The 144,179-nt window shown below is 42.2% G+C and overlaps 1 long non-coding RNA gene across 1 annotated transcript; it reads left to right on the top strand.

Moving 5' to 3' along the window:
• The first annotated feature begins 61,574 nt into the window (after positions 1-61,574).
• On the top strand, positions 61,575-62,013 carry LOC143998305 (uncharacterized). The gene is made up of 2 exons (XR_013277836.1): positions 61,575-61,719; positions 61,815-62,013. It is a non-coding gene; the product is annotated as an uncharacterized LOC143998305 (long non-coding RNA).
• Positions 62,014-144,179: the final 82,166 nt, after the last annotated feature.

Here is a 144,179-nt window from a genome sequence, read left to right on the forward strand (position 1 = left end):
CAGCAGAATTTATTTTGGGGTGTTATTTCACATATGCCCATGGCATGCGTGAGCAATATATCATTTAGTGACAACTTTGTGAAAAAAAAAAAAAAAAAAAAAAGTTTGTAATTTTCCCGCAACTTGTGGCAAAATATAAAATATTCCATGGACTCAACATGCCTCTCAGCAAATAGCTTGGGGTGTCTACTTTCTAAAATGGGGTCATTTGTGGGGGTTTTGTGCCATCTTGGCATTTTATGGCCTTCAAAACTGTAATAGGTAGTGAGAAGTGAACTCAAAAATTTACGCCCTTAGAAAGCCTGAAGGCGGTGCTTGGTTTTCGGGGCCCCGTACGCGGCTAGGCTCCCAAAAAGTCCCACATATGTGGTATCCCCGTACTCAGGAGAAGCAGCAGAATTTATTTTGGGGTGTCATTTCACATATGCCCATGGCATGCATGAGCAATATATCATTTAGTGACAACTTTGTGAAAAAAAAAAAAAAAAAAAAGTTTGTAATTTTCCCGCAACTTGTGGCAAAATATAAAATATTCCATGGACTCAACATGCCTCTCAGCAAATAGCTTGGGGTGTCTACTTTCTAAAATGGGGTCATTTGTGGGGGTTTTGTGCCATCTTGGCATTTTATGGCCTTCAAAACTGTAATAGGTAGTGAGAAGTGAACTCAAAAATTTACGCCCTTAGAAAGCCTGAAGGCGGTGCTTGGTTTTCGGGGCCCCGTACGCGGCTAGGCTCCCAAAAAGTCCCACATATGTGGTATCCCCGTACTCAGGAGAAGCGGCAGAATTTATTTTGGGGTGTCATTTCACATATGCCCATAGCATGTGTGAGCAATATATCATTTAGTGACAACTTTGTGTAAAAAAAAAAAAATATTTTTTTTTTTGTCATTATTCAATCGCTTGAGGCAAAAAAGTAAAATATTCAATGGGCTCAACATGCGTCTTATCAATTTCCTTAGGGGGTCTACTTTCCAAAATGGGGTCATTTGGGGGGGTTTTGTACTGCCCTGCCAATTTAGCACCTCAAGAAATGAGATAGGCAGTCGTAAACTAAAAGCTGCGTAAATTCCAGAAAACGTACCTTAGTTTGTAGATGTGACAACTTTTGCGCAAACCAATAAATATACAATTATTGACTTTTTTTTTTACCAAAGACATGTGGCTGAATACATTTTGGCCTAAATGTATGACTAAAATTGAGTTTATTGGATTTTTCTAATAACAAAAAGTAGAAAATATCATTTTTTTTCAAAATTTGCGGTCTTTTTACGTTTATATCGCAAAAAATAAAAATCGCAGAGGCAATCAAATACCATCAAAAGAAAGCTCTATTTGTGGGAAGAAAAGGACGCAAATTTTGTTTGGGTACAACATTGCATGACCGCGCAATTACCAGTTAAAGCAGCGCAGTGCCAAAGTGTAAAAAGACCTCTGGTCATTTACCAGCAAAATGGTCCGGTCTGAAAGTGGTTAAAGAGGAGTTCCAGTCTGTAAAAAAAATATAAAAAATTAAAGCGGAGGTCCACCCTAAAATGGACCTCCGCTCATCAGAATCCCCCCCCCCCTCCGGCGCCACAATTGGCACCTTTCAGGGGGGAGGGGGGTGCAGTTACCTGGATAATCCAGGTAACTGCATCCACTTCCAGGATAGCTGTCTGCGGAAAGGGGCGTAGATTACGCCCCTTTCCGCAACTGCCCGCCCCTCTGCGCAAGTGCCCCGCTGCCTGCTGGGAAACACACAGTTCCCAGAGGCAGCGGGGACCGTCCGGATTGCGCCGCACGGCTCGCGCATGCGCAGTAGGGAACCGGGAAATGAAGCCGAAAGGCTCCATTTCCTGATTCCCATACCCAAGATGGCGGCGGCAGGACCTGACAGACGACCTAGCGATCGGCTTCGGGTGCCGACATCGCGGGCGTGCTGGACAGGTAAGTGTCACTATTTTAAAAGTCAGCAGCTGCAGTATTTGTAGCTGCTGGCTTTTAAAAAAAAAAAAAAACGCGGAGTCCCGGTGGACTCCCGCTTTAAGTCATTATTGACTTATTAAATATAAGGACATTTACCTGTCCAGGGATCCCGCTATGTTGGCGCTAGACATGTGCGATTTGTTTCGTATGAATCGAAAATTCGGACTTATTTCCAAAAATTGAATTTCCGTAAATTTGTACATTCACACGAATCCAAAATACAAATTTTTATGCATACGAATTCCGTAAGAAATCTTGTTTACGAATTTTGCATCCAAATTCATAACGAAAATTTGTAATTGTTACGAAAAGTTAACGAACCTAAAAGTTAAAACCCCAGGAAGTCAGCACAGCACAGAAATGGTGGGAACCAATCATATTGATAAATTCATCATAACGAAAATTCATAATTGTTACGAAAAGTTAACAAACCTGAAAGTTAAAACCCCAGGAAGTCAGCACAGTGATGGTGGTAACCCTATGGGGGATTTGCTTACAAATTTTATCCGAAATACGAAATTTCGTTAACGAATTTCGGAATTTCGGATCCAAATTAACAGAACTGTGACTGGTGTTTTGTTCACCAATCAGAGGAAGTCAGCACAGCCCAAGGATGGTGGGAACCCCTCATAATGGATACAGCAGGTGTACAGACCTGGGAACTCAGCACAGGGATGGTGGGAACCCTATTGGAATTTCTATGCTTACGAATTTCATGCGAAATACGAAATTTCCTTAACGAATTTCGGATCCAAATTAACAGAATTGTGACTGGTGTTTTGTTCACAAATCAGAGGGAGTAAGCACAGGGACACTGTACACTTTAGACCTGGGAACTCAGCACAGGGATGGTGGGAACCCCTCATAATGGACACAGCAGGTCTACAGACCTGAGAACTCAGCACATGGATGGTGGGAACCCCTCATAATGATAAATTCATCATAACGAACATTCATAATTGTTGCGAAAAGTTAACAAACATAAAAGTTAAAAACCCAGGAAGTCAGCACAGAACAGGGATGGTGGGAACCCCTCATAATGATAAATTCATCATAACGAACTTTTGTTATTTTTACGAAACGTTAACAAAACTAAAGGTTAAAAACCCAGGAAGTCAGCACAGCACAGGGATGGTGGGGGCACTTCATAATGATAAATTCATCATAACGAACTTTCGCTATCTTAACGAAAAGTTTACGAATCTAACAAAAATTCGTACAAATCAGAATTGAATTTCATACACGAATTACTAAATACAATTTTTTTTGGACGAAACGGAATAAAACTAAACACATTTTTTGACAGCGCCCATGTCTAGTTGGTACCCCTAGATGATTCGTCAAGTGGCTTTGGGTGCAGGCACCAGCATCTGTAGTAAAGGAAACAGGAAGTGAAGCCTTGCACCTTCACAGCCTTTTTCTTACTGCCCATACGCGAGTCACGCTGCACTTTCCAAATGGTCCCGCCATCTTCTGGGACCTCTGTGTGAGTTAAGGAGGAAGGGCCGGAAATGACATAGATCACAACGATCTTACCCCCCCTAAAAGTACCAAATGTGGAGGTCTGAAGAAGGTCTGTAGAATATTCCAAAAACATCCTCTTTGCAAAGCTATAAAGAAGGTAACCCTTTCCTCTCTGCAATCGCCAATACATTTCTTAAAATACAGTGTATACCAGGGGTGTCCAAACTACGGCCCTCCAGCTGTTGCAGAACTACACATCCCATGAGGCATTGTAAAACTCTGACATTCAAAGACATGACTAGGCATGATGGGGATTGTAGTTCCTGAACAACTGGAGGGCCGTAGTTTGGACACCCCTGGTGTATACAATAAGCTACCATCCTCCACCCCTTTGTATTCACAAACTCAACAAATACAACTATGCTTTCAATAGATGTAATATATTCATGAGAATCGATAATGAGGTGAAACTAAAATTAGAAATCAGTGAAACAGCCACATAATTCAATTGAAATGTCAAAACCTAGGGATAACTATGAGAGGCAAGGGAATATGGAACATGAAGTATTGATTTCCATTAATAATGAAAGCAAATTACATTAGCCTTTGTTACTCAAAGTTCACACCTAATCAGGTATCTGTGTGCTGTTCAAGAAGTTTAAGAGATACTGATTTTAAATGTTAGTGGATTTACATTATTATATAAAGTTAGGAAATGTCTCCAACAAACTCACGCCTCTATGCTAGTAGAGAATTTGTGTATATATGTAAAAATGATTTCTATCTCATTCGGAGTGTAGGCAGGGGCTTCCAAGAGATTTACTGTATTGTGCTTTTTTTTACTGTTGTGGTTCTGATTACTTTGGTTGCATTTCTTTTTAAACTGTATATTGCAATGTGCGTTAATTGCACTGTTTAATTATGTTGCCCTGTAAAGTTGGTAAGTCCTGAGCAGGAAGGGTTAACTCTGCTGGTTAGGTTTTCCTGGGCTTTTTTGGAAGCATCGCCCTCTGCTAAGGCAAAGAGTTAATAGGGTTTGCTGATTTTGGAAATTTTGACTTTCAGCTCTGATTGCGGAAATTCCTCCCAAATATGTGCATGTCTTTATAGGTCAGAAAGGATTGGCTTGGGTTGGCAATCCGTTTATTGCCATCTACCTATCAATAGTGGACAGGTGACAAGTAGATTGTGTCCAGGGGCGGCCCGTCCATTAAGGGCGCACGGGCGCTGCCTCCCTATCCATGTGTCCGACCCCTTTCAGGACGCTGGGTGCATGGATTCCAATGAGGGGTGGGTGTTTTTTTTGAAGCACTGATTACAGCCAAGGGTTCTAATAGGCTTCAAAATAGGTTGGGCTCAGGACACAGAGAATGCGCTCACAGCCCACCCAGGTGTGTTACAACAGCGAATGAATATTTGCTGTTGTAACACTGATCCTCCTCCTGGCCAATCAGGAAGCAGGTTTTCACCTGTCCCCCAATTGGCTGAAAAGACAGGTGATTCTATTCAATGCCTAGGAGGATAGGAGGAGCTGCACGCTGGAAGCCACCGATGCAGTAGAGGACATGGAACCGCTGCTGTATGGAGCTGCTGAGCTGCTGCACGCTACCCGTCACCCGCCACCCTCCTAGATGGGGTAAGTGCGGGACTGACCAGCAAGCAGTGGTGGGGGGTTGTTTGCCAGCCTCCAAAAAAAACAACAGCCTCCACTGATTGTGTTTCTTCTTTGCTAACCTCCGAGATACTCCTTTCACAAATGCCAACAGCACAGGGTAGGAACAACTTAGTATGCTGCACCACTGACAAGCAAAAGGAAGGGGAACCGGGAAAGGAGGAGCAGCAAGGGTGGCATTTACTGAAACAGATCCCCTGTAGTTACCCCCTGCAGTAGCTTTTCCTCATCTCCCTCCCACTGGCTTTCAGTTGCTGCAGAGGGAAAAATACAGGGGATCAGTTCCAATAAATGCTGCCCCCCACTTCTGTCCGGGTTTCCCTTTCTTCTGCTACGCCCCCCACAGCACTGTTGGCTTTCCCTCCTCTCCCTCCCACCAGTTGCTATTTTTTTTTACTTATGTTCACTAGAATGTGCAGAATGAAAAAAATTGTTCTGTTTCAAATCGTTATTTACATACATTTGTTAAGTTAACTTTGTTTAATCCGTTTAATTTGATTTCAGAATTTGTTTTGTTTATTCGTATTCAAATCAATCAAAATTTTCCAAATTCAAATCAATTTGAATAGTTTTCTAATAAATTTTGAATAGTTTTCAAATTTGAATCCTAAAGGTTTTCAAATTAGAATAGTTTTCGATTTGTTTTCCAATTTCTGTAGAGATTAAAATAGAATAGAAAATAAAGGAATAGAATATAATAAAAATAATAGAATAAAATAGAATATAAATATCTTCTAAAATTCCAATAGAAAAGAATAGAATAGAAAATAATAGAATAAAAAAAAACAAGAATAGAATAGACTATAATAGAATAGAAAAGAATATAAAAAATTGAATAGAAAGAATATAACCATTTCCCAAAATGCAAATAGAATCAATTCAAATTTGAATAGAATAGAAAATAATAGATTATAATAGAACAGAAAATAACAGAATAGTATAGAAAAAAACAACATAATAGAATAGAAAGAATATAACCATCTTCCTATTCTAATCTATTCTATTTTATTAAAATTCTAATTTTATTATATAATTTTATATTTGAATTCTGGGAATTATTTATATTTATTGTATTGTATTGTATTGTGTTTTTAATGCTATTCTTTTTCTATTTGTTCCTATTCTATTATTTTTATTTTCTATTCTATTCTTTTCTATTTCAAATTCCAATTTTGGAAGATGGCTATATTCTTTCTATTCTTTTCAAATTTGAATTGATTCTATTTGAATTTTGAGAAATGGTTATACTCTTTCTATTATATTCTATTGTCTTTTTTAATTCTATTCTTTTCTATTATATTATAGTCAATTATTTGTCTTTTTATTCTCTTGTATTCTATTCTTTTCTTATGTATTCCAATTCAAATTTATCCTTTTTTAAATAAGAATTTCAGAACATGGTTATATTCTATTTTATTCTATTCTTTTTCATTCTATTCTATTTGTGTCTATTCTATTTTGTTCTTTTATTTTCTATTCTAATTTGTTCTGTTTTACTCTATGATATTATATTCCTTTATTTTTTATTATATTTTATTCTCTTTGTAAAGTGGAAACAAATCGAAAACGATTTGAGTTTGATTAGAAAACAATTCGAAACCATTTGAATTCTATTTTGTCCAAAAAAAATTCCCGTTAATTTGGATTTGTTTAACTTGCTGACCAGCCACCAGCCAGTTATACTGTGGCAGGTCGTGCAAATCGTCGTAAATGTACATCACTTCATGCCGGAGCTGATGCACGTGGCCGGGGGCCACAATGTCCGCCGAGCACCCACGATCGCTCCACACACACACAGAGTCAGAACGGAGATCTGTCAATGTACACAAACAGATCTCCGTTCTGTCAGGGGAGTACAGAGTGATCGTCTGTTCCTAGTGATTAGGTACAGTGATCTCTCTGTACTCTGTGTCAGTCCTCTAACCCCTAAAGTTAACCCTTTCCCTGCCAGTGTCATTTATACAGTAATAAGTGCATTTTTATAGCACTGATTGCTGTATAAATGTCACTGGTCTCAAAAAAGTGTCAAAAGTGGCCAATCTGTACGATCTGTCCACCACAATGTCGCAGTCCCACTAAAAAATCACTGAGCTTTACTAGTTAAAAACATAATAATAATAAAAATGCCATAAATCTATTTTGTAGACACTATAACTTTTGCACAAACCAATCAATATATGCGTATTGCAATTTTTTTGCCCAAAAATATGTAGAAGAATATATATTGGCCTTAACTGATGAAGAAATTCGTATTTTTAAAAAAAAAATTTGGATATTTATTATAGCAAAAAGTAAAAAATATAATTTTTTTGTTATTTGTGGGAAAAAAAGGATATACATTTTGTTTGGGTACAATGTCAAACGACCGCGCAATTACCAGTTAAAGTGACGCAGTGCCATATCACAAAAAATGGCCTGGTCATTAAAGGGGTAAATCCTTCCGGTTCTTAAGTGGTTAAATTCAGTACTACTCGGATACATCCGAATTTCCAAAAAGAAAAATTAGTCCGAATTTCAATTTGGAACGAAACGAACTGCACATATCTAATGTTCACCAACTGTAAACTTGTGTTAGCTATTGATGTTAATAGTAAATATTCTTGTTGATGCAAAATTATTAAGCATTCACCAAACCGTTATAAATGTTTATTGAACTGTGACTTGTGAAAACTAGACAAATACAAACTAAGACTGTACATCTTAATTAAACACCATTGTTAGTATCTAGTTAGTCTCATGTACCTCTTTGCAAATTCTGACAAAACTGGTTATAACATTTCATCCTATACAACTAGAATGAGTTAATATCTTGTGAAAAGTCGGTTTTTAGAGATACATTTTCAGACAATTTTTTCATGTCAGGTTTGCTTTAAATAATATCTTTCATTTAGCTATATTCTTTTAGGCTCACATGAAAAAACTGTGGTAACATAAAAAGGGCTGGAAGCTATCCTTCAAAAAAAAATCGCAGCCCTAGGCTGAGGTCTGTATAGCCTTTCCGTAATCTGGGCCTGATTATATTAGGTTATTCTGCCACTTTTAATTAAATTATTTTGACAGATTCCTTTATCTCATGTCAGATTTGTTTATTCATCTTTGTTCAGAGCTAGCAAGTGTGCCACTATTACTTTATATCTTGCTTATTTTATTATTATACTCAGAAAGCTGATTTGTAATCAGTGCATTTAAATTAGAAACTTAGTAACCATGAAAGGAATTGAGGGTCTGTTAGTGAGTCATTTTCAAAGCTTCCCTCCCACTTGATTACTACAAGATGCAAACATCAGTCAGCCACTAGAATGTCATTAAGGAGTACCATGTTAAATTTACACATGCATTTGTGATGATTCACTTTAAAACAGTTGTTTAAACTCACATTGGTTCATTATTGTGATGGCAGAATGCCATATCATATTTATTACTTGTCAACATTATTTAAAAAGTTTTAAATGCAGATCACATTTAATGTCTTTAAGGATCAGAAATAATCTACTTTGGTATTTGTTTTCTTTCTTAAACACAAGACAATTCACTATACAATAATACATGTAAATACCAATAATGACTTTCTGGTTGGACTACATATGGTCATCTCAGGATCCAATTTTTTTTGAGGCAATATATGTTGGCACATCAACTTCCATGACTGAACATGATCTGGTTATGGCCTGTGTTGTTGTGCTTTTGTTTGTGTCAGATGAGTTTTTTGCATTCCCAAAACACATCTATGGGAATGCAAAGCATGCTTGAAACAGGACAAATGCAGATCAAAAAGAGGCTAACTGCATCTGTCAATGAATTTGAAATATTCTCAGAAGCATCTCAACATTATGTCATGGACACAAGTTAAAAAAAGCCCATACAATAGAGCCAATAATGATTTCAGACCATGCTCCTATAACCATGACCATACATCCAGTTTCAATAGACCACCTAGAACAAACATGGTGGTTAAATGAGACGCTCTTAGATGATAGCCATATAGTAGAGGCTTTAACACTTAAAATAAAAACATATTTTGAATTGAACATGTCTGGAGAAACTTCTGAACAAGCTGTATGGGAAGCTCATAAATCGGTGATTAGGGGGGATCTGATAGCATGTGGGCCAAGGACGGGGCTGGACTGGGAAAGAAATTCGGCCCTGGACTTCATCCAGACCGGCCCACTCACATTTTGAGTGTCTCATCAGCACCCCCTTACATCAGAGTGTCCCATTACGAGCCCCCTTACAACAGAGTGTCTCATCAGCAGCCCCTTACATCAGAGTGCCACATTACCAGCCCCCTTACATCAGATTGTCCCATCAGCACCCCCTTACATCAGAGTGTCCCATCAGCACCCCCTTACATCAGAGTGTCCCATTACCAGCCCCCTTACATCAGAGTGTCCCGTCAGCACCCCCTTACATCAGAGTGTCCCATTAGCAGCCCCTTAGATCAGAGTGTCCCATCAGCATCCCCCTTACATCAGTGTCCCATCAGCAGCCCCCTTACATCAGAGTGTTGCATCAGCAGCCCCTTACATCAGAGTGTCCCATCAGCATTCCCTTACATCAGAGTGTCCCATCAGCAGTCCCCTTACATCATAGAGTCCCATTAGCAGCCCCCTTACATCAGAGTGTCCCATCAGCAGCCCCCTTACATCAGAGTGTCCCATCACCAGCTCCCTTACATCAGAGTGTCTCATCACCAGCCCCCTTACATCAGAGTGGCCCACTGAGCCATCGGCCCACCGGGAAACTCCCGGTAGTCCCGATGGCCAGTACATGCCTGGCCAAGGATTAAAAAATAAAAACAAAAAGAAATAACAGATTTGCTGTAAGAGATTAATGACTTAGAGATAAAATATAAAAGATCTTTAGGCCCAGCAGATGCCAAGAGATTGCAAATTTTGCAAGGTAAACTGACACAATATATGGATTGTAAAATTCAAAATAAGTCTAGATTTTACGCACACTGGTTCTATGAACAGGGTAATAAATGTGGACACCTTCTAGCTAGACAGCTTAAAATACTAGTACAAAATAGAAAGATAGTGGAAACCCAGGCTATAGCAGCAGAGTTTCATAGATTTTTTGAAAGTCTATACAATATCCAACCAGGCCCACTGAACACTACTGAAGAACAGCGACTGGCGGAGATTCGAGAATATATTTTGACCTCGGAAATGCCTTTGCTGCTGACCGAAGTAACTGAAGAAATAAATAGGCCAATTACGGTTGAACAGGTGAATGGCGTAATAGCGAATCTGGCAATGGGGAAGAGCCCAGGGCCAGATGGCTTCACAAAATCATACTATAAGAAATTTGCACCAATTTTGGGGGCTCCATTGTGTAATTATTTTAATGCAATTAATACATCAAATCCTTTACCTCCAGAAGCCTTACTGGCCTATATTACAGTGCTTTCTAAGGTAGGAAAAGATCCACAACACTGTGCCAACTATAGACCAATTTCCTTGTTAAATTCAGATACTAAGGTTCTAGCAAAAATCCTGGCACAGAGGTTACAGGAGCATATTGTAAAGCTAGTTTACCCTGATCAAACAGGTTTCATGAAGGGCCGCGAGGCCAGAGATAACACCATAAGGGCTTTACATATCCTCCATTGGATGCAAAATGGACCAGATAAAACACTTAGAGTGACAGTATCAATGGATGCCGAAAAGGCTTTTGACAGGGTGAGCTGGGCTTTTATGACCGAAGTTTTTTTTTTTTTATTGTTTATTTCTTTATTTGACATATTTCAATATAGCAGATCAAGTTATAACAGACCAAGTTACAGCATCAGTATATATTTTTCAATTTTGTTTCCTTATACCGCTAGTACGTACTATCCTCATTTTCCTATTTATTTAGATTGATCCGTGCAAAACATCTTTTTATATTTTTCTCTTTTTCTTACCGAAGGTTTAAGATTAATGAAGGTGGAGGATCGTATGATGGGCTGGATATTGGCACTGTATGCAGCTCCGAGAGCAAGAGTGAAAGTAAATGGTACCTTGTCAAAGTACTTTCAAATATTTAATGGTATGAGACAAGGATGTCCCTTGTCACCATTATTATTTGATATGATACTAGAGCATTTTTTATGCAAAGCAAGAAGAAATATAGATATACAGGGGACGTGTATTGGGGCACAGGAACATAAGGTCTCGGCATATGCGGATGACCTACTGTCCTACCTGTCCTCACCACAGTCCTCATTACCAGTGTTGATGGCAGAAGTCACTAAATTTGGAGCCTTATATAATTTTAAGTTTCATTTGGAGAAGTCTGTAATCTTGCCATGCCATGTGTCCACTGAAATGACCAGGACTCTGCAGAACTCTTATCTCTTTGTATGGAATAAAAAGTCTCTTGTCTATTTGGGAACGCATATTATACCGGACCTCAAACTTTTATATGATTTGAATTATGGTACCTAAATGGAGGGGGTAATAGAGGAATTGAATAGGTGGAAAGGGCAATTATTAACTTGGTTTGGAAGGGTAAATGCAATAAAAATGAATATACTACCTAAAATAATTTATATTTTATATACAGTACCAATTTCACTTCCACAGAGTTTTTTCAAAAATATACGAAGGGCTTTTGTCTCTTTTGTACGGAATAATAAACGCCCTAGACTATTTTATCATATTTTATGCAAAGGGAAGTTAGAAGGTGGTATGGGACTACCTGATGTCAGGCTTTACTATAGGGCAATGGCCTTAGTACGTATTTTAAACTGGTGTCATGACCAACCTAATAAAATATGGGTAACGCTAGAACAAACAATGGCAGGAAGGAGACTGACAGGACTACCCTGGATTCCGAAGTCTAATAGGGGACTCTCAAAATGGATGTCACCACTAACTCAGAACACTTTAAAGATTTGGGATAAACTTAATCAATTAAGAGAGTATGCTCCCGATGGGCCTTAGTGGGGCGGGCCTGGGGGACAACAGACAGACTTTGTTATACCATTACAGACGCATATGGGACTTAGCTTCTGTCAAGCTAGGGATACCACTCTATAATGATTACACTCCATTATGGCATAATAAAACTCTGTCAGAATTTTTACAACTTCCCGATGCAGACCTCTGGTCTACTCATGGTATTCTCTATATGCATCAATTGTTTGTTGACGGAACCCTTAAAACCTTTGCCACGCTCAGAGAAGAATGTTCACTCCCCAGATACATGCTCTTCCAATTTTTACAGGTGAGACACGCGGCCCGGGCTCAGTTTTCAGAATCCATCCCGCAGTCAGCCACCAATGCACTAATGGCCATAATCAAGAGTACTGACCCCCGCAAATTAACTTCGTCCTTCTATGACATGCTCACTACCCCTGCTTCCACCAAACTGGCACATAATCTCAGGCCCCGGTGGGAGAGAGAGATAGGCCCTTTGGAGGATGGGGAATGGGAGGAGGCTTTGGAATCCTGCAAGGCTGTCTCACCCAAACTTGCCGACAGACTGACCCAAATTTATATTATCCACCGGGCGTATCTCACCCCCCTTCGGGTTGCCAGATACAGAAGCACTCAATCTACCCTTTGTCAGATGTGTGGGAGTGAGGTGGGTACGTTCTCTCACTTAATCTGGTCATGTCCTAAAATACAAGGCCTGTGGGCGCAAGTTATAACATTCCTGCACGATCACATGGGCTCTCCGGTCACATTAGACCCGAAACAATGCCTACTCGGGGTACTTCCAGATACTATAGACAAATACGCTAAGACGTTCCTGCATGAGACCTTGTTTTCGGTGCGGAAGGTCAATGCCCGGAGGTGGATGCGGCCTCACCCCCTGGGCTGGCGGAGTGGAAGGCGGAGGTCAATAATAATTTACCATATAAAAAGGTTGTGTATATTAACAGAGGATGCCCGGCCAAATACGACAAAATATGGGATCGTTGGTTACAAGACTCCGATACTTGTGCGTAAGGCACTTTGAATCTATGTTGCCAGTTAGATGGTTTGCCCCTAACTGTGTGTTTTGGTTTGGGTCTGGCTGACCCACATGGTCAGGACCAGCTACCGCTCTCTCCCTGGTTTTTGATCCCTCTTACAAATGTTTGTTATTCATGCCACCGGTTTTGAACCGGCTGTACTCTACTTACTGTACACCCTTCTGATATCAGTGACACCTTGGCTGTATGTAATATAGGGATGAGCTTCGTGTTCGAGTCGAACGTACGTTCGACTCGAACATTGGCTGTTCGTCCGTTCGGCGAAGTCCGAACATTTTCGTGTGGCGCTCACGGCCCACAATGCACTGCGATGGCGCAGTGCATTGCTGGCTCATGATTGGCCAAGCATGCACTGTGACCCCGCATGCTTGGCCAATCGCAGCGCCAGCAGCGAGGAGAGCCATGATTGGCCACAGGCAGGATGCCTGTGGCCAATCATAGCTCAGGCTGTGTAGTGCACGCCCCACACTATATAAGGCCGCCATAGCGGCGGCCTCGTGTAGTGTGTTGGCGTCTGAAGCAGTGGGTGTTCTGTGTACCTTCAACACAGTACACACCGATCGTTTTCGGCCGATTTTCTATCTTGCTGTTGTGTAGTGGTTATTGTCTGCGTGCCCTGACCGCAGTATACACCACTATATTCACCTCACCTATATAGCTAGTGATCTATCTTTTATAATAGAGCTTGCAGTCAGTAGTGTTAGGAGTGCGTGCTGTCTGCGTGCTCTGTACCCAGTACATACCGCTATATCCACCTACATAGCTGTTCTCTATTTGAGCCCACTTGCCATCTGCAGGAGTTATTGGAAGTTGTGTGTGCCTCCAGCACAGCACAGTATACATCTGTATATACCCCTTTATCTCTGGTGTTCTCTGGTTATTGTCTGCGTGCCCTGACCGCAGTATACACCGCTATATTCACCTCACCTATATAGCTAGTAGTAGTGATCTATCTTTTATAATAGAGCTTGCAGTCAGTAGTGTTGGGAGATAGTGCGTGCTGTCTGCGTGCTCTGTACCCAGTAGTGTTAGGAGATAGTGCGTGCTGTCTGCGTGCTCTGTACCCAGTACATACCGCTATATCCACCTACATAGCTCTTCTCTATTTGAGACCACTTGCCATCTGCAGGAATTATTGGAAGTTGTGTGTGCCTCCAGCACAGCACAGTATACATCTGTATATACCCCTTTATCTCTGGTGTTCTATAATAAAGGCATCTGCAGGAGTTAGTGGGTGTTGTGTGCCTCCAGCACAATATACACTACCCAACTGCTGTTTTACCCAACTCCCTTCAGGCCATTACCATGTCTGGAAGGCCAGCAAGGAGAGGCAGACAAGCGCGAGCCGATAAAAGAGGGCAAGCAGGCTCTGTGTCTAGAGACAACAGTGCTGGTCGTGGACGCGGTGCATTGTCATCAGCACGTGGCCATGGGACATGCTTGTCCTTCTTTTCGGCAGCTGGACATGTTGAACCGCAACATGCCAACGACTTGGTAGAGTGGATGACTAAGCCCTCTTCATCCTCCTCATCCTCTCTCACCCAGTCTCAGGGTAGTAGCAAAGCAGCTGCCAACGCATCGTCTTCCCTCCTCTCAATGTCATCATCAGTGACTCCTTCCCTAGACCCACCACGTCCTCCTGAGGAGTCTCCTGAACTCTTTGAGCACAGTGTTGGGTACATGCTCCAGGAGGATGTCCAGTGTTTTGTGGGCTCTGATGATGACACTCAGCTAGAGGAAGGCAGTAGCGTGAGCGCAGAGAGAGGGGATGCTCAAGAAGGACAGCAATCTGGCAGTCATGTTCCACAAGCTGCAGCATACTGCCAGGTTTGCTACAGCGATGAAGAGGGAGGGGATGATGAGGGCACTGACTCCACGTGGGTGCCTGGAAGGAGGGAGGAGGAGGAGGAGGAGGCACATGTCCAACGAGGCAGGATGCCCTCCGAGGGCCAGCTTAGGGGCAGCACACCGACTGAATCACACCGCAGAGCTCCGCCTGTGCAGAGCGCTGCCTCTGCGCGTTATTCTAAAAGTTCTTTGGTGTGGGCCTTTTTTGAGACGAGTGCATCAGATCGCACCGCTGCTATTTGCAACATATGTCTCAAGCGTATCTCACGTGGCCAAAACATCAGCCGCTTGGGCACCACATGCTTGACCAGACATATGTTGACCTGCCATGCAGCTCGTTGGCAAGCGTACCTCAAAGACCCACACCAAAGAACAAAGCGGACCTCTCCTTACTCCTCATCAGCTGGCATCTCCAACCCCACTAGACCTTCAGTCCTCTCTGAAACCTGCTCTGAGAGGAATGAAGGTGTAGAATTAGGTGTGTCACAGCCAAGTTCTTCCGAGAACTCTGCTAGCGGTACACCCACGTCCGATTATAGCAGGCAAATGTCCCTGCCCCAGCTGCTGGACCGGCGGAAGAAGTTCACTCCCAGCCCTCCACATGCCCAGCGGTTGAATGCTAGCTTGGCTAAATTGCTAGCACTTCAACTGCTGCCTTTTCAGTTGGTAGACTCGGCCCCCTTCCGTGAGTTTGTACAATGTGCGGTTCCTCACTGGCAGGTCCCCAAACGCCACTTTTTCTCACGGAAGGCGATTCCGGCTCTCTACCGGCATGTGGAAGGCAATGTCCTTGCCTCGCTGGACAGGGCGGTCAGCGGTAAGGTGCATATTACCGCTGACTCATGGTCCAGCAGGCATGGACAGGGACGTTACCTGTCTTTCACGGCCCATTGGGTCACTCTTCTGGCAGCTGGGAAGGATGCAGGACAAGGTGCAGTATTGTTGGAGGTTGTTCCGCCACCACGCCTCCAAAATGCTACTATTGGTTGTGACACACCTCTCTCCTCCACCCCCTCCTCTTCTTCTTCCTCCATGGCCTCTTCCAGTGCTCTGTCCTCAGAACCAGCGGTGCTCCGTAGGCATTCCAGGGGCTACGCAAGTACGCAGGCAAAATGATGCCATGCCGTGCTTGCGCTGGTTTGTTTGGGGGACAGGAGCCACACTGGGGCGGATGTTTTGTCAGCTCTGCAGGGGCAGGCCGAGAGGTGGTTGACGCCACGCCAGCTTAAGCCAAGAATGGTGGTTTGCGACAATGGCACCAACCTCCTCTCCGCCCTCCGACAGGGACAACTGACCCATGTGCCCTGTGTAGCTCACGTCCTTAACCTGGTGGTGCAGCGGTTCTTGGGCAGGTACCCCGGCTTACAGGATGTCCTGAAGCAGGCCAGGAAAGTCTGTGTGCATTTCCGCCGATCATTTAATGCCTGTGCTCGGCTGGCTGAGCTCCAAAAGGAGTTGAACCTGCCCAAGAACCGCCTTATATGTGACATGCCCACCAGATGGAACTCAACATTGGCCATGCTGCAGCGGCTGCACACGCAGCAGAGGGCCATCAATGAGTACCTGTGCGACTACGGCACCAGGACAGGGTCAGGGGAGCTTGGTTTTTTCTCACCACGCCAGTGGGGCATGATCAGGGATGCATGCACTGTCCTGTCACCGTTTGAGGAGGCCACAAGGATGGTGAGCAGTGACAGTGCATGCATCAGTGACACTGTACCTCTTGTCCACCTCTTGGAGCATACGCTGCGTGGAATAATGGACAGGGCACTTGAGGCAGAACAGAGGCAGGAAGAGGAGGACTTCCTTGCCTCTCAAGGCCACCTTTATCCAGACAGTGTTCCTGCTGTGCCACCCATCACACAGGAAGAGGATGAGGAGGAGGAAGAGGAGGAGGAGGATGATTGTGTCAGCATGGAGGTGGAGGCTGGCACTCAGCATCAGCATCAGCAGCAGCAGTCTTGTAGGGATGATTTACAGTCCCAAGAAACACGTGGATTTGTACGTGGCTGGGAGGAGGTAGCTGCGGATCATGTTGTCCTTAGTGACCCAGAGGACTCTGGACCGAATGCCTCAGCTAACCTACACTGCATGGCCTCCCTGATCCTGCAAAGCCTGCGGAAGGATCCTCGTATTCTTCGGATCAAGGAGAGGGACCATTACTGGCTGGCCACTCTCCTTGATCCACGGTACAAGGGTAAGGTTGCCGACCTTATCTTGCCATCGCAGAGGGAGCAGAGGATGAGACATCTCCGGGAGGCCTTGCAGAAAGGTCTGTGCAACGCGTTCCCAGAGACTGGGAGGTTACAAACTCCTGGTCCTGGACAACGTGTTGCTGAGGCATCGGTCAGAAGGAGCGGTGGAGAAGGTGGCCGTCTGACTGATGCTTTCAGACAATTTTTTAGTCCGCAGCCCCAAGGTATGATCGGTTCCAGCACCCATCGCCAGCGTCTGATTTACATGGTGCAGGAATACCTAGGGGCAAGGTCAGACTTGGACACCTTTCCCACCGAAAATCCTCTGGCTTACTGGGTCTTGAGGATGGATCACTGGCCAGAGCTTGCACAGTATGCAATTGAGCTACTGGCCTGTCCTGCATCCAGCGTTCTTTCGGAACGCACCTTCAGTGCTGCTGGTGGCTTTGTTACCGATCACAGGGTGCGCCTGTCCACCGAATCAGTTGATCGACTGACCTTCATCAAGATGAATCAGTCTTGGATCACCCACAGCTACCAAGCACCTGAAGCTGATGTAACCGAATAATTTTTTTTGAAATACCACATCCCTTCAAGACTGCCTATGCTGATGCTGAGTGACTGTCCTGTTATGTTGATTGTCTATCCTCTTCCTCCTCCGCTGATATGTTGGAAGAACATTTCTGGTTCTGGTTGATGCCATCAGCCCAATTTTTCTGCCCCTGTTTAACAGGGGCGTTTAAGTACAATTTTTGATGCAATGCTTTGCAGCAGGGCTAATTCCTGCAATAAAACTAGAGTATATGGCAGAGGTTGCAGTGTGGTGGCACCAGCACCAGTGCCTAAGGCCCAATTTTTCTGCCCCTGTTTAACAGGGGCGTTTAAGTACAATTTTTGATGCAATGCTTTGCAGCAGGGCTAATTCCTGCAATAAAACTAGAGTATATGGCAGAGGTTGCAGTGTGGTGGCACCAGCACCAGTGCCTAAGGCCCAATTTTTCTGCCCCTGTTTAACAGGGACATGTAATTACAATTCTTGATATAATATTTCACAGGAGGGCCCCTTCCTGTGCCCACCCAGAGTAACGGTGAGGACTTATAGTGTTGTGGCACCAGCACCACAACCACCAAAGGTCAATTTTTCTACCACTGTTCAACAATGGCATGTAATTACAATTCTTGATATAATCGTTCACAGCAGGGCGCTCCAGCGCCCACCAAGAGTCACTTTGAGGGCTTACAATGTTGTGGCAAAACCAACACCTTGTTCCGCCATTTCTGCAGAGCATATAGGGCAGGCCCCTACTTTCAAACATCCAACTTACAAACATCTCCTACTTGCAAACGGAAGGAGACAACAGCAAGTGAGATGAAAAAAGATGGACGACAAAACAAATTATACAGGGGTGATAACCCTTCCCTATGTTTTCCAAAAAGCTTAAAAATAGTTTTTTTGACTGGAGCTACACTTTAAAAATGTACCAGTTGAAAATTACAAACAGATTCAACTTAACACAACAAACCTACACAGTCCCTGTCTTGTTTGCACCGCCTGTATACTGCTGTTCTGAGTATATAGGGCCTGGGGGCCACACGCATTTCCTTTTTTTAATATGGGTACAGGGTTCCCCTTAATATGCGTACAAGACCCAAATAGGCTGGTAATGGGCAGGGAGGGCTACCCATGCCATTTTTCTGAATGATTTTCAACCATATTGCAGGAACCAGATATAACATTAAAACCGCAAGCAGTTTTAAATGGTGTTATTTCCGTTTAATGTCATTTTGTGCAGGGACTGTTCTAAACACGGGAAGCACGCGGCACTTCACAGGCATACTACAGACACCCCCCAGGCACCATATTTAAAGGAATATTTCACTTTTTTTTTCACTTTAATCGTCATTAAAATCAGTGCTCCCGCCAAAACTGCCATTTTTAAAAACATTTTAGGCATTGACCCATGTCCCCTGGGGCAGGAGCCAGGTCCCCAAACCCTTTTTAGGACAGTATCTTGCATATTAGCTGTTAAAATTAGCACTTTTCATTTCGAACGTTCGAGTCCCATAGACTTCAATGGGGTTCTAACGTTCATTCGAATTTGGGGTCCGTTCGAAAGTTCTGGTGCGAACCGAACCGGGGGGTGTTCGGCTCATCCCTAATGTAATAATATGTATGCACTTTTTCTTGTTTTATTTTTTCTTTGACATAATAAACTTGGTTATGGAAAAAAGAGAGTATGCTCCCTAGACGTCTCCCCTTGCCCCGTTGGAGGGGTTCCCGTGGTTCCCACCGTGGGAGGGGGAGGGATCAATGGGGGGGTGGGGGAAAGATGGAGATCCGTCATGTGGCAAATTTGCTCCACATGGAGCACTAATGCCCCTAGTGAAACTGGTGCAGAAGCTAGCACCAGTACCAGTGGTAGAGTGGAGGTACCACCAATTGGTATGTTTCTTTAATAAGATTAAAACTATGATTAGACCCTTGAATACGCTCACTATATTTGAATCCAAATGTGTGAAGATGATAAGGGACGGTCACTTACTGTCTCAAATGTACACATTAGTTCTCTGGACTAAGAAAAATACAATACTTTATTATATTAGAGAATGGGAAGGCGAATTAAACCAGGGCTTTACCTCGACGCAAATTAAAAATCTTATTGAATTCACATACCATACATCTATAAGTTCACAATTTCAAGAAATGTCTTATAAATTCTTGACTAGGTGGTACCGAACCCCAGTGAGACTGGCATAGATCTACCCAATGGCAGATGCCAATTGTTGGAGAGGGTGCAGGCAGAGGGACACCTTCTTCCATATATGGTGGCTATGTCCCCTGATCAGAGGTTTCTGGCAAGAAATTGCCCCTTGGGTAGAAAGGTTGTCCCCGGAACAATAGAACTAACGCCCTTAAATTTCTTATTTCATGGGACAATGACATTGGTTAGATCATACAAGGATAGTATAAGACCCCATTTATTAAATGCGGCAAAATTACTAATACCTAGATTATGGAGACAGACTAAACGACCAACTTTGATAGAGTGGAAGAAAGAAGATAGAATAATGGAGGCCGAAAGATGGATATATATGGTTAAAAATAGAAAGGAGCAGTTTAAGGAAATATGGACAAAATGGGAGCTCTATTCAGCAGAGATTGAATAACGTATAATTCACAGAGCGGTAGAGAATGGGGGTAAATGCCTGTGGAGGAGGAGATACGATAGGAGGAGGGGATTTTTCCTTTTTAATTTTTTTTTCCTCTTTTCTCTCTCTTCTCTTTCTCTCTATTCTTCCCATTGACCCCCCCCCCCCCCCCCCGGAACAGGTAATACGGGGTAATAAATGAAGCACTAGAGATTGGGTGATGGCTTTTTTTTCTTCTTTTTTTTCTATTTTATTTTTACTTTTTTTTAGAAAGTGATGGGGAGGGAGATGAGGGATACGGGGGGGGGGGGGGGAGGGAGGCCCTCTTTTCTTTTCTTTTCTTTTTTTTTTTTGGGCGGGGGAGGATATGGTATACTTGAAAAAGCTTTTATATTTGAAAGTGTTGGATATGTTATATACTCTGGAATATTAATGGTATTGTTATAAAATCAATAAAAATTTTGATAATAAAAAAAAAAAAGCCCTTACAGATCAAGCCCAGCTTAGGCTATGGAAGAAGATACCTGCTCAAAGGGATGACCCAGGTTCCCCCGATAGCTAGATGGGGAACTGGGTCGTCCCAGCAGGTAGAGCATACATTAGAGACTAGGATCAGAAATGTATGTAACAATAGGAGAAATTACCAAGTAAATCAGAATAATTCATGTATAGCTCTCTGAACAAGTTGTATTTTGCACAATGTAAAGTCGAGACCTTTGTTCTTTGTATTGTAAACCTTTAATAAAAATAATTGAAACATAAAAAAACAAGCCCTTAACCACCTTTCACTGCCAGGACCTGTGCTCCATTTTGTACACTCAGGTGGCCAGACCATTTTTGCCATTTTTCCTTTGCTTTTTTATTTTTTCACGAATGGCTTTCAGAGTTTGTAAAAGACCAAAAGCACATGATCATTAGAATAAAAAGAAGGTGCTTTATATAACCTCATTGAGGCATCATCCTTCTTTTCTGTATTTGTTAAAACTTAATAAAAACGATTGGAATAGAATAAAAAGAAGGTGCTACAGATTTTTAGATTGTGTGGTATTTGCGCAAATGTTTATCAACCAATATATTTGCAAAAAATACACTAAAACCATTATTAGCAGATAAAAACACAGTACATTTTACAAAATTCCTACTAAATATAAAAGCTTAACCTGTATTGAGTTAATAATAAAATAAATATGTGTAACTTTTAAATTGCACCTTTTTGCGAAATGGTGAAAATTGAGCAGGCGCAAAGGTGTAAATCCAAATTTCTCTAAAAATCTGAAAGTTTTAATTTTTCCTTTACAGCTTTCAGAATTTGTTATTATCAAACCAATATATTCGCAAACAATATACTAAAACCATTATTAGCAGATAAAAACACAGCTAATCCTACACAATTTCTGATAAATCCCTACTAAATATAAAAGCTTAACCTATATGGAGTTAATAAATAACAAAACATTTTCATTTTTACATTGCGCCTTTTTGCAAAATGGTGAAAATTGAACGTACGCAAAAATGTAAATATCCAAATTTTTCAAAAAATCTGAAGGTTTTAATTTTTCCCTAAAAGCTTTAAGAATTAGTGATAGACCCCTAAAACCGCATATTTTCTGAAAGCATAAGACCTTAAAAATAAAAAGAAGGTGTTAATGATTTTTTTAGACCCCGCAATATTTGCGCCAATGTTTATCAAACCAATATATTCGCGAAAAATACACTAAAACCATTATTAGCTAATAAAAACACAGGTAATTTTACAAAATTCCTGCTAAATCTCTACTACCCTGTTTCCCCTAAAATAAGACCTAGTGTGATTGTCGGTGATAGCTGCAATAAAAGCCCTACCCCCCAAATAAGCCCTAGTTAAAGTCCTTGTAGGTCTTCTTTTCAGGGTAGGGCTTATTTTTGAGGAAACAGAGTAGGGCTTATTTGAGTGGTAGGGCTTATATTGCAGCCAACACCGACAATCACGCTAGGTCTTATTTTAGGGGAAACAGGGTAATAATAAAAGATTAACCTGTAGGAAGTTAATAAATAACAAAAAAATTATAATTTACATTGCGCTTTTTTTCAAAATGGTGAAAATCGAAAGTACGAAAAAAAATGTAAATATCCAAATTTCCCTACAAATCTGAAGGTTTTAATTTTTCCCTTACAGCTTTCAAAATTTGTGAAAGACCCCCAAAAACCACATATTTTCTAAGAGCATATGATCTAGAGAATAAAAAGAAGGTGCTAGAGATTTTTTTAGACCCCGCGGCATTTCAAAGTGTAGACAATTCTAGCTTTGTGATTAGTGACAGTGGTAGGGGAGGCTAGTGAGTTAATTAACCTCCCTGGCGGTATCCCCGAGCGTGACTCGGGTTTGTTTTTTTCTTGTATTATCGGTAACCCCGAGTCACGCTCGGGGTAACATTGCAGAGCGGCGAGCGGAGATCTTACCTTCTCCCGGCGCTCCAGTGATGTTCTCCGCTGTCCTCCGTGTCCTCCCCTGTGATCGCCGACGCGCTCGCCGGCGAGGTCACGCCATCCTGACTTCCTGGTTCCGTTCTCTGCGAGCAGCAGCGGCACACGGGAGCGGAACTGGGCGGGAATTTCAAAAAGTGAACACAACACAAACACATAAATAGAGGTGATACATTGTAATCTGAGAGGATTACACTGTATCATCTCTATCTGACTGATAAACTTTACAGTGCCCCTTGCCTCCAATAGAATAAAATATAACATGGCATTAAAAAAGCGCCAATTCGCTACAAAATCGCCATTGGACCAGCTGAGTGACAGCGATAGCGACACGGAGTTGCTCGTGGAAATTAGCGATAGCGAGTCGTGGGGAGATTTGTCATCTGACACTGACACGGATCTGACAAGTGACAGCGGTGATGATCCTGCACCTGACCTTAGCGATGTGCGCAATTGGTGCCCTATCGACTGCGATACAGACCAGGTAGCGCCGCCAAGATTCCCCTTCACTGGATCACCTGGGATGAAGGTAGATGTCGAATGTGACAATCCTCTGGCATACCTGCAATTATTTCTCACTGAGGATGTAATTGAAAAAATTGTCACAGAGACAAACCACTACCAGGTACAGCAATCCGCTACGCTGCATGCCAGGTTTTCCCGAAGCAGAAAGTGGGAACCAGTGACCAAAGAGGACATCTGGCAGTTCCTGGGACTCATTATTCTTCAGGGGGTGGTGGAGAAACCGCTCCAGAAATGGTACTGGACCACCAATAAATTACTGGCCACTCCGTTTTTTGGCACCGTGATGTCCGAATACCGTTTTTCCCTCATCATGAAATATTTCCATTTCACGAACAATGAAGAGTTTGATGAGGCCACGCATCCTGCCTCAAAAAAATCTGGGAGGTATCGCAAATTATTGTGAGCAATTTCCAGCAGACCTACATGCCAGAAAGGGACTTCTGCGTGGATGAAAGCTTGATGGCCTACAAGGGACGCCTGAGCTGGATACAATTTATTGCATCCAAAAGAGCGAGATTTGGCATAAAGTCCTACATGCTCTGCGAGTCATCCACCGGGTACATCTGGAATTCAGTCATTTACACCGGTAAAGGCACGAAGTTCAACCCCAGGTACAGCGGCTATGGGATGGCCACATCATCAGTCCTCACACTGCTGGAGCCATTGCTGAACCAGGGATATTGTGTCACCATGGACAACTTCTATACGTCTCCGGAACTTTTTGATGTTTTGCTAAAAAACAAGACCGATGCGTATGGTACTATTAGGCCCAATCGACGTGACATGCCATCTCTGTTTTCCAGGAAAAATCTAAAAACCGGAGAAATGGTTGCCTGGCAGAAGGGTAAGATGATGGCAATGCGATGGCGAGACAAGAAGGACGCGTGTCTCATGAGTACCGTGCACAATACCTCCACTGCCATGGTCCACACCAAACATGGGAAAGATGTGCTGAAGCCGCAAGTCGTCATAGACTATAATTGCACTATGGGAGGTGTGGACAGAGCCGATCAGGCAATGACATTTTATCCGGCTATGCGCAAGCAGCAAAAAAAATATTATAAAAAGATTTTCCGGCATCTTCTGGAGCAATGCCTTTGGAACTCATATGTCCTATACAGAGCACAGAGTCGCAAGCCTCTTATTCATGCCGATTTTACCTGGAAGGTGGCTGAGCAGATTTTCCTCCAACACCAGACACCATCAGGATCTGCGATCAGACCTGGACGACATGCTGTTGACGTTGTCAACCCAGAACGCCTAACAGGTCGTCACTTTGTGGACTACATACAACCAACCGCAAAAAAGGCAGCACCTACCAGGATGTGCGTGGTTTGCTGCTCAAAGAGAGATAGCAGTGGAAAAAAAGTCCGAAAAGAAAGCCGGTTCTATTGTCCGGATTGTGATGTTGGACTGTGTGCTGAACCTTGCTTCAAAATGTATCACACTCAGGATGTTTATTGAATTTTCTTTTCTTGACAAATTTCATTATTTCGCATTACATTATTGAATAAAATTACCGTATTTTCCGGCGTATAAGACGACCTTTTACACCTAAATTACACAGCCAAAAAGTGGGGGTCGTCTTATACGCCAGGTATGAAGTGGCCGCAATGGATTTCAGCCCGCCGAGTGCTCGGTAATACTGTATACATACAGTATGCACCGCTCAGCCAATCCCGGCAGCCGATGCACTCTGTTGATGAATACAGCCTTGCTAAGCCTGCTCGGATTGGAGTAGCAACCTCTGCCAATCCGAGCAGGATACAGTACAATGAGTCAGAGCGGCGCGGGCTGATGATGTCACAGCCTCTGCCAATCCGAACAGGCTTTGTATAATCAACAGATTAGTAAAATACATTGCCTACCATGATTGGTTTAGCGGTGCACATTGTATGCACACTGAATTCTGCAGTGTTCCTGGCCCTACTGTACTAACACAGCATCATATACTGTGTACCTGGCGATCTGCATATTAACAAAGCATCCTGTACTGCACATCCAGCTCCAGATCTCCCCAAAAATACAGGTATGATTTATGGGGCTTTGGAGGAGAGGATTCATTGTTGCTGCCTGCCAATTGTGGGATCTCTGGGACTTGTAGTTCACAAGTTTTTTCTGATGTTAAGTCTGATGTGTTTTTTTGTTTTTGTTTTTTTACGTTTCTGATGTTTTTTTTTAAATGGTGTTGCCTCCGAAGGGTGGTAGTCTTATATGGTGAGTATAGCCCAAAACCTAAGTTTTCACTGGCAAAATAGGGGGTCGTCTTATACGCCCAGTCGTCTTATACGCCGGCAAATACGGTATATTATTTATAAGATTATAATTCATGATTTTGTGTTTCAAACTTTATCACATCTGGGATGTCTACTAGAGCCTTGTTTGGTCAGGTTTTAGTAAGTAATTACTAAGAATTGCAGGCCTATGATACATAACACCAAATTTTCATGCAAAAGAATTGTACCACTTTTGGAATAGAATTCCTGACAGAATCATACCGCCAGGGAGGTTAAACAACTGTCAAACAACAAGTGGTACTTTTAAACCATATGCAACCTGATAGACTTAATAAAGTACTCTGTGCAAAGTAATAACATATACAACAATGTACAAATCATAAATGAATACAGTGATTCAAAGTCCATAGGTTCTTCTGTGATATTTTCAAAGCTCAACACCATCACCATTTACAGACACTTGGCAGTTGCACCCAATGTGTGTGATTACATTTTTCTACTCACCAGAAAACCAAGACCTCTTCAACTAAAAAAGAAGGTCACAATGGACTTTTGTTTGTGGCTCTTCAAACTTGGTTCTGTGGTAGCTGGAGATGAACCAGGGTATCTTTCAAACTACTCCTCTCCACTGAGGTAACCAATTAAAAATAAGATGGAACAAACTACTCGATTAGCTAAAACTGAACATGGTCTGGATGTCTAGCGTCTTTTAAAATGTTACTTCTCCTCCAAATTTTATACATCTTCCGCACCCTCCCGATACCCCTCAAAACTACTCATTTTAAAGCACTGGACTCCCTACTAATAAGATATGTTTGGAATTCTAAAAAAAACCGAGATGTTCTAAAGCCATATTTGCCAAACATAGGGCGGCAGGTGGTATGGGGTTCCCAGTTCTGCTGGACTACTACCATGCATCCCTGATCACTCAACTTAGAACATGGTTTATATGTGGAGCGGACATTCCGTGGCGTAAACTAGAACAGACCCTAAGCCCCACCAGAGACCTCTCTCATCTTCTTTCTACTTGACAGTTGGAGCCGTCTTCCATTGCAAAACTTACCCATGACTCTCCGGGCCTCATTACAGGCTTGGAGGGATCTCTGTGGTACTTTAACGCGATTAGATAAGCAAATAGAAGTACCACTACCTTTGGTTATAATTGAGGGTGCTATACCAAACATTAGACTTATTAATTGGACGTCCAGGGGGATTACCCGGTTAACTGATATATTTCATAACGACTTCCTAAAAACATTCCTACATCTGCAAGAACAATATGACCTTCCAAATAGGGAACGCTACACATATGATCAGATCTCCAATTTCTTAAGACCGTTATCGGTCCCTTATTTTTATATCCAAGAGATAGCGTGGAAATTTTTTACAGTGTCTGATGCTCCCCCAAAAGAGATTTGCATGTTTTACATGCTTTTCCAACACAAAACTACGTTTACCAAATCTTCACCATTTCAGAAATGGGAGGCAGAATTGGAGACCACATTCACATTTCAGCAATGGAAAATGGCCCTCAACACATTATATAAATCCTCAAAGTGTGTGAATCACTGGGAATTGACTCAGAAAATCACATTAAGATGGTACTTGACACCATACCGTCTCCATAAGTTCTTTCCAGGCCATTACTCCTTGTGCTGGAGAGGGAGTGGAGAGGTGGGTAGCATTATGCACATCATGTGGACCTGTAAACATATAACTAGTTTTTGGCATGCTGTGTTTCGACTAATTTCCTCTATTACTGGGATGATCACATATCCGAAGAATAGCCTGGCTCTTTTAAATCTGGGAATTGAGGTGTTTCCACTAGATCTACGCACGGTGGTTACACACATACTAATTGCGGCTAGGTTGCTTATTACTAGGAAGTGGAAGAGCGATTTCCCCCCAAACATTTCAGATATATATCCTATGATACAAACACATTACAGACGTGAGACCTTATGGGCTGTAAAGATGGGTTTCAAGGGGAAGGTCAACAGTAGGTGGAAGAGCTGGATAGGAAAATTCCCGCAATAGTCGTTGGAATATACTAGTAAATACTGGAGTTCGCCCACTAGAGTTGGTCCACTGCTCCCGAGTGATGAGTCAAGAATTAATATATGCTGTACAATAGAGAATACGTAACAATAGGTCCATACTGGAGGTTTAATATTGAAATATACTACTAAGTCTATACTTACACCTTGTCAGAGGCCTTACTGCCAGGCCATTTAAATCCTGTTTTTGTTTGTTCTTGGTTTTTTCCTTTTTTTTTCTTTTATTCTTCTTTTCCATATATTTGCATTTCTGACTTGGAGACATATATATGCCCTTTCGTGTGAAGGAAAGACTGTAATAGTTGAGTATTATGCTAATCACCTGGAGGTCAGATTATATGTTTTTGAATTAATGCTATTGATTATTAGTTCAACTGTACATATGTAATATGCGCATGATGTCTCAAGGTTCAATGCTGATTGTCGGTACTATCACAGTATTTTGCAATTTTGTACACTTATAATAATCTTTGTGTCAACTATGTATGGAAATGTATTTTTGTGTTCTGTTTTGAAAATATTTCCAATAAAAATCTAATTGAAAATAAATAAATAAATAAATAAGATGGAAAAATTGCCATAGTATAAAACCATTTATTTAAAAATATCATGCATAACAAATGCCAATTGGCTGCTTACAGTTAAAAGTGCTTTCTCCTGGCACTAAGGACACTTGCATGTAGTACTTTGGCAGGGGTTGTAGGCTGCCATGGATTCATGGGCTAGCATGCATTCTATAGCTGCAGAAGATAAACCAGGAGTTCGGGACCCAGAAGTGACGTGACTGGAATGTGCCTCGATGTATGTTTTGTCTTACGAAGTCATTATTTTTAATGGCTGAAAAATACGGTATATTAAAGGGTCAGTTAGATGGCAGTAATTGATTGGTGTTGTGTTGTTCATTGTGCAAAGTCCCGTTTCTGTTAAATTTTTTATTATTTTAACAAAACTATGTTTTTAAACAAAGCAATACATTATAAGTACAGTATTTCTGCACATTTGCAAATGTTTTTCAGGCACTTGTATCGTCCCATGGGATACAACAATACAAATTTGTTTTTAGAATAAGAAAGTAAGAGGAAATATTCAGGTTGGGAACACAGACAGCAATAAAAACCTAAGAGGGTCTGACTCCTACCCTTCTCTATCCAAAATAAAAAATACATGAAAAATACTTTTCAGTATATCAACTTCATCTTCATATGAGAACATATAGGGGTTGATTTACTAAAACTAGAGAGTGCAAAATCTGGTGCAGCTGTGCATTGTAGCCAGTCAGCTTCCAGAGGTATTTTGTTAAAGCTTAACCTCCTTGGCAGTACCATTAGCGGTAACCCTGGGCCACATGGATTGCTTCGCTGGATCCTGGAAGAGGTTACTTACCTTGTCCCCGGGATCCTGCAGTGTACGGTGGCCGAATCCTCCACTTGATCATCTGTGTGTTTTCCGGCTTCCCTTCCCTGTGAGCGTCACGACGCAGGGGGGTGGAACCAGCGGCAGATTCAAAAAGTATAAACCACAACACACACCATACACTGTAATCTTATTGGATTACATTACTGTATCTAATAAATGGACCTCAGTTTGCACCCCAGTGCTTTGTCCAGTGCCCTTGCCTGCAGTTTTACTGAACTTTCTGCCTGGAAACTGCAAAGACCATGGCATCAAAAAAAGTATACCTCTACCTCAAAAGTTGTTTATGACATGATGGAAAACAGTGATAGCAATACAGAATCACTTGCAGAATCGAGTAATAGCGATTCGTGGGGAAGTTTGTCATCAGACACAGAAAGTGATTTCTGCGACGATCCTGCGACTGACATCAGTGATTTGCGGACTTGGTGCTCTTGGTTCTCAACTGCAGTATGAATCACGTAGCACCCCCAAGATTCCCATTTACTGAGGCACCTGGTAGCAAAGTGGATGTGGAAGATGACAACCCCTTAGCATACCTCCAACTATTTTTGAACGATGAGGTTATTGAAAAAATAGTTACGGAGACAAACCAGGAGCAACAATCTGCTACACCTTGGAGGTTTTCAAGGAGCAGAAAGTGGGAACCAGTGATCAAAGAGGACATCTGGAAATTTTTGGGCCTAATAATTCTTCAGGGAGTGGTGGGAAAACCCCTGCAGTAGTGGTATTGGACAATCAATAAATTACTAGCCACTCCATTTTTTTGGCACGGTCACGTCAGAGTACAAATTTTCCCTGATAATTACATATTTGCACTTTGAAAATAATGAAGCATTTGACGAAACTACTCATCCAGCCACCAGACTCAAGAAAATTTGGGAGGTAGATCAGATGATTATGAAAAATTTCCAACAGACCTATTTGCCAGATTAAGACATCAGCATAGACGAAAGTCTAATGGCCTACAAGGGAAGGCTCAGCTGGATACAATATATAGCATCAAAGAGGGCATGATTTGGCATAAAATCTTTCATGCTATGTGAATCGAGCACTGGTTATATTTGGAAATCTGTCCTATACACCAGTAAAGGAACCAAATTCAACCAAAAATACAGTCATTATGGAATGGCAACCTCTTCAGTTCTTTCACTGATTGAGCCATTGCTGAATCAGGGCTATTGTGTAACCACATACAATTTTTACACATCTCCTGAACTCCTTCTACAAAACAAAACGGATGCCTATGGAACCATTAGGGTTAACTGGCGTGACATGCTACCAACCTTTGGCAATAAGAAGCTCAAGGTGAGAGAAATAGTTGCCGGGCAGAAAAGCAAAATGATGGCACTGCGATGAAGTGACAAAAAAGATGTGTGCCTAATGAGTACAATCCATAACACCTCCGCTGTCATGGTACACACAAAAGGTGGGAAAGACATCATGAAACCACAAGTGGTTATAGACTACAACAACACCATGGGAGGTGTTGACATAGCTGACCAGGCAATGACATTTTATCCAGCCATGAGAAAACAACAAAAAAAAATATTATAAGAAGATCTTCAGGGATCTTCTTGAACAATGCTTATGGAATGGCTTCATTCTACGAAAACAAATATTATAAGAAGATCTTCAGGCATTTTCTTGAACAATGCTTATGGAATGCCTTCGTTCTACAAAAAAAAAAAAAAAAGAGTGACAAGCCTGTGGTTCATGCTGACTTTGTTTAGAAAGTTGCAAAACGTATCTTTCTGGACCACCAAACACCAACAGTTGCAAACAGAGCTGAATGTCAGTGTTGTCAACCCGGAATGCCTTACTGGTCATCACTTTATGGACCACATCCCACCAACTGAAAAAAAGACAGCACCCACAAAGATGTGCGTAGTTTGTTGCTCAAAGCGTCATGACACTGGAAGGAAAATCCGAAAAGAAACCAGGTTCTATTGTCCTGATTGTGACAGTGGACTTTGTGCAGTCCCATGTTTCAAAATTTACCATACCCGGGATGCTTACTGAAGTAATATGACTAGTAATATTGCACCCTTGTTTGGCCCAACAAAAATTTCAATGTTTTTGATTTGGTTATATTATTGACTAAAATTTATTGAATACAATGTATTATTATTATATATTATTTATTATTATTTATAGTCATTTATTATATTATAATTTATGATTTTGTGTTTCAAACTTTATTATACCTGGGATGTCTACTAAACTCTGGTTTGGAGAAATTTAAGTGAGTTATTCCTAACAATTACAGGCCTACAATATAAAACACCAAATTTCCATGCAAAATAATTGTACCACTTTCAGCACCTAAAATCTGACATAATCATACCGCCAGGGAGGTTAATCGAACAAAAACAAGTTAGAAGTTGATTGGCAACCATGTACAGCTGCACCAAATTTTGCACTCTCCAGTTTTAGAAAATCAACCCCTTAGAGACTGATATACTAAGGATTTGAGAATGTGTGAGGTATAAGTTTAATTGTGTATAATCATATGTAGAGGAAGAAATTTAAAAGGGATTTTCTTTTCACATGATTAGATAATTGAAAAGTATATCTTTATACATTTTTATTGTGTGAAGACTTTCAAATCACATTATAAAGCACATTCAGCCCATACACACGGGCTGAATGTCAGGCAGCATTGACTGGTTCAATAGAAACCGGCTGACATTCGCCCCTTATGTACTGCAGCCGGTCTGGCAGAAGCTGGTTGCCCCCTGTACTAACATTGGATTGTTAGTACAGCGGCTCCGACCTGAGCTTCAAGCCCGCTGGGTTGAACGAAAAAAACTGTCAGTGCAATTTAGGCTTTAGTCAGCCTCATAAATGGTAAATTCATCAAGCAACAATGGTGACACACTGAGTACAACATACCCAAATCAGCCAATCAAATCAGATATTGATGACTTTTGAATTATTGCTCAATTCAAAAGCAAATATTCACAAATATTAAAGAGAATCACAGGAAAGGAAAAAAAACTTTTCAGCATATATTTCAGCAATAAAAAAATATTTCAGCAATAAATATTCAATGTGAATTTCTATATAATAAAAAATGTAGACTGCTGTACACATTGTCCTTGGGCGTATCAGACAACACAGGTAAATCCAACACTTGCCAACCCGTCAGTTCTGTCAGTGTTAAGCGGAAGTCCTACACACCAACCAAGATCTAATTAAAAACTTAGATCAAAAGTATCTTTATAGCTTGTATAAAAAAATGTATTTTTTATACTGAGCAGCATTTATGTTTTTAGAAAATCTGTCATGAAAGTAATACAGAAGGTAAATTTACATACCTCCTTCAGAAAATGGTAATTGCCCGACTGAAAATATGTCGATACTTTCTGAATCACTGACCCAGAAAAACTATGCAGCAAGTCAAAATTCATGATCTGCTTATTAGCTTGGGGACGGTGACTTAGATAGTACTAAAGCCAGAGGGTGTGTATGACAGCAAGTTTATGACTGCAACTGTAGTTTTCACAATTCTCTCATCACATATTTAATTTAATGACCAGTTAATAGTTCATTTATTGGGATAACCCTTCTTATACTACTGAAAAAAATGTGCGGCATAGACATTTTTCCCAGTATGTACCCTAATGGATCTTAATTATTCATTTAATATAGGCACTCTTACCATGGACTCAGACTTATTTTACATTTATATTTTTCCCTAACGTACATATTGTAGCATTTTCAGTTTTGCTTTTGAAAATCAATTTTGAATAGAATATAGTTTTTAAATCATATCTAAACCACAAAATAAAAATGTGATGCATTATAGCTTACCTCAAATGAGGTGGCTGCAACTGTTCTCTTTGTTCAGGCTTTTTTAAATTTATTTTCACCTAATAATCCTGTGAATACCATACTTCATATCCCTGAGTGGCTGTTCTCACTCACTCTACATTATCTATTAAGAAAGCATTTGCTTTCCCCCAGGCTGGCCTTCAAACATGTGTTCCTATCTTCATCCCTCTAAAAGGGGAATGGAGAAGTAATAATTTACAGAGGTAGAAAACTCTATTTGTAGTTTTTCTTGGTTGGTGCATCTTTACAACTTAAAGCTCCAACCCCCCACTCTCCCCAACCCCATAGGAATAGCTATCTGTAATTTTGGAGGTCATCATGGGTGACCTTCCTAGTGCATCATGACAGCATACGTATCACATACCTGGTGCTGGAGGCCAATGGAGAGAGAGGGGTTCCCTGGAGGCTAAGTTCCAGACCCCCCTGAGGGTGAAAACAGGAGAGGTCAGGACCAAAGTAGCACAAGTCTCCTGCTGGACTGTGTGCAGGAGGTTCCAGAGTACATCATCAGACAGGTGGCACCCGTGAGGGGTTGCAGGGCTCTGATAATTCCAAGACTGGAGCATAGTCAGAAGGAAGCCTAGGTTAGGAGCCAGGTGGGTATCAGAGCACACTTGGTCAGATGAATAGCCAAGGTCAAACATAGGAAGCAAGCAGGAGACAGGTCAATGACAAGCCGGGTCGGTATCTCAGCTACTCACTTCCGAGCAGGCTCAATTCCAAGCCACAGCATTGAGTGCCCACTGCTGTCTCATGCAATGAGGAGGGAGAGTCCCATAAAAGATGAGTCTCTTGTGCATGTGACTGGATAACAATGGAGTTCAGATAAGTGTTGGGGGGCTGGGGAGCTAGAATCCATGAAGGTAAAAAAATCATCAGCCTTTACAACCAATTTAACCTATTGTGAGCTCTGTGGCTGAAGTGTTGGTCTGCAGAACAGCAATACAAAAAATACTTGCTGTCCATGCCTTTTGACAATGAACATCATTTTGGAGGTTCACTGAATAATTTCATTAGGACAGTATTGGTGGTAAAAGTACTCATTTATCACAGCTAAAGAAGCTTAAAGCGGAGGGCCGGTTATAAAAAAAAAAAAAAAAAAAAAAGTCAGCAGCTGCAAACACTGCAGCTGCTGACTTAATAAACACACTCACCTGTCCAGGGCGCCCGCGATGTCGGCCGCCCGAGGCCGACCCGTCCCTCGGCTCTCGGGTCCCGGCGCCTCCATCCCTTGTAAGGGAAACAGGCAGCGGAGCCTTATGGCTTCACTGTCCGTTTCCTACTGCGCATGCGCGAGTCCCGCAGCTACTGCGCATGCGCGAGTCCCGCAGCGCTTTCTGAATGGGACGCGCTGTGTTCTGGAACACACAGTTCCCAGAACACAGCGCGACTCATTACCCAGAAGACGCCGCGACGAAGAGAGAAGACAGAAGATCTCCGCGGAGGAGGAAGAGGAAGATTAGGATAAAGTGCCTAGCAACAGGCATTTCTGGTAAGTAAAAAAATAAATTTTTTTTCATTTTTTTTTTTTTAGATTTTTTGTAATTTTTAACATTTTTTTGTTTTTCAGGGTGGCCCTCCCCTTTAAGTTTCATACTGTAATTCTTCTTCTTCTAAAAGGAGTTTAATTTTTCTCAGGCTCACTCAAAAGGCAAGCCTAAGGGAGGGGCCCAGTACTACCACAAACCTTTGTCTTCTAAATCTTCCAAGCCTGCAAACAAGTCACCTTCAGCTTGAAGGGACCCCCACTTATTGAACTTGCTTGTGTGCATACATCACATACCATGGTCCAGTATGTGGGCTTAGGACAATGTGCATGTTCTCGCTATTTTACAAGTGCACAATTCAAAAAGTCTTTGGCATCCATAACGTAATAAAAGCACAGCGCAATAAGATGACATTGCTGAGTGGTTGCTACCACACAGTTCACTACCAGGACTGCATCATAATTTCCTCTGTGTGACCCCGCTTGCTTTATCCTGATCTCCTATTGCTGGCCTTTGGTTGTGTCCTAAATTCAGCTGAAATGACAGCTCTGTCACACCAGTAAAGTAGCAGCCCATATCTCCAAAGAGAGATCAACACCACTATTCTCCTGCAGAACCACCTAGTACCTATAAAGAACCATTCTACTGGTCCGAACGCAGTCTCTAGTTCAAAACAACTTTGTCCTCTGGATGCTGTTTCTGTACTGCTGCTGCTCATTTGATATCAACCCTGGCCTGGCTTCTGACCTTGCTCTTGCCTTCTGAATTGGTACCACTGCTAACCTGTTGTTGCTTAGGCTGGTATGTCTTGACTACAGGTTAAATTCCTGCATCTGCAATCTCCTGTGCATCATCTGTGTGCCAGCATTCTGCGCAGGTTCTGATCTGAGTATTCACAGCAACCAGCAGTATTCAGACTATCGTTGGGCTACCCACTGTGAACATCAAGGAATCATACTTTCCAGTGCATCAACACTACCTTAATTTTGTGGAGGGCACTCAACACCCTCAATTCTAAATCAAAAACACATGAATAGTTTGTTAACCTATTTCATACGATACATAAACTGAAACAAAATATATAGTAAATAAACTTCTATAACAAAATGGATGTTAAATTAGCGCATAGTGATTAGAAAGTGCAAAATAATGTGTCTTCATGCAGGCTTCCAGTCCTGCATACAACCAGGGGAAGCAGCAATCCACCACCTTATGATATACAAAACTATTCCAACCTGTTGTTTATTTCAGAAGGTCAAAACCACAATAGAGTATAATTACAGTATACGGTAGTCTTTTGAAAATCAAATCAGCATCTGTGACATTCTATCAGCATCATGGAATGTCCACAGTGCACAGTTCACAAACAAGCAAACAGACAATTCAATAGTTTGATCATTTCAAAAGCCATAGATTTAAAACTGCAAAACTCACTTACATTCAGAATGTGCACAAAGCACCGTGTGTATCACATAAGGTATAAAACACAAAACAGAACCTGATGTAATAATGATGTATTCTGTGTGGCCACCCCCTATGTGTTTCATCACAAAGGCTTCCCAAGGGGCATCCACAGGATGTGTCTGATCTCATTATCTACACAAATATAACTCTTTCTTATACTATATTAGCCCTGTTTGAGAGCATATGAAAAATGTAATAAAACAGGAATCTCAAATAACTAAATAATAACTTACATAGTTGGTAAGGTTGAATACATTTCAATCCAGCTAAACCTATATTTTTAGTGGGGGAGGGGGGTTGGGTATATGTCTGACTGCATATCACTATGGACTCCCATTTCCCTGCATTTTGTGCTTGCTAAGAAATTCATCCAATTTTTATTTATTTTTTTAAGTTAGCTATGCTGATATCACTAACTGTGGAAAGGAGTACCACATTTTTACTGCTCTGACTGTATAGACCCCTTACACACTTTAAGAATAAATTCCTTCTCATTCAACCTTGTGTTGTGGCTACATGTCCTCTTTCCAACTCTATAGACTAAACAGTATTTTCTGAATACTAAAAGTGAAAAACCTGTCCTCAGGTGCCCATACAGCTAAAATGTATCAAAACAAAAATAAAATACAGCCAAACATCAGCACACAAAATATTAAAAATCATATAAACACAGTTTGTTGCTCTGTCCGCTTAAATATTAAATCTTGTAAAAAAAAAAATTATATATATATATATATATATATATATATATATATATATATATATATATATATATATATATAATCAAAGTGAACACCACATAAAATAAATATTTACAAATATGCAAAATAACAAACAAATAATTCACTCAGATCACTTCAGTGCTCCACTACTTTCACATACAACTGCTTTCCAGAAGCTCAGACCCTGAAACATGAGAGGTCTACAAAACCCACATAGATAGATCACTGATGGATAATAGGATGGATCGCTCCCCTCTTGAGGTCTCACAGTATTTTTGTCCAAAATCAGTATCCAGCATGGAGGAAATGCAAGAAACAAAGAAAAGTGACGTCAGAAAAAAATACCACATTTTTGTTTTGTTTTTTTAACATTTATGTTTTGAATTTTTCTATGCTTTTTTTTATTTATTTTTTTATTGTTTTTGTTAACTTTTCCTCTAAGTATAGATCTGCAGTATGTTTAATTAAAAATAAACACTCATGGTTGGTAATATAGAAAAATGTGGGACTGCTGCACTCAATTGCACTTGAATATTAGGTTAAAAGTCATAAGCACATGTGTTTATCCAGGAAGCTGACACGCAAAGGCAACAGAATGCTGATCAAATTAATGACGCCTGTGGATGACCCGACAGCCCAGTTTCCAACATCTATTAAGTCTATATACACCTTCCAGAATCTCTCCAATCCCAGAAGACACCTCATACAGAGAAATGTGTTGAGTGGAGTCAGGTCTGTTACATCATCATGCTGAAGCTGCTCAGATGACACTGCGGCAGAGGAGTCAATATTAGCTGTTGTGTTACATGCTTTTATCCCTTCATTTCATGTACGATAAGTGCATTACCTGTCTAATAAATAAGTATTATCAGATGGGTTGCGCTATGAGATTCTCTTCCTTATGTTTATTTTCATCAGTGCCAGAGTCTATCTTAAAGGTGTATAGAGGATTATTAGACGTTGGAAACTGGGCTGTCGGGTCCTCCACAGGCACCATTAATTTGACCAGCATTCTGTTGCCTTTGAGTGTCGGCTTCCAGGATAAACACATGCACTTATGATCTCTATAACTTGAGATCATTTGGGTCCGGTAAGAGGCTACATTACAGGCACTGTTGGAGCACCTTTGTTATTGATTGTTTACAGCAAAGCACAAGAGCACTTTTCTCAGCACTTGTATATATGCACTTTACTTTTTGTTACTACGAACTTTTGACTTTCTTCACAACTAATGAATTTCATACATTATTATGATCTATGTTTTTTTGCACAGTAGGATTCACATTAATGAGTAGTACATCTTTATCCACTTAAGGACCGCCGCATAGCAATGTACGTCGGTGCAATGGCACCGTCAGGCACAAGCACGCACATGTACGTGCTCGCCTTCCAGCGGGTGGGGGGGTCCGATCAGACCCCCTCCTGCTGGATGCGGAGGTCCGTTTCGCTGCAGGAGTGATCCGGGATGAGGGGATGGCCGTTGGTTTCTGTCCATCCCCTCTCGATCGCTCCTGGCGAATGAGAAGCTTCCTCCGCCTGTGTATTGTAAACACAGGAAGGAGGAAGTGATGTCACTCCCCTCGTGGCGGTCTTTTTGACCGGACAGCGAGGAGAGAAGACATCCAAGTAAGTGCACCAACACTACACTGACACATAGGCACACATAGGCACACTTTTCACCCCAGTCACCCCCCGATCACCCCCCAGATCAGCCCCCGCCCCCCCCCAGTCACAGTGTCACTGATTGCAGTGATCATTTATTCACTGATCACTGCATTTAGTGTCAGTTGTGACTGTAAAAAGTGTCAGGGAAGCTAGTGTTAGGCCCCTTTAATTCCAGGGTAGCCCCCTACCCCCCCTAATAAAGGTTTAACCCCTTGATTGCCCCCAGTTAACCCTTTCACCCCCTTTTACCAGTGTCACTAAGCAATCGTTTTTCTGATCGCTGCATTAGTGTCACTGGTGCCGCATGGAAGCTAGTTTTTTTAAGGTTCACCGCCAGGTTTTTATAGCATTAGGTACCCCGATATATAACCTAATAAAGGTTTTAACCCCTTGTTTGCCCCTAGAGTTAACCCTTTCACCAACGATCACTGTATAAGTGGCACTGGTGACGCTGGTTAGCCAGTTAGTTATTTAGTTATTTAGGTTCCCCGTCAGGTTTTTATATAGCGTCAGGTACCCCCATATAAATACCCAATAAAGGTTTTAACCCCGATTGCCCTTAGTTAACCATTTCACCAGTGATCACCGTATAAGTGTTACGGGTGATGCTGGTTAGGTAGTTCGCTTTTTATAGCATCAGGGCACCCGCCATTTATTACCTAATAAAGGCTTAACCCCCTGATCACCCGGCGGGTGATATCAATTAGGTTTTAGGGTCAGATAGGGTCTGCGTTGCCCCAGGCAGTGCTAGGTTAGTGCCAGTACCGCTAACACCCACACGCAAAGCATACACCTCCCTTAGTGGTATAGAATCTGAACAGATCAATATCTGATCTGATCAGATCTATACTAGCGTGCCCAGCAGTTTAGGGTTCTAAAAAAATGCATTGTTAGCGGGATCAATCCAGATACCTGCTAGCACCTGCGTTTTACCCATCCGCTCAGCCCAGCGCAGTATCGATCGATCACTGTCACTTACAAAACACAACACACATAACTGCAGCGTTCGCAGAGTCAGGCTTGATCCCTGCGATCGCTTACAGTTTTTTTTGGTAGCATTTTATACAGTCGCTGACAGCCTAGGTGCTTTTTTACCTGTGAGTCTCACTAGTGTACCCCTAAATTTAGAGCCCAAAATGGCAAAGCGAAGGTACACTAGTGAAGAGGCCTACACATTTCTGAGCATGACAGATAGTGAAGAGGAAGACATTGATCTGTCAGATTCAGGCTCAGAATACGAACCTGTAGAGGACAGCGGCTCCATGACAGATAGTTCTGACGGCGAAGATTAGGTCCCTGCTAACGTCAGGCATACCCGACCCCGATCTTCTGATGTTGTTGAGGTGCAGGAACCGCAGGTCCCTCATATGGAGTAGAGAGCCAGTACTAGCGCCGCTCATCCTTCTGGTGAACTGGCAAGTACCAGCGGCCTAGTACACCCTGGACGTACATCCAGCACTGCAGTATCACGTGGTGACGTGGCGAGTCCCATAAGTGCAGTTCAAGCTGGCGAGGTGGCAAGCACAAGTAGTGTCCCGCTGCCACCAAAAAGAAGACAAAGGCAGGCCTGTCGTTCCCATAGTGCCCTTCCTGCAGAATTCGCCAATCCTGATTGGGTGCCCACCACTTCTGCAACACCAGTACTTCCCCCGTTCACTGCCCAACCCGGTATTCAGGTGGATACAGATGATTTTACGCCACTTGATTTTTATTCTCTGTATTTCACGGAAGATCTCTATAGATCTATTGTGGACCAAACTAATTTATATGCTGGTCAACACATCGCCGCTAATCTCCAGTTGCCTTCCCTTGCCAGAGATTGGAAACCAGTTACGGTTTCCGAATTTAAGACCTTTCTGGGCCTTTCCCTCAACATGGGCACACATAAATTCATGACGTTGCGGGCTTATTGGTCCACGCATCCGACTGACCACATGCCCATGTTCTCTAACTCCATGTCCAGGAAACGATACGAGCAGATCTTGCGGTTCATGCACTTCAATCACAATGAACTTTGTCGTCATCGTGGAGACCCTGAATACGATCGGCTCTACAAAGTTCGGCCCCTCATAAACCACTTCAACCAACGTTTTGCAGACTTGTTTACTCCCCATAAAGTTGTCTGCGCTGATGAGTCCCTGATTAAGTTTACTGGTCGCTTCTCATTCAAACAATACATTCCCAACAAGCATACCAGATACGGGTCAAGCTCTATAAGTGCTGTGACAGGGCCACAGGCTATACATGGAGCTTTATGGTTTATGAGGGTAAAGATAGCCACGTAGAGCCGGAGAACTGCCCTGACTACATAGGAAGCGCTGGCAAGATAGTGTGGAACTTGGTGTCACCCTTATTCGGAAAGGGGTACCACTTGTACGTGGACAATTATTACACGAGCGTGCCACTGTTTAGTCACTTGTTTGATCATCAGATTGGAGCATGTGGCACCGTGCGACCTAATCGCCGGTGCTTTCCCCAGCGGCTTGTAGATTCCCGTCTTATGCTGGGGGAGAGAGCCTGCTTGCGGTGTAATAATTTGCTCGCTATGAAGTGGAGGGATAATAAGAATGTTTTCATTCTTACCTCCCTTCATGCAGACACGACGGTCCAAACTCATACAGCGACTGGTATTGTGGAGAAACCCCTCTGTGTCCACGAATATAACAAAAATATGGGAGGGGTGGACCTCAATGACCAGTTATTGGCGCCGTATCTAGTTGCCCGTAAGGCCAGGCGCTGGTACAAAAAAGTGTCTGTTTACTTATTTCAATTGGCTATGCTGAATGCTTTTGTGCTATACAAAGCTTCAGGCGGGACTTTAACCTTTCTTTTCTTCCAGAGAGAGGTTGTCACAGAGCTTCTGTATCCAGACGGTTCTGCACCTCACCATTCCCAACCAAATGCAGTAAGCCGGCTGCATGAGAGGCATTATGCTTATGCCCTCCCGGGTACCCCTACCCAACGAGCCCCCCAAAGAAGATGTTGTGTCTGTACCAAGCGCGGATATAGGCGTGACACCCATTGTTATTGTCCACGCTGTCCTGGCAATCCTGGTCTTTGCCTTGGTGAGTGTTTTGAACGCTACCATGAACTAGTGAAGTATTAGCGTAGGGTACAGCATTTCACAGGCTAGGCATACTAACACAGGGTCTCCCAAGATGCCATCGCATTTTGAGAGACCCGAAATGTTACAGTTGTTACAGTTTACAGTTCAAAAAAAAGTGTAAAAAAAAAAAAAATTAAATAAAAAAAAAAAAAAAAAAAAATATATATATATATATATATATATATATATATATATATATATATATATATATAAAATATAAAAACCAAAAATAGTTGTCGTTTTATTGTTCTCTCTCTCTCTCTTCTCTTTAATTTTTTATACTTTACTGTTTACTGTGTTTTATTGTTAACCATTTTTTTTGTTTTCAGGTACACCATTCAGATGCGGATTTATTTATTTTGACAGCAAAAGCGTTTGCTCCTACGATACATAAAGCCGTGACTCCAGTGCTGTAGGAGGTGATTTCACCACTACAGTTAAAAAAAAAGAGCATATATGCCCAAAGCATGGGGGCAGCAGGGGCGGAGGAGCGATTTTGCTCCTAATGCCGCGTACATATGGGCTTGCCTGTGAAAAAGTTCGACCGTGTGTACGTGGTATAACTTTTTTGTGGGAGGATGCCCCCATGCTTCGGCATATATAAATGGTGCATGTATGTCCATCATTAGAAGTGGGTGGATGAAGGGAGGTATTCTAATGGTGGGCATACCCACCGATCAATCTCTTTTTTTTCGTTCAGCCAACATGACTCTCAGCAAATAGTTTGGGGTGTCTACTTTCCAAAATGGGGTCATTTGGGGGGGTTTTGTGCTATTTTGGTATTTTATGGCCTTCGAACTGTAATAGGTAGTGAGGAGTGAAATCAAAAATTTGCGCCCTTAGAAATCCAGAAGGTGGCGATTGGTTTTCGGGGCCCCGTACGCAGTTAGGCTCCCAAATAGTCCCACACATGTGGTATCCCCATACTCGGGAGAAGTAGCAGAATATGTTTTGGGGTGCAATTCCACATATAACCATGGCATGTGTGAGCAATATATCATTTAGTAACAACTTTTTGTAAAAAAAAATTTTTTTTGTCATTATTCAATCCCTTAGGACAAAAAAAAAAAATATTCAATGGGCTCAACATACCCCTCAACAATTTCCTTGGGGTGTCTACTTTCCAAAATGGTGTCATTTGGGGGGGGGGGGGGTTGTGCTGCCCTGCCATTTTAGCACCTCAAGAAATGAGATAGGCAGTCATAAATTAAAAGCTGTGTAAATTCCAGAAAATGTACTCTAGTTTGTAGACGCTATAACTTTTGCGCAAACCAATAAATATACGCTTATTGACATTTTTTTTACTAAAGACATGTGGCTGAATACATTTTGGCCTAAATGTATGACTAAAATTTTGTTTATTCGATTTTTCTTATAACAAAAAGAAGAAAATATATATTTTTTCAAAAATGTTGGTCTTTTTCCATTTATATCGCAAAAAATAAAAATCGCAGAGGCAATCAAATACCATCAAAAGAAAGCTCTATTTGTGGGAAGAAAAGGACGCAAATTTCGTTTGGGTACAACATTGCATGCCCACGCAATTACTAGTTAAAGCAGTGCAGTGTGAAATTGTAAAAAGACCTCTGGTCCTTAGGCTGAAAATTGGTTTGGGGCTGAAGTGGTTAAAGGAGTGAATCATGTTGTAGATGTGATTTTTCATTCAGTCATGTATTGCACAGTGTGATTTTTTCATAATTAAGTTGACAGCACACTTTTTTCTATTTTATAGATTTATGTTTGTCCCAAGCATGTTTGAAACCACTTACTGTTGACTGACTCACTACCTCTACTTTAAGTCTATTCGAAGCATGAAACTACTTTTTCAGTAAAATAATACTATCTAAGATTAGTTTTCCTCCAGTTAGTTTGAGGTAATGTCCCTGTTATCCTGATTTTGGTTTCATATTGAAAATACTGCCCTCTTGAAACTTATTCCCCTCCTTGATGCATTTGAAGGTTTCAGTCATGACTCCCCTTTCTCTTCATTCCTCCAGACTGTACATATTAAGTTCCTGAAGTCTCTCTTAATATGTTTTTTCTTTCAGACCTTTCACCAATTTTGTTACCTGTCTCTGGACTCCTTCTATCTTATCAGTATCTTTTTACCTAGAAACAAAGATCCCCTCTGTGGTATGGAGCCGAGTGAAGGGAAGATTGCCCCCACCCGGCTCCATACCATTGTAGGGCGGAATCGACGGCAAAACGTCACTTATTTTTTTACTTTTTTTTATTGCATTCTAGTGTAAATAAAAGATCTGAGGTCTTTTTGGCCTCATATCTCATATTTAAGAGGTCCTGTCATGCTTTTTATTTCTATTACAAAGGATGTTTACATTTCTTGTAATAGAAATAAAAGTGACACAATTTAAAAAAAAACAGTGTCAAAAAGAAAAGATAAAATAAATAAGAAAAAAAATGTAAACGCGCTCGCATGCAGAAGCGAACGCATACTTGAGTAGCGCCCGAATATGAAAACAGTGTTCAAACCACCAATGTGAGGTATCTCCGCGATCGTTAGAGCGAGAGCAATAATTCTAGCCCTAGACCTCCTCTGTAACTCAATACATGCAACCTGCAGAATTTTTGTAAAGGTCGCATATGGAGATTTTTAAGGGTAAAAGTTTGTTGCCATTCCACGAGTGGACACATTTTTGAAGAGTGACATGTTGGGTATCAATTTACTCTGCATAACATCATCTTTCGCAATATAAAAAAATTGGGCTAACTTTACTGTTATCTTATTTTTTAATTCAAAAAAGTGTATTTTTTCCAAAAAGTATTGCAACGACCTCCATTTTATTCTCGGGGGTGTTATAAATATATATATATATATATATATATATATATATATATATATATATATATATATATAATGTTTGGGGGCTCTAAGTAATTTTCTATAAAAAAAAAAAAAAACGAATTTTAACTTGTAAAAAAGTTTGAAAAATAGACCCAGTCCTTAAAGTGGAGGGCCACCCTGAAAAAAAAAAAAGACAATAAAAATTAGAAAAAAATCTGAAAAAAAAAATGAAAACATTTTTTTTTTAACTTACCAGAAATGCCTGTTGCTAGGCACATCATCCTAATCTGCCTCTTTCTCCTCCGCGGAAATCTTCTTTCTTCTCTCCTCGTCGCGTTATCTTCTGGGTAATGGGTCGCGCTGTGTTCTGGGAACTGTGTGTCCCAGAACAAAGCGCGTCCCATTCACAAAGCTCTGCGCGACTCGCGCATGCGCAGTAGGAAACGGGCAGTGGAGCCTTGCTATGTAAGGGCCTGTTTCCCTTACATAGAATGGCGGGGCCGGGACCCGAGAGCCGAGGGACGGGTCGGCCTCGGGCGGCCGACATCGCGGGCGCCCTGGACAGGTAAGTCGGCTTATTAAAAGTCAGCAGCTACAGTGTTTGCAGCTGCTGACTTTTAATTTTTTTCTTTTTAACCGGCCCTCCTCTTTAAGTGGTTAAGTGATCAATGATCCTTAGTTTCAGGATTGATTCTATTAACTTGGCTACAACTGATGTTAACCACTTAACAACCGGCCCATAGCCGAATGACGGCTACAGGGCGGTTGTTTAACTCTGGGAGGCCGTCATATGACGTCCTCCCAGAATTCCGCTCTCGCGCGCACTCAAGAGCATCCGTGACCGCCGGGTCCTGTGCATCACGGATCACGGTAAACGGCCGCTCATCACGGCCGTTTACCATGTGATTGCTCCGTCAAATGACGGAGTGATCACTTGTAAACAAACCGGCATCATGTTATGACGCTGGTTCCTCCCTCCCCCTCTCTGTACCGATCGGTACAGTGGAAGGGGAAGAGATCGGTGTCAGCAGTGCTGTGGGCTGCATCTGCAGTGCCCACATCGCTGCTCACCAAAATTTAATCCCTCAATTCCCTGCCAATACTCTGCAATACCCGCTAATACTCTGCAGTACCCACCAATACTCTGCAATGCCAGCTAATACTCTGCAGTACCCACCAATACTCTGCAATGCCAGCTAATACTCTGCAATACCCGCTAATACTTTGCAATACCCGCTAATACTCTGCAATACCCACCAAAACTCTGAAATACCCGCTAATACTCTGCAATACCCACCAATACTCTGCAATACCCGCTAATACTCTGCAATACCCACCAATACTCTGCAATACCCGCCAATACTCTGCAATACCCGCTAATACTCTGCAATACCCGCTAATACTCTGCAATACCCACCAATACTCTGCAATACCCACCAATACTCTGCAATACCCACCAATACTCTGCAATACCCGCCAATACTCTGCAATACCCGCCAATACCCTGCAATACCCTCTAATACTCTGCAATACCCGCTAATACTCTGCAATACCCGCCAATACTCTGCAATACCCGCCAATACTCTGCAATACCCGCTAATACTCTGCAATACCCGCTAATACTCTGCAATACCCGCTAATACTCTGCAGTACCCTCCAATACTCTGCAGTACCCGCCAATACTCTGCAGTACAATTCCAGCCAACACTCTGCCAAACCCTGACAATACTCTGCAATACCCTGCCATAAATTACCATACCCGGAGATACCCAGCCCCATACTCGGAGATACCCGGCCATACCCAGCCATACTCGGTGATACCCTGCAATACCCAGCCATAGACACCCCCCCCCCCCCGCCGCCCTCCAGTGCTTCTACCGACTCGCCAATACAATCAAAGCCAGAATCTTTTTTTTTTTTTTTTTTTTCAGGCTTCCCAGCTTAGAGGTGAGATGTGGGGTCTTATTGACCCCATATCTCACTGTAAAGAGGACCTGTCATGCCATATTCCTATTACAAGGGATGTTTACATTCCTTGTAATAGGAATAAAAGTGATCAAAACATTTATTTTTGGGGGAAAAAATGTCAAACTAAAATAAATAAAGTAAAATGAACAATAAGAACATTTTTTTTTTTTTAAAGCGCCCCTGTCCCCATGTGCTCGCATGCAGAAGCGAACGCATACGTAAGTCCCGCCCACATATGAAAACGATGTTCAAACCACACATGTGAGGTATCGCTGCGAACGTTAGAGCGTGAGCAATAATTCTAGCCCTAGACCTCCTCTGTAACTCAAAACATGTAACCAGTAAAACAAATTTAAAGCATCGCCTATGGGGATTTTTAAGTAGCGACGTTTGGCGCGATTCCACGAGCGTGTGCGATTTTGAAGAGTGACATGTTAGGTATCTATTTACTCTGCGTAACTTCATCTTTCACATTATGCAAAAATTGGGCTAACTTTACTGTGTTTTTTTTAAGCACAAAATAGTTTTTTTTCAAAAAAAAAGCATTCGAAAATTTGCTGCGCAAATACCATGCGAGATAAAAAGTTGCAACAACCACCATTGTATTCTCCAGGGTGTTTGCTAAAAAAACATATATAATGTTTTGGGATTCTATGCAATTTTCTAGCAAATAAATGATGATTTTTACATGTAGGAGAGAAATGTCAGAATTTCCTGGGTGCTCCAGAATGCCTGATGGTGCTCCCTGCATGTTGGGCCTCTGTATGTGGCCACACTGTGTAAAAGTCTCACACATGTGGTATCACCATACTCGGGAGTAATAGCAGAATGTGTTTTGGGGTGTAATTTGTGGTATGCATATGCTGTGTGTGAGAAATAAACTGATAATATGACAATTTTGTGGGAAAAAAAAGTTAAAAAAATCTTGATTTTGCAAAGAATTGTGGGAAAAAATGACAACTTCAAAAAACTTCAAAAAAATGCCTCTTACTAAATACCTTGGAATGTCTTCTTTCCAAAAAGGGGTAATTTGGGGGGTATTTTGTACTTTTATGGCATGTTAGGGTCTCAAGAATTGAAATAGGCCGTCAGTACTTCAGGGGTGATCAATTTTCAGATATTGGCACCATAGCTTGTGGACTCTATAACTTTCACAAAGACCAAATAATATCCACCAATTTGTACTTATTTTTACCAAAGATATGTAGTAGTATACATTTTGGCCAAAATTTATGAAGAAAAATTACTAATCTGCTAAATTTTATAACAGAAACGAAGAAAAATTAATTTTTTTACAGAATTTTTGGTCTTTTTTCTTTTATAGCACAAAAAATAAAAAACTGAGCGGTGATTAAATACAACCAAAATAAAGCTCTATTTGTGTGAAAAAAAGGACAACAATTTCATATAGGTCCAGTGTTGCATGACTGAGTAATTGTCATTCAAAATGTGAGAGCAGCGAAAGCTGAAAATTGGTCTGGTTATTAAGGGTGTTTAAGTGCCCAGTGGTCAAGTGGTTAGACTCACTGGCCTGTAATTGCCAGTTTATACCTTGCTGCCCTTCTTGTGGATAGGTACAATATTAGCTGTCTGCCAGGAAAGTCTGCTGTTAGCAGAGATAAATTAAAAAGATCCGTTAATGGTCCAACAATGACACCTCAAGGTTCTCTTAGAACTCTTGAATGAATACCATCAGGGCCCATTGCTCTTCCTGTGCTTTGGCAGCACTGATAATGTGTTTGGCCTCCTTTTGTCTATTTGTATACACTTCTCTGTCAGCTATACCTCCTGTTTCCCTGTATCTCCTACTGTATATGCTTATTTTTTTCTCCTTCACTATCCTACTTACCTCTTTAGTGAACCATATTGTTTTTTTGGCGAATTTATTTTTACTATTCCTGACATATAATCTAGTTTCCTCCAAGATGGTAGACCTCAAAGGTGCCCAATGATTACTCACTCGTGTCATTTTACTCCAACCTTTCTTTTATTTTTTATAAATTCTCCCATTTCATTCATAATTAAAACCTCTTCCTTCGTTGCTATTTGAGTTATATCATCAATCAACACGAAATCTTCAGTCTGTCCTGGTGGTCTGTATACTACCCAATTCTATGGGAAGATCCCACTCAGGTTGAAGGCAGGCCCAGAGGGTTTTGAGCAATTCATTTGTTTTTTTAATTATTGTTAGCATTATGCTATTTCTGACATATATGACACATCTACCTCCCCTCTTCTCTACTCCGTTGTTCCTGTTTAGTTTGTACTCTGGTATAGTTATTTCCAAGTCATTTGAATTATTGAGCCATGTCTCTAGTTGCAACACAGTCCAAGTTGTCCATAGACATACGAGCTATCTGTTCACAAAGCTTGTTGCCTAAATTATGAACATTACTGCACATGATGTGACAAACACTGCTATCTACCTCTTTATTTTTAGCAACAGAAACTTTAACTGAAGTAATTACACCATCAGCCCAGTCCTTAGCAATAAAAAACCCTCAGATTACTCCATTGTACTACATAGTTAGTCAGGTTGAAAAAAGGGACAAGTCCATCTAGTTCAACCATTAAAAAAATATTAATAATAATAATTAAATAAATAATTATTAAAGTATTCATTTATCACACTATTTATTAAAAGAAAGATAGGTGCCCATAAAATACAAATAGAAATCCAGCACATCACAATCACACCACTCATGATGATGTCACTGCTAAGCTCCGTCTGACACGTTTCTTCACAATGGATGTCATCCTGAGCCTGATTGTTTTAAAACACGTGAGTGTAACTTTTATCGTTATAATAAAGCTGTGGGATGTTATGGAGAACACTAGGTTTTTTTAAATCTTTTTTGAGTTCATCATTATACTGTGAGATTTCTGTACTGAGTGAGCTAAATTTGTCTATGAAGTCAGCCCTGTTCTAGCTTTAAAGGGTAAGTTCACTTTTGTACACTTTTTTTTCTCAATTCTAGCTCCCCTATGCACCAATATAGCATCCATGTACTTTTTTTGCAAAAATATCAAAGCTTTCCATTAAATCTGCAGTCACTTACTTTTCTTGTCCTAATCCACATTTCCATTAGTAATTTCTGATCTCATTAGCACACACCCTGCATCATCCACCCTCCCACTCCCAGGTGCAAGTTTTTTAAATGAAATGCAATTGGTGATCACCCTTCTCACTAAATACACAATATAAAATCAGATTGTATAGTGTATGGCCATGTTTATGCACATAAAATTACTAGTTGCCCTTTCTGTGCCATTAATTGTCAACAATACACCAAACACAGACGCAAACACACATTTTGCCATGTGAAAAAACAAGGGGCAAATGCTGCAAAATGCACAGTAAAAAACACACAACCCACAAAACGCCAAAATGTTCCATTATTCACATGTAGTGCAGAAAATTGAAATCAACAGGCTGCGCTATGCGTGTCACAGGAAAACAAGACACAAAATGTGCACTGCCACTGTGATAGATGTGAATGGGATCTCAAAAGTGAAATTGATGCTATAACACAAGAACAACGAGGCTCCATACACATCTGTGCGTTTCCTTGTATTTCAGAAATTTGCTGCACCAAAAATCGCAGTAAAAACTCACCAAGCTCCACTCTAAAAAAATGTTCTGAAGCTTCTTTGGGGCAATTGCTGTGTTTAGGATGGCCCATTCAGGTGGATGGGCTGCCCTATGTGTGATGAGTGAAAATGCTCCATAACGCCTTCCCCCCTCGCTAAGAAAAAGTTCCCGCTATGCAGAGTTGTGAATGGGGCTTGACATCTGAGTGTTTCTGTCCACTCCCTACTGTGTATTTGTATAAAGATGGCCATACACTATGCAATCTGATTGTGTATTTAGTGACAAGGGTGATCACTGATTGATTGCATTTAATTTAGAAAAGTGCAGCTGGAAATGGGAGGGTGAATGATGCAGGGTGTGTGCTAATGAGGTCAGCTGGTCAACTCCTTCCTGTGTCATGACCCACAGTCTGATCAGGAAGAAGACATTACTAATGACAATGGAAACATCTGGAAATGTGGATTAGGACAAAAAAAAAGTAACTGACTGTAGATTTAATAGAAAGCTTTGATATTTTTGCAAAAAAAGTAAATGAATGCTATATTGGTGCATAGGGGAGCTGGAATTTAGAAAACAAAAGCGTACAAAGGTGATCTTACCCTTTAAAAAGGACATGCTCTGAATGACCTTTTGATACAAAGGTCTACCTAAGAAGGTGAAGGTGTGCCTGACTGGAGGTCACAATTGTTTTGGCACCAGTGTATATTTATGACTTCACCTATTTCACAAGAATATTAGAAGATGTGATTTATGGACACTGTAATTTGTAATATATTGCCTTGTTTTTGTTCTATTTTCACATTTGGAGATTTGCTATTGTGTTTTTTTTTTTTTTATGCTAATGTGATATACAATTTGTTGATCTCTTTGATTCATGGTACACATCGTTATGTATTATTGCAACTTATGATGTACAGTAGGCATATAAAGCCCACTGTACAGAGTGAAAGAGTGAAAGCTTATAAGCTGTGAATGGCCACAGCTTATAAATCTTCTTTTTACATTAAAATACTGCCACTATATACCTTTTGAATGTTCTGTATACCACAGTTACATGATAAACTGCACCGTTTCTCCAGTGCTGAGAGTTCAGGTAGGAGATTTCCACTACAGCCTGTATACACGCCCACATGTGTGATGTCAATATCATGTGACCTGGCTAGCCCTGAGATCAAGTAAATGTTCTCTCCAGCATAAAAGACACAAATGATCATGTGCAGGTTGGCTACCCTGCCTGTGTTAGCTGGCCTTCCCCAGATAGACAAAGAAGGGAGATTAAGGTCTGGTGTGACCCCTCTGACACCTCCATCCCTAATAATGCACAAAAAACAAGAAAAATAGCCCTGGGACTTTAAATGAGGTGAGAGAGGTTTAGCCAATGTCCACAACAAACACTGAGACAAAATCAATGTATTTGTTTCAAAATGTTGTGTAACAGAGCGGCAACAACAATGATTGTGAGTTACCCGGCATAATAGCCAATGTGCACAACACAAGTGAAAGTAAACATACAAAGATTTATTACAAATGTTATACATCCATGAGCAACAATAAAACGTAAAAGTTGCTGGGTCAGTAAATACACATACACAATAAAAAATGTACATACATGTGGACAGTAAATATGTAAACATAATGCAGACATCAATAATATCCAGCATGTACTGGCATAAAACAAGCATCAATAGAGCCCTATGCATTTCGCGAGACCCTGCTCGCTTCTTCAGGGGCGGATGCATGAATGTTGTATCTGCAATGTAAATAATATCAGTAAATGTATGTTGTTAATAAATGGGGGCAGGCGGAATAATTGGCAAGAGAGGTCAAAAACAGACCTCATACTTACTGAAGGTCTGAGATAAATTGCCAAACGCTGGATATCAAAATGGAAGCCATGTAGTGCATCCAGCTCGGGAGCTGAGGGGGAGGAACAAACAAAAGCCACAACAGGGGAACATCCGGAGGATCAGCACTGTCTGGATAGGGGTATTTCTCACTGCGGTCTCCACTTAGCCCCTAAACTCGTATCTTGAAAACGTCTGAAAGGATGCACATATATCAGATAGGCAGTGCAGGAGGGGAGGATCTGTGCATACAGAAAACAACAGCCTTTTTACACAATGCAGAGGATTAACCCGTTAAGTTCCACAGTGAGTATAGCAAGCATGCTATGCTGCATAAACAGACTGATTTTACTGTTGTGGGTTTAGTAACACTTTAAGGATTTAGAGAAGATCTATAAAGAAGAGCGGACCAAAATCCCTCCTGAGATGTGTGCAAACCTCATAACCAACTAAAAGAAACATCTTACCTCTGTGCTTGGTGGGTTTCTCCACCAAGTACTAAGTCATGTTTTGTTTGGGGATCAAATACTTATTTTACTCAGTGAACTGCACTCAATTTATAACATTTGTATCATGTGTTTTTTCTGAATCTTTGATTAATATTTTGTCTCTATGATTTAAAATACACATATGATAAAAATTATAGACTCTTAATTTCTTCGTAAGTGAGCAAACTTACAAAATCTGCAGGGGATCAAATAAATATTTTCTCCACTGTAGAAGTCCCCAAGTATGGATTATCTGGAATTGCACTGATAAGTTCTGAATGTAGTTGGGTAGGTAGCAGGGTTGCCAACCACCAGTAAATTTACTGACAGTTTGTAAAATATCTGTGATTTTTTTACAACTGCCAGTAAATATCAGGGGCTGATAATTTCATGCTGTATTGATATTTTAAGTGTAAATCAACCAAATTACTTTGTTATAGGTATTGTCAGTGATTCCATATCATGTTTATACTGTTCAAATATTCTCTGTGATAGTTTTCAATGGGAGTTCTGTAATTTCTCTGGTTGTCAGTAAAAAATGTGCTCTGCCAGTACATTTTCCATGTTTTGTCAGTAAATAATGCTGCAGGAGGTTGGCAGTGTTTTAATTGGACCTTTTAATTGTTGAGTAAATACCTGGGTCTGATTATAATTCAGGTCTTTATAATAAGTAACATTTACCAGTTGCCTGTGACCCTCTTGTATGTATTTGTTTGTATCCATCACTACAACTGCTTTCCCTTTATCTGTTGGTTTGATGGTAATGGCCTGATTATTTCATAAATTGTGTAAAGCTTTTCGCTACAGTGGTGGAAAATTGTATAAAATATTATTTTACTGGGTGTGCAGTTTGGGGTTACATCATTGTGGAGGTGTGGAGTTGCTGATATTTTTCTTTCTGTCACATTCCATTGTCATAGGATTTCTTTCATTACTGTGAGACTATTTTTTGAGTCTAATGCTGGCCATACACGAAAAATCGTCTGAAAATTTGGTCATTTGGCTAGTTCTTTCCTTTTTCGGCCAGTTAATGGGCACAAAATCGGTAATCGTAGGAACCCTTTTGAGCTGAAAAAAGGACAAGTTTGTAAATTTTCTGCCAAACAAACGATAAATGGAAATGTAAATGTATTTCCCTTCCGAACTGTTTGCACTAGGTATATGTAAAAAAATAAACAAAGAATGGATTAATGTATGTCCATTGAGCAATTTATCGCTCATTACATGATGGCACTATCATTTGCTCTCATGGCCGAATGTTCTCTTTTCGAAAATGGGTTCTGATGATTTTTCGTATAGTGTATGGCCAACATTAGTCTCCTGAAGATTTCCTTCATATTGGAGAATAACTGTAGACTATGCAATTTGGAGGTGAAATGTAAGGCCTTTGGAGAGGACTATTATTTCTGATTCAGGTTTGTTATCTGACAAATTGATGATTTCAAGTTCCACACTTTGATTCAGGTCAACATGTTTACATCATATACCTTGCGATTCCAGATTGGATTCCAGGTCGCTAATAGAATGAAGTGTTGTGTTGTTTTTATGTTGTTTGGGTTTTATCCAAAGAGTCTGCTCCTCGTATAGTTTCTGTATGTTTTTGAAGTTGCTTTGTATTGTTTTCAATTTTTTTTGGCTAGCATTGGTAGAGGTCCAGTGCTGTTGTGGTTTCAAAAATTCACTGCTCGTGTTTCCTGATTTTTATTTTTTCCACCATACAGTGTATGAGGTTCAGTAAAATGAAAGAACGGCTGCATAGCAAGATAATGAATACGAGTTCTTTATTCTGGATCCATAAAACAAGATGACATGCCACAGGAAATACGGCAATCAAGGCAGACGCGTTTCACAGAGAATCATGTGCTTAATCATTACAATTTCTGATTCTGTGTGAAACGCGTCTGCATAGATTGCCATTTTTCCTGTGGCATGTCATCTTTTATGGATCAAGAATAAAAACTAAAGGACTCGTATTCATCATTTTGAGCAGTGTTTTCTGTTCCTTCCTATGAGGTTCAGTAAATGTGCAGAGCTAAATGAAAATAACACAATAATTGTAGCAAATATGCAAACAGTGATCACAATAATCATAAGGTGCAAATACATATAATTGAAAAAAGAGTCTTTACAATATAAAATGGTTCATTCAGTGTGTAAGTTGGCTGCAATTGGAAGGAAACTAAAATGGGAAGTACTCCGGCCGCCATCTTGGAAGCGGGCTGTGAAACCAGAAATGGCAATACCATAATTTTATAAGTGTTCACTTATATACAAAAGTATAAATTTAGTCCGTGATAGTATAAAACACAACATAACAACTGGAAATGGCAGTACCATCATTATAATGGAGACACCAACAATGGAAGCTCATGTAAACTTGAATTAAAACTGAGGATATATACATGTAAAGCCCTGAAATCAGAAATGAATCTCATAATGGGAATCACAAATTGAACTGGCTATTTTAAAGGGGTATGGACAGAATCACAAAAAAATATAGAACAACTATATAACCTAGCCATTTTAAAATTGTATATATACGATAAAAAAAATCATACTATTAAAAAAATATATACATATACTGTAGGTGGGAGAAAGTTGGATAAAGCTGTACGGAACATATATTTTATAATGGTGTTGGCAAAACTAGCAGAAAAACTTGTGTAAATAAAAAATATGCAGATAAGAATACACCCATATTCAACTATTATCAATGAAACTATTATGTCCAGATCTACATTTAACCCTAAAGGAACAAGAGTATCAATTTCAAAAATCCATAAGGTTTCCAATTTGGACACCACTCTTTTCTTATTACTCCCCCTCCAATGTGGGTTGATGACATCAATAGCCACAAATTTTAGTAGCTTAGCATCTCTGTGATGATGTTTTCTAAAATGAGCTGAGAGGTTATGTTCCTTGAAACCCCTCGATATTGTATATGTACTCATGTAGGTGTGGTCCCTTAACTGCCTTGTACTTCTTCTGATGTATTGTTTTTGGCAAGGGCACTCTAAGAGATAAACTACTGATTAGTATTGCATGTTATACAAGAGCCGATAGTGTAGTCCCTTCTAGTGGACCTGGAGATGGAATTTACCAATTCTGGTGGCTGTGTTAGTGTCACGCACCTGGTTATTGAGCCCGATATGCAGAGGGAGGCCTCCCTTACAGTGCTGACTCGCGGCCCCTGGTAGAGCTGACAGGAGGCACAGGAGTGCAGGACAGGACAAGTGCCTGGCAGGATCAACAGTTGGTATGCAGGTCTGGTGCTCCGGATGTAGCTGGGACAGCAGAAACAGCAGGTGGAATGCAATTTCCTGTCATTGTCTCCCTCCAAGGGGCAGCCTCCGGATGCCCAACTGGGCCAACTGTTCAGGGTGAGCTCTTTTGAAGGACAGGATTAATCTCTTGGCATGGATGTTATTTTCTGGTTCCCAAGAATTTTCTTCTGGGCCGTAACCCTTCCATTTTTTCCAAGAATTGGATCTGATTATTCCTTTTCCGACAGTCCATAATTGCTTCCACCTCATATTCCTCTTCCCCATTAACAACCGCAGGTTCAGGGGGATCAGAACTTCATCCAGGAAAAGGATTAGCGACAGCAGGCTTAAGTAGGGAGACATGGAAAACGGGGTGTACCCAAAAGGGCTCTGGCAGTTCCAGCTCGTAGGCCACCTCATTGATCCTTCTCTTCACTAAAAAGGGGCCTGTGAACCTAGGACTCAACTTCTTAGAGGGGCAAGCAACCCTTAGGTTTACCGTAGATAGCCACACCCGATCTCTGGGTTTCAGGACTAATTCTCCCCGTCCTTTCCTGTCAAAAATGTATTTTTTGCATTCCTGCGCCTTGGCCATGGTTTCCTGTAATAACTTGTTATTAGAGTTGAAGAAATGTATGGTTTCAAAAGCGGCTGGCACCGGGCATTCTGGAAGAGAGTTGGGTAAGAATGATGGGTGGTATGCGTAGTTGGCGTAGAAGGGAATTTGCTTAATGGAAGAGTGAGTAGAGTTATTATAAGCAAACTCAGCCAGTGGCAATAGAGACATCCAGTCGTCCTGGGAAAATGAAGAAAAGCAGAGCCTGTTTGGTCCTCTCCATCTGCCCGTTAGCCTGTGGGTGGTAGGCAGAGGAGAAGGAAAATTTGATACCAAGGGTTTTGCGTAATGCTTTCCAGAACCTGGAGGTGAACTGTACACCCCTATCCGAGGTAATGTTGACAGGAATTCCATAAAGCCGGACAATCTTCCTGATGAAAACTCGTGCCGTTTCAGGGGCAGATGGTGTTCCTTTCAACAGGATAAAGTTTGCCATTTTGGATAGCCTGTCGACGACTACAAATATAGCAGAATGCCCTTCTGTGGAGGGAAGCTCCACAATGAAATTCATGGAAATAGATTTCCGGGCCTTTCTGGCACGGATAAGGGTTTGAGCAGACCCCTAGCCTTGGTTCGGTTGCACTTGCTTCGGGCGCAGATAGAGCAAAATTCCACATCCTTACAGTCCTGAGATAAAGGAAAAGGTCTGGTGTCCCCAGTGACACACTTCCATCCCTGTAATATATAACAAACAACAAAGGATTCGCCCTGGGACTTTAAATGAAGTGGGTACTGTTTCCGCCAGTAAACATAACAGTAGTAAATATAATATATGGTTTATTCAAGTACAATTGTTTACATGGATAAATAACATCAACGGTTGCCAATATAAAATATATAAACAAGGAGTATTGGTACATAAATGTAGAAGTAGTACATGGTACACGGGCATCATACTACCCGACTAGTTTCGTGAGATCCAGCTCGCTCTTCAGGGGTGGATGTGTATAACAATGTACCTAGGATGAACAAAAATATATATGTTTGGCAATATAGCACAGTATTAGTTATAACAGCGCAGGGTAGGAGGGGTTGTAGGCCCCCCCATACTTACCACTGAGCTTGGCCATGGCTCCAGGTGTGCGGCCTCGAGACGGCAGCAGCGTATGCCTCCCCTGGGGGCTGAGGGGGCAGGATCAAATGGGACCCCATCCAGGGCCAAACGGAGAGCAGGCATGGCAAAGGTGTAGTGATGTATCCCTAGGGTCCTCATTGGTCGATAAAAAGTATAGGCTGTGAACATAAGTATGTTTGTCAGGCATCTGAAGTAGTAGAGTAAAATCAATAGATATTGGTATAAAGATATGTATGCATGTATGCATGAATGAAAGGCCTGAGCCAAAAGTTGTAGGGCCATGAAGATGGTTAGAGACCTAGGACAACAGAGGGGTACTACCAGGTGACAGAGAGAGGGGGGAAAGAGGTGAACTACAATTGTGTGGGTAGTGATGTATCCCTAGGAACCTCATTAGTCCATAAAGCGTATAAGCTATAAACAAATATGTTTATCAGGCATCTAAAGTAGTAAAGTAAAATCAATGAGTATAGGCATAAAGATATGTATAGCCAAGTAAAGCCTGAATCAAGGATGGTAGGGACATGGAGATGGTGGAAACCATAGGGTAGCAAGGGGGTACTGGCAGGTGACAAGGTAAGAAAAGAAAAAAAAGAAAGATGGCCTCGTATGGAAAAATCATCAGTATCCAAAAAAAATAAAAAATATATAAATAAGAATAAGTGCTCGTAAGATAAACAATGTGTGAGATATGCAAGTGTGCCTAAATAAGGCAAGTATCAAAAAGGTGAATATGGTAAGTACCTGAGTCAGGTGAATATCCTAAGTATAAAAGTAATGAGACACAGCAAGCAATCTCCACAGCTGTGTGTGTCCTCAGTGAAGAGTGAAATGAGATCCAAGCCATGCCTGACCTCCAATTTAACCCCGGATGGCCCCAGCAGACTCCGCCCCCAACACCATGTGTGGATGGCTGACATGTGAGTGCAGGAGGCACCCACTGTCATAGGAAGGCACGCAAATGCAAGCGTACCCCCATGCCATCTGATGATATAGTGCGTCCAGCTATGCCGACGTCTGCAAAATTGCAGACGCCATGCTTCTGAAGCCTAAACATGGTGCCGATGTGTAGGTGTCCCCATCCGCCAGAAAGCAGATGGGGACAGCAGGAGACATGAAAAAGCCTCCCTTTATACACATCGCAGCTCCCAATGCGAGACAGAAATCGCTAGCGCCAACCGAGGAATCGCATACAGAGCCAGGGTATATAACAGTACTGGAATAAAAATTGTGTTGGAGAATGAGTAACCTAGCATAGTATCAAAGTATAACAGTTATTTGTACATGTAAATACTGGCGGGGGTGACAACAGACCAGGTTTGGGCTAATGGGTGTCTTCCACCCGGGTTCAATATAGAGATAAAGGAAAAGGTCTGGTGTCCCCAGTGACACACTTCCATCCCTGTAATATATAACAAACAACAAAGGATTCGCCCTGGGACTTTAAATGAAGTGGGTACTGTTTCCACCAGTAAACATAACAGTAGTAAATATAATATATGGTTTATTCAAGTACAATTGTTTACATGGATAAATAACATCAACGGTTGCCAATATAAAATATATAAACAAGGAGTATTGGTACATAAATGTAGAAGTAGTACATGGTACATGGGCATCATACTACCCGACTAGTTTCGTGAGATCCAGCTCGCTCTTCAGGGGTGGATGTGTGTAACAATGTACCTAGGATGAACAAAAATATATATGTTTGGCAATATAGCACAGTATTAGTTATAACAGCTCAGGGTAGGAGGGGTTGTAGGCCCCCCCATACTTACCACTGAGCTTGGCCATGGCTCCAGGTGTGCGGCCTCAAGATGGCAGCAGCGTATGCCTCCCCTGGGAGCTGAGGGGGCAGGATCAAATGGGACCCCATCCAGGGCCAAACGGAGAGCAGGCATGGCAAAGGTGTAGTGATGTATCCCTAGGGTCCTCATTGGTCGATAAAAAGTATAGGCTGTGAACATAAGTATGTTTGTCAGGCATCTGAAGTAGTAGAGTAAAATCAATAGATATTGGTATAAAGATATGTATGCATGTATGCATGAATGAAAGGCCTGAGCCAAACGTTGTAGGGCCATGAAGATGGTTAGAGACCTAGGACAACAGAGGGGTACTACCAGGTGACAGAGAGAGGGGGGAAAGAGGTGAACTACAATTGTGTGGGTAGTGATGTATCCCTAGGAACCTCATTAGTACATAAAGCGTATAAGCTATAAACAAATATGTTTATCAGGCATCTAAAGTAGTAAAGTAAAATCAATGAGTATAGGCATAAAGATATGTATAGCCAAGTAAAGCCTGAATCAAGGATGGTAGGGACATGGAGATGGTGGAAACCATAGGGTAGCAAGGGGGTACTGGCAGGTGACAAGGTAAGAAAAGAAAAAAAAGAAAGATGGACTCGTGTGGAAAAATCATCAGTATCCACCTGCCAGTACCCCCTTGCTACCCTATGGTTTCCACCATCTCCATGTCCCTACCATCCTTGATTCAGGCTTTACTTGGCTATACATATCTTTATGCCTATACTCATTGATTTTACTTTACTACTTTAGATGCCTGATAAACATATTTGTTTATAGCTTATACGCTTTATGGACTAATGAGGTTCCTAGGGATACATCACTACCCACACAATTGTAGTTCACCTCTTTCCCCCCTCTCTCTGTCACCTGGTAGTACCCCTCTGTTGTCCTAGGTCTCTAACCATCTTCATGGCCCTACAACTTTTGGCTCAGGCCTTTCATTCATGCATACATGCATACATATCTTTATACCAATATCTATTGATTTTACTCTACTACTTCAGATGCCTGACAAACATACTTATGTTCACAGCCTATACTTTTTATCGACCAATGAGGACCCTAGGGATACATCACTACACCTTTGCCATGCCTGCTCTCCGTTTGGCCCTGGATGGGGTCCCATTTGATCCTGCCCCCTCAGCTCCCAGGGGAGGCATACGCTGCTGCCGTCTCGAGGCCGCACACCTGGAGCCATGGCCAAGATCAGTGGCAAGTATGGGGGGGCCTACAACCCCTCCTACCCTGCGCTGTTATAACTAATACTGTGCTATATTGCCAAACATATATATTTTTGTTCATCCTAGGTACATTGTTACACACATCCACCCCTGAAGAGCGAGCTGGATCTCACGAAACTAGTCGGGTAGTATGATGCCCGTGTACCATGTACTACTTCTACATTTATGTACCAATACTCTTTGTTTATATATTTTATATTGGCAACCATTGATGTTATTTATCCATGTAAACAATTGTACTTGAATAAACCATATATTATATTTACTACTGTTATGTTTACTGGCGGAAACAGTACCCACTTCATTTAAAGTCCCAGGGCGAATCCTTTGTTGTTTGTTATATATTACAGGGATGGAAGTGTGTCACTGGGGACACCAGACCTTTTCCTTTATCTCTATATTGAACCCGGGTGGAAGACACCCATTAGCCCAAACCTGGTCTGTTGTCACCCCCGCCAGTATTTACATGTACAAATAACTGTTATACTTTGATACTATACTAGGTTACTCATTCTCCAACACAATTTTTATTCCAGTACTGTTATATACCCTGGCTCTGTATGCGATTCCTCGGTTGGCGCTAGCGATTTCTGTCTCGCATTGGGAGCTGCGATGTGTATAAAGGGAGGCTTTTTCATGTCTCCTGCTGTCCCCATCTGCTTTCTGGCGGATGGGGACACCTACACATCGGCACCATGTTTAGGCTTCAGAAGCATGGCGTCTGCGATTTTGCAGACGTCGGCATAGCTGGACGCACTATATCATCAGATGGCATGGGGGTACGCTTGCATTTGCGTGCCTTCCTATGACAGTGGGTGCCTCCTGCACTCACATGTCAGCCATCCACACATGGTGTTGGGGGCGGAGTCTGTTGGGGCCATCCGGGGTTAAATTGGAGGTCAGGCATGGCTTGGATCTCATTTCACTCTTCACTGAGGACACACACAGCTGTGGAGATTGCTTGCTGTGTCTCATTACTTTTATACTTAGGATATTCACCTGACTCAGGTACTTACCATATTCACCTTTTTGATACTTGCCTTATTTAGGCACACTTGCATATCTCACACATTGTTTATCTTACGAGCACTTATTCTTATTTATTTATTTTTTATTTTTTTTATTTTTTTTTGGATACTGATGATTTTTCCACACGAGTCCATCTTTCTTTTTTTCTTTTCTTACCTTGTCACCTGCCAGTACCCCCTTGCTACCCTATGGTTTCCACCATCTCCATGTCCCTACCATCCTTGATTCAGGCTTTACTTGGCTATACATATCTTTATGCCTATACTCATTGATTTTACTTTACTACTTTAGATGCCTGATAAACATATTTGTTTATAGCTTATACGCTTTATGGACTAATGAGGTTCCTAGGGATACATCACTACCCACACAATTGTAGTTCACCTCTTTCCCCCCTCTCTCTGTCACCTGGTAGTACCCCTCTGTTGTCCTAGGTCTCTAACCATCTTCATGGCCCTACAACTTTTGGCTCAGGCCTTTCATTCATGCATACAGGCATACATATCTTTATACCAATATCTATTGATTTTACTCTACTACTTCAGATGCCTGACAAACATACTTATGTTCACAGCCTATACTTTTTATCGAAAAAAAGGACCCTAGGGATACATCACTACACCTTTGCCATGCCTGCTCTCCGTTTGGCCCTGGATGGGGTCCCATTTGATCCTGCCCCCTCAGCTCCCAGGGGAGGCATACGCTGCTGCCGTCTCGAGGCCGCACACCTGGAGCCATGGCCAAGCTCAGTGGTAAGTATGGGGGGGCCTACAACCCCTCCTACCCTGCGCTGTTATAACTAATACTGTGCTATATTGCCAAACATACATATTTTTGTTCATCCTAGGTACATTGTTACACACATCCACCCCTGAAGAGCGAGCTGGATCTCACGAAACTAGTCGGGTAGTATGATGCCCGTGTACCATGTACTACTTCTACATTTATGTACCAATACTCCTTGTTTATATATTTTATATTGGCAACCGTTGATGTTATTTATCCATGTAAACAATTGTACTTGAATAAACCATATATTATATTTACTACTGTTATGTTTACTGGCGGAAACAGTACCCACTTCATTTAAAGTCCCAGGGCGAATCCTTTGTTGTTTGTTATATCCTTACAGTCCTTAGCTACCTGGGGCCACCAGAAGGTGCGCTGCACCAAATCAGATGTCTTGGAAATGCCAAAGTGCCCCGCTAGGGCATGGTCATGGTCATGGCAAGGTTTGACTATGGTGACCCAGGGGCTCTTGGGTATGCAGATTTTATCATTAAACCACAGCTTGCCATCTTTTGCAAACAACTTTGTCTCCAGAGAGGAAGGAACATTGACAGAAGCCTGTTTGACCCAGATAAGTAAATCTTCCTGCACCAGAAGAAAATTTTCCACAGCTAGAATGGTGTCTGGGGAGGCAGCTGTTCCAGAGTCACTGAACATGCGGGACAATGCATCTGGTTTTGTGTTCTTTGAGCTGGGTCGGTATGTAACGTGAAAGGAGAATCTAGAGAAAAACAACGCCCATCTGGCTTGACAAGGTTTTAAACGTTTTGCCGTTCTCAAATATTCTAGATTCTTGTGATCTATGTACACTAGAATCGGATGAGCTGCCCCTTCCAGCAGATAGCGCCATTCTTCTAGCGCCGCTTTAATTTCTAAAAGTTCCGGGTCCCCAATGTCGTAGTTCCTTTCTGGAGCAGATCATTTATGGGAAAAGAAGGCAATCGGAAACAAGAAGGACTTGGGACCCTGACGTTGTGAGAGCACGGCTCCGACAACGATCTTAGAAGCGTCCACCTCCAGGACAAATGGCAGAGCAGGATCATGGTGTTTCAACACTGAGGCAGAGGTGAACAGATTTTTGAGGGAATCGAAGGCTGCTTGGGCTTCAGGGGTCCAGTGAAAATGGGTTCCTTGTTTGGTGAGCTGAGTGATTAGGGAGATAATGGCAGAAAACCCCTTAATGAATTTACAAAAAGTTTGCAAATCCAACAAACCGCTGGATCCCCTTCTTGTCTGTAGGGGGCGGCCATTCCAAAATGGCTGAGATATTTTGAGGATCCATCTTGATGCCCTCAATGGAAATAATCAGTCCTAGGAATTGTATACTTTGTTTTTTGAATTCACATTTTTCAGCCTTGGCATATAAGCCATGTTGACCAAGGCGACTCAGAATGCACTTAACGTGCTCATGGTGACTGTCAATGAAGGAGGAGAAAATCAGAATGTCGTCCAGATAAAGAACGAACAGATCTAAGTAGTCCCGGAAAATATAACAATTAACAAAATGCTGAAAGGTGGCAGGGGCATTGCACAACCCAAACGGCATCATCAAATACTCAAAGTGTCTGAATCGAGTGCGAAAGGCCGTTTTCCACTCGTCACCTTTTCTAAATGCGGACCAGGTTATAGGCTCCTTGGAGGTCAAGTTTAGTGAAAATGGTTGCAGCCCACAATCTCTGGAAGAGTTTGGGCACCAGGGGGAGAGGATAGTGATTTTTGATGGTAATCTTGTTGAGTTTGCGGTAATCTATGCAGGGTCAAAGGGTATGGTCCTTCTTCTCTATGAGGAAGATGCCGGCTCCTGCCGGAGAGGTGGGTAGGTGGATAAATCCCTTTCTCAGGTTATTGTTGATGTATTGCTTAAGAGTAATTAGCTCTTGTTCGGTGAGAGGAAAGATTCTCCCAAAGGGGATCTCAGCCCCAGGGAGGAGCTCAATAGGGCAGTCATACACTCGGTGTGATGGTAATGTCTCTGCGCCCTTTTTACTAAATATATCCAAGAAGTTATGAAACTCCTCATGGACTGACTGGCAGATTTCAGAGTCCAGGCATAGTAAGGCAGAGGAGTTGTTGGGGACTTCCAGAAGACAGTACTGATGGCTATAGGGAGATGAAAAAGTAACTTCTCTGGTAGTCCAATTAATGTGGGGGTTGTGTGCCCGTAGCCAAGGCATACCCAAGATGATGGGGAACAGAGGTGAGGTGATAATATCATGGTGTAACAGTTCTTGGTGGCAACTGGCAACAGTAACCGACAGAGGGGTTGTTTCCTGTGTGACAGGTCCTGATTTGATGGCTGACACATCAGCAAGGTGCACAAGAAGTCCTTGAGTCTTGGGTAGCAGAGGAATAGAATGTCTGGCTGCAAAGGTGGAGTCCATGAAGCAACTGCATGCCTCAGAATCAATAATAGCGGTTACTTGAAGGTTCCTTCTCGACAACTGCAACTAAACAGGAACAGAGAGGAGAGCAGAGGCATTGATCGCAGGAGAGACTTAGTTAGCAGAACTTAAGAGGCACTTAACGGACTTAGCTGGGCAGGCTCTTGCATAATGTCCTTGTTCCCCACAATACATGCATAGATTGTTCATGCATCTACGTTGACGTTCTTTTCCAGTGAGAGAAGGGTGGAGAACGCCCAGCTGCATGGGTTCAGAAGTGTCTGGGGTTGGGGCAGACTGTCCTGAAGGAGCAGGGTAAGATGGGCTAGGAACCGTTGGGAGCATCCAGGTAGGACCGGATTGTCCCATGGTTCTTTCAGACCTGCGTTCTCTCAGACGTCAATCAATTTGTATGGCCAAGACAATAAGGGCATCCAGGGTCTGCGGTACCCCTACCCTAGCCAGTTCGTCCTTGGGAGGATCTGACAGTCCCATACAAAACTCCAGTTGGTGTCAGTGGCCCAACGCCTGAATTCGGCAATAGTCCTCAAGGGGTCTGCAACCCTGCTGTAAAGAGTGGAGGGCTGCCTTCGCAGTCGCAGACAATTGTTGATCCTCATATAGCTGTGCCATGGCATCCAGGAATGTAGTCAGATTAGTCAGGATCACAGCCTTCTGTTCTAGGAGATGATGTGCCCAAGATTGAGGTTCATCCTGCAGCAGGGAAATCACAAAGCAGTCTCCAAAGAAAAGGTGCGAGGCTGAAGAGCAAAGAAGAGCTCAGAGGTGTTGCGGAAGGCCCGGAACTTGCGATGATCTCCAGAGAATCTCTCAGGTGTGGGTAGACGAGGCTCCGGGGGTAACATCACCAATGTAGGTGAGGAAGAGGAGCTGACTGAGGCTTGAGAAGTCCCTTGAGGAACGGCAGGAGGTGCAAGTGGCTGCACACGCTCTTCCAGGCTATTATAGCTTTCCTGAAGAGTCTTTACGGCCTGAGTCAGGCCAGTCAGATGTAAGCACAGTTCATCCATATTTGAGGCTCCCCGCTCAGGGGCTCAGACATGGCTGCCTGATACTGTCAAGCACCTGGTTATTGAACCGGATATGCAGAGGGAGTCCTCCCTTACAGTCCTAACTCGTGGCCCCTGGTAGAGCTGACAGGAGGCACAGGAGTGCAGGACGGCACGAGTGCCTGGCAGGATCAACAGCTGGTAGGCAGATCTGGTGCTACGGACGTAGCTGGGACAGCAGGAACAGAAGGTGGAATGCAGCAGACTGGAAGCTGAAACTGGGAGGCAGGCACTCACAGGATTCGGGTGGATGGTCCCAAGGATTGAGACACAGGAAGGTCAGGCAGTCTGGGTCATACACTGGAAAGCAGTACAGGAACAGGTGCAGAAGGCAGAAGGAAGGTCACTAGGCAAGCCAGGTTGGTAACAGACTGGTGCAGATAGGCCAAAGGATCAGGCAGGAGAGAGGTTGTGGACAAGCCGGGGTCAGATGCATGCAGATGGTAAGGATAGTCACAAGGCAAGCGGATAGTCTCAGGAATGGATCAGGAACACAGGAAACGATCAGGGAATGCTGTAGATCAGGCAGCAAGATTCCTCTGTCATGACAAGGTTTAAATAGCGCTTCTGACGCCAATGGCCGTGCACCCACACGTGCGCCAAGATTGCACAGGCATGCGTATGGATGGGCACGGAACTGTTGCTCTCAGCAAGTCTTTCCTGACAGGTTCTTGTGAATCTTGGGTAAACAATAAGAAACTGGAATCCTAGGGTCCATTGGACATGAAAATTGTTGTCCTTTCTTAGTAATAATACCCTATTCATACCCTTGAGAAATTAACCGTTTAAGGGCTTTTTTATATATTATAGTAGGGTTGTTGGGTAATATTTTATATGGATTTGTGTCATTGAGGATAGTGTACGATTTCTTGATATAATCCTGTTTGTCCCATACTACAACCCCCCTGCCCTTGTCAGCTGGTCTAATCGCCAAATCTTTTCTTTTAAGTAAACTCCTAATACTTTTGTCAACGTTATTAGCACTCTTTAGGGTTTTAACCCGCATAGATTTTAAATCACTAATAACCATTTCTTTAAAAAAAATTATATATGAATTTGTAGATGTGGGTGGGTTAAAAAAGAGAAGCATTTATTTTTCAAATATTTTATTATGATTTTTTCAAAATAAAGAATGTATAAATAATGAAATTCATTGAATAGTTCAGAAAGGGTACAATATCGAATATTTTATACAAATATATTGTAAACATTAAAAATATATAAATATATGTTTTCAAAATCTGAAAGTAAAATAATAGAATGAAACATGGAAATATAATAGATATATTTTATATAAGATATAAGTTTTCAAACTCTGTTTTGAAGAAAAATACCCCTAAATGTACATGAAGTCTAATAAGCTTTGTAAACAAATGAGCATGAGTTTATCATCCTAATATTGTAGGTGAATATTACAATAGGTCCAACAGAGACCTTATGGGGCCAAAATAAAAAAAAGGAAAGGAAAAAGAGAAATAATATAAGAAAGGAAAAAGGCTAAAGATATAAGGAATCTTGTGCCAATTTTTATTTTTTTTAAGTAATTTCAAGTACTAACAGTTCTAGAACCATCAATTTGATATTTAGTCCATGGATCCCAGGATTTCTCAAATAATTGAACCTTATCATTTAATATGGCTGAAAGATGTTCATTAATTATGATCCAGGACAATTTGGTTTTTGGGATGTCAAAGGGTAGGGTTATTGTTTTCCAAGATCTGGCTATAGTGATATTTTCTACTATAAATATGTAATTCTTCTGAAGTGTTTAGGGATCTTTTCCATTTGGCTGCAAAGCAGTGCTTGTTTCTGGGATTTGTTTAACCACTTGCTTACTGGGCACTTAAACCCCCCTCAGTCCCAGACCAATTTTCAGCTTTCAGCGCTGATGCACTTTGAATGACAATTGCGCGGGCATACAACACTGTACCCAAATGAAATTTTTATCATTTTTTTCCCACAAATAGAGCTTTCTTTTGGTGGTATTTAGTTACAGCTCGGAGTTTTATTTTTTGCTAAACAAACAAAAAAAGATGCAAAAAAATAAAAAATAAATAAATCATGTTTTAATAGTTTGTTATAAAATTTTGCAAACGGGTCATTTTTCTCCTTCATTGAAGTGCGCTGATTAGGCGGCACTGATGGCTGCATTGGTGGGCACTGATGGGCTGCATTGGTGGGCACTGATGGGCTGCATTGGTGGGCACTGATGGGCTGCACTGGTGGGCACTGATAGGCATAGTTAAGGCGGCACTAATAGGCACAGATAAGGCGGCACCGATGGGCACAGATAAGGCGGCACTGATGGGCAAAGATGGGCACAGATAAGATGGCATGGATGGGTGGCACGGATAAGTGGCACGGATGGGTGGCACGGATGGGCACTGATAGGTACCACTGATAGATGGGACTGATGGGCACTGATAGGTGGCACTGATAGGTGGCTCTGATAGGTGGCACTGCTGGGCACTGATGGGCGGCACTGCTGGGCACTGATGGGCGGCACTGCTGGGCACTGATGGGCGGCACTGCTGGGCACTGATGGGCGGCACTGCTGGGCACTGATGGGCGGCACTGGGTCGCAGCACCTTTGAGGCAGATTGTGGGCACTGTGGGTGGCACTGTTGGTGGCACTGCTGGATGGCACTGTGGGTGGCATTGTGGGTGGCACTGTAGGTGGCACTGTGGGCACTATGGGCACTGATGGGGGGCACTGATGGGGGGCACTTACTTTTATTCAGGATGGCACGGCGGTGGGCAGGTGGGCACTGGCAGGGGGCAGGTGGTCAGCTGTATTGCTGGCCGTGATCGGGACTGATGTCCCGATCACGGCCGCCGGTGATCGGCTTTTTTTTTCTCTCCTCGCGCTGTCAGCGCGAGGAGGAATAATAGCCGATTACCGGCTCCGTTCTATCACATGATCAGCTGTCATTGGCTGACAGCTGATCACGTGATAAGGGGTCGGGATCGACCCCTTGCACGGATCAGTGATCAGGCGAGTCTCACGGACTCGCCGATCACAGAGCGCGCCGTGCGCGCCCCTCAGGGGGCGCGCAGGCCGCTCGTATCCGGGACGACGTCAATAGACGTCGTCCCGGAAATGTAGGTCCGCGCTGATGCCGTCATTTGGCAATAGCGCGGATCTGTAGTGGTTAAAACAATATTAGTGAAAGAAGAAATAAGATCATAAAATGTATTCCAAAAATGTTTTACTGTGGGGCATAGCCACCATATGTGTAACATTGTTCCCTCATGTCCACAATCTCTAAAACATAATGGAACTATCTTTTTCAGGACTAGATACCATCTTAGCAAAACTTTATAGTTAGCTTCTATTATAGAAGTGTTGATCAGGGATCTCGAAGCATTATGAGCTAATGTATAAAAATCTTTCAGTTCTAGAGTTTCATTCAAATCCCTCTCCCATCGTTCCATATTACCTAGTTTTGCAGGAATAGATGTTAAGATTGAATATATTATTTGAAATGTGTCCTTTAAGCTTGTCAAAATTTTTACATAATCCATAGATGTCATGGATGTTATATCTAGATTACATGGTGGCACAATGGTGTAGTGGTTAGCACTCTCACCTAGCAGTAAGAAGGGTTGCTGGTTCAAATCCCAATCACGACACTACCTGCCTGGAGTTCACATGTTCTCCCTGTTCCTGTGTGGGTTTCTTCCAGGTACTCCAGCTTCCTCCCACACTCCAAAGACATGCAGGTAGGTTAATTGGCTTCTGTCCAAAATTGACCCTAGTATATGAATGGGGACCTTGGATCATGGGCTCCTTGAGGGTAGGGACCAATGTGAGTGTGCAATGTACAGGGATAGGGACAATTGTAGACACTCACTCAGGGTGGACTGGTGTCTTTATTCAACCTTACTAAACTATGTAACTACTACTATCCGATAATATTGAGAGAATTCTGATTTTGGTAACTGATATTTTTCAATAAGGAATTGTTTTGTTAATATTCCCTTATGATCCAAAAAGTCAACTTTAAGCTTATTTAGAAGCATATCTAAAATACACAAAATACTGAGTAGGGAAGTAGAATATGAATACCCATCCTATCTGGAAAAATGGGAAAGAGAAATAGGCTCCCTTAGAGATGAGGAACACAGGAATAAGATACTTAGGCTGGTTTGTCTATCAGCAAGAGATACCCAGACATATGAAATGTGCTATAAGTTGATGGCGAGGTGATACGTGACCCCCCAGAGGGCGCATGGGTTTGGGGTAGAAAACCCTTCAACAAATTCAAAAAAAAAAATGGGTATGTTTTAGGGCTGTGGAAATTAAAGATTAATTCCTCAATTAATCGATTCATTTTTTTGACCGATCAAAATTCTTTTGATCAGTACTCACCTCTCCACCAGCTTCCAGTTCTTCAGCGAGTTCCGTCAGGGATCCGGTGATGTCACGGACATCAATGTCACTTGACTCCTCCCCCCTTCCCCAAGTGCCTCTGTCTGCTAACGAAGGGAAGGGGGGTGGAGTCCAGTGACATTGAAGTTCTGATTGAACGTAACACGTACGGGGAGGAGCTACGCATGACGTCACCCACTGCAGCCCCACAGAACTAAAATGATTGTCGGCTTTATATGCTGTGTTTTTATCATCCTTATGTGAGTAGTTTGTGTTTGAACACAAAAATGTAATCTTAAGCGGTGAACACTTAGATCTTTTCTTTCTACCCATGACCTGGCGTCCTTGCTGAGATCTAAGGAGACATGAGAGAAGCTTATGGCCCATGTTAACCCTTTTGACACCTGCTTGCATGACCACCTGTTTGCACAGGGGTCCATGCCATAAGGTGAGAGTGATAAGACCGGAGGTGGAGGGATTGTCGCACTACTGTGGAAAAAAAATTACGTCAGTGCTACAGTTTGAATTTAAATCATATCTGTGTGAACTGTGAAGTTAAGTCATGGATTGTGGAAACTAACTAGTGTTGGGTGATTGTATATAGTTTATACCATATTTACCACTGACTAATGCAGAGTTGCAATGCAAGGAGAGCAGCTAAAAGTAGTTGGATCTGTATGTGCGTTATAATTAATCGAAATTAGTAGATTAATTGATTTAAAAAAATTGATTAATCAAACACAAAAATTGTAATCAGTACCAGCCCTAGTATGTTTGTTTCATGATACGGAGAAGGCGGTGTTCCAGTTTCAGTAGAAAGACACTAGCCCCATATCTTCTGAACGCAGCTAAAGCCCTGATTCCATGTCTATGGAAAATTCATAGGCCCCAAGGTTGAAGGAGTGGGTAGTAAGGGTGGAGTGGGTGAGACCTATTGAAGAATCAATACACTTGACAGAAGACACATGGGAGAAATACCAAAAGATGTGGCAAAAATGGCTTGAATTTAGGAATATGGAGAGGTATATGTCATTGATGGAGGTATAGAGGGGGGAGAGAGGCGGGTAGTGTTTTTTTTTTCTTTTTGGGGGGGGGGGGGGGATTAATATATATACGATTTTCATAAGGGTTGTTAATGGTTTTATAGATACTACTGTATTTTTGTATATTTCGTATAATAAAATAAAATAAAGAATATATAATAAAATTATCAAAAAAGTCAGCTATTCGTATAAGTCCCTTATTGATCCACAAATTATTGGTTTTAAGAGCAAATCCCTGGGTGAATTTTGGATTTTGAAACAATGGTGCTAAAGGGGTATGAGCGGATTTAAATGTATACGTTTTAGTTAGTCTGTCCCATAATCTCAGGGAAAAGGATAGAGATGGTCAGAGTATAATAGGTCTATATTTACAGTAAATGGTAGCCACATTAGTTGTAAGATCAATTTATATGGGCCGGAGCATGTTTCAGTCTGCATCCATAGAGATGGAGACAATTTTGTGTGAAATCTAATCATATGAGCAGTTTGGGCAACATAAAAATATTTAATCAGATCTGGGACTCCCAATCCTCCTTTTGTTTTAGTAGCAAATAGTGTACTTTTATTCACCCTAGGTTTCTTATCTCCACAAATGAATGATAACATTTTCTTTTGAAATGCAGTTAGATCAGACATATTGATATTCACTGGAAGAGAGTGTAACAAATATAAAATCCTAGGGAGAATATTCATTTTTAAAGAATATATTCTGCCAAACCACGATGGTAGTTTCATTTTCCACTTAAAAAGGAAGTAAACCCTGATGGGTTTTACTTCCTCTTTGTTTCCCTGCAAAGGTAAAGCATATTGGGCAACTATGCATTGCATAGTAGCCCATAATGTGTCACTTACCTGAAACCGAAACCTGCCATAACCCCTGAATTCCTCACTTGCAGGAAGCGTCCATTCTTCATCCCTCTTCCTGCCGGAGCCGCGAGCTCCGGCTGTGTGAATGGCCGTAGTTGTGTGGCATCACTCCCGCGCATGCACGCGGGAGCCGCCAGTCATGACATAACCCCAGCTTGAAACGGCAGAGCATGCCCTTTTAAGAGTGCGTAAGCGCCAAATACATTGGCGCATGCGCAGAAGACAGCATAGTTTGGGGTCATAGTAAATATCTCCTAAGCCATGTAGGTTTAGGAGATATTTCAAGCACCTACAGGTAAGCCTTAATCTAGGCTTACCTGTATGTGAAAGTGGTCTGTAAGGGTTTACAACCACTTTAACCACTTCAATACAGGGCTTTTATACACCCTTCCTTACCAGACCAATTTTTAGCTTTCAGCGCTCTCACACTTTGAATGACAATTACTCAGTCATGCTACACTCTACCCAAACCACATTTTTTTTCTCACAAACAAAGCTTTCTTTTGATGGTATTTAATTACTGCTGTTTTTTTTATTTTTTGCAATATAAGCAAAAAAAGAGAGCCATTTTTGAAAAAAAAAACACTTTTTTTTTGTTTCTATTGTAAAATTTTGCAAATAAAACATTTTTCTTCATAAATTTGGGCCAAAATGTATACTGCTACATATCTTTAGTAAAAATAACCCAAATAAGTGTATATTATTTGGTCTCTGTGAAAGTTATAGCGTCTAAAAGCTATGGTACAAATCATTGAAATATTATCACATCTCATGCACTGAAGACCTATCTTATTTCTTGAGACCCTACCAAGCCAGGAAAGTACAAATACCCCCCAAATTACCCCTTTTTGGAAAGCAGACATTCCAAGGTATTTAGTAAGAGGCATGGTGAGTTTTGTGAAGTATTTTTTTCCCACAATTATAATTATTTTATTTTTTTGCACAAAATTGTCATAATAACAAGTTATTTCTCTCACACAACACATGCATACTTGCAATGACACCCCAAAATACATTCTGCTACTCCTTCTGAGTATAGTGATACCACATGTGTGAGACTTTTACATGGCCACATACAGGAGGTCTAACATCCAAGTAGCACCGTCAGGCGTTCTACGAGCATAAATTGCACCTCTCATTTGATGACAACCTATCACAATTTTGAAGGCCCTGGAGCACCAGATCAACGGAAACACTGACAAAATGACCCCATTTTGAAAAGCTAACACCCCAATGTATAATCTATGAGGCATAATGAGTCTTTTGAATGGTTCATTTTTTTCCCAAAGTTTTTGTAAACTGTGGAAAAAAAATGAAAACTCATTTTATTTTACATAAAGTTGTCCATTTATAAGATATTTATAACACATAGCATGTACATAGCAAAAATTACACCACAAAATACATTCTCCTGAGTATGGCGATACCAAATGTGTGAGACTTTTACACAGCCTGGCCATATACAGAGGCCCAACATTGAAATAGCACCATCAGGCGTTCTACATGCATAAATTACACATCTCATTTCTCAACCACCTATTACAGTTTTGAAGACCCTGGAGCACCAGGACAGTGGAAACGCCCACAAAATGATCCCATTTTGGAAAGCTAACACCCCAACGTATAATCTATGAGGCATAATGAGTCTTTTGAATGGTAAAGAAAAGATTATGGTAAAGAAAAGATTACCTGCGGTTTTAGTAGTGCAGTGGTCCACAGGGGAGAGCATCAGTCCAGGCAGCAGGCAGGAACGTGGACAGCGACAACAAAACAGGCAGCAGGCAGGAATAGTCAGTACAGGTAGAGATGTTGTCAGCACAGCCAATGCATTGGTCCAGATAGCAGGCAGGGATGTGGTCAGCAACAGCAAAAGGATCAAAGGATTGTCTATCCAGCAGGCAGGAATACTGTCCATAGTTAGTACATGCAGCAGGCAGAGGTATGGTCAGCACAGCGAGTATCTGTCCAGGGAGCAGGCAGGACCATCAAGCTTAGGGCATCGGTGAGGAAATAATGGGGACAGGGGTAAAGGCTTCTCCCACCCAAATCACTTTGAAGTCTCCAGACAACCAGACCCTGTTCTGAGAACACAGAAAACCAAAAACTGGTTTTCTGAACTCCGAACACTATTCTGGAGCCCCTGACATATGTGAGACCCCTGTGTAGCAGGGTAAAAGATCAGTCCAAGGGCAGGCAAAAACATGGTCAACAGGCCAGGGTCAGTGCAGGTAAAAGGCATTTTGCGGGCAGTTTTAACCCTTTTTCAGCCACTAGCGGGGGTTAAAACTGCCCGCTATCAGCTAAAACAACGGTATAGCGGTGCTAAAAATAGTGCCGCTATACCGCCGATGCCCGGGTGCTTTCAATATTAAAGGGCTCTCAAGCTGATACAGAGACCAGAGAGGTAAACAGACAGTCAGGGCATGAAACATTGCTGCAGATTCATGACAGTGAGCTTTTTTACATTTAGTACTGTGTTCTGGAAGCAAGTCTCCATGCCACCTATGGCATTTACTGAAGATGACTGAATGTACTGGATTTACTGAAGAGTACTGATTGATGCTTACATAAGTCCTCATAAGTTTGGGTGAAGCTTCACGTGGAGATCTTCTTACGCCTCTTGTGATGCCTGGTGGATGTCATTGTGCCTAGTACCTTTAATTTCTGGTGAACTGATAGTACACCTGTCAACTACACACTGAATGGACTCTTTTTTTTATTATATGAACTCTTTTTTTTTCAATTATATATATTTGCACCTTATGATTGTGATCACTGTTTGTATCCTTGCTAGAATTTTTGTATTATTTTCATTTAGCACTGCACATTTACTGGATTGAATTTATTACAAGGGTTTGTATAGTCACCTTGTGTGTAGCTTCTATAGTGATTGGCGTGCTCACTATATACATTGCTCTTTGTGTGTGTATGAGGTTGTTTCTTAATCTTTCACTGTTATATTTGCAAAGTCTTTCTGCATAAAGAGAGTTAAGTGTAGTTGCACAAGGATTTATAATCCGGAGGCCATGTGGTATGAGATTCCTCTTTTTGCATCTTGCAGATGTCACTGTTAATTTGTGTTTTCTTTGTGATCAGGTTAGTTAACTGCTTCTTCACGTGGATAATATATATATATATATATATATATATATATATATATATATACACATACATACATATACACACACACACACACACACACACAAAATAACTTAACACACAGCCATTATTGTCTATACCGCTGGCAACAAAGGTGAGTACACCTCTAAGTGAAAATGTCCAAATTGTGACCCAATTAGCCATTGTCCCTCCCCGGTTTCATGTGACTCGTTAGGGTTACAAGGTCTCAGGTGTGAATAGGGAGCAGGTGTGTTAAATTTGGTGTTATTGTTTTCACTCTCTTACTGCTCACTGGAAATTCAACATGGCACCTCATTGTAAAGAACCCTCTGAGGATCTGAAAAAAAGAATTGTTGGTCTGCATAAAGATGGCCTAGGCTAATAGAAGATTGCCAAGACCCTGAAACTGAGCTGCAGCATAGTGGACAAGACCATCCAGCGGTTTAAGCAGGACAGGATCCAGTGAGAACAGGCTATGGTCAACCAAAGAAGTTGAGTGCACATGCTCAGTGTCATATCGAGAGGTTGTCTTTGGAAAATAGACATATGAGTGCTGCTTGAAGGGGTGGGGGGGGTCAGCCTGTCAGTGCTCAGACCATATGCCGTACCCTGCATCAAATTGGTCTGCATGGCTGTCGTCCCAGAAGGAAGCCTCTTCTAAAGATGATGCACAAGAAAGCCTGCAAACAGTTTGCTGAGGACCAACAGACTAAGGACATGGATTACTGATGAGACCAAAATAAAATTATTAGTTTCAAATGGTGTCAAGCGTGTGTTGCAGCAACTAGGTGAGGAGTACAAAGACACGTGTGTCTTGATTACAGTCAAGCATGATGGTGGAAGTGTTATGGTCTGGGGATGCATGAGTACTGCCAACACCGAACTACAGTTCATTGAGGGAACCATGAATGCCAACATGTACTGTGACATACTGAAGCAGAGCATGATCCCCTCCCTTCGGAGACTGGGCCACAGGACAATATTCAACATGATAACGACCCCAAGCACACCTTCAAGATGACCACTGACTTGCTAAAGAAGCTGAGGGTAAAGGTGACGGACTGGTCAAGCATGTCTCCAGACCTAAACCTTATTGAGCATCTGTAGGGCATCCTCAAATGGAAAATGGAGGAGCGCTAGGTCTCTAACATCAACCAGCTCTATGATGTCGTCATAGAGGAGTGGAAGAGGACTCCAGTGACAACTTGTGAAGCTCTGGTTCCGATCGCGTGTGGACTTTTTATGTTGGAATTTCCGACTTAAAAAAGTTTGAGAGCTGGATTTAAAATTTTCCGACAACAAAATCTGTTCAGACTTTTTCCGATCGTGTGTAGAGAATTCTGACGCACAAAGTGCCACGCATGCTTAGAAAAAAATTGGAGACGAAAGCTATTGGCTACTGGCCTCTACATAGTCCCGTCGTACTTGATTTACGTCACCTCATTCTGAATGATCGGATTTTCTGACAATTTTGTGCGACCGTGTGTATGCAAAACTAGTTTCGGCCAAAATCTGTCTGAAAAAATGAGACGGATTTTGTGGTCGGAATGTCCGACCGTGTGTATGGGGCATTAGACATTAATGGCTGTGTATTGAGTTATTTTCCAGGCCAGCAAATTTACACTGTTATACAAGCTGTACGCTCACTACTTTACATTGTAGCAAAGTGTAATTTCTTCAGTGTTGTCACATGAAAAGATATAATAAAATATTTACAAAAATTTGAGGGGTGTACTCACTTTTGTGAGATACTGAACTCCTGACAGACACTTACATCTTTCATCCAATGCTTCACTGACATTTCTGGATTCTGAGTCATGGGGAAAGCAAAAATAATTGTCAAGCGATCTGCGAGAAAAGGTTGAACTGTATAAAACAGGAAAGGGATATAAAAAAATATCCAAGGAATTGAGAATGCCAATCAGCAATGTTCAAACTCTAATCAAGAAGTGGAAAATGAGGGGTTCAGTTGAAACCAAACTACGGGCCAGGTAGATCAACTAAAATTTCAGCCACAAAAAACCCACAAATAACGTCAGGTGAAATACAGGACTCTTTGAAAACATCTGGTGTGGCTGTTTCAAGATGCACAATAAGGAGGCACTTGAAGAAAGATGAGCTGCATGGTCGAGTCGCCAGAAAAAAGCCATTACTATGCAAATGCCACAAATTATGCCAATTACAATACGCCAAACAGCACAGAGACAAGCCTCAAACCTTCTGGCACAAAGTCATTTGGAGTGATGAGAAAAAAAGTTGAGTTTTTGGCCACAACTATAAACGCTACATTTGGGGAGGAGTCAACAAAGCCTATGATGGAAAGGTACACCATTCCTACTGTGAATCACAAAGATGGATCACTGATGTTTTGGGGATGTGTGAGCTACAAAGGCACAGGAAATTTGGTCAAAATTGATGGCAAGATGAATGTAGTATTTTATCAAAAAATCCTGGAGGAAAATCTGCATTTATCAGCCAGGAAGCCGTGCATGGGACTTACTTGGACATTCCAACATGACAATGAGCCAAAACAAAAGCCAAGTCATTGCCTACAGCAGAATAAAGTGAAGGTTCTGGAGTTGCCATCTCAGTCTCCTGACCTCAAAATCATTGAGCCACTCTGGGGAGATCTCAAACGTGCAGTCCATGCAACACAGCCCAAGAATTTACAGGAACTGGAAGCTTTTTGCCAAGAGGAATGGGCAGCTTTACCATCTGAAAAGATAAAGATCCTCATTCACAAATACTACAAAAGACTTCAAGCTGTCATTGATGTTAAAGAGGTCAATACACTATATTAAGAACTGGGGTATGTAAACTTTTGATCAGGGTCATTTCGGTAGTTTCTGTTGTTATTATGATTTAAAAAGTGTAAACATAGTTGATTGATAATAAATGGCTTCAGCCAAACACTAACCATGAGCGAAAGTAAAGGTTGTGTTATCATTCATATTATCTGAAAAATGTCCAAGACAACATAAATTCTGCCAGAGTATGTAAGCTTGACTTGAGCACAACTGTATATATATATATATATATATATATATATATATATATATATATATATATATATATATATAATAAAATTAGCTGGATGTTTGCAATTGTTCCACAATATTGCACTTATTTTGTTAATGCACTTTATGTATATCATTTTGCACAGGTGGCAATTGCATACAGTGGCAGGATTATATTTTAGTTATTTTTTTAATTTATGGTTACAATACTGTTAATATTGTTTTATATTTTGAATATCCTTTATATATTTATACAGCAGCTATTAGAGAAGTTAAGGTATATCAACACAGAACCTTTTTAATTTAATTAAGCCCTGGGGGAGTGTTAGCACAAATGGCACTCTCCTCACGGCAAGCCTTAAAAGGATTATGCAGACTGGGGGCATATTCCTCCCCATTGCGACACCTGTTATTGTAAGTAATAGGTGCTGTCATATCAAAAATAATTATGCTTTAGAGGAAAAGCTATGCTATGCATTCAAATATTAAATGTTGTATTTATATGGTTTTATTAATGTTCTCCAAAAAATATATTTGACATAATCTAAATCCTGTGAATGAGAGATTGTGTAAAAATTATAATACATTATCTGTACCTAACAGATAATTTTCTTAATACTTGAAGATGTGCGGAATTCGAATAACATCCTTTAATATTCTTAATGTAGAATTTGATATTCACAGTAATTGTCTGTAGGAAAAAATCCATGTATTCAGCTAATCTTGTCGTTTTTTGCTTGGTTTGAGCACTAATACGTTGATTGCCAATATAATGTGGACAGTCCAAACTTCAAAAAGGTTTGGTTGGAACCCTGAACCTCCAGAAGTCAGTGCTAAAATCAGCACATTGCTTGGAGCATCTGTGGCTCTAGACCCAGCTATGTTGGCTAATTTATGTAGGATATTCTATATTAGGGATGAGCCGAACCCCCCCCCCCCCCCCCCCGTTCGGTTCGCACCAGAACATGCAAACAGGCAAAAAAGTCTATGGGACACGTACATGAATAATAAAATGGCGGATCGTGTGGATGGAGCGGAGAAGAAGCCGGAGCAGGATGCGGGACAAGAAGAGCGGAGGAAGAAGAACTACAATGTATTGCGGACCAACAATTCATTGGAGCTGTGAGCAGTTTTAAGTGACTTTTTTTCCTTTACAAATGACATTTTGCTGTCAGACGGTTATAAACACGGGAAACATGTGCCCCTTTACAGGCATACTATAGACACCCTCCAGGTACGAAATTTAAAGGAATAACACACTTTTATGTTTTCACTTTAAGCATTATTAAAATCACTGATCCTGAAAAAACTTCCATTTTTAAAACTTTTTTTTGCATTGATACATGGGGCAGCACCTGGGTCCCCAAACCCTTTCTATGACAATACCATGCATATAAGCCTTCAAAATTAACACTTTTGATTTCACCCATAGAATTTTAAAGGGTGTTCCGCGGCTTTCGAATTTGCTGCGAACACCCAAAATTGTTCGCTGTTAGGCGAACTGGCGAACAGCCAATGTTCGAGTCGAACTCATGTTCGACTCGAACATAAAGCTCACCCCTGTTCTATATCTATATACATACACCGTTTTTTTTTTTTATGTGAACATAGGTGTGGATTAGGCTTAACACTAGGCTTAAAGTTGCATTTTACATATCAAAAGGGCCAAAGCAGCTACCTAAAGGGGATTGTAAAATGTATATTTGTATGATCAGACTTGAAAGGAATAGCAAAGGTCCATGGAGTTGTTAATGCAATTTAGTAAATTTAGTGACAGGAGAAACAGGGGTTCTCTGAAGGCATCTGAATATTTCTTGAATATTCAATGTATCCTGTCATCTACCTTGTCTGCACCTCTGTTGGCTGTTCTGAAGTCTAAATAAATGCATCTCTCTGGTGGAACTGAATTGCTGCGGAAATAACTTGAATTATAATAAATTATCATCATTCCACTACTATACGACTACAAGCTCAAGCAAAAGTTTTTCTTCCTCAAAACACATTTGATACTTGGCTCCAAAGACTCTACAGTGCAAGCAAAGAAAGTTTCACCTCAAGAAATACTGCATTAGATGAATCCTGACATTTCTTGTAATTTAGGTCTGGATCTGCATTTGTCTTGAGTACTATCAAGGGACAAACTCCAGCCCTTGTGATCTAATTCCACAATCTTCTATTCTCTGGTCAAGGCTTTTGTACAGGGCATCTCTCCTCTTTTACATCCTCCCGTGACTCAGTGCGATCTAAATTTGCTTTTGAAGACTTTTGAACATATTATTATGTAAAGAATAATTTTTGGTTTTACACAAGGTAGTTTCAGCTTAAGGTATGTAGGTTTTATCAGGTTGATTATCAACTGATGCTAGTTTGAAGCATAAGGTCCTTCAAACAGCAAGTTTTGCTGCAGACTGCCCTTAGTTGTGTCATAATATTATTAGTGGAGGCACTTTAGTAACTAAAACATTGACATGATAATTACAATGTATAATTTGTCATTTTCCGCAGAATATAATGATATGCATAATTATGTTTTTTTTAATTTTATTTACATAACATACATAAATGTAGGGTTGTTTTGTCTGTACTTTGGATCACTTGGCAACCCTAGTGATATATATGGAATTTGGAAAGTGAAATCTGAAAAACATAATATATAATATGTAATAGTGTTAACATTGCATTATAATTTTTCAACTGCAAAGTGAACTTTCTTGAAAGTATGATTGTGAACAAAATTGCGGAGCTGTTCTGTTAAACTAGAAACTATATGTTTAGTCCATTAAAGTCTATTTCCCAGTCATTATTTTTGTATTGCAGGTTGAAAACACAAATTTGAATTCTATTGCGAAACCTTCACATTTTCCCTGTTCCATATTCATGTAATATGCTGATCTTATGGTTAAGGAAGATAGAAGCATGGCTCTTACCCAACAGTAACTGTTTTACACAAATGGATGTTTTGTTAGTCTTGCATGCTTTTCTGTTTCCTCTTTTATGAATTATTATTTTCTGTGCATTACCATTCAATGCATAATTTATATTTTACCATGTTTGTGAAATCAAGAATGCTTAGCAAAGATGCAAATAAGAATGTAGTCATTTTTAACTCCTGGAAATCTAAGCACCTATATAAACCTCCGCCTTATGTATGCTTATCTTATTTCTGAAGCTACAGTCCACTAATGACTAATATACAGTAAATTGACTGTGGAAATAAAAAATAATGCCTAAAAGCTGTTTTGTGTAATAAAACAGTGTACATAATAACCTTTTGCAGCAATGATTTTAAAACTTAAATACACATTAACACTATATGTATATTTATACAGTGTATATATATATATATATATATATATATATATATATATATATATGTGTGTGTACACACACACACACACACACACACCCAGCATTTGAGCCTGCTGACTGTAAAACATGTCCGAATTCACCTTTCAGAGATATTTATAAAGCAGAAGAAATCCAGAAATCCAGTAATGACATGCAGCTCTTAGGTCAGCAGCAGTGGAATACAAACAAAAAAAAAAAGTATAATTGTTTATGATACACAGACATTAAAGTGTTACTAAACCCAGGACCCTGCATTCACTATATCTGGTGGTCTCCCACAGTACACAGAACATGGTAATGTAATTATTTTAGTAAATATAAACTGATAAATGCCTTTTCTCATCAGTAGTTAGAGCAGTCTTGTGACTTCTTTGAGTGTCTGGTTAAAGCTTGTAGGAGGAGTTTTCATTCTCCCAAGAGTGTCCTATGAGGCTGCAGGACCCCTGACCTTCTGTATGGACAGTGCTGATTGGCCCTGTGCTCATCACATGCACTCGCCCAAAAAAGAAAGTCTGTCAGTAAAGTTAGGGATTCCAATTCTTGCCAACCCCTCTGAAATAATAAGATGTACTACAGTGTGTGTGTTTTTTTTTTACATTCTGAAGCTAAATACCTTTTTTTCACATCGCCGAAGTGCAGTCACGTGACCGCCTGGCTGACGTCAGAGGGGAAACTCAGCCCCTCCCACTGATGTCCTTAAATTGGGGAAGGAGATCAGCAGGCGGTTTTGTGACCACACATCGGCGATTTGAAAAAAGTTATTTAGCTGCAGAATTTAAAAAAACACACACACACTGTGTAGTACATCTTGGTATTACAAAGGGGTTGACAGGAATTGGAATAAATGACTTTACAACCAATTTAAAGTGTCTATAAACCTCCTAAAAAATCCATTATGAAAGCTTTCCTCTTAAATAAGAAGTAAAGCCTCTGAAAAAAAAATACACCCTGTAAGACAAAGGCATAATGAGCTAGTATGCATAGCGTACTAGCTCATTATGAATTACTTACCTGAGATTGAAGACCCCCACATTGGCCCTCATTCGCCTCCTCCAACGCTGCCATCTATCCTTGACTTCCGGGTATTGCGGCTCCGGTGCTGTGACTGACCGGAGCCGCGATGACATCACTCCCGCGTGTGTGCGCTGGTGCTGCCACTAATGACATGATCACCGATAGAAAGCTCAGTGCGCCTGCGCCTGACATCTATGGTGCATGCGCCATAGACATCGGTGCTGCTATTTCTGCAAATATCCCATAAACCTTTTAGGTTTGGGAGATATTTCTTGCACCTACAGGTAAGCCTTAATCTAGGCTTGCCTGTAGGTTAAAGTGGTTGTAATGGGTTTAAAACCAAATTTGTATATCATTATCCTCTCTGTTGTCTTCTATAGATTTTCAGTGAGAAAAACCTGTTTATCCTGCCAGTTTCTTCCACTTCCTTGCTTCAGGTGGAAACAATCTGCAGGATGATCTAGCCTGTGTAGCATTGCCTCTGTGTGCATGCTTCTCTATCTATACTTTCCAGTCTACACTCACTGTGTTCTGTCCCATTTTTTCTGTCTGCCACCTACATTACAGGCAGTAATGCCTGCCAGGATGGTTTCAACTGCATGATTGACCACAGCCCCTCCGGAGAGGCTCTCTGCCATATTGGAACACAGCAGAAAAGTATACCTTATGCACACAAAACAGTTTCTTGGAAAAACAAGCAATTACAATATGCATAATAAACATTGTTATTTTTTTTTTTTTAGACCAGTTTTACTTCTCTCTGCATGGCCCGCGAGTCCTGCCCACTCAACTGGGACTGTGCTAAACAGAGGAGAGGGGTATTAATCATGTAACCTGAAAAACTGACTTAAAACAAAGGTATTTTTACAAATGATATCTTTGAGTTTTGTGAAAGTTTTGCTTGCGGTTTTCCCTGCTCCTATATCCCAAGATAAAAAATGCCAGATCATTTCATGCTGGACCCTTTTGCTGGTATCGGTATGTAAAACAGTAGGAATAAGTGCCTAAACTGTTAAAAATTCATTAATACACTATTTCACCTTGCTCTGCACATGCTCCCTTCTTCTCCATTTTTAGGCACTGCTGAATTTGTAGAGGCCGATCTGCTGACAGCCTTAAAGGAGAAAAAAAACTCCTATCCTTTACAGCCGAGGAAGCTGCTTCTGTTCAAACTGCAACTATCATGATGCTGCACAAGTGATCAGTTATGACACCAGCGATTTGATAGTTTGACAGTTTGGTTGAGAACACAAGTAAATGTGGCAGTTAGCAATAAGAGCATTCCAGGAATGTAACTGTTTTTTTAAACCGTTAAAATTATGGATTTAGTTCTGCTTTATGATTGACTGCTGCTCAGGGGCTCTGGGCTTCAGCAAAATGGCAGCCTCCAGCAAGAAGAAACAGAAGGCAATTTACAGCACACACTAATGTTGGTGGCATAATTACTAATGTAGAATGTATGTTCCTTGCATTTTTTTTTATCAAAGTAGTTCTAAAGTATAAATATTCCTTGCATTAGGGTACAAAAAAAAAGCCTAGGTATCGACTAGGTATTGATTTTGGCCCCCTCCCCCACTTTTTCTTACATTAGGCCCCATTCAATCCAGAACTGTGCATGTCTCCCCCCCCACTCCCTTCCGTATCTCACTGGCTTTGCTGGGGCACATTCCCAGATAGCAAGGATAACTTGCCACAAATTTGTGGCAGTGTTGAATTGTAAGTCTGTTAACTTGCTACACATTTTCACTGGCAAGTTGTACACTTGGAGAGCATTTGAAGCTCAAGTTCTAGTTGACACTTTACCAATTTGTAGCAAAGTTGCATGGCAAGTCGCTATCAAGAGCAAAGTTGCAGTGTTGAGTCTACAACAAGAGCTCTGCAAGTCTACAGCATGAAAATTCAACCACAGTGAACCCCGGGGTGGGATGACTATTGCACATCATAACTGAACCAGAACTTGCAGCAGACTTACAGAATTTTTGCAAAGAAAGTTGATCTGAAGTCATGCAATGCAGATTTGCTGCAATTATGCAACAAACTTGTGAAGCATGGCAAGTCTAGCAATAGCTTAGCAAGTCATTTTCAAACTTGCAGCACAGTTGCTTGTTATCTGGGTTGGCTCCCAGTGCTATCAATCAAAGCCAGTGATGAGGGAGCAGGGGGAGGGGCCGAGTCTCACTGTCTGTGTCAATGGAAGCAGCAGTGGGGTTTGGGAGCAATCATGCATGAGTGCCCAATGAGAAGCTGCTTCCAGTGGGGGCACTGGGCAGAAAGGAGGAGCAAGGAGCACCAGTGGGGGACCCAAGAAGAGGATGTTTAGGGCAGGTAAGTATAATCATGTTTAAACCCACAGACTGATTTTACCATTGTGGGTTTAGTAACACTTTAAGTAATTCAGCCTTGAAGAGTGGAGATAAAACCCAGTGCAGCTTTAAAAATAGAAAAGTTAATCACAAAAAATTTCACCTCAACTAGTCTTAAAAATGTAGTTTTTAATGCAACTCCAAACTTTTTTTTAGCTGTAGACAGTGTGGGCAAACATTAGTTCCTTCATCAAATGTTTATTGTTTTTTTCCTCCTCATAGTCTATGCCAGTGACTCCTTGGGTGTCAAGGTGAGGCTCAGTGTCACCAAAACAGGAAGTGAGAGTAAAGCTACCACAGACAGCAATGAAAACCTGATACAGGTTCTAAACTTTCTATTCTATCCAGAACAAATAAACAAAGGCAAAGATGCATTCCACATTTAAAAGTATCAGTGTAATGGTGTGCATTCTAAGTGTCTACAAAATTTCCATAATTCTTTCCAAACCTGAAATTGGGGTGGGAGTGTCAGTACTGTGAGCCAAGCAGACATTTTGGAGGACTACAGGAAAGTAAAGAAAAGCTTTCTTCCAGATGCTGACAGATTAAGTGTATTTGTACTCTGGTGACCTGAGATTTCCCAAATCTGAAAGCACAAAGAATTCTAAGTGGAACATATTCAGTCTGTGTACTGACCTTACCAGAACAGTCAAGGGAACACTCCAGGGTGCTCTTATGCCGCGTACACACGGGCGGACTGTATGGCGTACTTAGTCCGTCGTACAATCCGACGGACAGTCCGTCATACTTTCGACTGAACGGACTTGACCACACACGGATACCCAAACAGTCCGTCGAAAGCTTGCGCGATGACATGTACAGCACGTACGACGGGACTAGAAATAGGAAGTCCAATACACAGCAAAGCACCCTTCCGCCGTGTAAATCCTTTCTGGGCATGCGCCATTCTTAGTCCGTCGAACTAGCCTACTGACGAGCGGATTGTCCGCTGAAACCAAAGTACAACGGACAGAATTTCGAAAAATCTGAAATACTTAGTACGCCAGACTGCACGCTGAAAAAGTCCGCTGAAGCCCACACACGAGCGGACTGTCCGCTGAAATGTGTTTCGACGGACTAAGTACGCTATACAGTCCGCCCGTGTGTACGCGGCATTAGGGGGCAAGATGCTTTAGGCCCTAAATCAGTTCCACAGGGGTAGGGCCCAGTTGGCATCAGGACAGCAGTATACACTTTCCCTTAGTTTCTCTAGTGAATTACGGCATGTCCACACACTCTTTTCATTGGAATAAGATACATTTTACATATAAAATAGCTCACATTTTAAGATTGCCACACACATTATAATCTGATGGTAACTGATACAAATTTTAGATTTACCAACAACTCTGATGTGCAAAGATCCATCTAAACAATACATTCAGTTTTTATCCAACCGAGTAAAGCTTCATACTACACAGTAAATACAAAGCAGATGTGCAATGGGATTGTAATTGGTGTGGCTAGTTTATCATCCCGGTGGCATGCAATAAAGTACATCAAATTCTCACTTGCATGCTTACTGTATCTTTTTATTATTTTACTTATAGCAGCAGAAGGCATACTCTATCTTTGGACCATGTTTCACGTTACATCCATATTTGTGTCTCACGTGGTCCCATTCACCACTCCCTAACCTCCAAACTCTCAAATAACTCCACCACTTAACTGAATTGCGAGGTGCATCTCCATGCAGCATTCTGTTCTTAATTTAGCACAGCTATGTGTGGCTCTGCATGTACAACTGTGCTATCTATTTACAGGGATCTGTGAAGGGGAAGACAGCAAGTCCTATCCTCCTCATAGATTCCAGTGGCATCCTTGCACTTGTCATCCATTGTTTACTTCCCCCAGCACCACAACAATTGGTCATATAGGTACAGTTCAGAAAAGGACAAACCAGTGCATTTTGCAAAAGAAAAATTCTTAACGTGCCCTTGTTTTTAAAAATATGTATTGATCTACACTTAATTCTAAAGAACTGCACTTTTAACAAGCCACCCCATTTTTCTAAGACCTGCTCACTTTTTTGGCATAACGAACTACTCCCACTTCAAACCACTGCACCCTTCCATTTTTTGCCAAATTCTATTTTTCCATCCTTAACTCAGCAGTGTATTGTCCTTGGACTCATCGCCGCCCAAGTTGTGACTAAACTCTCCCAGAGCCACTCAGTGATAGAATCTTTTCTTTCTATTACCACCATTTGCCCAATGCTTGCCAAATATATACATGACAAACATAATATTGTTCCCTCCGATACAGACATATACACATTAAGCAAAATTGTAAAATTAAACAAATAAACAAACAAGTGCATGAACCTGTTCAAGGAAACAAGGAAATAGTCTCCAAAAAGATTACAATAATATCTACTACTTCCTGTGTTTATTCCTTTGAGCTTCATGCACCAGGTGCTCCAAATCAGTTGCAATTCATATATTAAAAAGTGTGTGCCAAAACCCCTTCAATTCACTTTTGTACTCGACCTCTGTGCCAGCTCTTGCACCAGCTAAAAGGACCTCTTATTTTTTAAGAAAGCTTGTGGGTAATATCTGTACCCCGGCTAGATGTTTATTGGGAGATTTAGCTTAAGAGGAACTTCGAGAATCAAAAAAAAAATCTTTGCTTGGGTTCCTTTTTTCTTTGCCAAAAAAGCCATTGCTTTTACAGTGGAAGGTGTCAGATCCCCCTGGTTTATCACTTTGTATAAAAATGGTTAATAAAGCCTTGCCTATGTATAAAATAGCATACTCTGCTAGGGGTTGTCCTAAAAAGATTCAATCAAATTTGGTCTGAATGGATATCTGCAGTATCAGGAGAGGTAGAGGTTTGACCTCCTCTGGGTTTCAGCTATGACTGTATAATGCTATACTTGTGATCTTAAGAGAGATGACTTGTCTCTGATTATGATTGTACTCTCTGGGATTTCTTGCCTGTGTTTATTTATTTCATTTTGTACCAGCTGGTTGTTTTTTGTGTGTAAGACCTCCTTTGATCTAATGAGAACCTGATATAGCTGATATCCTTCTTTATGTAGGGGGTTGTGAGGCATGGTGGGTGTAGAGTAGTTAAAGTAATTGGGCGCCAGACCCTTCTTGAATGCAAAGAAAATGTATTTCTCTTAACAGACTCAGAGACTTCAATAGGAGGACAGCCATGCAGGGAAAGGCATCCAGCAAGATGGCACATTTGTAAGTGCAGGAATGCTGTCTCCTGTGGTAACAGTTTCTAACAGTTCCTAAATAACAATTCTTTCACTTTTGCCCCTTGTAGTTCTTCAGCCCACTGAGCTCCCAGTCTCTCTCTAGACCCACTGATTCACTGCCACTGATTCCCTTGAGCTCCTCCAATCTTCATGGGGGTATGTTCCTCAAGCGTCACCCCAGTGGCCTGCTCGATCCCTGGCTTGACATTAAAAGGCTGCTCTGTAAGCATCACCTCTGCTGGCTGGGTTCCTGGCTTGATAACCACTGAAGTTTCCAGATTCTTTACCTTGGCTGGTTGGTGAGAATGCTGCTCCGGTATTTACTTCAGTTACTCAATGTGGTCCCTGGTAATTATGCAGATAGCCCCTTCCCCTCTACCTCAGACCACTACAGGTTCTCCGGCCAGAAGAACGGTCACTTTTGGTTGGACTGCAAGCTGCAGTCCCAACCCTGCATTGCTCTCTTGCTTCTGGATAGGGCCTCAGACAACCTAGCAGCCAAATGTGTCTGGGATAAGCCCAATCTCTGGCCTAGCCGCCTGGGCAATATCACACACATCCACCCAGACAGCTGTCCAGGTGGCACAGAGCACAGATCACCTGACCCCTCCCAAATATATAGGTTCTCCCAGCAGGCCAATGGATTCAAGAAAACCCCTGCCCATTTACTGAGATGCCCCATATACCCATAATCTGACCTTGCGTTGCCCTTCTCATATCTAGTACCACCAAGTACCCGACCACCTAGTGGTAGAAGTGTAAAAGTGTAACCAGGCCAAACTTAGGGAGGAATTAATGGATCTCTAACAATTAGCCAAGATGACTATTCCTGGCAAGTAAATTTACAGGAGCAACCCTGACTAAACTCCAGGGTGCTACATCCTTCCCCTGCCTACAAAACTATGTCTCTGAGTTTGCAGAAAAATTATTTTTAAGCTCTCAAGCCTGAGAGCAAGTGTCCTGGCAAAATGTAAATGTAAGAAATTATGATGAATCACGTAAGACAATAAAGTATCAAAAATATCTATGTACAATTTCAAAGGCAGGCCTAAGCAGCAGCCTTACTTCCTCGCTAGCTATCAAAAATTCATATACAATAATAATATAGAAATGGGTTAGTGTTGACAGCAGGTTAGATCTCTGTCTCTACATAGCCAAGGAAGATGCAATGACACAGCAACACCTGAAAGAAAGAATTAACAGCAATGCAAAAGTGCATCCTATCCTATTGTAACAAGGTGCAGTATATACATATGTGATTAAACAGGTTTGATTGTGCTCAGCCGAAGACAGCATAGCAAGGTGAATACACCCTATAAAACTCTGGCATTATTTACATCAGGAAGAATGGGCCCCATCCTCAATGGAGAATGCCCCCTCCTCTCCGTTAATCAACAAACTTGCACTTATCGCATAATATGAATGAAGTTCACTCAGATCAGCACTGTTCACGCCACCTGGTGACCACACCAGAAATAGTTCAAATGTATGGTTTAGGCCATTATTCACATGCATGGTGGGGAATAATCAGCCTAATCTAACTGACTAAACACTCAGGGTCCAAGACATGTTACATGCCATCAATCTCCCTGTGAGTGGACTATATTTCCTCGCAGTCTCCCTTCCTCCTCAGGGATGACTCCATGGACAAGAAGGCACAGCTGCATTTCAAGCAGCCAGGCCTTGGTGAAAGGGACCATGCTTCAGGACATAGGTCCCCTTGCAAAGGCATCCTCAGTTTGTCCATATTACAGCCGGGGACATAGGAGATTTTACATCATCACTTGGGAAGCAACAAGGGTGGATCACCCCAACAACTTCAACTTTTAGCCAACATGGCTCAGGTGGTCACTCCATGTATCTGCTGGCAGCATTCAGTCCAGCACAGCTGGGGCAGTACAGCTCTCTGGAATGTTCTCCACTAACAATTAAAATGTGTGTGTGAAGTGGCTGTCAGCATAGCGTCCTTGACATCACACAACACATATTTGTAATCCAAGGTGGTAGTAATACCATTTTGATTGACATTTTACCAGTAGTACCCAGGGTAAGGTAGATTTACAGGCTCACATTTACCACTGTGACAAATCACTTGAGATCCCTTTTACCCCAGGTATTCAATACTGATAGGTTCCTTCCAGACATCTTAGGCAAGCAGCTGGGCCCGACCGAAGCCTCGAGGAGCAACTGATGCACTGGGTCCTGGGGTAGTCACCGAGGCAGGGGCAGCAGCTTCCTGCACAACTCTGGTGACAGCAGGTGGGCTCTGGTTATCACTTCCAGGTAGGATAGTGATGTTCCTGTCCCAATCCACCTGCAGGATTCATGGGAGATGACCCCAAACAGTTGCTCTGCGCAGTGTCCACAGATGATTCAATGCCTCAACTGCATGGTCAGGCCGGGACATCTCTCTCAGGTCAGTCCCAAAGCATCATAGCCTCCAGCAGTATATAGGGCAAGGTTACTCTTTGGTGTATACCACACTCTGGTGTCAGGACAGGTTTTGCATCACTCGGACTGAAACAAACACCTGGAGAGCACTTTTTCCAATCCACCACCTCACTTACAAACTGCGCCACCTTTCTTTCCAACCCACAATCAGATGGCAGAACTTCCTTATCCTCCTCTGCAGAGCGGGAACTCCTCCCCCTGCCAACTGATTGGTGCAATTGTTCTCTGGGAACTGTGGCGCCTGTAGTCTTCATGCTGCAGCATGCCAAATCTGTAATGGAGTCCATTTTGGAGTCTGTATTAATCCTCACAGCGCTGGTGGTAAGTGTCAAAAAAACAGGCTGATCCTCTCCCCTGAGCAGTGAGACTTGTTGGTTCTTCCCCACCTTGTTAGTACACACACAACAACACAGTCCAGAAGTGTAAAGGTTACTTGCCACCCTCCCACGGAGCCAGACGAAATCCTGATGAAGCTGAGGCCGGTTGCTTAGGGCGATGGCTGTAGAGATAACACCTTAGTCCCACATTGGTCGCTAAATGTAGCAAGGTCCCAGGCCTCCTCTTATTTAATGAGAACCTCCAGGACCAGGGATAGCTGACATCCTTCTGTATGTAGTGGGTTGTGAGGCATGGTGGGTGCAGAGTAGTAAAGTTATTGGGCACCAGACACTTCTTGAATGCAAAAGAAAGTTTATTTCTCTTAACAAACTGTTTTGGGGAAAAGAGGGTTAGGGCCAGGACACCCATAGGTAGTTGCAAGATTAATTGGCAGACTCCAAGACTTCAATAGGAGGATAGCCATGCAGGGAAGGGCATCCACAAAATCTGCAAGCATCCACAACGACTGCAACAGTCTTTAACAGTTCCCAACACAAAGTTCTTTCACTTTCACTACAATCACTCCTTGTAGATTCAATCCACTGAGCTCCCACTCTCTCACTAGACCCACTGATTCACTCCCACTGAATCCCTTGAGCTCCTCCAATCTTCATGTGGTATCTTCCTCAAGCGTCACTCCTACCTCTCTGCTGGGTCCCTAGTTTGGCACTCAGGATACCTCTCAAGCTTCACCTCGCTGGCCTACTCGGTCCCTGGATTGACACACAAGGCTGCTTTGCAAGCGTCACCTCTGCTAGCTGGGTCCCTGGCTTGATACCCACTGCAGTTTCCTGATTCTTCACCACCCCCCGGTTGGTGAGAATGCTGCTCCAGTACTTCAGTTACTCACTGTGGTCCCTGTTAATTAGGCAGATAGTCCCTTACTGGTGACAGCTTCCCCTTTACCTATGACCACGACAGGTTCTTGCTTCTGGATAGACCCTCAGACAACCTAGGAGCCAGATGGGCCTGGGATAGGCCCAATCTCTGGCAATACTACACACATCCACCCAGACAGCCGTCCAGGGGTGGTACAGAGCACAGAACACCTGACTCCACCCAAATGTATAGATTCTCCCAGCAGGGCAAGGGATTCAAGAAAACCCCTGCCCATTGGCTGAGATGCCCCGTATACCCATAATCTGACCTTGCGTTGACCTTTTCATATCTAGTACCACTAAATAGGGATGAGCCGAACACCCCCCGATTCGGTTTGTAGCAGAACATGCGAACAGGCTAAAAAACATTTTCAAACACCATTAAAGTCTATGGGACACAAACATGAAAAATCAAAAGTGGTAATTTTAAAGGTTTATATGCAAGTTATCGCCATAAAAGGTATTTGAGGATCCGGGTCCTGCCCTAGGGGACATGTATCAATGCAAAAAAAAGTTTAAAAAACTGCCATTTTTTGGGGAGCAGTGATTTTAATAATGCTTAAAGTGAAACAATAAAAATGAAATATTCCTTTAAATATCGTGCCTGTCCTTAGTATGCCTGTAAAGTAGCACATTTTTCCCATGTTTAGAACAATACCACAGCAAATTTACCTTTCTAAAAGGAAAAAAAGTAATTTAAAACTACTCCTGGCTGTAATGTATTGTCGGGTCCCGGCAATATAGATGAAAATCATTGAAAAAAATGGCATGTGTTCCCCCTGTCAGAAACCATGAACCAGACTGAGACAGAAGTACAATGAAATCACACTTGTTTATTAATAAAAAAATAAAAAGGTAAATAGAGTAAGCGTAGTCAAAGTATAGCGAGAGTCCAGTAACCCGATTGAGTAGTCAGCCAGGCCAGAGTTCAATAACCAGATCGGTGTAATCAGCCAGGCCAGAAGTCAGGGATCCAAGTGGAGGAACAGCAAGCAGGGTAAGGAGCCAGAAGGGATGTCAGCAAGCCAGTCTTTAAACAGGAACGCAGGAGGTGGTTTCTTGTGATGTGACCAAGGCGAGGGCAGAGATGAAGTGAGCTGGACAGCTTTAAGTAGGCAGGTCAGACGAGCAGGATCAGGAACAGCTGGGTGACTGTGGAGAGAGATGAGAGCTGGCAATTAGCCAACAGCTGAACAGCCAGCCCAGAGAAGGAAGGGCAGCCAGCCCTGACACCCCCCCAGTCCTTTACAAGGCCCTTTGGGTCTGGTATGGATATTAAGGGGAACCTGCACCCAAATTTTTAAAAAAATTGCGTGGTGGTCCCCAAGGCCCCCAGACACAATATACTCTGAACAGCAGTATATATACACTATACTATACGGCCTGTCCTATATACTGGAAATTGGACCTTAAGTGTTGGTGGTACCAGAACACTGTAAGCCCTCACAGTTACTCTTGGTGAGCATAGGAATGGGCCCTGCTGTGAAATACTATATCAAAAATTGTAATTACATGCCCCTGTTAAACAGGGGCAGAAACATTGGGCCTTTGGTGGTCGTGCCACAACACTGTAAGTCCTCATAGTTACTCTTATTGTGTACAGGAACGGGCCCTGCTGGGAAATATTATATCAAGAATTGTAATTACATGCCCCTGTTAAACTGGGGCAGAAAAATTGGGCCTTGGGTGATGGTGGTGGTGGTGTCCTAAAACAAAAATATTGTTGAAAGCTAGCATCAAGATTGAGGAAGAATAGGATAGTCAGCATAGGCAGTCTTCAAGGGATCCCACATCCATAGAAAATTCAATCACTTACATCAGCATCAGGTGCTTGATATCTGCTGATCCAAGACTGATTCATTTTTATGCATGTGAGCCTATCAATGGAGTCTGTGGACAGGCACACTCTTTGATCCATTACAAATACTCCAGCAGCACTGAATGTGCATTTAGAAAGCTTGCTTGATGCAGGACAGGCCAGTAGCTCAATTGCATATTGAGCAAGTTATGGCCAGTGGTCCATCCTCAAGACCCAATAACCCAGTGGATGCTCTGTTGGAAAGGTCTGCTCTTGCCCCTAGATATTCCAGTTGCACATAAAGCAGACGTTGGTGATGGTTGCTTGAACCGATCAGACCTTGCCGCTGAGGCCTCAGCAATGCATTGTCCAGCACCAGGAAATTGTAACCCCCCAGGATCTGGAAATGCATTGTACAAATTTTTCTTCAGGCCTCCTGAAGATGTTTCATCCTCTGCTCCCTCTGCGAAGGCAGGATGAGCTCTGTAATCTTACCCTTGTAATGTGGATCAAGAAGGGTTGCCAGCCATTAATGATCCCTCTCTTTGATACCATGAATCCTAGGGTCCTTTCACAGGCTTTGCAGAATTAGGGAGGCCATGCAGCATAAGTTTGCAGAGGCATTTGATTCTAAGTCCTCTGGGTCACTAAGGATCACATGATCCATAACTATCTCCTCCCAGCCACGTATAACTCCTTGGGTTTCTGGGGACTGAAAACCATCTCTTGAAGACTGCTGCTGAGTGTTATTCATGCTGACACAACCCTCCTCCCCCTCATCTTCTTCCTGCGTGTTTGGCGGGCCTGCAGAAATGCCATATGGATAAAGGGGGCCTTGAGAGCTAAGGAAGTCCTCTTCTTCCTCCCGATGTTCTACCTCAAGTGCCCTGTCCATGATTCCAAGCGTGCGCTCCAACAGGAAGACTAGAGGGACAGTGTCACTGATGCATGCATTGTCACTGCTCACCATCCTCGTGGCCTCCTCAAATGGTGACAGGAGATTGTATGTATCCTTGATCAGTAGCCACTGGTGTGGCGAAAATAATCCAAGCTCCCCTGACCCATGTGCTGGTGCCACACTCGCACATGTACTCATTGATGGCCTTCTGCTGTGTGTGCTGCCCCTGCAGCATTGCCAACGTTGAGTTCTACCGGGTGGGCATGTCACAAATGAGGCTGTTGGTGGAAAGGTTGCATTCCCTTTGAATGTCAGCCAGCCGAGCACTGGCATTGTATGACCAGTAGATATGACCACAGACTTTTATGGCCTGCCTCAGGAGATCCTGTAAGCCTGGGTACCTGCTCAAGCACCGCTGCACCACCAAATTCAGGACGCGTGCTAAACATGGAACATGGGTCAAGTGTCCCTGTCTAAGGGCAGAGAGAAGGTTGGTGCCATTGTCGCATACAACCATTCCTGGCTAAAGCTGGTGTGGCGTCAACCGCCTCTGAGCCTGCCCCTGCAGAGGTGACAGAATCTCTGCCCCAGTGTGGCCCCTATCCCCTAAGCAGACCAACTCAAGCACCGCATGGCATCTTTTTGCCTGAGTGCTTGTGTAGCCCCTTGAACGCTTACAGAGCACCACCAGTTCAGAGGACAAATTGTAGAAGAGGCCATAGAGAAAAAAAAAGGGGGTGGAGGAGAGAGCTGTGGCAGAATCACCACTAGTGTTTTGGAGGTATGGTGGCAGAACAAGCTCCAACAATACTGAAAACTGTCCAGCATCCTTCCCAGCTGCCAGCAAAGTTACCCTGTGTACCGTGAAGAAAAGGTAACATCCCTGCTCAAGTCTGCTGGACCATGAGTCAGCGGTAATATGTACCTTACTGCTGACCGCCCTGTCAAAAGAGGCCAAAACAATGCTTTCCACATGCCGGTAGAGAGCCGGAAGGGCCTTCCGTGAAAATAAATGGTATTTTGGAACCTGCCACTGAGGTACAGCACACGCCACAAATTCACCAAAGGGGGCAGATTCTACCAGCTGAAAAGGCAGCAGTTGCTAGAAATTTAGCCAAGCTAGCGTTTAGACGCTAAGCATGGGGATCACTGGGGCCGAATTTCTTTTTCTGGTTCAGCAACTGGGGTAGGGAAATTTGCCTGCTAAAATCAGATGGTGGTGTACTGCTAGCAGATTGGCTGCATGTACTTGGGACACCTATTGCTATACCTTAATTCCTCTCATTGCAGGTTTTTAAGAGGAATGGAGGTACAGTAAGTTGGAGATCCCAGAAGAGGAGCAAGAAGAAGTCCACCTTTTTCTTTGATGTGGGTTTTTCAAGTGCTGTTGCCATCGGACTGCATAGCAGGTCGTCATATGTCTGGTCAAGCATGTGGTGCCCAAGCAGCTGTTGTTCTGGCCACACTTGATCTGCTTCAGACATAGGTTGCAAACAGCAACGGTGCGATCTGCTGCACACGTGTCGAAAAAGGCCCATACCAAGGAACTTTTAGAAGTCAGTGTGGAGTCAGCAGCACCCTGCACCTGTGGAACTCTGCGGTGTGTTGCAATAGGGTGGCTACCCTTAAGCTGCCCCCTAGAGAACATCCTGCCTTGTTGGAGTTGTGCCTCCTTCTCCTCCTCCTCCTTGACTCTTCTCTCAGGCACCCAAGTACAGTCAGTGACCTTGTCATCTCCTCCCTCCTCGTCACTAGAGCAAACTTGGCAGTGTGCTGCAGCTGGGGGAACATTACTGCCAGTTTCTTGTGCTTCTTGGGCACCCCCTCTCGCTAGGCTCACGTTCCCTTCCTCAACCTGGGAACCAACATCGGAGCCTTCAAATCACTGTGCATCCTCCAGCAGCATATAACCGACACTGTGGTAGAATAATTTTGGGGACGACTCCTCGATGCATGATGGTGGGGCTGCGGAAGGAGTGACTGGAAAACGAGCTGGTGAATTAGGCCACTTTGGCAGCTGCATTTGTAGGCAAGCTACTCTGAGCCTGGGTGACAGAGAATAAGGAGGATGGGCGGCTTTGTTATCCACTCACTCTTCTGCATGTTTTGGCTCAATAACACAGCCAGCAGCAGAAAAAAAAGACAAGCATGCCCAAAGACCACCTGCAGAGGATGCACCATGTCCATGACCAGCACTGTTGACTGTAGACACAGAGGCTGCTTGCCCTCTTTTAGTGGCCTGTGAGCATCTGCCTCTCCTTAGTGGCCTTCCAGACATGATGTATATTTTGTTTTGCAACACCACACTACACTGTATTGTGTACTGTGTACACCACCAGAATTGTAGTAGAAACTGTACATACTTTATTAGATACTGTGTACACGCCTGCACTATATTTACAACTGTACTATGGCTGCACTGTATGTTGTACCGTGTACACCACCAGAAGTGTAATAGAAACTGTACACACTGTTGTAAGAGACCCTGCACACAAGCACAGGCACACCAGTTTGTGTAAAAAGGACGTGTATTGGCGCATGTCCGGGAGCACACAGGCGCGTGCCAATGCTTGCACACAGAAGCACACTAATGTGCGTGTGCACACGCGCACGTCTGGGCGCCAAGTCGTTTATTTAAACTGAACACTGATGAACCTTGAGTGGTCTTTCTGCTAGTACCTGTTACCTGTATCTGATCTTTTCCAGTGTTTCTGTGTTTGACTTAAACCTTCCCTTGGACTTTTGCCTGCCTTCCTGTGACCCTGGCTTGTGTTTTGACCCTGTTCCTGCTTCATGCTCCTGTACTGCGCTGCATGACTTTGTACCGAACCAGGCCTGTATCCTGTCTTTGATTCTGTCTCACATTCCGGTACCTGCTCTGCTTGGCTGTTGAGGACCTCCTGACTTATGTTCCGAACACGACTCTGCCTGCTGATCCAGCAACATGGAGTTCCAGTCCTCGTGCCTATCCGGTGATCTGCAGCTATCAGGTTCCTGTCAAGACCCACCCTGAGCCACCTGCTACATCGGCCCTTGTGCCACTCTGTGTCTTTCACTCCCAGACATTTCTACCAGGGGTGCTAGACAGGAGGTGCAAGAGAAGCCCTATCTACAGCTCAGTCTCCACCAGGTATGTGACAACTGTATTAGGTACTGTGTACACCACCTGCACTGTATTAGCAACTCTCCAGTGTGGGACGTGGACTTGATCCTCCCGAGCCATGATTGGCCAAAGTCACCCTGCCTTTGGCCAATTATGGCTCTCTTAGCAGAGGGCGCTGTGATTGGCCAAAGCATGCAAGTCAGGTGCATGATTTGGCCAATCATCATACAGCAATGCACTCTTCGGTGAACACCTGATGTTCGAGTCAAACTTATGTTCGACCCGAACATCAAGCTCACCCCTACCACCAAGTACCCAGCCACCTAGTGGTAGAAGAGAAAAGTGCAACTAGGCCAAACTTAGGGAGGTAATTAAAACAGAGGGATAGGGTGCGCTATGGAATCTGTTATGCAGAGAGTATGTGGTGTAATATAGGTAAGAGCAGCCTCTATTATGTTTCCATCCAGATGGATGGAACAGTAAAATAGGGGAAAGAAGGAAAATAGATGTGGCGCTATACCTTATAAAACTCACTAAAAAATATAATATAAATAAAATTGTACAAATTTTCCAGCCTGCTGGCTAGTATTTTTTTAAAACAGCGAGAGACCTTAATGGACTGTATAGTAAAATCAATAATAAAATCAATAAACAATAAAGTGCTGGAGGTTAGTCCTTATTAAATAGTGAAATGCAAAGTGAATATAAATTTTCCAGCCTGCTGGTTAGTAAATGCAATAAAACTGTACGGTCCACTCAAATTAAGTAAAAGTGAATAAATAAATATTTAGATAAATAATTAGTAAAACTATCATGAATCAATCAATACTTAATAGTGAAAGCTATTAGAGTTGCTTGTGACTGTGATTGTAGCACAACCAAATGAATGGACACAAGGGGAACAATCAATCCTATATAAACGTGAATACTGGTGGGGTGGTGGGTGTAAACACACTGTGTCAAATCTCAAAACATGCCATAAATACCACAATAAAAATAGAAAAATAGAAAATTAAATACAGTGAGGGAATGAAAAATAATAAGGTTAAAAATATTTTAGTCCAGAAAGTAAAAAGTAAAAAGTAAAAAAAATCTTGCGGTGACAAGTCTAATATAAAAGTCCAATTGAATAAAGTTTAAAATTGATATTTAAACATGAAACGAATATTTGGTGGTGAAAAAAGTAAGTGAGGAAAGTGACTTCAATATTCGTTCGCAGTGAACGTTTGCAGTGAACGTTTATGGATTTTGCTCTCACCAGAGATATGACCCCGTCCGGGGTGGATCAGCCTCCACAGTATAAGCCACTGTGTCGCTTCTTGGGCTGTCTCTGCTATGCTGCTGGGGAGATCCTTCGTTCTTCCGTGGGGATGTTGTACCTCGTTTACATATGATAGAAAAGAGGACTGCCCATGGTGTAGTATGTTTGAAACTCAGTTTATTTGAAAGCGTTCGGAACATCCACTCGGCTGACACGCCGTTTGTACTGAAGGGCTCCAGATGACGTCTGAATGACGAAACGCGTAGGGCGTGGCCAGATACGTACACCTTCAGTACAAACGGCGTGTCAGCCGAGTGGATGTTCCGAACGCTTTTAATACAATACGTGTTTTTTTCGTACTAAATGTGAGTATTTTTAAGGTTGTTTCAAATAAACTGAGTTTCAAACATACTACACCATGGGCAGTCCTCTTTTCTATCATATGTAAACGAGGTACAACATCCCCACGGAAGAACGAAGGATCTCCCCAGCAGCATAGCAGAGACAGCCCAAGAAGCGACACAGTGGCTTATACTGTGGAGGCTGATCCACCCCGGACGGGGTCATATCTCTGGTGAGAGCAAAATCCATAAACGTTCACTGCAAACGTTCACTGCGAACGAATATTGAAGTCACTTTCCTCACTTACTTTTTTCACCACCAAATATTCGTTTCATGTTTAAATATCAATTTTAAACTTTATTCAATTGGACTTTTATATTAGACTTGTCACCGCAAGATTTTTTTACTTTTTACTTTTTACTTTCTGGACTAAAATATTTTTAACCTTATTATTTTTCATTCCCTCACTGTATTTAATTTTCTATTTTTCTATTTTTATTGTGGTATTTATGGCATGTTTTGAGATTTGACACAGTGTGTTTACACCCACCACCCCACCAGTATTCACGTTTATATAGGATTGATTGTTCCCCTTGTGTCCATTCATTTGGTTGTGCTACAATCACAGTCACAAGCAACTCTAATAGCTTTCACTATTAAGTATTGATTGATTCATGATAGTTTTACTAATTATTTATCTAAATATTTATTTATTCACTTTTACTTAATTTGAGTGGACCGTACAGTTTTATTGCATTTACTAACCAGCAGGCTGGAAAATTTATATTCACTTTGCATTTCACTATTTAATAAGGACTAACCTCCAGCACTTTATTGTTTATTGATTTTATTATTGATTTTACTATACAGTCCATTAAGGTCTCTCGCTGTTTTAAAAAAATACTAGCCAGCAGGCTGGAAAATTTGTACAATTTTATTTATATTATATTTTTTAGTGAGTTTTATAAGGTATAGCTCCAAACTTAGGGAGGAATCAATGGATCTCTAATGCCGCGTACACACAAGCGGAATGTCCGACAGAAAAATTCAGACGGAAGCTTTTTATAGTATATTCCAATCGTGTATATGCCTCATCAGGCTTTTTTTTCGAAAATTCTGACGGACCTAGAAATAGAACATGTTATAAATATTTCAGACGGAACCAATTCCTATCGGGAAAACCGCTCGTCTGTATGCTGTTCCGACAGACCAAAAACTATGCATGCTCTGAAGCAAGTACAAGGCGGAAGCTATTGGCTACTGGCTATTGAACTTCCTTTTTATAGTCCCATCGTACCAGTTGTGTGTCACCGTGTTCTTGACGATCGGACTTTGCTGTGATCGTGTGTATGCAAGACAGTTTCAGCGGAATTCCGTCTGAACTCCGTCAGAAAAACCTTCAGAGTTTATTCCGACGTGTGTACAGGGCATCAGAATTAGCATCACAATTAGCCAAGATTCCTGGAGTATGATTATGACTATTTCAAGGAGCAACCCTGACTAAACTCCAGGGTGCTACATTTATTAGACTTCATGTACACTGCTGCTGTGAAGTAAGCAGTGTAACTGGCATTTAGACACGTTTCATTTACAGGTGATTTTAATTTTTGACTTTTTGAGAAAAAAATGTTTCTAAACGCAAATGTGGCTAAACGCAGCATGTAAACATGGCAAAACTGAAGTTTTTAAATGTCGGTTACTATCTGTCAAATCAGTTAAATCGTTCAGAAGAGGTTTGTAAAACGCCTTGTGTACATTAAGCAACACATTTTTCATAGGCTTATATGCGTGCATTGTACTGTAGTAATTTAGTAATTTAGACTGGGGCACTTTTCAAACTGGGGCACTTTTCAGGCATTTCAGGCGTTTTAGTGTTAAAAATAGCGCCTCTAAAGCATCTCTCATGCCTCCCCAGTGTGAAAGCCTGAGTGCTTTCACACTGGGGAGGTGCACTTGCAGGACGGAGAAAAAAGTCTTTGGGGTAGTGGGGGAGCAGTGTATACACCGCTCCTCCACCACCCCCGCCATTGAAATCAATTGGCTCTGTTTTAATGACGATTAAAGTAAAAAAAAAAGCTAAATATTCCTTTAAATATTGTGCCTGGGGGGTGTCTATAGTATGACTGTGAAGTGGCACATGTTTCCCGTGTTTAGAACAGTCCCTGCACAAAATGATATTTAATGGAAAAAAAGTCATTTAAAACTGCTTGCGGTTTTAATGTAATATCTGGTTCCGGCAATATGGATGAAAATCATTGAGAAAAATGGCATGGGTCGATTACCAGCCCCTTTGGGTCTTGTACGGATATTAAGGGGAACCCCGTACCCATATTAAAAAAAGGAAAGGCGTGGGGCTGTGTAGGTTTGTTGTGTTAAGTAGAATCTGTTTGTAATTTTGAACTGGTAAATTTTTAAAGTGTAGCTCCAGTCAAAAAATCTATTTTTTAAGATTTTTGGAAAACATAGGGAAGGGTTATCACCCCTGTATAATTTTTTTTGCCATCCGTCTTTTTTTCATCTCACTTCCTGTTGTCTCCCTCCGAGACATAGAAGTAGGAGACGTTTGTAAGTTGGATTTTGAAAGTAGGGGCCTGCCCTATATGCTCTGCAGAAATGGGGGCCTAAGGTGTTGGTGTTGCCACAACACTATAAGCAATAGTGCTTCAAAGTACTCTTGGTGGGCGCTGGAGCACCCTGCTGTGAACAATTATATCAAGAATTGTAATTACATGCCATTGTTGAACAGTGGTAGGAAAATTGGGCCTTTGGTGGTGGTGCTGGTGCCACAACACTATGAGTCCTCACAGTTACTCTTGGTGGGCCCAGGAACGGGCCCTGCTGTGAAATATTATATCAAGAATTGTAATTACATGCCCCTGTTAAACAGGGGCTGAAAAATTGGGCCTTAGGCACTGCTTGCTGGTGCCACAACACTGCAACCTCTCCCAGATACTCTAGTTGGAGTGCAGGAATGAGCCCTGCTGCAAAGCATTGCATCACAAATTGTATAACATGCCCCTATTAAACAGGGGCTGAAAATTGGGCCTATACACTGCAATCTCTACCATATACTCTAGTTGTAGTGCAGGAATGAGCCCTGCTGCAAAGCATTGCATCAAAAATTGTTTTACATGCCCCTGTTAAACAGGGGCTGAAAAATTGGGCCTATACACTGCAACCTCTACCATATACTCTAGTTGGAGTGCAGGAATGAGCCCTGCTGCAAAGCATTGCATCAAAAATTGTAATTACACGCCTCTGTCAAACAGGGGTTGAAAAATTGGGCCTTAGTCACTGGTGCTGGTGCCACGACACTGCAACCTCTCCCATATACTCTATTTGGAGTGCAGAAATGAGCCCTGCTGCAAAGCATTGCATCAAAAATTTTAATTACATGCCCCTGTTAAACAGGGGCCAAAAAATTGGGCTGGTGGCATCAGTCACTTAGCATAGGCAGTCTTGAAGGGATGTGACATTTCAAAAAAAAATATTCGGTTACATCAGCTTCAGGTGCTTGGTAGCTGGTGGTGATCCAAGACTGATTCCTCTTTATGAAGGTCAGTCAATCAACTGAGTCGGTGGACAGGTGCACCCTGTGATCGGTTCAAAGCCACCAGCAGCACTGAAGGTGCTTTCCAAAAGAACGCTGGATGCAGGACAGGCCAGTAGCTCAATTGCATACTGTGCAAGCTCTGCCCAGTGATCCATCCTCAAAACCCAGTAAGCCAGAGGATTTTCGTCGGGAAAGGTGTCCAAATCTGACCTTGCCCCTAGGTATTCCTGCACCATGTAAATCAGACGCTGGCGATGGTTGCTGGAACCAATCATACCTTGGGGCTGCGGACTAAAAAATTGTCTGAACGCATCGGTCAGATGGCCGCCTTCTCCACGGCTCCTTCTGACCGAAGCCTCAGCAACACGTTGTCCAGGACCGGGAGTTTGTAACAGACCTTTCTGCAAGGCCTCCCGGAGATGTCTCATCCTCTGCTCCCTTTGCGATGGATCTACATGCCAGTAGAGAGCTGGAATCGCCTTCTGTGAGAAAGTGGTGTTTGGGGACCTGCCACTGAGGAACCGCACATTGCACAAACTCACAGAAGGGGGCCGAGTCTACCAACTGAAAAGGTAGCAGTTGAAGTGCTAGCAATTTAGCCAAGCTAACATTCAACCGCTGGGCATGTGGATGGCTGGGAGTGAACTTCTTTTGACGGTCCAGCAGCTGGGGCAGGGAAATTTGCCTGCTACAATCGGACGTGGGTGTACTTCTAGCAGAGTGCCCGCAAGCACTTGACTGTGGCACACCTAATTCTACACCTTCATTCCTCTCAGTGCAGGTTTCAGAGAGGACTGAAAGTCTAGTGGGGTTGGCGATCCCAGCTGATGAGGAGCAAGAAGAGGTCTGCTTTGTTCTTTGGTGTGGGTCTTTAAGGTACGCTTGCCAACGAGCTGCATGGCAGGTCAGCATACGTCTGGTCAAGCATGTGGTGCCCAAGCGGCTAATGTTTTGGCCACGCGAGATACGCTTAAGACATATGTTGCAAATAGCAGCGGTGTGATCTGATGCACTCGTCTCAAAAAAGGCCCACACCAAAGAACTTTTGTAATAACGTGCAGAGGCAGTGCCCTGCACAGGCAGAGCTCTGCAGTGTGATTCAGTCAGTGTGCTGCTCCTAAGCTGGCCCCCGGAGGGCATCCTGCCTCATTGGAGATGTGCCTCCTCTTCCTCCTCTCTCCTATCACACACCCACGTGGAGTCAGTGACCTCATCATCCCCTCCCTTTTCATCACTGGAGCAAACCTGGCAGTATGCTGCAGCTGGTGGAACATGACTGCCAGATTTCCATCCTTCTTGACCATCCCCTCTCTCTGCGCTCATGCTACTGCCTTCCTCTAGCTGGGTATCATCATCAGAGCCTTCAAAACACTGGGCATCCTCCTGGAGCATGTACCCAACACTGTGCTCAAACAGTTCGGGGGACTCCTCAGGAGGACATGGTGGTCTAGGGAAGGAGTGACTGATGATGACATTGAGACTAGGGAAGAGGATACGTTGTCAGCTGCTTTGCTAGTACCCTGAGCCTGGGTGAGAGAGCATGAGGAGGATGAAGAGGGCTTGGTCATCCACTCTACCAAGTCTTCGGCATGATGCGGCTCAACACGTCCAGCTGCCGAAAATAAGGACAAGCGTGTCCCATGGCCATGTGCTGATGACGTTGCAATGCGTCCATGACCAGCACTGTTGTCTCTTGACACAGAGCCTGCTTGTCCTCTTTTATTGGCTTGTGACTGTCTGCCTCTCCTTGTTTGCCTTCCAAACATAGTAATGGCCTTCAGGGAGATGGGAAAACCAGCAATCGGGTAGTGTATATTGTGCTGGAGGCACACAACACCCACTAACTCCTGCAGATGGCTGTATTAGAGAACTCCAGCAATAAAGGGGTAGATACAGGTGTATATTGTACTGTGCTGGCGGCACAAAACACCCACCAACTCCTGCAGATGCCTTTATTATAGAACACCAGCAATAAAGGGTAGATATAGGTGTATACTGTGCTGTGCTGGAGGAACACAACACCCACTAACTCCTGCAGATGCCTTTATTATAGAACAGCAATAAAGGGTAGCTACAGGTGTATACTGCGCTGGAGGCACACAACACCCACTAACTCCTGCAGATGGCTGTATTAGGGAACGCCAGCAATAAAGGGTAGATACAGGTGTATACTGTGCTGGAGGCACACAACACCCACTAACTCCTGCAGATGGCTCTATTAGAGAACAACAATAAAGGATAGATACAGGTGTATACTGCGCTGGAGGCACACAACAGCCACAAACTCCTGCAGACGCTGGAACACTACACAAGGCCGCCGCGCTGGCGGCCTTATATAGTGTGGAGCGTGTACTAAACACCCTGAGCTATAATTGGCCAAAGGCATCCTGCCTGTGGACAATTATGTCTCTCCTTGCTGCCGGCGCTGTGATTGGCCAAGCATGCGGGGTCACAGTGCATGCTTGGGCAATCAGGAGCCAGCAATGCACTGCGATGGTGCAGTGCATTGTGGGCCGTGAGCGCCACACGAATTTGGCGCGAACAGCCCACAGAGTTCCGGCTTCGCCGAACGGGCAAACATAGCTCATCCCTATTCCTAATCCCCCAAGAGGCAATCAGAGATTCCCTGGATCAACTTTACTTATACATGTTAATATCCAGTTATATTATGTACATTTAGGAAAGGATACAGGCCTTTCTTAAAGCAATCTACTGAGCTGGACAGAAATCAGCTCTTGAGGGAGTCTATTCCACATTTTCACAGCTCTCCCTGTGAGAGGAACCTTTCTGTATTTGGAGATGAAATCTTTTTTCCTCCAAACGTAAAGAGTGCCCCCTTGTCCTCTGTGATGACCCTAAAGTGAATAACTCAACACTAAGTTTACTATATGGACTCTTTATGTATTTATACATGTTGATCATATCCCTCCTTGATCTCCTCTTCTCAAGAGAGAGTAAATACCGTCCCTCTAATCTTTCCTCATAGCTGAGCTCCTCCATGCCTCTTATAAGTTTGGTTGCCCTTCTTTGCACTTTCTCCAGTTCCCCGACCTTTTTGTGAACTGATGCCCAAAACTGAACTGCATTTTCCAGATGAGGTCTCAATAATGATTTGTACAGGGGTAAAATAATGTCTCTCTCTCTGGAGTCTATACCTCTCTTAATACAAGAAAGGATTTTGCTTTCTTTGGAAACCGCAGCTTGGCATTGTATGCCATTATTAAGCTTATTACCTACCAGAACACCCAGATCCTTCTCCACCATTGATTCCCCCAGTTGTACTCCCCCTACTAGGTATGATGCATGCATATTCTTAGCCCCCCCCCAAGTGCATAACTTTACATTTATCAAAGCTAATTTGCTACACAGTTGCCCAATGAAACTTGTAAGTTGGAGACATTGTGTAAGGAAATTATTCCACAACATAGCTAGGTGTCATCTGCAAAGACTGAAAGGGCACTTTTAATTCCAGACCCTATATCATTTATAAATGTATTAAAAAGTAAGGGTCCTAACACTGATCCTTGGGGTACATCACTGATAACCTTAGACCATTCAGAGTATGAATCATTAACCACTATTCTCAGAATTCAGTCTTGTAGCCAGTTTTCTATCCATTTACAAATTGATTTTTCCCAAGCCTGTAGACTTTACCTTACACATTAGCCATGTGTGGGATACTGTGTCAAACACTTTTGCAAAATCCAAGTATACCACGTCCACAGCCACTTCTTTAATGTATTTATTACCTGCCTATGTATATTCTTTATGTAACCTGTTTTCTTTATGTTTGTTTTCTATAAGCAAATTATTAAAATCACCTTTAAAAAAGAAAGAAAGTTTGTGGGTAATAATCCTTTCAACTCTGATTACTGCTTTAGATAAAAGAAGTAATAATGCAATTTATGATAATGAGCTAAATTTGGAAACCCATAGCAACCAGAAGCTACTTTTTAGTTGACTCTTGAGAGATGAAATCTGATTCCCTGCTATGGGTCATCACTGTCTGCACATCTATGTTAGCATTTGCACTATTTATAGAAAAAGCCTGAAAGTAAACTAAAATAAATGTTTGTTGACCTCTCTTCTGGCTGCCATGACAACCAGTAGAGGGAGGGCCACCACACAGTAACAAATCCTAGGGCATAAATATGTAAGTGGAAAATGTTTATGTTTCCTATGAAATACCAGTACCAAATGCTTACTAGCTCTAAAGAAAAAAAAATCAGTCTGTAAAGGAAAATATTAAATCAGATCAGCTGGGCAAACATGCTACAATCTGATTCATTTCAATGAATCCCTTTAATTCTTACCCTAAGGCCTTGATGCATGACCCACAAACCCATACTGTCTGTGCTTAGGGCGCTGCACCCACAGGGTTGTCGAATTAGGAACAGCGTCTGTGCAGTGGCTGCATCTCAATTGACATGAATAGGACTGCCTGCATGGAACACCTGTGTATCCCCATGTGGGCAAGCATGGCCCTTGTACGGGCTATGCTATAGTATGCCTGTGTGAACAAATCCTACTGTAACTTCTAACTTTAAAGTATAATTCAAATTTTGCTGAGCAAAATAAAATCTTTCCTGGCGTGTTACATACAGTGTAAAGATTTTAGAACCTTTCATTCCAGAATTCTTCCTACTTTTGTTAAGCTGTTTACAATTTATGTGCTCCACCCGCATCACTTTTAGTTCAGAGTGAAATAGAAAGTGCTGCAGGTTCTGTGCCTAATCAACAAAGAAACTGGGGCAGTTTTCAATATAGAAAAATGTTGCAGACCCCCCTCTCCCCCCTAGATTGAACCTAGAATGGGGGAAAAGGGGATTAGCCTGTCTTAAGGCTCCCCTTTTCCTTATGGGATCATGGTAGGAGCAGTTTCCAGGCTCCTCCGCTGTGAGGAATCCTGGCGGGGAAAGCCTGGGATTGGTTTTCTAGGTCAGCTGACCTAGAGAATTCTAGAATTAATAAAAAAAAACCTGAGGTTAGGATAGGTCAATTAGAGTCATATGACCCCCTGGAACATTCTGGAATTTCAGGGGTTCCCTATATAAAGGGCTAGGGTCAGGGGGCCAGTTGCCTGAAGAGGATCAACAGCGGAACTTTGCGCTATAATACGTAGCAGAAGGGCTATTATACACTGCTTGTTTGATCTTCCTCGGCGGCATGAAGACCCTAGTTCATCAACTTTTGGAGCGGGCGGAAGTGGAGCAAGGAAAGGATTGGATCCGGTGCTGCCTCAAGTTACCTGCGGGTCAACTTGAAGGAGCGACCGCCAGAGACATCATGGATCAGATGGAAGATCATTTGGATGTCGGCAGCACAGAGGAAGAAGAGGCAGAGTTCAGCGAGGAGATTCCGTTTTCTGAACATGCCCCGGGTGACGCCGCAGAGGGAGGAGCCATGGAAGGGCAGTCGAACAAGAGGAGGCGCATTCGACATCGCAGATTCAGCCCATCTCCATCCAGATCCGCGTCACAGAGGAGGGGGGAGCCAGCTCCTCAGAACAAGCGTCAGCTGGCTCGTTCTGGCATGGAAGGCGGAGCTTGTGGGGGTCGGAGAAGCCTGGAGTGAATCCCCTTTGATGTCAGCGTCTCCTAGGCAATGAGCAAAGCCGGGATCAGCAAGATTGTCCAGGCATCGGAGTGTGATCGTTGCGACCCCCAGCGGCGCTAAGGCAATAGAGCATCAAGACTCCAGGGCAACTGGTTCCACCATTCTGGTGCTCTGTGCATCTCAGCAGAAGGTTTTACCTGGCACTGTAGGTGATGCTGCAGGAGGTTAGACTCTTCCTTTCAGATTGCTTAGTCAGTTTTCCTCTTATTTGTCTAATTTTGTGGCTGATTTTCAAGCTACAACTACTTAATCTCAGAATGTTCCTGTGTCTTCTGTTCCATCAGGGTCCCATAATAATGTTTTATTATCTTCAGATCCTACTACTGTTACTGTATATGGGCTTCTGATAAGGTTTCTAGGTCAGACAAGGTCATTTCAGTTGTGGATGTTCTTTCCAAAGGTAAAACGGCTCAGTTTGCAGGTGTTCCTAGCATTTTGCCTCATGTTCATGTTAAACAATCTGTGCCGTGTTTTTGTCACCTTTGGGTTTCCATTTATCACACAATATTAAGGATAAAATATGGAAAGGTGAATTCATAGATATTTTTTCACTTTCACCATCTAGTAAGGAGTATTTTTTAAATCAGATAAAAGTGATAAATCTGAGGAGGACCGTTGTAGAAATATTCCTAAATCTTTTTCTAATTTTTAGCGTGCTTTGTGAGCATTTTCCAGATAGGAGCCCGGGCCTATTTTCAACATATTGATATTATTCAGGAAGCGTACAAATGTCTTTCAGGTTTTGCTTGATTCACATATGATGAAGCATTTCGTCACAAAATGTCTATCTACCCTGGTTTAAAGTGGAGTTCAAAAGATGTCGGTTTGTGGCTTAACCTTTTCCTTCCACAGAAACCGAATCCTCCCAGATTGAGTACAGGTAATGTTCTTTCTACATCAATGGTTCCTTACAAGAAAGGTATATTTTTTTTCCTTTAATGATAGCCAATGCGGGGGGGCGTGACCGGATGTGCAAGATGGAGTGAGTGAGAGATGCGAGACGCCGTGTGTGACTCTCTCCCAGACCCCCATGACGAGAGCGTGGAGCGCTTAGTGCCACGGTCGGACGTAGCGTGCGGTGGGCTGGAGCTGTTCATTGAAGCTGGACGGGAGGAGGAGTGACAGCGCATTACTGTACGATCGTGCCGAGCCCTCGGAGATCCACGCTTACTTCCGGGTCCTGAACCCCAGCGAACACGGCCAAAGAAGCACGAGTACCCCCGACCAAGCCGAACGCTTTTGAACCCTGCCGAGAGACGCCGCACACAGTGGACACCAAGAGGCCCTCCCGCTCTCCAGTAAGCCGCGATAGGAGGAAGGAGGTAAGCGGCAGGATTGCGGGGGGGGGGGAAGAAGTCGGAGGTGTGAGGGGCATAGCAGGTGGAGGTCTGGCAGAGCAAGTTGTGGACATAGCGAAGCCTGAGAACTGGTAACAAGTAAACAAGAGGCCGTTGGCCGGGGGTGAGAAGGACTTATAGCTCTTGTTCTCTGGAACTCATTGCTTCGTTTTGTGCTCTAAGACGAACGAATGATAACCCAGGTAGTATAAGCAAAGAAGTACCTGCTGTAAAAACGAACGTCTGTAAGCAGCGAACCAGGAAGTCTGTGATATGTGAATTGAGTGCTTGTGGACTGACTGACTATAAGACAAGATCAGTATCGCATTAATTGATTAACTGAGGGATGGTGGCTGCTCTAAAAATCAATTGGTTGAACGGTATTTGAACTAAGTGCGTGCAAATAAATGTCTGCTGTGAAGCATTAAAACAGGAAGTTTTGGTGATACATGAAGTGAATACTGGAGAACTGGTTATAAGATACGGCTAATATTGCACTAAGCGATCAACTGAGCGAGGGGCGGCTGGGTTAAAAAGTTAAAAATATATTAAAATACGATATATCCAGGACTGTTCTGTGGAAAGGGGCGAGAAAAGGAAAGTAAGATGCAGCACCTGCGCTCTGCAAAGGAAAGAGGGGAAAAAAGCTCGCAACAGTCTACCACAGCAGCTAAATTAGAACAATATGCTCATAACCCTGCACAGTCATCACAGACCCCTCCAAAAAAAGGGCAGACAAAGGGGCAGCATGGAGAAATGTCTGAAAGGAAAAGCATGGGTCAGTCGAATATTAACATTAATACGCAGGCTGGAGCAGTGGCCAAATGCTCAGTTAATAAAAAAGCGGGTGCAGGGGAACAGAATATGGAGACCACAACGGGTGACTCTCCTCCGTTAGAAAAAGAGCCAACAATTAAGGACGTGTTATTGGCCGTAAACGCATGTAACATCTCACTGAAAGAACTCTGTAATCAAATGAAGGGAGTGAAGGAAGATCTAATGCTGGTAAGGCAAGACCTACAGAAAGTGGCGGAAAGGACGACAGAACTTGAGCTAAGGACTAGCAGATTAGAAGACGATACAACATTCCTAATTAAAGAAATAGAAAGCCTGAAGGAGCAGTTCGGCGGATATAGAACAAGAATGGACGAAATGGAAAATAGGCTCAGGAGGGACAATGTGCGAGTAGTGGGGCTTCCGGAAAAAAGTGAGGGTGTAAACCCTGCTGAATTTATGGAGCATCTTCTGGTTGAACTGTTTGGGAGGGATGTTTTTTCAACAGCGTTCTCAATAGAGAGGGCGCATAGGGTACCCTTTAGAGCACCATTGGAGGGGGGCCGTCCTAGGCCATTATTAATGAAATTATTGAACTATAAAGATAAAGTGTTATTATTACGGAAGGCAAGGGAAATGGGGAATGTATTGTATAAGGGTGTTAGAATTTCATTATATTCTGATTTTTCCCCAGAACTTCAGAGAAAAAGGGTAGAGTTCCTCCAGGTGAAACGCAGGTTACAGAAGCTCAGGGTGCCGTATGCTCTTCTTTATCCTGCAAAGTTACGGATTAATGCACTAGGGCATACTCAGGTTTTTTGTTCCCCGATAGAAGTGGAAAAATGGATAGAAGAAAATAAAGAAAAGTTGTAGTTGCTGGGGTTTCTAGTACTGAGTGGGATGGGAAGATAGAAGGAGAGGGGGGGATGAAGTATGTGTGTTTTTGTTTTTGTTTTTTTGTTTTTTTGTTTTGTTTTTTTTTTGGGTGTGTGCTGTCTGTGTCTGTATGGGAGGGGGGTTGGGAGGGAGGTAATACACGGCGAGCGCACTAGGTGAGGGTGGTAAATAGGTTGTGAAGAGAGTGGTATAAGGTCACTAATAGCCCCTTGGGTAACACCTAGGAAGGTGGGGGAGGGGCGGGAGGGAGGTAGAAAGGGGGGAGAGGGGGTGGGTGTAGTAGGGAAAATAGGGGGGAGGTCGAAGGGGGAAAAAAAATATATGTATGCACTAATAAATGGAGTACAGGAAATAACTCAAAGCAAAAAAGGACACAAACTGTGGGGTGGTAAAACTTGGGGTGGTAAAAAACAAGGAAAATATATTGGTCACAAGGGGGAAAATGGTAATAAACAATTATATAGTATAATGTATATTCAAAGACACATAATATACGAGTTAATGGTGACGCCTAATAAATTTGTTATTATACAAGGGAGTAATATATGGGGAGTGTGGTATAAGGTAATAAAAGAAGTTAGAGGGGAGTTGGTGGGTACTGGGAGACAAATGGTTCTCAATAGTGTCCTCAGTAGACTGGTTATTTCGCTCTCTTTCTTTACTACCTTAGGTTTTTCTTTTTTTTTCTTTTTCTCCTCTTTATTTGTTTATGGCTATGCAGGATGGTAAAATTAAGATAGGCTCCTGGAATGTGAGGGGTCTGGGGACGCGGCTGAAACAAAAAGCTGTGCTATCCTTGTTGGAGGGATGTGGAGTAGAGCTGCTCTGCATACAGGAGACCCATTTAAATAGAGATACAATATACCGGTTGCAGAGCAGAAAATATCAATTTCAATATCATTCTGTTTATTCGACATATAGCAGAGGGGTGAGTGTCTTGGTAAAAACGGGGGTGAATTTTGTATGCAAACGGGTTAGCCTGGATGAAAAAGGCAGATACATTTTCTTACAGTGCCTAATTGAAAATAGAGAATGTATGCTGGACAGTACCTGGAAGAAGTAGGATTACGGGATTTATGGAGAACTGGGAACCCGGGAGCTCGGCAGTATAGTTGTTACTCGTCCACACATACTACGTTATCCAGGATTGATATGATACTGGGGAATGACCTGGCCTTACAAATGGTGGAAAAGGTTGAATATCAGCCCAGGGGGATTTCAGATCATTCCCCAGTGACAGCAGTATTAAAAATGTGAGAACGTAAGGTACAGAGGTTGTGGAAAGTGAACCCGCTCTGGTTAGAACTGATAAAAAAAGAGACAGAAGAACGCCCTGAGAGAATTCAGTGGGAATTAAAAGAATTTCTAAAAAATAACCGGGGTACAGTAACATCGGGGATCCTGTGGGATACTCTGAAAGCTTTTTTAAGGGGCCTTATGATCCAATCAATAGCAAAAATAAACAGAAAATCTAGGGAACAGGAGGTACAAATAGGGAGAGAAGTGATAGAGGCTGAAAGAGATTTTATTAGCGACCCCACGCAGGGCAAAGAAAAAATCTGGTTAGATAAACAAGAAGAACTTAGGCTATTAACCCTAAAGAAAGCAGAGATTCAGCATATGTTCCAACGCCAAGCCTCCTTCGCGGAAGGGGAAAGCGTGGGAAAAATGTTGGCACAACTGGTGAAGAATAACTCGGGTCCTTCCTCAATTTCGGCGATTAGGATATCTGAGGGAAAGGTTATAACAGAAACTGGGAGTATTTGCCAAGCATTTGAAGGATATTATAAAAACCTATATACTGCACAGAAAGTGGGGATGGATGAGCAAATGGAAACATTTTTAGGTCAATTAGAGGTACCATGTTTGAAACAAGAAGAAAGAGAGGAACTGGAAGCCCCAATAACTTTGAAAGAACTTCAGGAAGCAGTTGCGAGTATGCCAAATCAGAAATCGCCTGGGCCGGATGGACTACCGATTGAAGTTTATAAAAACTTTGGCGAGATACTGATTCCTGAACTCCTGGAGATGTTAAGAGGAGCATATGGGGAGGGTAAATTGCCTCCATCAATGATGGAGGCGGTTATAACCCTGTTGTACAAAGAAGGGAAGGATGCCTTAGATGTTGCAGCGTATAGGCCAATCTCTCTCCTGTGTACCGATACAAAGATACTGGCCAAGGTATTAGCGACTAGGCTTAATCGAGTCATAGCAAGATTGGTCCATATGGACCAAACAGGGTTTATAGCCAACAGGTCAACGAGTATAAATATTAGAAGAGCCTTCTTGAATTTGCAGGTCCCAATGGATAACGATACTCCGGGTGCAGTGGTGGCATTGGATGTAAGGAAAGCATTTGATAGCGTAGAATGGGGATATATATGGAAAGTTTTGGAGAAATTTGGCCTGGGTCCTTCCTTTATAGGATGGATTAGGATGCTATATGACAAACCTAGTGCGAGACTAAAAATTAATAATGAGTTATCCGGGAAAATAGAGTTGGGAAGAGGGACGAGGCAGGGGTGCCCATTATCACCCCTGCTCTTTGCATTGGCTATAGAGCCCCTGGCATGTGCAATTAGAGCAAACCGGGATATTGTCGGTTTTGTAAGAAAAACTGGAGAGGAAAAAATCTCACTTTATGCAGACGATATCCTATTGTTCTTAGGGGATATGAGATACTCACTACCAAGGGCAATGGGACTGGTGCAAGGGTTTGGAGGCTTCACTGGGCTGGAGATAAATTGGGAAAAATCGGAATGTCTTCCTCTGGACCCAATTGATCAGCAAACGGCCCTGGGAACCCCCCAAATGCCAATAGTGGATAAGTTGAAATATCTGGGAGTAACCTTGTCAAGGGATCCTAAGCAATATATAAGTCATAACTTAGTCCCATTATTGGCTAAGTTTAAACAAAAAATTGCTATATGGAAACGAATGCCTCTCTCGGTCGCTGGCAGATGCAATCTGATAAAAATGATATGGATGCCCCAACTTTTATACATATTACACAATGCCCCAATATGGATTAACAGAAGCTGGTTTGATAAAATCGAGATGCTGTTTAGGGAGCTAATATGGAGGGGAGGACAGGCTAGATTGAGATTGCGGATGCTTCAGCTACCGGGAGAGGAAGGAGGATTCGCGGTCCCTTATCCGGAGTGCTATTTTTGGGCGTCCCAATTACAACAGCTAGGGGGGATCGATGAGAAGAACGGAGGAACCCCAAATGGGAGATTAGTATTAACAGGCTCCCCACATAGTTCCCTGATTGAGACCCTGGAAGCGGACTCATTCCAGTGTAGATGCCCTACAGTAAAAATGATGTTAAAGCTATGGGGTACAGTTAAAAAAAAAATGGGATATAGTGAAATAACAAAGTATACGCCTCTATGGAACAATAAGAAGCTACAGGAAATATGGCGGGTTGGAAAAATTGCAGATTGGGAAAAATGTGGCATTGTAAGGCTAAGCCATTTATATGGCGGCAGGGGTATTAAATCCTTCGACCAGCTGCAAAGAGAATTTAAGATATCACAAAACTCATTTTATGCCTATATACAAGTGAGGCACGCTTTAAGGACCCAGTTTGGAAACCTGTTATTAACATGGGAGGAACTGCCCTTGCTATACCCAGTAGCACAAGCAGGACCCACTAAAGGATTAATATCTAAATTCTATGCTCAGCTGGGTGAACAGATTAATAGTGAGAGGAAAGGGAGGGTTGAGAAGGGGAAATGGGAGCAAGACCTAGGTAATATAACACGAGTACAGTGGAAAAATATCCTAGCGGCATGCCCAAAGGTCTCGGTCTCTCCTCCTCAGAGGATTTCCCACTTAATGGTAATTAATAGAGCATACTATACTCCCCAGAAATTATTCAAATTTGGTAAGAGAACAGATGACTGTTGCCCCAGGTGTGGGGGGTCAGGGAATTTAATGCACATGCTTTGGAAATGTCCCAAATTATTTAGATACTGGGAAGGAGTGGTAAAGATAATAAGTAGGGCCTTTGGGACGGTAATAGAGTTAAATCCCATAGTGTGTATTTTAGGTTATAGAGAGGAGGAAGTAGAGAGGAAGGGAATAACAACGGCAATCCTAAGATGTTTATTTCAAGCTAGAAGGATGATAGCTAGGAGATGGCAATCAAAGCTAGACCCTACAGTAGAGGATTGGACAAGGGCGGTAAATGACTATCTATGTAAGGAGAGGGCAGTATATGCAAAACGAAATAACCTAAAGGTGTTTAATAGGAACTGGCGAGAGTGGATAGAAGTGATGCATACCCCAGTTTAAACCATGATAGGAAAGGGAAGAGGGGAGGGGGAGGGGGGATGGGTAATGGGAAGGAGTAGGGTAGGGTACATTAAAGGTACGGGAATCATTATAACACAATTATGCTATACTGTAGGATAAAAGCACCAATATATATATATAAGAGGGGAGGGGAGGGGGGGCGGGGTTGATAGAAAGGATGGGAGGGAGGGGTGGGGTTATAACAGTAGGAAAAATGTAGGAATTGCAAAAATAGTGGTGGTAGGAGAAGGGGGGATATGGTACTGTTTAGATAGTGTGCTTTTTTTTTTGCTAATTATATGTGATGTATGGATGTATCTTCATGTCCCCCTTCCCTGCCTAGAACTATAAGACTCAGATCTCGGAAGGGAAGAAAGATGTATTTGAACCCTGGCAATGTTATTTTAAAATGTGGTCTGTATAAATGTGAAAATTTAATAAAGATTAATAATTAAAAAAAAAAAAATGATAGCCAATGCAGATGGCCCACTACATGTAAATACAAACATGAGTGAGCTCTTTGCGGAGGTTTACATCCTGTATTGAATTGCTTTTGGAAAATGTCAGCAGCAAACCAGCAACGGCCTCATAAAGAGTTTTTTCTTAAAAGCAATAACTCTGGTGAATTTAGCAAGCATGCTCCCATGGCTTCAGCGGTATCCAAATCGACAGACAGCGGATCTCCTCATTAGAGGTTTTGCGGAAGGTTTTTTAATTCCAAAATTTCAGGGCTTGGGTTGCAGTATGGTGGAAAATTTAAAATCTGTCTCTGAATTACCTTTGGTATACTCACAAATTGAAAGCTGAACTTGCACTTGGCAGGATTTCTGGTCCTTTTGATCACCCTCCTTTTAGCAATTTTCATTTATCCCCCTTAGGTTTAGTGCCTAAGAAGGAACCTAATATGTATCGTTTGATACATCACTTATCTTTTCCGGCTGGATCATCTCTGAATGACAAAATAAATGAGGATTTATCGTCTGTATCTTTGAACAGGCAGCATAAAAAAATTAATTGTTAGGTGGTTCTGTGTTATTAGTGAAGGCAGATATTAAATCTGCTTTTAGACTTCTTCCTACCCACCCTAGTTGCTTTAATTCTTGGGGTTTTCATTTTAAAGACAAATTTTATTTTGATCGCTGTCTGCCGATGAGGTGTTCACTGTTGTTTTTATTTTGAGTAATTTTCTACAATTTTGGAATGGGTAGTGTCCGTGGGTCCCCATTCTTGATCCATTATCTGGATGATTTTTTATTTATGGGGTCACCTGATACTTCCCAATGTTTTTCATTGATGGAAGTTTTTGTGGATACTTGCAAGGACTTTGGTATTTCACTAGCATTTGAGAAAACTGTTCTACCTACCACTTGTATTGACTTTCTGGGTATCACTATTGATACCGTAGACAGAGAGTTTAGATTGCCTTCTGAAAAATACGATTTTGTTAAAAGAATTACAGTCTTTATTAGGGCTTTAAGCCTTTGCCACTCAGATATTACAGGCAGAAACTTCTCTAGAAGATTGTATCTGACGATTTCAGGTGATAAGAATCCCCTTTCTCATATTCGGTTGACTGTTGAATTAAAAGAAGATTTGTGTCATGGTTGTGCAGTGATCTTCCTGTTTGCTTACCTCCCCTCATGTGTTCAGACTAAGAGGCCAGCCACTTCCACCTGGTGGTTTTTATAACCTCTCCTCTAAGCATGGCTCCACCCCAGGCCCTATCAGGGAACCTTATATTAACCTGTGCACTGCAAGCCAAGAGTGCTGATCAACCATTGTGTGTTCCTTTGTGTGTTTAGCTTCCTGTTACCTGCCGTGTGCTCTTCTGTTCTTCCGTTACCGACTTTGGCGTGTCTTTGACTATCCCTGTTTGCCTGTGATCCTGACCCTTTGGCGTGTCCCTGACTATTCTTGTCTGCTTGTGGCCCCCGACCTTGGCTTTGTCCCTCACCATCCCTATCCTCCTGTTGCCTACTGTGGGTGTGAGCTGGGGGACCGTGGGGGTCGCGACCTGGAGCCAGTTGCAGCCAAGTCCATCCTCACCACTCGAGGCTCTGGTGAACACCTGCTGGCTCTTAGACTCCGCGCCCCAGGGAATCTTACGCTCGAACCCCGTGGGACCTGTCTCCCGTCCGCAGCAGTCAGCCGTAGGGTCCACAACCTTGCGGTGCACTCCTGATCCCTACGGTGTGCATCTGTCACCTCGCCTCAAGGTGACCTGACAGTTTGATCAGCCATGGACCCGGCTGACGTGCCGCTTCCTGCAGATGATCCATTGCAGAGCTTAGTTCGCAGACTTGAGACCCAAGAATCGCATCAGACACAGGTGATGCGATTCCTTCAGGATTTGGCATCCCGTGTTGAACAGGTTCAGGCCTCATTAGGACCCCCGGTTCAACAACCTCAACCGCTATCTGCCGCTGTACCTATCGCATCAGTCGCAGCCACACATTCATTACAACTACTAGCTCCAGCCCGTTTCTCTGGGGACTCCAAGGCTTGCAGGGGGCTCCTTAGCCAGTGCACAATTCATTTTGAACTTCAGCCCCAAAACTTCCTGTCCGATTGGGCAAAAGTTGCATATATCATATCCCTCCTGTCCGGTGAGGCGTTAGCTTAGGCTGCCCCTCTGTGGGAACTGAATGATCCAGTGGTTTTTAGCCTGTCTGATTTCTTGAAACTTTTCCGGAATATCTTTGAGGAACCGGGTCGTGTCTCCTCAGCGGCTAGCGCTCTTTTACGTCTCCGTCAAGAGTCCGCGTCTGTGGGACAGTATGCTCTTCAGTTCCGTATCCTCACAGCTGAATTGAGCTGGAATAATGAGGCCCTAGTTGCAACCTTTTTACATGGCCTCTCTGATAGAGTGAAGGACGAATTAGCAGGAAGATCCCTTCCTGCTGATCTAGACAGTGTCATCACCTTGTGTAACCAGATCGATATTCGCTTTCAGGAGAGGGCCCTGGAAAAAAGATGCCAACACTCCCCGTTCTTTAGGCAGCCTGAGCTCCCAGTCCCTTCTCTTCGATCTGAGGAGCACCCCTTGCCTGCTGAGGAACCTATGCAGTTGGGCTGGACAAAGTTATCTCCCGAAGAACGCGCTAGGTGCAGAACTCTGGGCCTATGCCTCTATTGTGGGGCCAAAGGTCATTTCCGTGACACTTGTTCTCTTCGTCCGGAAAAACGCTCAGGGCTAATACATCTGGATGGTGGAGTATTAGACCCTGAAATATCACCTTCACCTTCTCGTCTTCTCCTTTCTGTGTTGCTTCATGTCGGTGCTTCCTCTCGTTCGGTCTCAGCACATCTGGATTCCGGAGCCGCTGCCAATTTAATGGATTGGGAAACTGCATCCTCCATGAGACGTACCCTTTTGCCCCTTACAACACCATTGGTGGTCTTGGCGATTGATGGCACGGTTCTCCCAGGGGGCCTATCCGCTTTCAGACTCTTCCTGTTAAGATGTCAGTAGGGACACTCCACCAGGAGTGAATATCCTTCCTTCTCTTACCTAAGGCTTCATCTCCTATCATATTAGGTCTTCCTTGGTTACGGCTCCATTCTCCACACGTTGACTGGTCTGCTGGACAGATCCTGGCTTGGGGTTCCTCTTGTTCCTCTTCCTGGCTACTCAAGGGTACCCCAAAGGAGAAACTTCCTGTTACCACCATCCCAGTATCTTCTGCTCTTCCCGCTGTATATTGCGATCTCTGGGATGCGTCCTGCAATAGTCGGACTGATGCACTCTCTAGGTCATGTGGTACTCTGGATGAGGGGCCCACCTATGAACCTGAGTCGATCATTCACTCCAGTTCGCATAACCATTTACCTTTCCCTGTCCCTAATCTCCCTTGGACGCACAGCCAGGCTAACTTGTCTGCAAGTTCCACAGTTGCTATGCCCTGTGATGCGATTGAGATGGTTGCTACACCTGACAATACTATTCAGTCGACCTCTGCACCAGTTATGCCAGTCCAGCCCATGCCCAATGAGCTTCCTGCTTCTTGTTCAGCACCTTCGGTGACCTGGCCTCACCCTACTGCTACTATGTCCGTTCAAACCCATTTAAGAGGCTCAATCCATCCTTTGGATAGAATACCTCATTCGGCCAGGAGGGGTTTTCAATCTTTTTCTCAGGGTTCTCTGCATTCTGTTTGTGTTGCAGCTGTCCAGCTTGACTCTTGTGACATGTTACCTTCTAACCAACCTGACCTCAGGGATCCACTGACCTCTGCCCAGTCTGATGGTCCTGTTATGGATGCCCAGCTCATCTTTAAGGGTGTGGGGGACCCTGCTCAGACTCCTTTAGTCCTCAAGACCTCTCGTCCTCTCCCTACCTCGGTTTCGGTCTCTGAGGATAATCTAAAATACGAGGTTAGTCAAGTTTTGGATTCCCGGCTCTGTAAAGGCATTCTTCAGTACCTCGTACTTTGGAAAGGGTTGGGCCCTGAGGAGAGGTCTTGGATCACTGCATCTGAGGTCTTTGCTCCTCGTCTGTTGAAGAGGTTCCATCTGGAGTTTCCCTTTAAGCCTGGACCCAGGCAGGGGAGGGGGAGGCCTCGTAAGAGGGAGGGTACTGTCATGGTTGTGTAGTAATCTTCCTGTTTGCTTACCTCCCCTCATGTGTTCAGACTAAGAGGCCAGCCACTTCCACCTGGTGGTTTTTATAACCTCTCCTCTAAGCATGGCTCCACCCCAGGCCCTATCAGGGAACCTTATATTAACCTGTGCACTGCAAGCCAAGAGTGCTGATCAACCATTGTGTGTTCCTTTGTGTGTTTAGCTTCCTGTTACCTGCCGTGTGCTCTTCTGTTCTTCCGTTACCGACTTTGGCGTGTCTTTGACTATCCCTGTTTGCCTGTGATCCTGACCTTTTGGCGTGTCCCTGACTATTCTTGTCTGCTTGTGGCCCCGACCTTGGCTTTGTCCCTCACCATCCATATCCTCCTGTTGCCTACTGTGGGTGTGAGCTGGGGGACCCTGGGGGTCGTGACCTGGAGCCAGTTGCAGCCAAGTCCATCCTCACCTCTCGAGGCTCTGGTGAATACCTGCTGGCTCTTAGACTCCGCGCCCCAGGGAATCTTACGCTCTAACCCCGGTTGGACCTGTCTCCCGTCCGCAGCAGTCAGCCGTAGGGTCCACAACCTTGCGGTGCACTCCTGATCCCTACGGTGTGCATCTGTCACCTCGCCTCAATGTGACCTGACAATTTGCTGGTTTGGCTGAATTTTTTGATTAATTTTAATGGGAGGGCTTTTTGGCGTAATGATTTAGTTCTGGATAGGGACTTCTGCTTATATACTGACTCAGCAGGCTCTGTTGGTTTCGCAGGAATTTGGGGAGATCATTGGTGTGCTTCCTCTTGGCCACACAGTTGGGTAAGCAGGGGTCTCTGCAGAAATATTGTGCTTCTGGAATTATTCCCTATCATTGTGGTTTTGCAGATTTGGGGTGATCATTTCACAAACAAACGGATCCTTTTTAGTACTGATAATAAAGGTGTTTTGTTTGCAGTGCAGTCAGCTGTTTAACTTCCAAGTCTCCACCTGTGATTTCGCTTCTGCATTACCTGGTTTATAAATGCCTTTGTCTGAACATATGGGTTAAGGCTAAATATATTCCAGGTAAGAAGAATAAGATAGCTGATGCTTTTTCTCGTTTGCAGACGGAGCGATTTTTCTCCCTTTTGCCAACAGCGGATTGTATCGGAATCCCTTGCCCATCTCTTTTATGGGACATCGTCTAGTGTCATAAAATGTTTGGAAATCCTTTGATGCAGCCTTATGGTCCCGTTACCGGTCCTCTTGGTTACTTTGGTTGCAATTTTTGGATTCTGTGCAGGTCCAGGTTTTGGATTGTTCTGAACAAAGGGTTTTATCCATTTTGGAATTGTCCAAAGATTATTCTTAGTCACATATTTATAAAACTTTAGCTGGTATTTCATTTTTTCAAAAATTGAATAACCTGACTTCCTGTTTATCTTATTTTTCAGTGCTACGGGCTCTTAAAGGGTATAAGAAGTTGCATGCTAGTATAGGTGGCAGGAGTCCCACTACACCTGACATTCTCTCGTCTTTTTGCTCTATTATCAGTTCTGTGTTTTTCTCCTTTTGAAGCAATTCTTTTTAATGCAGTATTTACTTTATCTTTCTTTGCGGCACTACAGATTTCTGAAATTGTGTCAATTAGCAAACAAAACCCTTCAGATTTACGAATGCAACATATTATTCTGGAGAATACTGCTTTAAAAGTTTTTATTTTGGCTAGTAAAACGGACCAAACAGGGAAAGGCACTTGGTTACGTTTGTTATCTTGTCGGGGGGGTCTCCAATTTGCAGAGTAATGAGAATGTCATCTTATTTGGCCATTCGTACTACTCAGGGAGCTGTTATTTTTATACATGAAAATTTGTTTCCTCTCACTAAGTTCCAATTTAATAGTATTTTGTCTAGATGTTGCAAAACATTGAATTTGTCAAAAATCCGTATTTCATCACACTCTTTCAGGATCGGTGCTGCCACAGAAGCAGCTAAATTGGGTTTTGGTTCTGATCATATTAAGAGTTTGGGAAGGTGGAAATCTAATTCTAATGCATGTTCTAATTCTCTTGTCTGAATTTTTATAGGTGTACCTGGAGTGGTCTGGATCATTGGACACTCTTTCTTATTCTGGGCGCATCATTGCGCAAATGGTCGGTCTTTTACTTCCAATTTAGGTTTGGACTCGGAGAAGTTCCAAGTTTTTTGGTTTGGCAGAAGGGGTATGCAGTAGGAGGAATTATTGTTTGAGTTTAGTTCACTGCACCTTTCTTGGCCTGCACCCAAATTCTAATTTTACATTTAGGAGAGAATGATATGGATCAGATGCATACTTTGGACCTTATTTTTAATATTAAAAATACTATCCATCTTATTAAAATGTCATCCCCTCAGTTAGTGATCATTTTCTTGGAAATCATTCAGAGGCTGTGTTGGTTGGATTCTATTGTTTTAAAACCTTTTGAAAAAGTCAGGAAAATGGTTAACAGAGCTATTGAAAAATGTATGGCTCTGGAATTTGGCTTTTCCTACCGCATGTACAGTAGATCTGGAAGGAGGTATTTCAGGTTTTTATAGGTTTGATGGTTTGTGACAGGTAGGGTTGCGGCAACCCTGACCTGCCATTTGGGGACAGTTTTGTGAAATATTATTAAAGTCAGATTTGTTTTTCAGCTTGAGTCTTAGTGGCTGAGCTGTATTTTATTAAATATTTGGTATTGAGTTATTTCTATATTTGAAATAAATACATATGGTAATTTATTATTGAACAAATATGTTTATAAGCCAATAATATATGCCGTGGCCAAATCTTATCCAATAAAATAGTTTATTGACAAAAGTTGGTTTATTTAGTTTTAATTTTGTCCGGGTATTCCTGCCTGCGATCCCATACAATATATGAACTTTCCATCAGTAACAAATGTAGGATTAACAGCCTTCCTCCTCCCTCTCACTCTCACTTTGGAGGGGGGGGGGGGTGCAAATGCACAGCGAGAGCCACCCTAACCAGCTCTAGCTCTTCTGTTCTGTATATATAAAACAGATTAAAAACTACACAAACATGTAAAGAAAATATGCTTTGTTAAAGCCAAATGGTAGCACTCTAATCTAGCTATGACAATCTCAAGATGGTGAAGGTGAGGACATCAGCCAGCAATGGTCCTGGTGTCCCCTTCTTCACCATCTGGAGACTGTCGTACCTAGACTGAGTGCCACCATTTGGAGGCTTTTACAAAGCAAATTCTCTTCACATGTTTGTGAGTAGTTTTTAATCTGTCTTATATATAAATACATTTACCAAGGATAATGCACAAGGCTGGTGTGCCCTCTTTTATTTATTATTCCTTTTCTTGACTGCTAAGATACCCCTATCCCAGAGGGCAGCAAGGCCTGAGAGATTATTCTTTGAACATTAGATCACCCACACATCACACTTATGCGCAAGAGTATTTATTTGCTGCTTCAGCTCTCTATGCCATGTCTGGTGCAAACACAGCATAGAAAATGGAGATGATACAAACAGTAAAGGAGCCTCCCAATTTGTTAATTAGTAGCAGGATCTGCTCTGTGCTCTCTGTTTTCTCAGTTTCTCAGTGGTACAAGATTTATGCCTCCATCACTCTTTGTTTATTCCCCTCAACGCCCCTTTACAAGGAAGCTATGCCTTATAAAATGTTAGATTAAATTTGAAAGATGCTTTCATTAGAAAATAAGTACAAAAGGCTTATTTAGCAGTTACATATTGTCATGGTAAAAAAAAGTGGAGCCACTCTTTAACACTTACTATCCCTTTAGGCTAGGTTCACACTTGTGTAAGTGGTTGCCACTGCAGGACCGTACCTGTTCCCACACCATCAACAACCCACAGAGAAAAACACACTGAGACTCATGAGATGTGTGGGGGTACCATTAATCCTAATCACACATTCACGCACCTGGAAACTGCAGCACGGTTTCCCACAGTGGGAACTGCGCAGGACTATGTGGTTTCCCTGCAAACATGTTTTCTGAAAAAGTGCAGGGGCCTTGTGTTTTCAGTGGATACAGCAGCCCATTCAAATGAATAGGCTGCTATGCACAAGCAAACACAGCCACAGGGAAAATTCATATTTGTGAACTGTTACATACTGTGAGCAGGAAGGCTTTTTATTGCATGTCTTTTCTGCAAAGAATGACACCTACTTGCCTGTATACACAGTGGTCTCCAGAATGTAAACTCACAGCTTACAAACTATCGGAACCCTGTGTGCTGCAATGACTAGCTCCTGCGCATGTGCAGGAGTGATGTCATCCCATACTGGCCAATGAAGACGGCTGAAAACCAGCACACAGGAAAGGATGCCAGTGCTAGCAAGGGACCATTGGAAAGTGGAGTATTGATCCTTTTATTTCCGCTTTAAAGCCTAGTTCCAGACAAAACTTTTTTTAAGCTCGTAATCATTTGGCCAAAAATGTGTTACTGATTGGCAGAAAAATGTTTCTTTTGCTCTAGTAAGTTTTTTTTAGGCCAATTAATTAAACTAAATTACTCTTTGATTAATCAGAATGCAGCAGATAGCTGTGATAGGACAAAGATCAATTTACATACATTCAGTACATTGGTAGACTTTGGCTATAGTGGAGTTCAAATTTCAGGCAGGTTTTATTGGTGTCTCTGATGCCACTGGGGAGGTTTCCCCTCACTTTCTGTTGCCATGTAACCAAGACAAGAAATGAGGGGAACAGATGACAGAAAGACAGCCAAAATCTAACCCATCTAACCCTTCCCCACTCAGTGGAAAATAATGTTTTGTTACTCTCTGTTACCATTGCAGAGATTTCCCATCCTGATGAAGTGTCTCTGCCAATATAGTATACTCAGGCACGGACTGACCATTGGGCCACTCGGGCACTGCCCGAGGGCCCCATGCCACTAGGTGGCCCCATCAGGGTTGCCTGCCTCAGTAAACCAGGGACAGTATGTAAAAAATTTGTGTTATTTTTTACATCTGTCTCTGAAATGTCCCTCACAGACATCTTTTTGGTCTAAAAATCCTGAGATTATAGCTGCCCACCTCTCCAGTACCTTCTCAGCCAATAGAAACATGTCTGTGTATACTGTGTGATTGTAAACTGTGTGTGTGTGTGTGTGTGTGTGTGTGTGTGTGTGTGTGTGTGTGTGTGTGTGTGTGTGTGTGTGTGTGTGTGTGTGTGTGTGTGTGTGTGTGTGCGCTTGTGTCTACTGTGTGGCCCCATAATCTCTGATTGCCTGGGGGCCCCATGAGTTGTCAGTCCGCCCCTGAGTATACTGTAAATGTTTTATATGAGATTGGGATTCCTATGGTTTAAAGTGGTTGTTACCTTTAAAATGTAATTCACTGCCAGCCCCTCTATTTTATCAAGGCATAACACACTCTGTAAGTGTGTAAGTTAAGTGCTCCACACTTTTTTCTGTGAGTTACTCCAAACATAATCTGGATTGTTTTTTCTGTGAATGATGTTGTATGTTACATACTACGGAGTACTTCAGTTTGTATACTGTGCTGTGTGTTACATACATCACTTCCTTCCCTAATTAATCCATTATTGTCACATTAGTAGAATACAGTTGTTTATACTTCTACGGCATGCTTTGGACTTCCGAATCACACCCTGTTTAATGAACAGACAAACTTTTACTAGCCAAAAAATGATGAAGAAGCAATTTGTTTCATTTGATTTTGTGCATTATTGACAACGGTTTCTTGCAATAATTAAAACCTTGTATTTCATCATATGTATCCAGGCCACTTGGAATTAATCCCTTATTTCTCTGAGGAGTTACACAATAAAACTAAATTCATTTTTTCCATAACTACTACTGCAGTATTGGCATTGGGTTAAAAATAATTTGCCCTGTTTATGTGCATTGCTGTTGTGAGGCTCCAATTTATTATCCTTCGTGAACATTGCAAAAATCATTACTTTATAGGATGGCCCACTGATAATAATTCAAAAAAGGAATTTCAGATATAGAGAAAGACAGGTGTGTTGTTGCTGGGCTGAAATTAATGCCTAATCAGGGTGTATCTTATATAAGAAAAGGTAGGCCTCTTTGCCAATGCGTCACCTTTTCTCTGTGATGAGTAATATATATATATTGCCTTGCAAAAGTAATCACCCTCCTTGGCTTTTTACCTATTTTGTTACATTACAGCCTTTCGTTCAATGTTTTTTAATCTGAATTGTATGTGATGGATCAGAACACTAAAGTCTAAGTTGGTGAAGTAAAATTAGAAAAATATATACATAAAACGATTTTTCAGAAATAAAATAAAATGATAATTGGCACGTGCATATGTATTCAACCCCTTTGTTATGAAGCCCATAAAAAGCTCTGGTGCAACCAATTAACTTCAGAAGTCACGTAATTAGTCAAATGATGTCCACCTGTGTGCAGTGTCACATGATCTGTCATTATATGTACACACCTTTTTTGAAAGGCTCAAGAGGCTGCAACACCTAAGCAAGAGGCACCACTAACCAAACACTGCCATGAAGACCAAGAAACTCTCCAAGCAAGTAAGGGATAATGTTGTTGAGAAGTACAAGTCAGAGTTAGTGTGATAAATGTGGTGAGGGGCGCTAATTGAATAAATATATATTGCCACTACTCAGTGATAAATATATACGGGGACTTATTCACAACTACCAAAAAGATTTGTTATGAAAGTGGAAAGGAATTAGAATCACCCAATATCTCCAAACCTAAACATAAGATAGTGCTTATAACAAAAAATAAAATCCAATCATAGATATTTGTAAAGTCCTGAACATGAGCTTTCTTCAATCCTGAAAGAAAATTCTCTGTGCAAATTCAAATCCAAAGTGTAGATAAACATATGCAGAAATGTTGCTTCCACTGCACGAATGGACCACCTCCACCAGCTGCACTGAACACCCAAATGTGCTCTAAAATGGATGTCTCCTTACCAGAAGTGTTGACCTTAATGGTTAGAAAAAGGTCAAATGAGCCTTGTGCAAGAAATCACTTGCTGCCATAACCGAAATAAGCCGTATGGGGAACGACAACCAGAGGGACCAGATGGGGCGTTCCTGGTTACGCAATCCTATCTCACTTCCGGTCCCTTTGGTTTTTGGCAGTTATCGGTGGAACGCACGCCCAGGAACTACCACACACAGAGTGGATTCCCCATCGTACTACAAGCTCACTAGCCCCAGTGCCGGAAAGGAAAGTAAGCAGCCATTTGGCTTCTTGTTTTTATTTATTGTATCTTTATTAAAATGGGATTACACTATTTTGATGTTTGCATCCTTTTTGCATAACACTCCGGCTGCACCCATTGGTGGTCATTCCCCATACGGCTTATTTTGCTTATGGCAGCAATTGATTTCTTGCATAAGGTTCATTTGACCTTTTTCTAACCATTAAGTCAACACCTTCTGGTAAGGAGACATCCATTTCAGAGCACATTTGGGTGTTTAGCTGGTGGAGGTGGTCCATTCGTACAGTGGAAGCAACATTTCTGCATATGTTTATCTACACTTTGGATTTGAATTTGCACAGAGAATTTTCTTTCAGGATTGAAGAAAGCTTATGTTCAGGACTTTACAAATATCTATGATTGGATTTTATTTATTGTTATAAGCACTATCTTATGTTTAGGTTTGGAGATATTAGGTGATTCTAATTCATTTCCACTTTCATAACAAATATTTTTGGTAGTTGTGAATAAGTCACCGTATATATTTATCACTGAGGAGTGGCAATATATATTTATTCAATTAGCGCCCCTCACCACATTTATCACACTTAGCCCTTGTACACACGGTCAGAGATTCCGACGACCAAATCCGTCTGAGTTATTCCGACGGATTCATTCCGGACCAGGTCCGGAAGTGATGTTGCATACACACGGCCGGACCAAGTTGTTGGAATTTCCGGTTGCCACAAACGCGGTGAAGTAAGCTGTGTACGGCGGGCTTACAAAAGGGAAGTTCAGCACCACGTCCGGCACACTTTGGGCTCCTTCTGCTGATCTCGTGTCTATTGCGTGTTAGTAGAATTTTGGTGAGAGACGATTCGCGCTTTTCAGATTTGTGATTCAGATCGCTACTGCTCTTCGGTTTGTGCTTGTCTTTGCGTATCTGATAATCAGTGTGTGCAGTCAGTAAGTATTTGTTTCTCATTGTGGACTATATCTTGGTATAGTACGCTTTGAAAGGCATTTCTTATTATCTGCTTGCTTCTGCTATTCAGGTCGTTCTTTCAGGCCTTGCTGTTTATCGGTGCTTTCTGTTGTCCGTTCTGATGAGCCGACCATTTTGAAACCATGTTTCGTCTACGTACTCGTCGTAGAGTTTGTGCTGTGCAGGGGCTTCGTGTTGGGGTTGTTACTTTGACACAAGCCCGGTCCATGAACAGGGAGGGGAGGCGTTTGTGGACCAAGAATTGCTTGCGCCAGCGTGACCAGTTCTCGCACATGCCTTTGCTCCATGAGATCCGCGAGAATAATCCTGATGATTTCAGGAATTATCTCCGGATGACGGACCCCGTTTTTCACCGTCTGCTGGCTTTGCTGACCCCTTATATCACCAGGCAGGATACCTGCATGCGGCAAACCATCACTCCGGAGCAGAGGCTCATCGCCACGTTGCGCTACTTGGCGACTGGGAGAAGCCTTCAGGACCTCAAGTTCTCTACAGGCTACTCCCCCAGGCTCTGGGGATCATTATTCCAGAGACCTGTTCTGCCACCATTCAGGTCCTGCAGAAGGACTATATGAAGGTAAGTTTTATCCTTTAACATCACATTCTATGTATTCATGACTGCTAATGTCTTGCATTTCTTTCCTCATTCCCTAATTACCATCATTGCAATATTCTCTAATTCATATGCTCTGCCCCTTTGTCCTCAGGCATATTTGCCTCACTAACTTCCCCACCATGCTCTTCTTGGCCCATAAAACTAAAGTCTAGTCACTTACCAATGTCTTTTGTCAGCTCCATAGTATTGCTTTCCCCTAAACATCCCCTAAAATCTCTACAAATGTTATGTGTGTGCTTCAATTCATGCAGAGTGACTTTTTAAAAAAAATTTGGTTGTGCCAAACTCATTAGGAACCCCCCTCCCCCCAACTGCTAGGTCAGCTGATAGCAATCCTCTATCTGATGACTTTACCAAACCCAATACACACTATACCTACCTTTTTGATGCTCACATTTATAGATGAATTCACCTAAGCATGTAGTGCAAGGGCCTGCCTCAATACTTTCAAATGCTATTTTTGTTTTTTCACCTATAAATTATCTTAATATGTAATAGCAGAATGTCAAAATGTGCTTCCATTTTGGTTTCTTTTTGGTATTATGACACTTCTTACCTGTCCGGTGGGCTGCCAATAGTGTAACTAAGGAGGGGCTTTCCAAAGTATCACACATTATTTAGGCATTCAGCTCTCAATCAAGTGAAGAGGGTTACCTGTCCAAAACATCCCCCCTCATTTTTTAGCAAGGGCCCATCAGATGAGGGGGATGGGGGGGTGATGACTCTGATAAGGGGACCTTATAATTTAGGCTTTAAATACTCAGTTCCCAAAATGTTATACTAATTTAGACCAAAAATGTTGGTGTCTAATCTGCTTGCAATGTTGATTTGTCAAATTACTAATTTTGGTTCTTGTTTCACTCCACAGTGTCCTTCAACGACACAGGAATGACAGACTGTGGCCTCCCACTTTGCCAGTCGTTGGGACTTTCCCAATTGTGGAGGAGCAATAGATGGGAAGCACGTCCGCATCGTCCCACCACCCAACTTGGGGTCGTACTATTATAATTATAAGGGGTTTCATAGTATCGTGATGTTGGCGGTGGTGTCTGCAACATATGACTTTTTGTATGTGGACGTGGGGCAAAATGGACGGATGTTGGATGGTGGAGTCTTTGCACGGACAGAGTTCTACTGGCGTCTCCAGAGTGGCAGTCTGGGCTTGCCACCCCCAGAGGAGAATCAGGAAGGACTCCCGTTCGTCTTCATCGCGGATGAGGCGTTTGCCCTGGCGAACCATCTGATGCGGCTTTTACCGATGAGGACCCTCACCCCAGACCAGAGGATTTTTAATTTCCGCCTGTCCAGAGCCCGAAGAGTGGTGGAGAACACTTTGGTATACTGGCCAGCCGGTTCCGCCTTTTTCTAACGCCTATTCACATGGCGGAATACAAACTCAATCATATAGTGCTGGCGTGCTGTGTTCTGCACAATTTTCTAAAAAAAGTTTCTGTGAACTATGCGGTCTCAGTTGGCCAACAAGAAGCAGACTTGCTGGAAAATGATGATAACCTCACGGGCCTTGAACCTGCTCATCCTGGCTTGCCCCCCCCCAAAGCACCCGTGAGGTTAGAACCCAATGCATGGACTACTTTGTGGGTAGGGGGGCCATTGATATGCCAGACAATGTCTGAGAGGCATTTTCAAAATAAATTTTTCTTTGAAACTCCTTCATTTACTGCTTGGTTTGGTTTTAGGTGTCTCCTAGGTAAATTTAGGTTTAATCTTGTTGTGCCTTTTTCACCAACAGTGCAAACCCAATTTCTGAGTGAGATGAGGGGACAATCGCTTCTTCAGATAAGCTTATTATGTTGTGTGTCTGCTACACACATACTTTGTTTTTGTTAACTAATGTATGTAGTGCATTACTGACCAAAATCGTGCTCATTTTCAGCACCATGGCAGGAAAATTGCATGATTGTCAAAATTGACACATCACTGTGGGTGTTTTTTACTAAAGGCACATCCACTATGCACTACAAGTGCACTGCAAAAGTACACCTGAAACTGCATTTAGAGTGCAAAGTGGAGTTTCCTTTAGTAAATAACACCCATTCTCACCGCAAACTAAAATTTTACTCCAAATACATGTTTGGCGCAATGAAAATGAAAGCCACACATTGTTGATAATTTAACTTTTTAATCCAAGCACATTCACATGTGCATTTAGAAATGGTTTTTACAACAAACCAAGAAATTGTGTATATCAAAAACAGACTTTCAGCTAATTTTGGTTTAACTTTGAAAAGTGAAGACAATATCAGACATGAGTATGTACAAACTGGGCTGATATTGCCTTCATCACATGGGGTGTCACCCCTGGAAAATCCAAATTTGGAAGATGCACACAGTGTGTCCACATGTGCTATCTCCCATCATGGGGGATCAATGTACATGTTTTGGGGCTGCAACCCCTTCATCTCAGCCACTTTACACAAAACGCGTACATTGATCCTCCATGATGGGAGATAGCGCATGTTTACACACTCTGTGCATCTTCCAAATATGGATTTTCTAAAACTACAAAAGTTGTGTTTTAAAATAGCAAAACTAAAACCCTAGCTAGTTTTTGGTGTTTCACACTCTCCCCAAAACATCAATGATGTTCTTCATTTTATTTTTAACATCATTGATGTTTTGCTGTATATTTTCCAAATCCCGATTGCACCCCATTATCTCCCCAATCAGAATCTGGACACTTTCCCTGGTAAAATGGGAATGTTCTTCCACATCAGCTACAAAACAAAGCAAAAAAACACACCATGTAATAAAAATATGGTGAGATCCATTGATGAGCTTACCGGAAGCTGTGTTCTCCGACTCTCACCTGTTGTGGTGACAATTTGCCCAACCTCAATGATCTCTCCTTCCTCCTCCTCCTGCTCCTCTGTTTCTGGTTTTGGTATTTGGCCTTCTTTGGGAGGGGTGTGGTCCCTGGTGTCCTCATACTTGCCGAGTCTTCTCTCCCCTATGAGAATGTAAAAAAAGAATAATTAGCACACAGAGGGCAGAAATAGGAATATGAAATATTGCTTAGAAGTTTTGTACAATTGGGTTTTTTGGCCGAGTTCCAAGGTGGGAACATTATTGTGGACACTTTGTGAAGCTGGAATACTTCCCTGGAGAACAATGTTTCTTACAAACGAATGAAACCATGAACTTGAAAGTGGCCATTTTAAAATGCACAACATGAAATCAAAGCACATGGAGCTGTATGCAAGCAAAAATAATCATATGAACACACGACAACTACTTACTTTTTTTAAGAACACGTTTGATCCTTATGTACTGCTCGTGCTCCCTCAGTTTCAGGTCTGACCAGTGTTTTCTCAGTTGATCCTTGGATCGGCGTACCCCAAAATTCTTATGAAGACTCTTCACAACTTTAGTCATGATCTTGGCCTTTCTGATATTTGGGTTTGGGTAAGGTCCATACTTCCCATCATAGTCGGTCCTGTTCAATATGTCCACCATCTCCAACATCTCACCAAAAGACATATTTGAGGCCTTAAATCTTCTCTTCCTGGATCGGGACGTTTCAGGCTCCGGGCTTTCCTCACCCTCCTCTTAGTTAGTGGAACTGTGATTGTGCACCTGTGTTCTCTCTGCCATGTGCTCTCCCCACTGCGTCGAAAGTGAAGGGGCGGGGAATAGTCTAGAAAGAACGTCGGAGCGGGCGAGATTTCACGCATGCGCACTGTATATAAAACGCAACACGCGTGTGTCGTACGTACGATCTGGGAACAGAGTGAGGCGCGGACGCGACGATCGTGCAAACGAAGGTACATTTTTTAACTTGGTGCATCACTAGACTAGACTGCTTCTATCTAGGCCGATGTTGGGACAAGATTAGGAGGGTTTTTCATGCCATTATTAGTATTTTAGGGTTTGTCTTGTGTTGGATCCATTCGGAAACCCCAATTTTATGGGGCTATTCCTCCAACTGTACAAGGAGATGCCCTGCCTGTGGCAGATCAACAACCAGTTTTATCACGACAGAAGAAAGAGGAAACTTCTTTCTTTGGTGCGGATCATGGTCCCCACGGCAGACATGGCCTATATGAATAGGAAAATTGGGGCCATGAAGATTACATATCTCAGGGAGAGAAAGAAGCACCTGGAGTCCTTGAGATCAGGAGATCCAGATGCCGTTTATTACCCCAGGATGGTTTACTTCCACAGGCTGCATTTTCTGGTAGACCAGGGGGTACCAAGGCCACCACTCGACCATCTTCCTTCAAGGCATCCTTCACCCCCAGCTGAGGCTTTCAACATCCAACCTGGGCCTTCCAGGCAGCAACATGTGGTGGGGCCCAGCTTGAGACAGGTATTGCATTGTTGAACATATTTCTTGTGGTACATTTAATGATGTTAACTAGATGTTCTTATTGATCAGTAAGTTGTGATTGAACAAAGTGGTTTACATCTCAATAGACAGTAGTGATCAAAAATGATTGGGACAAGAATGAAAAATGCTGGGCTCAGAATGATAGTCTGTTCTATTTGGTAACATTCAATTTGCAAAAGTCAGGAGCTCAAAATGGTGTGATTGATGATCAAAAAACTAAAACTATGTCCCATTTTCATACACAGGAAGACCTCAGTCGGGGGGAGGCTGTGGCAAGTGGCAGCCAGGAGGTCAACCATCGCCCTCCTTCTCCTTCTGCCCCAACTACAGGAGCCCAGCCACAGCCTCGAAGGATGCCTGGTGGGACGTGCCTAAGGAAGACGAGAGAGTGATGGCCTGGGTTCAGTCTGGTCTGCCAGAAGATGCAGCCTCTTGAAGAACCACATCCTGGGGACATAAATGGCATCTGATTTTCCTGATCTCTAGGACTTCTGGACCAGACTTCTCTCCCTGAGATATGTACTTCTCAGGCCACCAATTTTTCTGATCTAATTTGTTCATGTCTGCCCTGGGGGCCAAAGGCTGCACCAAAGTAACAAGTTTCTCTAGCGCTGCCTTCCTCTTTTTAGTTTATTGTGACCAAAATAAAGGTTTTTTTTGTTTGATGAAATACTTGCGTATGTGTTTTTCTTCCAAAAGGCCAGTTTATTTGTGAGCAGGCAGGTACATTTCACAAAAAAAAGTGAAATGAATAACAAGGGGAACCAACACTAAACAACCTCCTGTAGATTAAAAAAGAAAATCTAAAAAATATAATAATGTTGTTGTGGTAGGTTTACACACAAAACACACCCCAAAAAATTGAGAAATTAGCAAACTGTCAAAAAAGGAGATGTTTAGGAAAAAACAAAAAAAAGGCATCCAAAAAAAAATGAAAAATTCTAAAATTGTGTAGATGTGACGAAATCCAAAATTGTATTCCCGAAATGGTTAAAAAAGAGTCAGGAAATATGTTCGGGAGAAGTGTGTGTGACTATGAGCATCTAAAGAAGTTCCTTCTTGCAGCATTGTAAAGAACAAGAGAATGTGCTTCATGAAAGAGTTTTTAACATTGCAGCGTGCTATATCGATTACGAGCAGTAGTTTTACCTGAACGAGCGCTTCCGTGTCGGAATTTGAATGTGAGCATGCATGGCACCTTGTCCGTCGGAGTAGGCTACACATGATCGGAGTATGTCTGATCGGAGCAGTTTGTCGGAAAATATTTCCGGAAAGTTTGAAAATTTGGTCTGACGGATATTCCGACGGGAAAACAGTCCGATGCATACCACACAGGAATAGCCTACAAAACGCTCCGATCAGACACATTCCAACGGAATCTCCGACTGTGTGTACAAGGGCTTACACTAGAATCCTCAATCTAGCACGAGGGATAGCAGATATATAATTTTAGTTTATTTTTTGTATGCACATTAATACACAAATTTTTTTGGCGCAAGGTTTGTATCAATTTTTCACAAGTCAGGGTTAGGTTATAAAAAATATACTAATTTTGATGATCCCTAGGAGCAACGTCAAATCTATCATAACCAAATGGAAAGAACGTGGCACAACAGCAAACCTGCCAAGAGACAGCGGCACTCCAAAACTCAGTGACCGGGCAAGGAGGGCATTAATCAGAGAGGCAGCACAGAGACCTAAGGTAACCCTGGAGGAGATGCAGAGTTCCACAGCAGAGATTGGAGTATCTGTACATAGGATGACAATAAGCCATACGCTCCATAGTGTTGTGCTTTATGGCAGAGTGGCCAGAAGAAATCCACTACTTTCAGCAAAAAAGAAAATGGCGCCCCTTTTAGTTTGCGAAAAGGCATGTGAGAGATTCCCAAAATGTATGGAGGAAGGTGCTCTGGTCTGATGAGACCGAAATTTAACTTTTTGGCCATCAAAGAAAATGCTATGTCTGGTGCAAACCCAACACATCACATCACCCAAAGATCACCATCTCCCCAGTGAAACATGGTGGTGGCAGCATCCTGCTGTGGGGATGTTTTTCAGCAGTCGGGACTGGAAAACTCGTCAGGGTTGAGGGAAAGATGGATGGTGCTCAATACAGGGATATTCTTGAGCAAAACCTGTACCACTCTGTGTGTGATTTGAGGCTAAAACGGAGGTTCACCTTCCAGCAGGATAATGACCCCAAACACACTGTTAAAACAACACTTGAGTGGTTTAAGAGGAAGCCCAGACCTCAACCCAATAAGAAATCTGTGGTCAGACTTAAAGATTGCTGTTCACAAGCACTAACCATCCAACTTGAAGAAGCTGGAACAGTTTTGCAAGGAGTTATGGGCAAAAATCCCAGTGGTAAGATGTGGCTCATAGAGACTTATCCAAAGTGACTTGGAGCTGTGATAGCTGCAAAAGGTGTCTCTACAAAGTATTGACTCAAGGGGGGTGAATAGTTATGCACATTGACTTTTTCTGTTATTTTGTCCTATTTGTTGTTTGCTTCACAATAATAATAATAATACAAAAAAAAAGTTGTGGGCATGTTCTGTAAATTAAATGATGCAAATTCTCAAACAATCCATGTTAATTCCAGGTTGTGAGGCAACAAAACATGAAAAATGCCAAGGGGGTGAATACTTTTGCAAGGCACTGTAAAACAGCAATATGCAGTAATACTAAGTATAGGGAACCTGTACTGAAAGAATTACAGAGGCCTTACTGAACACCTTCTAAATATACTAATTTTGTAGCCGTTCTTGGTTATAATTAATTTTTTTACTATTGTGACTGTTAATACAAGCATGCAAAACAGGAAAGTCAAAGTGAAATCAGAGCTGTATACTTGTTCTTAGCTTCTGTACTTCAGTGATACAACTTTCCTCGAATGTTAGTACTTGTGGTATTCGTGAGTAATGCCCCATACACACGGTCGGACATTGTGACCACAAAATCCGTCTGATTTTTTAAGATGGATTTTGGACCAAACATGTCTTGCATAGACATGGTCGCACAAAGTTGTTGAAATTTCCGATCGTTCGGAACGAAGTGACATCAAACACGTACGTCTGGAGTATAAACGGGCCAGTAGCCAATAGCTTTAGTCTCTTAGTTTATTCTGAGCATGCGTGGCACTTTGTCCGTCGGAATTGTCTACACACGATCGGAATTTAAATGATCGGATTTTGTTGTCGGAAAACTTTAGATCCTGCTCTCAAACTTTGTGTGTCGGAAAATCCGATGGAAAAAGTCCGATAGAGCCCACGCATGATCTGATTTTTTTGACAATATAATCCGATCAGACTTTTTCCGTCAGAATTTCCGACCGTGTGTATGGGGCATAACACAACTGTTTTTTTTTTTATACTGTAGGAAAGGCAGCCTCTCTACAGATGGATTTTCCCAGTGATGACATCATCAGCATTCTACCAGACAATAAATATGCTGCTGTGCTAAATGCAACATGGTGGGGATCAGGAAAGCTGAAGTGCTACAGACAGGAATGAAAGGAATGTGGGGAGAAAACAATACAACTGTGACTATATGCATATATTGCATATACATACATATAGTGCATTCTCTTATGGAACATTTCATCTTTATTGTTCCCAGATTTCTTTTCATATGTCTACCAAAGTAATCTTAACATAAATAGCCTTTTGGTTACAATACTTAAGTTAAAATTCCACACATAGCTAAATGAATCACAGCAATGATTAATTCCACCCATCCCAGTGTGTTCAGTTTAAACAGAATCTTATGCAGATTTTGGTAAGGAGATAATCACAAACGATAAAGCTAATGCTGTTCTGCATTTGCTTTAGAAAACTGAATGATCTGCAAGACTGTTGTCATAGGTGCACCCTGAATTAAAGAATTTGTAACCCTAAAAAAAAAAAATGATCCTTTTTCTTTAAAGCATGTTATACAGCACAGTGTTTGTACTGTGTAATTTGGCCCCTTGTATCACCTAAAAAAAACCTAGCTGATCTTGCCTGATGCTGCCCTCCCCACTGTAAACTGACCACGGTATATCATGGCTGCTGAGTCCTGACACTGTGGTCAATTTACATGCCTCCCTCATCCACAGCTCTCCTCTGTCCTCTCTCCCCCCTCCCTATCTGTCAGTTAGTGACAGTGCCTGCCCCTCCCCTCCTGCTGCTGAAATCACTCAATGACACTCCTACAATTCCTTCTGCTATTGTAAATGATTTGCCCCAGTGTATGTTTTTTTCATAGCGCCTTTCTCAGCGCCTTTTTCATAACGCCACTTGGCGCTCATGTGACCAGCCGCCTCTCTCCTCCTCTCCTCTCCTCCTCCTGGCTGACGTCAGTGGAGGATTCTCAGCCCCTCCCGCTGTAGCTGTCAGACCTGGAGAGGGGAGAGGCGGCCGATCAGGTGAGCGCAAAGCAGCGCTATAAAATAAGGGTTATAGCGACTTTTTTTTTTTTTTAAAACATACACTGGGGCAAATGATTTACAATAACAGAGGGGGTGATAACAAAAAGACACCGTGGCTTAACAACCACTTTAAATGTTTATTTAATAACAAAAATGATACATATAAAGTAAAAAAAAAGTAAATTTTTTTTCTAAAAATGTGTAAACATAAAAACTAATCCAAAATAACTATAATTTCCCTTTAAACTATGTATCACAAAGTAAGTCTTCACCTATTCTCTCTAGTGTACACATACTGTACAATATGGTGGATGCAGTATAGAGAACACAGAGAGTAGACAACTGTGTAGATATGAAATTATAATTTTCTGTTCTATAAACAGCTGGACTGCATTATATATTCTACAGGGGTTAGCTGTAGCCACATGTGTATTACAGATAAAAAAAATACTTATTAAATTAGAGCAATTTTATTGCCTAAGAGACTGAATTTTGGTTGGAGTATTTGACGAATTTGCAAGCTACTAATAAAAAGACATTTGAAAAGTTAATCTGTGCATACATTTTATATGAAAGTATTAAATCTATGGGTTTTTGATGCATTAAAACAAGTTGAATTGTTCATATCATAAGAGATGTCAGCCTTAGGTCATTTTTGTTTTTTTTAATGGGAAATTTTGAGTCAGCTTAATATGGAACAGCTGTAAGAGACAAGAGGGATATTAGCATAATTATTAGCATTCTCCCTAGTTGTTTCTGGGTGTCCAGTTTTCAGACATCTTGATTGGCTGGCATATAATGACATAGCTCCTACATGTAGCACCCTCCCATATAGGTTGCTAGTTAGGATAGGCAATTTTAGTTGTTGTGGCTCACCTGTAATCAGTAGAGCAGCTTGTGATTACTTTAGGCTGCTTTAGGTTCTGCAGGGTGAAATAAAGTTTGGTTGCTTCCTCCTTTCTTCTAGAGACTATTGCCGTGTACACACAATTGGACATTCCGACAACAAAATCCCATTTTTTTTTCTGACGGATGTTGGCTCAAACTTGTCTTGCATACACACTGTCGAACAAAGTCAAGAACGCGGTGACATACAACACGTACGGCGGCACTAGAAAGAGGAAGTTCAATACTAAGTGTGCCACCCTTTGGGCTCCTTCCACTAATCTCGTGTTAGTAGAAGTTTGGTGACAGACAATTCGTGCTTTTCAGCCTCCTGCTTTTACGATTGTCACTACTCTTCAGTTTGTGCTTGTGGGTTTGTAATCCTATTATGTATTTGATTTTCAGTGCATTCATGTCCGCTTGTATCTGATTTTCATCTCCGGCCTTTCTGTTTTTTCATTGCTTTCTGTTAGTTCGTTCTGACCAGCTGACCGTTTTGAAGCCATGAGGACTCTCACCCCAGACCAGAGGGTTTATAACTACCATCTAGCCAGAGCCAGAAGAGTGGTGGATTAAGCTTTTTGGATAATGGCCAGCCGGTTCCACCTATTCCTTATGCCAGTCAATATGGTGGAATATAAATCTAACCATATAATCCTTGCATGCTGCATTCTACACAACTCTTTAAGGAGAAATTCAATGAACTATGTGGTCTTAGTTGGGCCTGAGGCTGAACTTCAACAAGAAACCCTGGCGGCGCTTGAAGCTGGTTGTCCTGGCTTGCCCCCCCATATCGCCCGCAAAGTAAGACAGAAGTATGTCGAGTACTTTGTGGGTGGGGGGCCATTGATATGCCAGAAACTGTTTAAGAAACATTTTATCCTAAATTTTTGTACTTAAACTGACAGAATATTTGCTTTGATTTACTGCCTGGGTATCTTTTAGCTGTCTCCAAGGTTCTCCAATGGGCTTTTCTTTTTGGACATTTTCTTTAACAGTGCAAATGTAATTTATTTGATACATGAGGTGACAATCTCTTCTTCAGCGAAATATTATTATGTTGTGGGTCTGCTACACACATCTTGTTTTTGTTGTTAATATATGTAATGCATTACTGAGAAAAATATTCAAAATTTTCAGCACCATGAATTAATTTTGTGGAGTCATGAACATGGCGTGATTGTGGCAAATTAGAAAGCAATGTGGGTGTTCTTTACTAAAGGAAACTCCACTCCACTCCAAGTGGGACTAATGCTCAGAGTGGTACGGCCTTGTCTCTGAGCACCTTCCCACTTCCAGCATTGCCGTATAAACACACTATGCAGGATTATTAAACAAGACAACACAGTATAAGTTTTATCCAGAGCTCCCCCTAAAATGTAGTGCAGTCTTTTGTAAGCAGCAGGAACACAAAGCCTTACAATGATGGTACAGTCTCTGATCTTCTTTCTTCTGCTAGCTATTATACTGCAGTGTTTGTACTCCAAAGGTTTAACAGATGGTAAAGTGACATAAAGTGATGGATAACAGCAACTCTGGTTGTTTAACACACTTATAACTTCCTCATGTGCAAGTACACCCAAACCGCCAGTCAATACCTAGTGGAGTATAGGCTTTAAGGCCTGGTTGGACTCAATCCACTTACATGAGACTGCTACTGTGGAACTGCAGGTCCCAGCAAACTGTGAAAACTAGTCTATAGCATGTCAGGTATTTTATATAAATTCTGGGCAACAGCCCTCTCACCACACCAGGCCCAGAAAATGGTACTGCTGCGTCTCTGTGATCTCAGTCCCAATTCCAGGGGCTCCGACACACCTCGTCGATCAGATGAATGATGGTTCTTGACAGGCTCCTTCAGGCCTCCTGGATCCTCTGACCTGGTCACACGCTTTTCCAGCACTCTGTGTCCAACACCTCTCCGGTGGCATCCACTTCATTCTGCACTGTACAGGCCGCACTCTTCGGGACACTTCTCCACAGGTCCCTGTAGGCAGGTCACATGTCCCAGCAAGAAGAGACCAAACATGGCCACGCTGGGCCTTTATTTCCCTACCCAGCATGCAGTTCAGTCACTCAGTCCTTATGGGTAGGTGAGTGAGAACTCTGGTTAAGTGAGTCCTTCCAGTAAACAATTAAGTCACATCCTCCTTAGGCTTTCCTTCCTCTCTTATGTGAAATATAAACAATTCTTATCCACATTATATACCACTAGAGGGAGCCAAATACCAATCTAACAACATTAACATTACCTAACTCTGGATGGCAAAAATCTCAGCGCTACACCAGTGTGGAGTGGTTTGCTTAAATACCCCCCTGTCTCCTCCCATAATTTCAGGTCACCATACTGACCTTCCTATTTGTGTTGGTCTGTGCATGCTCAGGGACTTTGTTTTTTTTTTTTTTGTGCTTTTTGTGCGTGAACAGCACTCACATTTTTCTGGCCATGTTCAGAGAGTGTGTTTTTTGGGTTAGTAACTTGCTGACTGGCTTCTGTACATATACTTCGGCATTTTGAAGAGGGATATCTCAGTAACGGCAGCAGCTGCTGCCACAACCAAGATATCCATCTTTTCAGGAGCCCGTCGTGTTTATGATAATGGTGATCTCTGCAGTGGATTCACCGTCAGATAGCCGTTATCGGCAATGGGAGAGGTGCCACTCCCCCTCCCGCCGCTCACCTGCACCCTCTGCCGCTTACCAGAGCCATTGGCAGTGGCAGAGGTGATCGGGTCCTCTTGGTGGCTGTGTATGGAGATGAGTGAGGCTAAGATGGCTAAGATGGATAGTATTAAGTTTGGTTTAGTGGTATGGAGGTTAAATAGTTTATTGTTGCAGGACGAGCATGTCAAAGCCCATTTTAGAAATGTATATAGCAGATGGGTTAATAGAGTTAAAAAGATTTTAGTAATATTTTGGGGTTGTGGGATTGGGTCAAAAGGAAATTTAAATTATTTTTTTCAAAAAAAGAGTAGGGATAAAAGTAGCAGTGAGAAAAGGAGATACTCTAGGTCACAAGTCAGGTTGGCTACATTATATTCATTTCGGAATATGGGCTTTGACATGGCTGATGAAATAGACCATGTTAAGAAGAGGATTAAAGAGGTAGTAACTGAAAGAGGAAAACTAATTATTTTTCAAATAAGAGTAAAACACCCGGAGCAGGATGAAAAATGCTCTAGATTTTTTTTTCAAGAAGGTTTGCAAGGAAAAAGGAGTGTTTGAGGGTGTGTATGATGAAGAAGGGAGCGAATGTAAGGGAGAGAATGTGCTGGAATGTGTGACTAAATGTTATGAACAGCTGTATGAGAGAGTGTGTGTCGATGAGTCAGATGCTAAAAAAAAAAAAGCTAAAAAAACCCTGGGAGGGGATGGCTTAGGAAGTGAGTTTTTTTAAATTGTGTTGGGATGTTATTAAGGGGGAAGTGGTTGAGGTATTCAGTTACATGATGTATTATATCTGAATCTATGAGAGAGTGGGTAGTGGTATTAATTCATAAGATGGGGATATTCGAAATTGGAGGCCTATCTCCTTGTTAAATTCAGACAAAGTTTTTGCAAAAATGGTGGTGAGGAGATTATCTAAGGTCATTAGCAGGATGGTTAGCGAGACGCAGACCTGTGCAGTGTCGGATTAAATTATCTCAGAGAATTTAATTTTAGTTAGGGATATAATACATTTTTGTAAAGATAGGAATAGTTTGATTATCCTGACATCATTTGACCCAGAAATGGCATATGATAAAGTGAATCATGAGTCTTTGTGGGAGGTTTTGAAGCGGATGGGTATTCCACAGCAGCTCATTAATGTAATAAAAGGATTGTATTGGGGGATCAATACTTGGGCTCTAGTTAATGCGAGTTTCGGGGGGGTGCTTTTTTGGTTAAATCTGGGGTGATACAGGGGTGTCCCCTGTCTCCTATTCTCTTATTTGTTTTATTGATGATATTGTTACGGATGATACAGAGGGATAAGGTGGTGAGGGGCTTTTTAGTGCCTGGGAGAGGGGGGGAAATTGTGAAATGTTAAGGTTATATGGATGATGTGGTGGCAGTGTGTCAGTTGGTGGTGGGTGTAAGAAGGGTGAAGTTACTTTTGTCTATTTTTTGTGTATGTGCGGGAATGAGTATGAATTGGAATAAGTGTAGTTTGGGTGTGTATGGGAGAGAAGTGGAATGTGTGGCTGATCAGATTGGGAAATTTGAGGATGGAGTGAGGATTTTGGGTATTGTGTTTCACCATGGAATGAAAGGAGACGCATGCTTGAATGAAGTGGGAGAAAAGATAGCTAAGAAGTTGAGGTTTTTGTGTCTAAGAAAATAGTCGATATATGGGAAAGTTTTAGTAGTCAAGGCAGTAATCTTACCTTTAATTTTTTATGCAAGAAATATCTTCCCTCCTGGGGAGATACGATTGAGGAAAATGAATAAGTTATTTACTTTTTTATCGGGTCTAAAATGCAAAGAGTTAAGAGAGAATATGTGTGTAGACGTGAATGTAATGGTGGGTTGTGTTTTCCGAATGTGAGAGTGTTTTTGTTAATACATTATTGGTTTTGCATGGTGAAAGTTTTGAGGAATGGTGGAGTGTGTGCTAGGATGATATCTTTTTCGGGTGAGTGGTTATTTAGGAGATGGGAGTGATCAAGGTGAGGATAGTGGTGGCCTACATGGTGGCCCTCGACTACTTGGTATTAGAAAATTTTAGGGTAGAGTTTAAGTTGGCATATTTAGGAGAAGGAGAGAGGGATAAAGTTAAGGTGATAAAGTGGTCAATAGAGAAGGAGTATGTGTGTAACCTTAAGGGAGTTAATGTGTCAGTGGCTGGGGAAGTATGGAAGAAAATTTGTGTGTATGGGGTGACAAATGTGCAGAGACAGATAGTATGGATGAGTTTGCATGAATGACTAGCTACAAGGCTATTTATGAAAAGGAGGGATTTGTCTATGTCTGATATTTGTCCAAGAATGAATTGTGGGGGTGTAGAAGACAGTGAGCATTGTGGGGGTGTGGTGTAGCGAAAGAAGTGATCAGTAAGTCAAGATCTGGTGAAAGAAATAACAGGAGTGAATGTGAGGGAGTGGAAAATGGTGATGTATGGCTTGGGGAAACTGGAAAAAGATAGAGAGAGTATTGTGGTTAGTGTTATGTGCATTAAAGGAAGTGTTGTGGGATGCACGCAACTTGTATGTATATAAAATATTTCGTTAGATAGTAATCAATGTATAGGATTATGGCTAAGCAAGCTATACTTCTTTTTGGTGTTGGATAAAAAGAAAGGTGTTGATGCCGAAGGCATCTGGAAGTTTAAAAAATGGAGGGTGTTGTGTAAAAATTAAGTCTCTGCCATGATGATGTAAGACCTTGTTGGAGACAGTGAATGAGCGTCAAGCTGAATAGTCTCTCGATAGTTTTCTGAAGTGGAAAAGGAAAAAAAAAGAAGAAGAAAAAAAAAAAGAGTAAATTTGGGTGTCTTTATAGAGTTCGTAACACATCAAAATAGTAGTAAAGGTCTTGCGAGCTACCAAATCAAAGATCCCCTGTCTTATAATAATATGATGACAGCTGCTAGCACTAATCATGTCCCATACAAACGTGTGAGAATCACAGATAAATAAATAAATCATGTGCTGCGCTATCCCCTTAATGATCTGCTGAACCTGCAGCAAAAAAACCTAAAAAAACTAAACTAAAACCTAAAAACTAAAGTGATGTGCCTATAAATTCCAAGATCAAATATATATACATATATATATATATATATATATATATATATATCACAATTACGTTTGGTCAGATCACGCTTTTGAATCATCAAAACGGATTCCAGGTCAGGTTGCAAGGTCTAAATACTGCTCAAAGATGTGGCATCCTCACATATAAATATCAATATATAAAAAAATTGAAAAAATCTGCGCTTAGTAAAAAACAATAAAGAAATCAGCAGCTGAACACCATAACCAAGATACTAGGCACAAAAAATATATAAGAAAAAAGTGCAGCGCTTGGCCAATAATTATGAAGGTGACCAAAGAAAAGTTGCAAAA

This window comes from Lithobates pipiens, unplaced genomic scaffold (genome assembly GCF_037356315.1).
Source record: "Lithobates pipiens isolate NorthernLeopardFrog02 unplaced genomic scaffold, aLitPip1_a1.2 Scaffold_19, whole genome shotgun sequence".
Classification (NCBI taxonomy): Eukaryota; Metazoa; Chordata; class Amphibia; order Anura; family Ranidae; genus Lithobates; species Lithobates pipiens.